General features: G+C 46.4%; 6 protein-coding genes across 7 annotated transcripts in view; 3 read left to right on the top strand and 3 right to left on the bottom strand.

Moving 5' to 3' along the window:
- Positions 1-21,821: 21,821 nt before the first annotated feature.
- Positions 21,822-67,369, top strand: ANKDD1A (ankyrin repeat and death domain containing 1A). Its single transcript, XM_034660825.1, is given in 18 exon segments — positions 21,822-22,131; positions 24,789-24,892; positions 26,940-27,044; positions 29,599-29,697; positions 34,798-34,902; positions 35,622-35,720; positions 39,918-40,001; positions 40,004-40,024; positions 40,417-40,515; positions 42,559-42,657; positions 55,025-55,123; positions 55,568-55,569; positions 56,175-56,271; positions 56,578-56,582; positions 57,310-57,400; positions 59,843-60,047; positions 62,698-62,829; positions 63,737-67,369. Coding segments are annotated over 18 exon segments (1,542 nt in total). The 5' UTR covers positions 21,822-22,097; the 3' UTR covers positions 63,799-67,369.
- On the top strand, positions 48,584-51,126 carry LOC105235417 (perilipin-2-like). The gene has a single exon (XM_034660824.1). It carries the CDS (start codon positions 49,183-49,185, stop codon positions 50,086-50,088), a length of 906 nt encoding a protein of 301 aa, XP_034516715.1. The 5' UTR covers positions 48,584-49,182; the 3' UTR covers positions 50,089-51,126.
- Positions 67,370-68,044: 675 nt separating the features above from the next.
- On the bottom strand, positions 68,045-86,889 carry SPG21 (SPG21 abhydrolase domain containing, maspardin). Of its 2 annotated transcripts, XM_011218468.3 has the most exons (9): positions 86,608-86,888; positions 82,749-82,835; positions 79,936-80,097; positions 76,823-76,903; positions 75,764-75,909; positions 72,836-72,944; positions 71,940-72,047; positions 69,814-69,954; positions 68,045-68,766 (listed from the first exon to the last, which is right to left on the bottom strand). In XM_011218468.3, exons 2-9 carry the CDS (start codon positions 82,809-82,811, stop codon positions 68,650-68,652), a joined length of 927 nt encoding a protein of 308 aa, XP_011216770.1. In that variant the 5' UTR covers positions 82,812-82,835; positions 86,608-86,888; the 3' UTR covers positions 68,045-68,649. The 2 variants fall into 2 exon arrangements, with proteins under 2 accessions (XP_011216770.1, XP_019649694.1); XM_019794135.2 differs by lacking the exon at positions 76,823-76,903 and having other exon boundaries at positions 86,608-86,889.
- A 7,619-nt stretch (positions 86,890-94,508) lies between these two features.
- On the bottom strand, positions 94,509-113,689 carry MTFMT (mitochondrial methionyl-tRNA formyltransferase). The gene is made up of 9 exons (XM_002914247.4): positions 113,420-113,689; positions 110,971-111,180; positions 108,949-109,071; positions 107,608-107,710; positions 106,389-106,464; positions 102,155-102,246; positions 97,290-97,368; positions 96,344-96,426; positions 94,509-94,946 (listed from the first exon to the last, which is right to left on the bottom strand). The coding sequence occupies exons 1-9, from the start codon at positions 113,638-113,640 to the stop codon at positions 94,752-94,754; spliced, it is 1,182 nt and encodes a 393-aa protein (XP_002914293.1). The 5' UTR covers positions 113,641-113,689; the 3' UTR covers positions 94,509-94,751.
- Positions 113,690-125,181: 11,492 nt separating this feature from the next.
- SLC51B (solute carrier family 51 subunit beta) lies at positions 125,182-132,728 on the top strand. The gene is made up of 4 exons (XM_002914248.4): positions 125,182-125,319; positions 129,826-130,037; positions 130,952-131,042; positions 132,434-132,728. Exons 2-4 carry the CDS (start codon positions 129,941-129,943, stop codon positions 132,645-132,647), a joined length of 402 nt encoding a protein of 133 aa, XP_002914294.1. The 5' UTR covers positions 125,182-125,319; positions 129,826-129,940; the 3' UTR covers positions 132,648-132,728.
- Positions 132,729-134,234: 1,506 nt separating this feature from the next.
- The window catches only part of RASL12 (RAS like family 12), a 12,388-nt gene continuing 4,338 nt past the window's right edge, over positions 134,235-142,284 (bottom strand). The window contains exons 3-5 of the mRNA XM_002914249.4: positions 138,230-138,303; positions 137,366-137,556; positions 134,235-134,693 (exon numbers count right to left, since the gene is read on the bottom strand). Of these exons, the coding sequence (XP_002914295.2) occupies positions 134,318-134,693; positions 137,366-137,556; positions 138,230-138,303 (641 nt within the window). The 3' untranslated portion in view covers positions 134,235-134,317. The remainder of the gene's footprint in view (positions 134,694-137,365; positions 137,557-138,229; positions 138,304-142,284) is intronic.

The following is a 142,284-nucleotide window of genomic DNA, read 5'->3' as shown; positions in this document are numbered from 1 at the left end:
TTCCCGTCTCTCTTCCCCTAACTCTGATGACACTTCCGGGGAGACGTGGGGCTTCTATAAAAATGCTCTAATTGATTCTTAACAGGAAGTGTGGGCTTTTTTGCTCTGAACTGACAACCACAGCAGCTATACACATACACACCAACAAGCACATGTGTCCCCACATACACACACTCACACACACACACCCAAATTTGTACACAGCTCTGTGTATACAGACCCACCTGCTTGTACTTGTCAGCATCTAAGCACACAGATGGGGCAACACCTATGCACTTCTCCCTGGGTGCCACTAGATGCCCAATTAGAGGCTCCCACTTTGTCCCCCTCTGACCTGTTTCATGCTTCCATAGCAGAAAGTGGATTTGAAAGTGGGGGAGCTGAGACATAGAGACCAGAGAGGGCTTCCATGGGTAGCAAAGGCCCCCATGCCCCAGACCATCCTGGGCCTGGAGGGGCTGCTCATAATTCACAGGGCAGAATGACGTGGAAACCACTAATTTGTCATGGGGCCCCAAAGAAGCTGAAGAAATGGGGCACTGGAGGGGTGAACTGACTTGCCCACAATGGCCCAGCATGTAAATGGCAAAGCCTAGATTTGAACCTGGGTCTGTCTGACCAGCCCAGGTTCTTGGTCCCACAGGCACAGCTTTCTTCCTTCACATCAAAGTACCTGACCAAGGCAGTAGCAACTTGTGTACCTATAAAATACCACAGAACTTCTCCTCGACACAATAAGGAATAGGTACTAGTACTAGGGGTCAAGGTGGGGTTGAGGGAAGCTTCATGGTTGAATTGGCATTTGAAGCTGCTTTAAGAATGAATGAGATTGGGGCGCCTGGGTGGCACAGCGGTTAAGCGTATGCCTTCGGCTCAGGGCGTGATCCCGGCGTTGTGGGATCGAGCCCCACATCGGGCTCCTCTGCTGGAAGCCTGCTTCTTCCTCTCCCACTCCCCTGCTGTGTTCCCTCTCTTGCTGGCTGTCTCTATCTCTGTCAAATAAATAAATAAAAAATCTTAAAAAAAAAAAAAAAAAAAAAAAAAAAGAATGAATGAGATTTTATTAGAAGAGTTGAGGGGATGGGGAATGGCATTCCCAGCAGAGGGAACAGCACAAGCAAAAAACAGTGCAAGAAAGCGGAATGGGCAGGGCAGGGCACAGTGGGCATTGGAGTAGGGATGACTGAACAGAGAGGTATGGGGCCAGAGCTCTGGGCGGGTCTTGAGGATTGACGTGCATAGTCAGGGGGGGTTAAGAGCCTAGAGTGCCAGGCATGGCATTTGTGGGTGAGGATATCCTGGCAGGTGCTTAAGGAAAGGTGTGACTCCATGAGTCCTGTGTCCCAGAGGCTCACCCTGACTCCAGGATGAAGGATGGTAGTAAGTGGATGCAAGGATACAAAGCTGAGGCAGGGAGACCAAGGAGGAGCTGTTACAGATGTCCAGGCAGAGGTCAAGGGTCTAGAACCAGGCCTAGATCAGTGGGATGGTGAGGAGGGTGGGTGGGAGAAAAGAGACAACCTGAGAACAGATAGGGGCTCTCCAGGGATTCAGGCAGGGATGATTATGCAGCCACAAGTTGGAGGTTTCTGAGACCACCCAGTGCCCACTTCCACCCCAGCCCAGGCCACTGGACTCAGGCTGGAAGGTCTCATAGCAAGGCTCACCCCCACTCCAGACTCCCTGCCATTTCTAGGTTCTACCCACCCCACCCACTTGCTCTGGGGGGAAGCAGCAGGAGTCTCCACCTGCAGGCAGGACAGGATTTTCTCCTCTCTCCACTAGCTCCCATGTTCAATCTCTCCGCACAGCTGGAGGGACAGCACCACCTGCTACCGCTGGGTACAGACACTGGCTCCACCAGCGGTGAATGAGGGACTCTGCCCCCATGAATAGCTGTTGGTGCCCCTGGAAACCGGATGGAGCTCCTGTTGTCCTTAACTGACTGCCATGATGGATCTGTACATTTACTGCCTCAACACAGAGTCTGGAGTGGTTGTGCTAATTGGCCAAGGTTGGTTACATGCCCAGCCTCAAGCTGGATGGGGGGCTGGGAAAGGGAGCATCCGGCATACTTAGTCTCAGTAGCAGGAAGCTGGGCTCTTCCTCACGACTAAAGAATACCCCACACATAGGAAGGGCTTTCAGATGCTGGGTGGCCAACACAAATGACAAATGTCCAATACTCTACCTTATGGGGATGCTAGTGAGAATTAAATTATATATTCCATGTAAAAGGGCTTTGTAAAGCATCTGGTATAAAGAACATGCCCGATAAATGTTAATTCTCATTCCATTAAACTGTAGAGCTCCATGGGAGCAGGAAATAGACTTTTTGCTCCTTGCTGTATCACTAGTGCCCAGGGTGGTGCCTGGCACATAGTACAAGCTTGACAAATGTTTGTTGCGAGAATGTCTTGTTCCTCAAATCTATACTCTGTCCAACCTTTCTCTCCTCCCCTTTCTCTTTTTGCCTTGGTTGTGACCACAGCATTTTCCAAGGAGGAGACATATGCCGGAGCAGAAAGAACACTGTGGGAGGAGTCAGGTGGCCACACCTCAGCTCCACAACCAGCTCACTGCGTGATCTTGGGCAGGTCACCTCCCCTCCCTTGCTCTGGGTTTCTGGAACTGCAAAATGGGTACAATAACCTCTGCTGCTCTGCCCCATACCTCTGATGCAAAGGACAAATGAGAGCATGTGAGAAGCTGATTGCAAAGCAGCAAAAAGCCTTCAGCACCAAAGCGGGGGAGGAAGCAGCTGCTGAAGCCATCCATGAAGTGTTAGGACTCCACCCCAGAGGATCTGTTTTTGAAGAGGGGCTGAGGGGGAATGCACTGGGGAACCGGCCTTCCTCTTCCCTGAGTGGAAAGGCCTGGTGTTCATATAGTATCTGTGAACTGAAGCTATTTTTAGGTAGCACAACTGCGATTATGACAGGGCCTCTTCCTGAAGGGGAAGGGTGGGGACTAGACTTGAGTCATCAGTGGGGTGGTCAGGCTGCACAGGCCGACCTAAGACTATCCATGGAAATCAGACCTATTTGCCTCCCCTCCACCCCATTACTCCTGGCCTCTGCTTCCTCAGATAGTGGCTCCAAAGAGGGAGTGGGGCGTGACACCTGCTCCAGGAAGGGCTAGGTCAACCATTGGGTTTGAAACCTATCAATCATTGTTGGTCTCCAATGAGCGGTGGGCTGGCAGCATCCCTGGACAGGAACCTGAGGACCCATTGAAAAGAGCTGGAATAAATGGATGGAAAGGATGCCTGACCCACCCTTCCTCCTCCCTGCAGGGTTGGCTGGCTGGAATTGAAGGGTCAGCTAGGGTTTACTGGGCATGGACTGCATTCCCACACTATGCTTGGGGGCTTCATGGGTCCCCTTTCATTGAAGTCTCCCAATATCGTCCCTGTTGGGAATAAGTGATTTGCCTCCATTTCATAGGTGAGGGCACTGAGGCTCCATAGGGACGCAACTGACTCAGCCCCACAGAAGTCCCGAAGGAGTCCTGAGCTGACAGAGCCAAGAGGAAGGGTGATTATTTTCTTTACTGGAAGGACAGGGAAAGGCTTCCCAGAGAAGGTGACATTTGAGCTGGCCTGCAAACAATGAGTGGGATTTAGCTCTCTTGTGAGGCACAGAGAGGGGAGAAGGCACACATGTGACATGGAAGGGACAGAGCATGGGCAACGGCTTGGGATGTGACAATGCATGGCTTGTTTGGGGGGTCAGGTAACTCACGGTTGCTGGTGAGCAGCAGGAGTGGTAGGGCAGAGGATGGGGCCTGCAGGCCAGGCTAAGGGGTTTGGGCTTTTTGGGGTTCCTGCAGAGCTGTGCAGCATACAGCCGGAAGTGCGGTCATGCAAAGGGAGGGGTGGGTAGCCCACAGCGGAGGAAGGATAGGGGTGGCCTATCGGGGCCCAAAGGAAACCAGGTAGGTTTCCTGCCCTGGAGCATGAGCTCAGGCAGAGGCCGGGCCTAGTGGTCCTGCTGTCCTCCACAGGCCCAGCCACAGTCAGGGCTCTAGCGCCCGGCTCCTTGAGTCCTGCAGGGCCCTCTTCTCTACACTCTGAGCACCTTCTCTGTGCCAGCGCCGCTACACAATATTCCATTTACTCCTCACAGCCCCTTGCAAGGTAAGTATTATCACCCCCATTTCAATGGGGGAGGAAACTGAGGTTTAGAGAGGTTCAGGGACACAGCCTCTCTGGGTGACTTCATGGGGCTCCGACCATCATTCCACAAAGAATCCTCCAGTGCCCTGCTTGCAGTCAGGGGAACAATTACTTCCTTCCTTCAGGGTAAAGGGGACCCTGAGGCTGAATTCAACTGTAACTTATCTGCTTCCCAGGCACAAACTCAAGATGTTAAATCTGGAGGGTGCCTTAGTGATCATTTTGTCCACTACACATATTACAGATGGGGAAATGGAGGCCTAGAAAGGAAGAGACTTGTTTGGGGTCCCATGAATTGCTCTAGAGGTGATTGGTCCACTTATTTTGAACCAGTCTCTCACTGGAGCTCTAGCCCAGCTGAGAAGTTGAGCAGTGAGGGACAAGTGGGTTAGAGTGCAAGGACTTGAGGGTGGGGGTGGCTTGTGGGATGGGCGATAGCTTGGGGCTTCTGGAGGAATCCGAGTCAAAATGCATTCAGCCCTTTCATCCCACTTGAAGCACTTCAGACAATTCAGGAAAAAAATGCCTCTTCCCAGGACACTTTACTGTAATCTTCCTGAAAAGTGCATTAATTATGTAAACTTTGGTGGCATCATGGTGACTGCGCCCCCTAGAGTTGTACATGCACAGTCTGCACAACAGTGAGCAGCTCTGAAAATAGAGTGAGTTCTCTGGTAATTTTCTTCACTTCTCTATCCCCTCCCCTCTTTTCCTTATCCTTTCTCACAGAGCTGGGGACCAGGGGGCCATTTCTCATCAGGGAGGGAAAGGGAAGGAAGGGCAGAGACAGAGGAGGAGGAGGGAGAGTATGAAGGGCAGCAGAGGGAAAGAGCAGGACTTGTTTCTTGGCTCTCGGAAACTGAAACCAAAAGTCCTGGCAGGAGTTAACATGAAAGGCAGGTCTGCAGCAAAACGCTAAGGTCACAAAGCTGTGCTGAGGGAGCAAAGCCCTCTGGGTAGCAGCCCTGGTCAGAGACACTCTAGCCAAAACCTTGTGTTGCCTATACCAGGCCTCGCCCCTCATTCTGACAAGAAGTATACAAGGCAAGAGTCTGTTTTGTTTTCTCGGAGGACTCACACAGCACCTCCAGACATTACAGTGCCCAGCACTGGGGTTAGAATCATAGCTAGAGCAGGGAGGGGGAACTTACTCAAGCCAGCGAGTCACTTCATGACCTGAGAGTGGGTGACCCTTAGCTTTGGCTGGTGTTAGTGTCTTTGTAACATACACATACCCATGAAGCTGGGGCAGGTGGCAATTGTGTACGTGGCCCTATTTCCCCAAATTAAGCTTAGGACATGTGAAGTAACATGGATTTTTGTGACCTGGTTGTGAGAGGTCATTTTGGTGCCACCATGTTGGAGCCTTTGGGGCGCTTGAGGCTTTATCCAACAATGGGACAGAATGGTTAAAACTTGGACTGTCTTTAAAAATTCAGATTGTGTGGTCACCATTTCTTGTGACCTGTATGATTCAACAAGCCAGCTGTGTCCCTGAAACTCACGTGTTATCCCTCCCTGAAGGTTTCCTGAATCTTCTATGTAGGGAAAGTTGCTGCTCCTGGAGCACTGTGGCTCCCAGCTCCAGCCTGGGCAGCCCCTTGTGAGCTCAGACTGTTTAATTCATCTTTGTATCTCCCCTCCCCTAGGAATTCTCAGAGTATAAGCTCCTGGCTTCTCCATTTGTTTCCTCATGGGCTGACCCCTACCCTGTGCTGGCCTCACAGTGGAAGGGAAGAAGGGGACAAATGCAGGGGTGGGGGGTAGATGGATGGGCCAGGGCACAGGGGAAACGGACTCAACCATTTCCCAGCCTTGTGGCCCTGGACAAGTTCCATTCCTCTCTGAGCCTCAGTTTCTTCATCTGGAGATGGGGATGATTTAAATAGCTGACTTTTACTGAGTAAGTACTGTGGGTCAGGCACCGTGTTAAGCATATTACGTTCAGTGACTTGTTCAGAAAATACTGATGAGGATCTCCAAAGTGGGAGGGATACCAGGAGGTAAGCTGAGGCAATGGAGGTTTGGAGAGTGAGGTGACTGCCCAAGATCAAGTGCAGATGAGTGGGAGAGTGTATACCCCAGAACCCACTCTTGTAACCAGCCGTGTGCGCTAGATGGACCCCAGTGGACTTGGGTGGATAGGCCCGAAGACAGCTCAGCATGGAGCTGGCTCAGGGGAAGTCTATATGGTGGTGCTGTTATCAATGGAGGCCAGGACTGGCTGGTCCAGAAGGCACTCAGCTGGTATCCAGTGGCTGGGGCAGTGAAAGCCTTGCCAAGTGACCCCACAGGATGCTGTGGGAGGAGGCCCTCCAAACCGGAATTCTGAAAGACCATGTCCAGCAGCAGGGGCCAAGGCTGACAAAGTCCCTGAGGAAGGGTTGGGCCACCCATGGGCAGGCTCTTCACTTGAGGCCTCAGATGGCCCCACTGAGGCCTGGAACCTGAGAGGAAGCCAGCTGAGAGAGTGATGGAAGAAGAAGGAGGTCATATTCGGGTCTGGCTGACCCACAGGGCCCAGGCTGAAGAGTGTGGATCTGGGAGTACCCCAGAAAGCAGGTCACTAGCAGGGCAATGGTCAACTCACTGGGGCTGCCTCTTGGGATCTGGCTTTGCCTCTGTTCCCAGTGCCCCAGTAGCAGAATCCACTCCTAACCTCGGACCAAAGAAGAGCAGAGAGATGGTCCCAAGTAGAGGGGGCTGAGACTTGCTTAAGGATCCCTCCTGGAAGGCTGGGAGACCAGTCGGCACACCTGAGAAGAGATGGGTCTGCAGCCCCCCGAGGGATAGCATGTAAAGGCTGGGCTGGATGGATGCAGGGAAGCCACAAGAAACCTAGCAGCCCTGCTAAATCCAACAGGCCAGAAACTTTGAAGCATCCTTGCCTCCTTGTTCTCTCATTCCACATCTAACCCGTTAGCAAATCCCGTGGGCTCATTTCTTCCCCACTGCCTTCTCAGCCACCTGGGATGCCACAATAGCCCCCTCGCTGGCCTTCCTGTTTCCACCTCTGACCCCCCATAGCTGGTTCTCCACACAGCAGCCAAAGCAATAGGGTTAAAGAACAGTGTCTCCTCAGTCGGGGCCTCCAGTGGCCCTGCCTCCCAATACACACCCCTTTGATACCAAATGCTATTCCTCTGCTTCCCCCTGCTCCAGCCACTCTGGCTTCTTGCTTTTCTTCAAAACGTTCAGACATACCAGGGCACCTGGGTGGCCCAGGTGGCTGAGCATCTGACTTTTGATTTTGGCTCAGGTCACAATCTCAGGGTCACGAGGTCAAGGCCCACGTTGGACTCCCTGCTGAGCAGGGAGTCTGTTTGAAGATTCTCCCTCTGCCCTTCCCCCTGCTCATTCTCTCTCTAATAAATAAATAAATCTCAAAAAAAAAAAAAAGTTCAGACGTACCTTCCCCTCTCCAGGCCTTTGTACTGGTAATCCCCTCTGCCCAGAACACTCTTCCTTTAGGTATCTACATGGCAAACCACCTTCCTGCCTTCCAGGCTGCTCAAATGCCACTGTATTTCTCAGTGTTCCAGCAGAATACAGTACTCCAATTAGGATTATTCGAGGACGATTCACAAAGGTGTGAATGGGATGTAAGGACACCCCAAGGAAGAGTGCAATGCCCAGGTGCCGGGGCATGGGGCACCTTTACTACTCCCAGGCTTGAGGGGGAGGGAACAAAGTGGCTGCTGAAAACAGGAAGGAGAGTACTGTGGGAGAGGGCCCCCTGACAGGAGCTGTGACCCTTCAGGAAGGAGCCAGGGGAATGAGCACCTTGTTCTCCTTCCTGGCTTCCCTGCACGGGGTCCCCACTAGTTAGCCAGGCTGGAGGGCAAATGGATGTTCCCCAGAAACACTGACTGCCTTCTCTGCTGCTCCCACCCCCCAGCCTCCAAGTCCTTTTACCTCACCCTCTTGTCTTCTGTGGCACTTATCTCCTGACATCTTACATTTTCACCAGTTATTTCTATTTTATGTCTATCAGCTCCAGAAGGGCAGGAATTTTGGTCTACTGCATCCCAAGGACACAGACTGGCACATAGCAGGCACTCATCACATGATCCCAGAATACATGAGTGCCCACTCAGTCTCCCTGGGTGCTTCTGGGCAAGCCTCTGGGCCCCTGCCTGGGTAGGGAGAGGCTGGATGCTGCTGTCTGCGGCTTCGGGATTGGAGAGAAGTCAGTGGAGCCCAGCAGGGTTGGGAAGGCAAGCCTGAAGGCCTGTGCTCAGAGCCCCCGACCCGTAGCTGTGGTTCCCAGAGCAGATCCCTGCCTCTCCCCAAGGCTATGATGTTGAGACCAACAGGATTGTCCTTGGCAAAGGCCTACTACTTGGTTTCTTGAACAAAGCACTACTCTGTGAAATCTCCCACCTCGTGAATCCACTCTTTGAGGGAACATCTGGCTCCTCTCCTGGGCCTCCAAGGAATGTTTCCTTTAGAGAGGCCTGAACTCAGCCTGCATGGAGGTCCAGAGTTGTAGCTTTAGGTTGTGTTCTAGGCCTCCCTTGGCCAAGCCTTGGGTTCCCAGGGACAGGCCTGTGCAGGGCCTACCTGACCCCAGGGTGGCCCTTGCTGGGCTCTTGGGCTTCCTCCCCCACGGATGCCTGGGGTACTGGGGCCTCCCTGCCACCCCTCAATAAGCCTCAATGTCCTACAGAAGAGAAGACTCAAAACAAGGTGATGACCAGCCCTGCCCTCTAATTATAAAGTTGCACATTTTCTCTAGGGGGTTTATCAACTAAAAGCTATTTCAATCCAAATACTGACAAGATTGGTATTAATGATATTAATCTTACTCTGGAAAAATAAACATTTGAAACTAGCAGGAAAATTCTGAAAAAGGAAGGAAAACACCACACAAAACCCAGAAGTATTAAAGTAAAAGACTGATTATTTGAACATGTAAAATAAATAGATAGATAGATAGATAGATAGATAAATAAATACCCAAATGGAGAAAATGATCAAAAAACAAAGTCAAAAGGCCACACACTGGGAAAACTATTTGTAACAGAATGTCAGACAAAGAGCTAATTTTCTTTATATAGACATTTTGGAAGTCAATATCAAAAAGAGGTAACCAAATGTAAAAATGGGCAATTCACAAGGAAAGAAAAATTCCAGATGAACAATAAATAATGAAAAGATCCTCACCTTCACTCATAATGAAAGAAACATATAACAAAATAACAATGAAATGCTATTTTCAACTGCCAGATGGACACCAATGAAATGTTTTACAACATACAGTGTTGGTGAGGGTGTGGGGAGACAGCCCCAAACACTGTGGGAATGTAAACTGACCAGCATTTTGGAGAACAGTTGGGAAATAGCTACTGTGGTGGAGTTAAGGTGGTCACAAATTCTTCGACACACTTCCCATAGAGGAGGTCTGTGATCCTTTCCTTTGAATTTGGGCTGGTCTTTAAGTTCTCTGGCCAATAAAATCTAGCAAAAGTGATACTGCCTTAGTTCTAAGCATATCCCTTAACTTGCCCAGCAGGCTCAACGTTCTGCCTCTTACCTGAACTGGCAATGACCTGCTGTGAGAAGCCCAAACCATGCGGGGGAGCCTTGGAGGATATGACATCACTTGCAGAGAGAGGTCAAGAAGTGCTGAGGCCTTGTCATGTGAGTGATGAAGCCAGCTTGGCAGAGAAGCAAAGATAAACCATCCAGCTGAGCCCTTCCTGAATTCCTCACCTGCAAAATTGTGAATAAGATAAAATGATGGTTTTAAGCACTGTGTTTGGGGTGGTTTGTCATACAGCAATAGGTATCTAGAACAGCTATCCAAGTTTAAATTTACCTTTGACCCAGCAATTTGACTTCTATGAATCTAACCTACCAAAACGTTTGCACAATGCGCTAAAACACGTGACCAAAGAAGTTCATTGCAGCAATGTTTGTGATGGATAGCACAACGCTGGAGACAATCCATCTGTGTTTGACTTACATGTATTGTAAACTGATCACCAGCCCCTATGGGTGGACTCTTGTTTCCAGTTCTTTTCTACAGTTACAAACAACACTGCAGCAAACGTCCTTGTGCATTTATCTTTGCCCTGGCCCTGCTATTATTTCTGTGGTGTAGATTCTTCAAAATGAGTTGAGGGTGAAGTACATATACACTGAAAAAAATTCTGATCGCTCTGGTTAAATCGTTTCAATATCTGGTCCCATCCCCCATCCCCACTGCAGTTGTTTTCACAACTGTCTCTTTGTACTTATTATTATTTTTTGAGATGAACTTAAGTATCATTTTGCAAAGTATTGTCTGGCCTTGTTTTTGAATTAATACAGCGATGAATCAGCCACCATGTCTGCCTTGAAAAATTCAGTCTGGGGGGCGCCTGGGTGGCACAGCGGTTGAGCGTCTGCCTTCGGCTCAGGGCGTGATCCCGGCATTATGGGATCGAGCCCCACATCAGGCTCTTCCACTATGAGTCTGCTTCTTCCTCTCCCACTCCCCCTGCGTGTGTTCCCTCTCTCACTGGCTGTCTCTATCTCTATCGAATAAATAAATAAAATCTTTAAAAAAAAAAAAAGAAAAAGAAAAATTCAGTCTGGCAGAGATGGGGGGTGCAAAGTGGTACACTGGGGAGAGGGTAGCAGCTGCAAAATAAATAGTCACCCCATCGAGACTATAGGGCTGGCACAGAAGGCTGGACCATAGGCTCTGGGAACCCCCAGAAGAGTAGCACTGAGGTCTGAGACAATCAGGGAGGCCTCCATAGAGGAGGTTTCCTGCCTAGCCTTTGCATTGATTCCAGAGCATTTTCTAGAACGCTGACTCATTGAATGCTCACAGTAGCCCTTAGCATTTGGTGGTATTATTATCTCCACCTTCCAGACGAGGAAACTGAGGCCTGGAGAATGAAAATCTTGCTCAGCTCCAACCTCTGAGCTCTTCACTTCCCTTTTTCTCTCTCTCCGCTGTGCTTCCCCTATCCTCCCCCCAGCCCCAGTCCCTCGCGCAGACCCCACGGGTCTAGGCGGCACCGGACCCGCTCTGCGGCCCAGTCCACANGGCCTTCCTACAGAGGCTGGGACGCAGACCCCACGGGTCTAGGCGGCACCGGACCCGCTCTGCGGCCCAGTCCACACCGCACTGCCTCACCTCCCGGCCCACAACTCGCGGTCACCCCGCCCTCCTCGAGGCAAACCCCTCTGGGAAATGAGGCCTTGAGCAGTTCTTCTGGGTGAAGCACTGGCTCCGTCCTGGCCGCAGTGTTGCAGGCGCACAGTACCCTGATAGGAACCCATCGTCAATGGCCACATTTTCTGTGTGAATAGCGTTACTGTATCTTGGGCGCTCAGGCTGACGAAGGCCTCAGGCTTTCGGGAGGTCCTTAGGGAAGCAGGGAAGTCAGGGGAGTGGGGATTTAACGGGCAGTTCACCCGCCGGTCCTGACATCCCTGCAACTCTAACGCTTTCACGCCGCCTCCCAGGGGCCAAGTCCTTGCCTGGCGGTCAACGACCTGCGCCGCGATTCTGGGGAAAACCTCAGAAAACAGAGCAGCAGGAAGCCGGAGTGGACAACCAGCTCCGGCTCAGCCAACCTCGGGTCGGACTACCGCCGGCAATCCCCGGCAGCTCGCTCCTCACGCTCCTCTCGCTTCCGTCGCGCTTGTGCCCGCGGTGGGGGCGGGCTCCTGTGCGCACACACCTGAGGGAATTACGGTATTTAGCGCTGGCAGCTCGTGGCCGGCTCTGGCTCCCCCGCGTGTCCACCGCAGGAACTGCAGGGGGCCGAACGGAGAAGCTGCGCAGGTGGAGAAGCGGCGAGAGCAGCCCCTGCATCCCTCTCTCTCCTCTGGCTCCTCTGCCCCCAGTACCTGCCTGCGCTGTTTTCTGAGGTTTTCTCCCCAAACGCTTTTCTTCCCTCCGAGCTAGCGCAACCTAGAGTGGGGGTGCCCCAGGGGACGCAGACCGAAGAGGCATATCGGCCTCTCCTGGGGACTGCAGCGCCACGTGGACCACCGAGTTCGCCTTGGGATAGAGGCATGCCACTCTCAACCCTCCAGTTTGCAGGGTGTCCCTGGGCGAGTCATTAACCTCTCTGCACTTCACTTGCCTCCTCTGTAAAGTGGAGCTTAGATTTACTAGTTCTTGCCTCACAGGGTTGTCAAGATGATTCAGCGGGATAGGTAGCTGGTAATAATGACCATCACTCGCTGTGTGCTGGTGACTGCTTTAGGTATTTTGAAATGACACTCTAAAAAAGTATCATCCATAGAGGAAGAAATTGAGATTTAGTGATTTGCCCAGAGTCACACAGCTAGACAGTGGCAGAACTGGGATTAGACTCAGGAAGATGTGAGTACAGAAGTGTTGGGAAGTATGGGTGGGGTCCAAGGTTGTAAGTTTAGGGGGGTGCCCAGAGGCTGAAAAATAAAACAGCCCAGTCTTCTTTTGGGTCGTTAATCAGTCCTTTCTTCCTCTAATGAATTATTCATCCTGTCTTAGTATAATGCTTGCGTGGGTAGGGAACTTAAAGACCATCCAGGCCTACTTCCTTGTGAAGAGATGGGGAGAGACATCTCCAGGGTCACGTGGCTGGGCACTGCAGAACAAGGCTGGGGCTCAGTCCTAGCCCTGTGCTGGGGCTGCTTCCCCCTACCCTTCCCCTCTGGGTAAGCAACACTCAACCCACTTGGTACTAGTACCTCTCCAGGGGCTGCCCACTGGCCACTACTGACCCTGCTTGGTTAGAACCTTCTGCCATTCCCCTCCCATCCCTTCAACAGGCATTCCAGGCCTCTCTCACCTAAAAGGCTGATGCTCTAAGCAGAGAGACTTGTGCAGCCTCTGGCTTCCAAGTGCTGGCACATGACCAGTAAATATTTTGCCATTATGTTTGTGTGTATATGTGTATCTTTTTTCCTTTTGTTAGAATGGGGCTAGCTGGGGCACCTGGGTAGCTCAGTCAGTTAAGCATGTGCCTTGGGTTCAGGTCATGATCTCCAGGGGTCCTGCTGAGCAGGGAGCCCACTTCTCCCTCTTCCTCTGTCCCTCCCCGCTGCTTGTGCTCATGTGCTTTCTCTCTCTCTCTCTCAAATAAATACTTAAAATCTTAAAAAAAAAAAAAAAAAGAATGGGGGGGCACCTGGGTGGTTCAGTGGGTTAAGGGTCTGCCTTCTGCTCAGGTCATGATCCCAGGGTTCTGGGATGGAACTCCACATTGGGTTAGGGCGCCCTCTTCTCCCTCCCCCTCTGCCGTTCCCCTTGCTTGTGCTCTCTCACTCTCACTCTCTCTCAAATAAATAAATAAGTAAAATCTTAAAAGAAAAAAAAAAAAAGAACAGGGATAGCTATGATAGCTACACTTGTGGTAAGCATAGCATAATTTTATAAACTGTCTAAACTTGTCCAATCATGATGTTGTTCATCTGAAACTAATGTAACATTGTGTGTCAGCTATGCTCAACTATACTCGAAAGAAAGAGAAAGAAAGAAGGAAAAAGAAAGAAAGGAAAGAAGAAAGAAAGAAAAGAAAAGAAAAAAAGAAAAGAAAGAGAGAGAAAGGGACTAACATAATATATACTGAGTGATTCCCAGTGTCATCTTTGGGTATTTAAATCATGGGTTTATTTTTCATTGTCTGTATTTTAAATTTTCTTTGGTAATGAACAAATGTTACTTCATGAATAAGACAAGAAATAAAAGTTGTTTTAAAATTCTTTTAAGAAAAAGGCCAACAGGGGCGCCTGGGTGGCTCAGTCAGTTAAGCATCTGCCTTCAGCTCAGGTCATGATCCCAGGGTCCTGGGATCAAGTCCCACATCAGGCTCCCTGCTCAGTGGGGAGTCTGCTTCTCTGTCTTCCTTTGCCTCTGCCTGCTCACCGCCCCCCACCCCCGCTTGTGTACTCTCTCTCCCTTGCTAACTCTCTCTCTCTCAAATAAATAAATAAAATCTTTTAAAAAGGCCAAAAATCATAAAGAAAATGAGCTAGAAATAAGAACAGACTGTTCTCAGGAAAAAAATGAAACCGTTTTTTTAAATATTTTTATTTTTTAAGATTTTATTTATTTATTTGACAGAGATAGAGACAGCCAGCGAGAGAGGGAACACAAGCAGGAGGAGTGGGAGAGGAAGAAGCAGGCTCACAGTGGAGGAGCCTGATGTGGGGCTCGATCCCATAACGCTGGGATCACGCCCTGAGCCGAAGGCAGACGCTTAACCGCTGTGCCACCCAGGCGCCCCGAAAACAGTTTTTAAACATAGACAAGATAAGTTTGCTGGTAATGACGGAAATGCAAATTAAAATTACATGGAGCCCCACAAGTGGGGGGCCTCCCTGTTCAGTGGGGATTCTGTTTCTCCCTCTCCTCTGCCCCCCACCCCACTCATTCTCATGCTCCCTCTCTCTCAAATAAATAAAGAACATTTTTTTAAAAAAAAATTACACTGAGTTACCATTTTTCACCTATCAGATTGGCAAAAATCCAAGTTTTACAGCATGTTCTGTTGGGAAAGCTGTGAGGAAATAGGCACTCTCATACATTGCTGATGGAGAGCAAAATAGTACAGATTCTGTGGAGGGGATTTGGCAATCGCTAGCAAAATCACATGTGCATTTACCCTTTAGCACAGCAACCCCGCTTCTAAGAATAGATCCCATAGATGCACTGGTTAAAAAAAAAAAAAACAAACCACCAAATGATACATGTACAAGGCTAGTCATTGTAACTCTACTGTAATAGCCAAAGATTGAAAATAGGGCACATGTCCATCAGAAGGAACTGGCTGGCTAAGCCACACAATGGAGAACTCTGAGGCCTCAAAGGGAACAAGATCATGACATACTGTTGCAGAGAGATCACCCAGGTGGGTTCTTCTGTGGGTAAAGCAATGTGAATGTCCACAGTAGGCAAATCCGCAAAGAAAGAATGTAGATTAGTGGTTGCTGGGGGCTGTGGTGGTAGCAGAGGTGGGGTAGTGGGAGCTAAAAGGTATGGGGTTTCTTTTTTTGGGTGATGAAAATGTTCTAAAATTTAATGGTGATGATAATACAACTCTGAACCATACTAAAACCCATTGAATTGTACACTTATATGCGTGAATTATATGGTGTCTTATATCTCAGTAAAGCTGTTATCAAAAAAAAGGCAAGGTGAGACAATTGCGTATAATATGCTATTGTAGGAAAGGGAAAATATATACTATGTCATGTTACATATACATATACATGATTGAATTAAACAATATAAGGGCGAGCAACAACAACAGCAAAGGTGATTGTGTCAGGATTCAGTTGGAGAGCAGAATCACTCTCCAGTGACAGGATAGGGGCTTTATTATAGTTTTGCTTTGCACGATTGTGGAAGGAGCTGGTGGAGACAGTGACTGCAAGGGGAATTGGGGGATCAGAGGAGTCACTAGCCAGTCAATCTGAGAAACCAAGTATGTCCAGCTGCCCAAATGGAACCACAGCAGAAACTGCAGGGAGGTCTATGAAGGTGTTTCCTCTACATAGAGGACTCCCCCGGGTTTGCCTCTGCGCATCTGTGGGAGCCTGGGGCTGCTGTTGGTCAGAAGGGTCATCAGATGGGAAGAAAAGCTAGATATGAATGAAGGAGAGCAAGAACCAGCCGGAAGCCGCTGGACTATGACAACTGACCGTGACAACCTTCAGAGACTTGACCTTGAAACTATAAATATTTTACATAATTATTAAACAAAATTAACATTTAACAAAGCAAAAATGAAACAAACCTATGATTTTTTCCCCCCAAACCTATGCATGTTGAGTTGGTGGCATAACCACACAGGGAGGAGCTATTCCAAGTGACTTCAAAACACTGTGATTATATGCCCTTAGTGGGATATAGCCAAATGACAAGAAAAACTTTTTTTTTTTTAAAGTAGGCTTCATGCCTAGCACAGAGCCCAACACTAGGCTTGAACTCAAGACCCTAAGATTAAGACCTGAGGTGGGATCAAAAGTTGGACCTACTGAGCCACCCAGCCCCCCCCCTTTTTATGTAAACTCTTCACTCAACATGGGGCTCAAACTCACAACCCTGAGATCAAAAGTCACACACTGTAGGGGTTGAGCCAGCCAGGTGCCCCAACAAACAAACTTTTAAAAATACTTAGTGTTCAGGAATCATGTTCTTGGTTTTTATGTTGGAATTGTTATTCTGAGACTGTTGTGAGTATATTATGGGTAAAGTGAATGAGGAATTATGTTGGAGTCACTGAGAAGTGGGACTTCCAACATGGGAGAAAGAAAATACAGATATAATTTTGATAATGTTAGGTGAAACCCTGTTGTCTTGAATTTGAGCTTATATTCATTCAGTCATGAGTATGAACTCATAATGCATTTCATCAGGAAACAAACAAATGAAACATTTCCTAGCTCTATCCACTGGAAGGTCCTAGAAATAAGACCAACCCAGGAGCAATGATCATCCCTAGAGCCCAGACTGATCTCTCAATATCTTTCCTGCTAAAATGACCCAAGACTCCCTGGAGAAATGGCTGATTCTAGGTCTGGTACTGGGAATCTGCTGGATCAGCCTGGAGTATCTTGTCACATCCGAAGCAGGGAAGCTGGTAAAGACTACTGTGGTTGAGGCAAAAGGGTTTAAGCTCCAGTTTGGCCAAAGAGGACATAATCCGAGCATCAATAAGGAAAATAACTTCAGTGGATAAAACACACTGAATATGGGCAAATATGAATTTACTCCAAACTAATGCAGGGGAGAGAAGGAAGTTAGCCAGGATTGTTAACAGCTGAACCTGGCTGATAGGTATATGGGGTCCATTATATTATTTGCTCAACATTTATGTGTATTTGAAATTTTCTAAAGAAGTTTTTTTTTACAAAATTCCTATCTCTTAGATAAGGCAAATATGGCAAAATGTTAATATGTGGTATTATTCTTTCAACTTTTCTGTAGGTTTGAAATTTTTCTAAGTAAAACATTAAGAGAAAAAAAAAATCAGCTCTTTGTCCTGATCCTTTTGCCTCAGCGAGAGGCCTCACGGCTCAGACCTTCGGTCCAACACCTTGAAAAATAATACAAGTCTTTATTTTTAAGGTGACAGGGAATTTAGGAAAGTTCAGATTGTTAAAAAAGAGAACCACAGGCCCAAGATGGTGTCACTTATGCTAGGCCAAGTCACCAAACAGGAGCTGAATACCTAACCTAAATGCAGTTTCTACCTCCTCCAGAAACATAGTCTCAGGTAAGTCAGTCAGGGATTTTCTGGTCAGCACCAATGAGGCAATCGGTCACATGGGCCCTCTCCTCGCCTGGAACAATCCTTTCTTTTCTTTCGCTAGTAACTTCCCTGTGCCACCCTCCTTCCTGTAAAACTGACGCACAAGGCACATGACTCCCTTAGTTGACGGAAGCCCTGAACATGTAGATTTGAAGTTCCAAGGGCCCCAAACAACACTTGCAAGGAGTCCAGACACTCTTGGGTTTTACTCCTAGCTCTGACCTTGCTGGGTTTGGGACAGTTCGATTTGGTGGTCTGGGAACAGAACACTTCTCTCAGTCCCAAAGAGCTACTCAGAATGGACCTGGGCGCCCAAGGTCTGAGCTGTGAGGCACCTTGCTGAGGGAAAAGGATCAAGACAAAGAGATGACTTCTCTCTCTCTTTTTAAAATTTTATTTATCTATTAGAGAATGAGAGAGAGAGAGAGATCACGAGCAGTGGGGAAAGGGTAGAGGGAGAAGCAGATTCCCCGTGGAGCAGGGAGCCCGATGCAGGACTTGATCTCAGGATCCTGGGATCATGACCTGAGCTGAAGGCAAACGCTTAACCGAGTCACCCCGCACCCCGATTTTTTTTTCTCTTAATTTTTACTTAGAAAAATTTCAAACCTATAAAGAATAGTACCACATAGTAATATTTTACCACAGTTGCCTTCTCTAAGAGATAGGAATTTTGTAAAAAAAATTACTATAGAAAATTTCAAATATACATAATCGTAGAGCGAATAATATAATATACTAGTCTAGTGTTCCGTTTGAGTAGGAATTGACAGAGCAATGAGCTCTGAATAGGAATGGGTAGGCCCAGTGCTGTTTGTGCGTCCCAGAATTACAGATTGTGACTGTGCTCTGGAAGCAAAGGCTGCTGTGAGAGGGACAGTGAGGGTAGGGATGGCAAAACTAACATTGGGAAATGGACACTTAAGCCAGTCAAAAAATGACAAAGAGTTAATTTTAGAAAAGGAAATGGCAAGTGCAAAGGCCCTGAGGCAGGCCAGGGGAAATTCCATTCTACTCAAAAGAAATTTAGCAAGTTTAATTTTATTATTTTCTCCTCCCCTAGGGAAAGAGGGCTTCAGCTACCTCCTTTTGACTCAACCTGCTCTTGATTGACTGATTTGTTGATTAAGTTCTTCTTATCTCTTAACTCAGCCAAAAGACCTTCGGGCAAAGCATCCTGTGATGGGAACCGAAACTACCACCCCCACATGCAATGAGGACTGCCCTGATGCCTGCAAGCCTCAGTGACTGATCCCAAGACAATGATCGATCTGACCTTTACTGCCCACCTGCACGTACCCACCAAACTTTGCCCCACATTTTACTTACATAAACCTACAAGTATTCTCAGCACTTTGGAGATGGTCTTTGAGATGCTAGTCCGTGGTCTTCTGGGTGTTGGCCTCACTGAAATAAATTCCTTTCTGGTTTCACCACTGCTCATTTCTCTGCCTCTGGATTTTGTCAGCAGCCAGGGGCCTAACCTGGTCTGCGTAGGACCCCTGGAGCCAGGTGCTCTTGAACCCTTGGGCTCCAGCTACATGAAGATTGGGAAAAAAAAAAAAAAGACATTTGAAATGATGTGCATCATTACTAAGCTACAAAATTAATAGGCTAAAATGATATGTAGAGCTCATAAATGAGTATAATTGACATAATTTTTCCACAGTCAAACCAAGTTTCCATCACTTTGGTATTTCCTCACTGTTTCTAGTAGGTGTTGAGGTCAAACATGTCCTTCTGTCATATACACTCATACAGTTCTGGAGCCACCCCACATGCCCTACCCCAAGCCCCAGCGCTGTGCTCCAGCTCTCTCTCCATCCCTGTCAACCGTGATGGTCTCTGACTTACCTCTTCGGTCCCCTGACTCCATAGTCCCTAATGCTAAAGGGATGGAAGCAGGATGTGCGTGTGGAACTGGGTACTGTCTTCTTTGAGAATGACCTGGGGATCATCAGAGTGAGTGACTGAGGGAGTAAGGGGGTGGGGGGGGGTGAGGCTGAGGGCTGGAGAAGCAGGGTGAAAATGAGCTCTGCATACCATCAGGGACAGGAGAAAGGCAGAGCCAGGGTTTGGTTCTCCCAAATATCTCCCTCTAAATATATCCAAAGAGAGAGCAGTGTGAACACCCAAAGCTCTGGGGCCTTGTCCAAAGTTGCCCACTGGACTTTGCATCTTACTCCCTTGTTCATTGAACTATGGCTGTTTTAATAAAAATGCAACTTTTCTGTCCCCTCCCAGTCATCATGTAAAATTGAAGTCCTGACTGTGGTTTCCCATGCCCTTCATTCTCCACTGTGTATCCCAAGATACAAGCATCCAAGTTGAGAGGCAAAAAGCAGCAAGCAGCCACTTCATTCTGCTGAGCCAGGGCAATGGATATCACGGATGGCAGGTGGGCACTTACACCAGCCAACTGCTCCCTGGCATCTCTGCATCCACCCAGGAGGCCAGGGCTTAGAGAGAGACACTGCCTGCTGTCTGTGGCTTTGACTCCATCAGAGTCCCCTCCACCTGCCAGATGCTCATGCTCTGGCTCTTGAATCAGACCATCTGGGTTAGAGCCTTGGCTGCACCACTTACCCGTGTGAGGTCGGGAGAGTTATTTACCCTTTCATGCTTCAGTTCGTCCTCCATAAAATGGTCATGCCCATTTCAGGTAGGGTGGTTTAGGGGGCAAAATGAGATAATCCACACGAGGTGCTTAGCTTGAGGCTCATTAAGTGTTAGCTATTATCATTATGTTATTTTTCAAAGGCCATCCTAAATACTTCCTCCTCCAGGAAGCCTTCTTGAACTACACTAATGACTGAAAAATATTCTTCCTTCTCTGATCCCAGAGAACTAGTAATGGCTCCTTGTCTTGGGGTAGAGATGCCTGGGACTCCACTATCCCTCAATCTAAAGGGGCTGTAAATGCCTTAGAGCCAAAAAGGCAAAGAAGAGAAGACATGGACAGCCCCCAGGGTCTGAAGTGTAACCCATTCTGATATGTTTAATGTGTATCTTTTTGTTTGTGTCTTTGCAATCTCTGTTGTCTTGCGTGCATGCATTTGTTGATATTGTGTTATAAGTATCACTGGCTTGATCTACTTTTTCAGCTCAGCCCTGGGTGTTTGAATCCCTGCTGTTGTGAATACACCTGATTGTAGAGGCAGCTTTTAGGTAACAGGCTTGAGCAATGGAAACTTGAGCAAGGCAAAAGGGCCCACGGTGACCACAAAGCTGAATGCAAACAGGCTCATTAAGTGACCGACCTCCAAACAGCCCCAGCACCAATGAGCTACTTACAATCAGGCACAGTTACCAAAAAAGGGAAAATTCCGTATGTCCCCATACTCCCTGACTCTGCCCTTTAACTGTAGCCCCTTGCCACCACCTTGTGGCAGTCTCCCCTTTGTTGTCCTTGCAGTGAATCCAATAAACTTCTCTCTCTTTTGTTCTGCCTTGCCTGAATTCTTTCAGGGCCTAGCCCTCAGCCCCAGCCCAATCCCCAAGCTGCCTCGTGGTTCCTTGCTTCTCTAGTTACATAGTCCCACATTTTACCCATCCACTCCCCCAATGCAGATACTGAAGTCACCTCCAACTCCCAGCAACCACGAAACAACAGGGCAGCAAGGAACATCCTTTACACGTCCTTTTCTGAGACTGGAAGGGAGAGAGCTGCATTCTAGGTCAAAGTTCGCTGTGTTTAGTTTCCCTCTTTACAACCAGACTGTTTTCCAGAATGGCTGCCCCAAGCTACTCCCACCAGCTGTCCACATGCCTGTGACATCTCCTTCGCCTCCAAGATTTGGCATTATCTAGCTTTCTAATTTTGCCAGTCTAATTGATGTGATATCTCATTGTCATTTTAACTTGTATTTTTCTTTTTTTTTTTTCTTTTTTTTTTTTTTTAAGATTTTTTAATTTATTTATTCGACAGAGATAGAGACAGCCAGCGAGAGAGGGAACACAAGCAGGGGGAGTGGGAGAGGAAGAAGCAGGCTCATAGAGGAAGAGCCTGATGTGGGGCTCGATCCCATAACGCCGGGATCACGCCCTGAGCCGAAGGCAGACGCTTAACCGCTGTGCCACCCAGGCGCCCCTTAACTTGTATTTTTCTGATCATAAATAAATCTGACCATCTCTTCATATGCTTACAGGCTCTCTGGGGTGTCTGTTCCTTAAATGCCTGCCCAAGCCCTTGGAGTCTGACTCCAAGCCCTCAGCGTCTGGGGGCAGCTAAGCAGCCTCCGCAGTCCGGGGGGTGGGGCCCGCAGGAGACCTTACCCGAATGTCCTCGGCCGAGGAGGCTAGGACAGCTCCTGGGGGAGACACGCCCACGGGGACCTGCAGAGCCCGGAGTGGCCCCGACCGGACTCAGGTGTGAAAGGCGCGGAGTCGTGGGCAGGTCGAGGGAGCCCGAGGAGGCACGTGCAGCCTGGTCCGGGATTGGGGGGTGGGGGGGGGGAGGCTGCAGCAGTTGCACCCACATCGTGCTCAAGAGCGCAGGCGGGACCGGGGGGTGCGGAGCAGCGGCTGCGGCGCGCACCCCGGCGCTCCCGGTAGCCCCCGCTCCCGGCCCCGGCTCAGCGCCCCCTCCCCTTGGCTCGCGGAGCTGCGCCCAGGCGGACGCGCGGTGGGCGGCGGGGCAGAAGCGCGCGCCCGGGCTGCGGAGAGGCGGCATGGAGGAGTCCCGGGCCTGGGAGACCGACGGCCGTGAGTCCGCCGCGCCGCGGGGCTTGGCGGCGGGCGCGGGCAGAGACCAGAGAATTCCCGCCGCTGGCGTGGGGGCGATCAAGCCTGCGATTGGCGCTGTCTGCGCGGCGACCTCGGTCGTGGGCTTCTTTGTGGCGTCCAGAGGGACGCGCACCGGGCTGGGGGACATTAAAGCGTCCGGGACTCGCGGCAACACAGGTCCGGGGAACAGGGAGCCGCCGCCGTGGAGACATTAGCCAGATGTTTATGCGAATAAGATGGTTATGGGATCCTGTATTGAGTACTTAATTTGTGTGCCAGGCCAAGCCGAGACAGGAATGTTATTTGATCTTCACAGACGCCCTGCGGGTAGGATCTATAATTTTGCAGAACAGAAAGCTGAGGCCCAGGATGGTTAAATAAGTTACCCAAGGTCACACAGCGTTTAAGTGGTAGAAATGCTGAAGGCCTCCACTCCCCCACAGTGTTGGGTTGGGCGGGGAACGAAGGCTATACCTGACGGGGAAACTGAAACCCAGAGGAGAGGAGCTGTGGTGTGCGGCAGGTGGGATGCGCGCGCGGCGGAGCAGTCCTCACCGAGTGTGCTCAGTGCCAGGGCCTCTAGGCAGGGCAGCAGCACCCGTGTGGGCATCAGCCGGCCTGAGAGGCTTTGGCTGTACCCCCTGGGAGAGGGGAGAGAAGGATTGTGCTAGTCCTCACTGGGATGGGGCAGGGGCGGTGAGGGGCTCCATCAAGGTGCTGTTTCAAAGGATGCAGGGTTCTGCCTGGGTCAGAGGATCACTTGAGCTGGCCCCGAAAGAATGTGCAGCAGTGGAGCACGGACGGGTGTGTGGAGGGAATTCTGGGCCGAGGAGGCAGCATGGGAAGGTCTCCAAGGCCAGGGTGCAGTGTGTATTTGATGTGGCCCGAGAGAGGATGTGTGGCACACAACAGATGTGTGCCAGGGCCTGAATTTGCGGTTACAGCAGTTACCAAATCAGACAAAAGTCTCTGCTGACTTGGGCTTCTAATGGGGGAAGCAGACGATGAACCTAATAAATATGTAAGTATAGCATATGTCCGTAGCGAGGGGTGCTATGGGGAAAAACAATGCAGGGAGGTGGATGGGGGGTGCTTTCCTTGGTTGGGATTTCATGGGCTTAGAGGGCCCCGAGTGAAGGAGCCCCACCTGGAAGGGTACCAGAATTTATTCTCTGAACCTTTGCCTTACAGGAATAATAGTGACGATGATGATGGCACTATTTGCTAGATACCATGCTAGGGGCTTTTCATATCTTATGTCTGATCTTTACTATAACCCTACAGGGCAGCTCATGTTCCCCATTTTGCAGATGAGGGAACTGAGGCACAGGGTAATTAAGTCACGTGGCCCGGAGGCTTGGAAGTAACTCACCAGAGTTGAACCTAGGGCCATGTGATTGCCCTGGGGCAGCAGCTCCAAGGTCCTTAGGTTGTATCTATAAGGCCCTGGAAGGCCCAAGACCCTCTCCCATATCTGGAAAGCAAACGGATGGCAGGCATGTCTGTCACCTGAGCTCATCCTAGCCTTCCCCACCCAAACACTGGGCACCTATCCCTGTTATACAAAGGGGCTGGATCTGGACATTCACATTGGACCAAATACGCAGGATGTGGGTTTGGCAACAATCAGACCACAGATTATCTGCCCTGTAATGACCATGCAAAGGGCCAGCAAATATCTGTGCCTTGAGCTAGTGTGTCCAGACCTTTCTGGGGGAGGGACAGGTATCTATTAGTCTGAGGATTTATGCGTCACTCATGGAAGCAGAGTTTTATGGATCCCTCCCTGGGTCCAGCTTTGGGCCTTCTGTGAGCTGGTCAGGTGTGGACAGGGCCCCCAAGAAGCTTGCGGTCCAGCCAAGGACACCAGACAGCCTCACAAGCCAAGAACAGTCAGGATGATGGCAGCGTGGGGGTCTGGTGAGATGAGCCCTAGAGCATGTCACCAGTACTGGGTTCTCCTGGCTTGGCCACCACCCTCTGAGCTCACCGCTGCCCATGGCAGGCCTCAGAGCTTTCTCTAGTCTGAGATAATGATGCAGTGTTGAGGCACGAGGAGCCCTGAGAGAAGGCAAATCAGGGGGCCTCACAGCTGGGAGGTGACAGCTGGTTAGGATTGGGGATGAAGGGAGAAGAGATGGAGGGACAAGGACAGAGAAGCTAGGTGAACATGCCTCTGGCCTTGCCTGAGCCTGATGAAGTAGTCGGCTCAGTAAATCCTGGCTGCCTTCTTCACTGGACGAAGCCATGGAAAAGGTAGTTAACAGCTCCAATAGGAATGAATTCCATCCCTTCCTCAAGAGCTGCTCTTGGGGTCATGAAAATGATGATGGGGGACCTCTGAGGGCCGTGACGGGCACACACCTGGCTCCCGTGGACGGTCTTGACCATGCTGTCCCATCTTTAGTGTTTTGCTAAGTCCTGGTCGTGTGGACTTGTGGTGAGTTAGTGAAGAAAAGCAGCTTGTCTGGGGAAGTCCCCAACATCCAAAGGGAGAAGAGGCATCCCCACCCCCAGTCGGAGCTGGAAAAGCCCCTGCCTGGGAAGTATTCAGGGCAGGGAGGAGCTGTTCACCTCTCCTCCTCATGCAGTGTGAGGTCCCTTCCCTTCATCCCATTCCGCTTTTCTGCCTATAGTGCTTCCTCTGGAGAGGCAGCTCCATGAGGCTGCCTGATGGAACAACATCGGGAGGATGAAGGAACTGATCGAGAGGAGAGTCAACCTCAGGGCCAGAAACCACGTTAGTAAAGGGGCTTTTCCAAATCGGGAGGCTTGGATAGGGATGGTGCCTGCACGGTGTCACCTCCACACGGGAGGAACAGTTCGTGGACCCCAAGGCAGGAGCATTTGCATGTTAACCTGGGGGAGGCTCAGATTGTCCACATTGTCTCAAGGTCTCTGAGGCCTTGTCCGAGGTCAGGGTTGGGCTTCCCAGCTAGGCTTGGGCAAGAGCTCATCCTCTTAATCCCTGTCACCCATCTGAAAGGCACACCCAAGGAGTCAGGAGGGCAGGGGGTCGAAGGCCAGGAGTCAGAGGCTGACAGATGGACAGAGAGGGGCAGAAGCCTGGAGGGACAAAGACGGAATGGTGCTAAGAAGTCCAGGGGTTCTAGACCATGAGAGTCCAGACCAAAAGAGGCTGAGCATGCATGAGGAAGCAATTTAGTTCCGGTTTCTGGGAGCCCACCGAGTGTGTAAAACTGCTGTGGGCCTAGGCAGGTCCCTGGGGGCTCAAAGACCAGGCAGGGAGGCAGACCTGGTTCATGGACAGGCCTCAGGGCAGGCGGCAGATGGCGTGGCCCATAGCCCTGCTGGAGGAGGAGACAGAGAGAAAAGCCATTCCTTCTGATGGGGGAACACTGGTGATAGGCCTGGGTGCCAAGCAGTGTAGCTTCTCTCTGCCTGGGGGCTTCTGGCTGCCAGGCTTTTCTTAGGGAAATGCCAGCCTGGATGGGAGGTCAGTGGAGGCTGAAAGGGTTGTGTGTAGGATTCCTGACTGTTGCAGAGGCTGCCCTGCCTGGAGTGACATGACAGGTGTGTGACCTGGGTCTTCTGAGCCTGTCTGGGGCTCAGTAATAGTAACAGGAATTCTCAGGTGTATCTGGTGCAGTTTGGTTTTCAAGCACTCTGCCACCTGTTTCCTGGTGGTCCTCACTCACCCCTGGAGAGGTGAAGGAGGCAGGAAGTATCGTTCCTATTTATAGATCAAGATAGGCACAGTGGGGATAGCAAGTCACCTTAGGTCACACAGCATTTTATTCATAACTGGAGACTCCATCTCTACTGGACAAACACTTGCAAGGAAGCATGGTCTTGTAGGATGATAGGATACTAATGCCAGATTCAGTCATTTATTCATTCATTCAGTCAGTCGGTTTCTAAAGGGCTTCCTCTGCACCGGCAGGCACAGTGCTAGGTGCTGGGGACAGAGCAGAGCCCATAGCAGATGTGGTCCCTGCGCCCTTGGAGCTGATAGTCTGGTTGGGGAGAAGACACATTAAGCAGAGTGTCTCACAAACAGTTCATTCCCACTGTGATAAGCTGAGAGTATGTGGCGGTCGGAGGGGGCCCACCCTCCCCGCAGCAGTCAGGGAAGGCTTCTTGAGGAAGTGGCATTTTTGCCAGGCAAAGACAGGCAGGAGGGGACAGTAGGGACAGAAACTCTGAGGAAGAAAGACCACACAGAAAATCAGTGTTTCCTTCTGTTGTCCCCTCATAAGCTAAAAACTACAGTTCGTGGGTCGGAGGAGGCAGGATTCCCCCAGTCCTGCTCAGACGTGCTGAGGCCAAAGACCGTGATGGACTTCCAGGGTGGTCTGACAATGGCGTCGGGATTCGGGCCCCTTCAGCCCATTCTGAAGGAAGGAGGGGACAGAACCCAGGCAGTCAGGGGCCCTCAAGGACTAGGACAGTAATCCCCTGCCAGGTGGCTGTCCAGCAGGAACAAAGACAGGGCGAGGGGGAGTAGTCTGGCATTTCGGAGTCGCGGTGGGCAGGGCCCAGGGTTAGGAGTTTGCTCCAAGAGCAGTGGGGAGCTCTGAAGTTGTAGGTGGGGGACCGAGGGATCTAGTCATGGTGTTTGACTGCGTTCCTTTCAGCTGCTGCCATGTGGAGGGGGAGGTGGGGGCCTGAGTGGGGCTGGGGTCCCGCCTGCTTGTCACCGGAGCCAGCAAAGGCCCTTCTACCCAGCAGACCAGCTGTCCTGCAGCTGGAGAGACAGGGAGGGGGTGAGGGAGGCGGGCCAGGCAGGCAGCTGGTGCCTCGAGCCCTTCTCTCCCTCCCAGCAGGTGGGCAGGGTGGCCCTGCACTGGGCTGCCGGCGCTGGCGCTGGGCACGAGCCTGCTGTGCGGCTGCTCCTGGAGCACAAGGTTGCTGTGGACAATGAGGATGAGGTATGGGACCCCTCATACAGGCGCCTCTGTGCCTGTGTGCATGTCTGTCTGTCTGCCTGTCCCAGTTCTCCCTTGTACAGTCATAAAGGTCTCTCCATTTTCAAGAGTTTTTTAGTCCTCAGAGAGCCTTTTCAGTCTCTCATGATACCATGTGAACAGGGAGAGATATGGGCTATAGAACAGATAAATGGATGGATTGATAAAGGACTTATTAATAAAATCATCAGGAGGTAGGTCTCTCATGATATGCCACGAGGCTCTGCCTTGGCTAAAGCTTTAACCAGAGATTTGAATGAAGACCAACACTCTGGGGCTCCTGGGTGACACAGTAGGTTAAGCAACCAACTCTTGGTTTCTACTCACGTCTGATCTCAGGGTGGTGAGATTGCCCCAAGTCGGGCCCTGTGGCGAGCTGTGCTCAGCACCAAGTCTGCTTAAGCCTCTTTCTCCCTCTGCCCTTTCCATCTGCACGCTTTCTCTCTCAAATAAATAAACAAATCTTAAAAAAAAAAATACTAGCAGCCTTACTTAACCAATTGGCAGGCAACATATTGCTGAGAGAGAGAGAGCACTGGAGAACAACAGGGTCTTCAAAATCATCTCTATAGGTTTGGGGAAAGGACTGGGTCTGACAATGACATTTGACAGGGATACATTTAAGAGTCTAAATTTTAAACAATTTAAGGAGTTGCAAACTTCGCTGCAGAGATATACCTTTCGCGGAATTACTGTCTTTGCCCTGGCTTCTCTCTGCTCCCAGGCCCCAGCATGAGGGGGAGCTTGACTACAAGCTGGGGGTGGGGGTTGGGCAGCAACACCTACTTCCCCACTCTCTCTCCGTCTCTCTGCATTTGCTTAGGCCTCATTTAGAGGTGACTCTGGAAGGAGACTGTCTGGGATCCTCAGCCTGAGTTTCCTGATAAAATACGGGAACCTCCTAAGGGAACCTCATGCAATGGGCCTTTGCCCATTTGCCTTTGCCACAAAGACACCCCCCCCACTGTCGCCACCGTGCTTTATTTCTTCCTTGAGGGAATCAGTGAGAAAAGAAGATATGAGGGAGGATAGTAAGACACAGTGCTTTTATAAATCTTCTGTTTCCTTTGCAAATAGTAATAAATATATTTTGAAAAATAAGAGAGTTGATGGGCAGGCCTACTTTAGTTAACAAGAGAGGGGGATCCTGCTGTTGGGGGGAAGGTCTCGAGGGATATGCCATAGGGCTCTGTGCTGGACAGTTCTTGGAACTAGGACACAGAAATATCCCTGGGGTTCCCACTGGCATGAGGCTCTGGCTCCCATGACTCTCTTCCCCCAGCCCTGAGCCTTCACGTTTTTCACTCCCAGTCTCCTGGGGGCTTCTCCGCACGGTCTCTGCCCTGTGTGTATTCCTTCTCTCCCTCAGCCAGCCCACGGTCATTGACATTCTACCCAGTGCCGGGTCCTATGCAGGACCCCATGGGGGCAGAGGTCAGTGAAGGCTCTCGTGATCTTGGAGCACTTCACAGACGTTGAGGAAGAGCACCCCACAAGCAGGTGCTGGGCCACCGTTAGAAAAGGGCCCAGATGTATTCTCAGTTGCTGCAAAGGGCCGGTGGGGTGGAAGGCGCGGGGACGCAGATCTCGGTGCAGCGGAAGGAGGGACTGTCCGGCAGTGAGCCGTGGTTGTCAGTGCAGCGCATGTTTTGTGAGGGGCGAAGTGTCTGCAGGCGTACGCCATCTGCCTGGAGCCCGTCCTGTAGGAGAGTCAAACAGGTGGTTCCCAGACACCAGTCCAGGGTGAGGTCTTCACCAGCCATAGCAAATCAGAAAATAAGAACAATGTAGTGTGTTTTTCATGAGGCTGTATTTGGAAAGAGCATATTCTGAGAATAGTTTCTCCCCAGTTTTTTGTATTAAAATGGTCCTTCTTTATTAAATGATGGGGAGGATAGATGGTAGCTGTTATTTATTTATTTATTTACCTAGAGACAGCACGAGTGGGGGGGCAGAAGGAGAAGAAGAGAAGCCCAAGCAGGCTCCATGCCCAGCACAGAGCCTGATGTGGGGCCAATCTCAGGGACCCATGAGATCATGACCTGAGCAGAAATCAAGACTTGGACACTCAGCTGGCTGAGTTACCCAGGCGCCCCTATTTTAAAATTTTATTTAGCAAAAACAAAAGTTTACAATGGTGTCTCAGCCTCTATTTTAAAAAAATGCCGTGGAGGGGTGGGCACTTGGGTGGCTCAGTTGGTTAAGTGTCTGCCTTCAGCTTAGGTCATGAACTCAGGGTCCTGGGATCAAGCCCTGTGTCCAGCTCCCTGCTCAGACAGGAGTCTGCTTCCCCTCTCTCTCAAATAAATTAATAAAGTCTTTTTAAAAAATTTAAAAAAATAAAAATTTTTTTAAATGCCATGGTTTTTACATTCCTTACTTAAGCTTGGTGCTCCCTGGCCTGGTGGCACTTCTGATCCGTTATGGGTGTATGATTTTCGGTGCAGACATGGGCCCAGGTGTCACAGCCACACCTGCTCACATTCACCTCACCTCCTCCCCGTGTCCTCTCCCCCAGTTTGGAATGAACACACTTCTCCTGTCTGCCTGGTTCGGCCACTTACGGATTCTCCAGATCCTGGTCAGCTCTGGGGCCAAGATCCACTGTGAGAATAAGGTAAGGTCTCAGCTGGCAGCCCTTTGCTCCCCAAGTCCCTGCCCCCTCTGTTCCCCTGTCCCTGCTGCACTGGTCTGCCCCCACCTCTGCCATGTACCCCCATCTCTGCCCCCTCCTACTTCCCACGTGGCTCTGCCATCCCAGCTTGCCCTGCCTTCTGAGAACCTTCCAGAAGCCCCAGCTGAGCCCAGCCCTGTGAAGTTGGAATGCTTGCTGTTTCCACTGAGGCTGGGAGAAGTGCTGGGGTGCCTCTCCTGTCAGCATTAAAAGCCTCTTTCTTCTAGGACTCCTGACCGTTTATCGCTCTGTCATGTTGGGACAGTGGCTAGCCCTCTGGGCAGCCTCCTTATTCACACGAGAGGCATCAAAGTAACATCCTCAGATGGTGGTTAGAAGATGTAATGAGAGAGAGGCTGGGCCTCCTCCCACCTCCAGCTTGGCCCTGCCTCCCGTGCAGTGCGGTGCAGTGCGGTGCAGTGGGGTGGGGTGGGGTGGGGTGGGGTGGAAGAAGCAAAGTTCTGGTTACCAAACCCTGGGACCCTGGGCAAATTACTCAAGCGTCCTGAGCCTCAGTTGTCACCTTGGAAAATGGGGATGCTAGTACTCGCCTCTGAGCTGAGGGAGCAGCTCAGCGCTGTGTATAAAGCATCTGGCTCCGTGCCTGGCACTTAGGGAGCCCGGCACCCCCTCACAGCTCACTGGGCTGCTCTGTGGTATGAGGGAGGAGGCCCCAGCGAGTCAGAGTGCCAGGGATCTCTGCAATGGTGTCTTACCTTTTCGGAGGTCAGTGGCCCTTATGAAAATGCAAACATTTCTGGACCAGATGCTGTCAGCCAGGGGTTCTCAATCTCTGTCCTTAGAATTCAAGGTGGGGGAATAAAAGGACATTTCTGTTTTCTTTAACTTCTACTTAAAAATTGAGCATATTTTTTTCAAGGATGAAAGAATGCGAGAGTGGAAGTGGCATGGTCTCTTGAGGCCACGGCTGGGAAGTCACATGATACCACTTGTGCCGTATTCTATTGCTTGAAGCCCATTGCCTTGCCAGCCTGGCTTCAGGGGTTGGAGAATGTTCCCCTCCCTAGATGAGGAGAGTAGCACAATCCTGTTGCTTTGGGTGTTTCCAGGGGTGGGAGGAATAGTTGTGGCCATCTTTGCAAGCAGTCCCTCCCACTACCTTTCTATCCCTTGTTCAAGGTCCTCCCTAGAGGTATTCAGCCCACTTGCAGCGGAGCCTTGAGCCTGGCCATGGCTGGGCCTCAGTCCATTTGGCCCTGGAGCTTTCCTTTTCCCTGCTGTTTCCCTGGCTCTACTTAGCCAAGCACTGGTGATATTTAGAGTTTTACTAAACTGTAGGCTGTATGAAAATTTCAGCAATTTTCCCGTTAATATCCTATGAAGTATTTAGTCATCTTGTCTCCTTAGTCTCCTCCAATCTTGTGACAGTTTCTCAGTCTTCCCTTGTTTTTCATGACCTTGACATATTTGAAGAGTTCTGCTCCGGTATTTTGTAGAATGTACTTGAATTTGGGTATGTCTGATGTTTTTTTTCATGATTAAATTGGTGTTATGGATTTGGGAAAGAAAACCAGAGGTTAGGTGCCCTTCCCTGCCTCCTATCAGGGGGCATAGGACACCGTGCAATGACAAAGCAAAAACAATTTAATTAAGTAAGTAAGTAAACTCTGTGCCCAACGTGGGGCTCGAACTCATGGCCCCAAGATCAAGAGTCGCACGTTCTGCCAACTGAGCCAGCCAGGTGCCCCCAAAATGCAAACAGTTTTGTAGTGAGTTTGGTGTCCTTTATTCGAAAGAAAACCTTTCCTGGATTGAGGGACCACAGCCCTTCAAAGCAGTTGAGCACTCTTCCGGAGGGATGTTGGGCAAGAGCGAATTTTGTAGAGTCCCAAGAGCAGCAACACAGAAATGGCATGATTGGCTGCAAGGGGGTTTCCTTGTAAGGCTAGTGGGTCCTGTTTTCTAGGGTAAGAGGGGTTAGTATGGCTGAGTGTGTGCTAGGTTGTCTTTGGTGAATGTTAGGTTTCCTGTACATGCAGGCCGAGGTAGGTTTATTTATATATATGTGTATATATGTGTTTATATATATGTATGTATTTGAGAGAAAGAGAGAACACGAGCAGGGGAGAGGGGCAGAGGGAGAGGGAGAAGCAGACTCCCTGCTGAGCAAGGGGCCGGAAGCAGGATTAGAGCCCAGGACCCTGGGATCATGGCCTGAGCCGAAGGAAGATGCTTAACTGACTAAGTCACCCAGGCGCCCCCGAGTTAGTTTAGATTTGTGACCTGGGCCAGGTCACTGGGGCAGCCTCTATTTTGTAGGTCTGGATATAAGAGTTAACTTCATCAATACCCAATATGGCCTATCACTGGTGATGTCACCTTGATCCAATTCTGACACCAGTTCCAATGTGTGTGTTTTTTCCGTACCACAAGCAGTTAGTTCAATTCTCGATGGACACTGACTGGGTATCCCTCAAATTTAACTCAGTTCCAACACTATCTGCCTGAAGATAGCATCAGATTCCACTGGTTAAGGGCTCACAAGCGCACCCCCATTTCAGAAGCCAACCCCATGTCCAGGCTATTACCTGGGCTGCTGACAGACTGGCTATAAATCAGAGGTTCCCATGACCTCCGCCTTAGGTTTGGTTCATTTGCTAGAGGGGCTCACAGAACTCAGGAAACCAGTTTACTCACTGGATCACAAATTTATTCCAAAGGATATTAAAGGACACAAATCAAAAGCCAGATGAAGAGACACATAAGGTGAGGTCCCAAACAAAGGAACTCCTGTCCTTGTGGAGTGTGGGACCCGGCGCGTGGATGCATTCTTGTTCACCCACCTGCAAGTTCTCCCAACCCTGTTCCTTTGGTATTTTTATGGAGGCTTCATTTCATAGACAGGATAGATTAAATCCTTGGTCATTGGTGATTGACTCAACCTCCAGCCTCTCTCCCCTCCGTGGAGGTCAGGGGGTGGGACTGAAAGTTCTAACCTTCCAATCAAGTTGGTTTCCCAGGCAACCAGCCCCCATCTTCAGGTTACCTTGGGCTTCCCCGTCACCAAATTAACATGACAATAGACACCTTAATCACTCCATACACTTAGAAAATTCCAAGGGTTTTAGGAGCTTTGTGCCGGAAACAGGATGGAGACCAAATACATATTTCTTATTATAAACCATAATTTCACACTTGATTTCTTGTTATAAACCATAATTTCACACTGGATCACATGGTTAAAGTGGTGTTGGCCAGGTTTCTCCACTGGAATGTTAGCATTTTTCCCCTTTCCATACTCTACTGTTAGAAACTCTTTGTGGTTTTAATTTGCATTTCAGTGACTAATGATGTTAGGAATCTTTTTATGTGCTTATTTGCTATCTATATATCTTCTTTGTGTCCAAATGATTTTTTAATTGGGTTGTTTAATATCTCATTGATGAGCTTTTTAAAGTTCCTTATAAATTTTGGAAGCATTTCAAGATAAATTACAGACATCACTATACTTCCCTCTAAATACTTCAGCACAGGGGCGCCTGAGTGGCGCAGTCGTTAAGCGTCTGCCTTCAGCTCAGGGTGTGATCCCAGAGTTCTGGGATAGAGCCCCATGTCGGGCTCTTCTGCTGGGAGCCTGCTTCTTCCTCTCCCACTCCCCCTGCTTGTGTTCCCTCCCTCGCTGGCTGTCTCTCTGTCAAATAGATAAATAAAAATCTTTATAAATAAATACTTCAGCATGCATAACATTAACTAGAATTCAATTTCTTTACCTAAAATGAAATACACAAATCTTAAGTTTATATTCACTGAGATTTGCTCCTGTGAATTTTACTCCTGTGTAATCCGAACCACTGTCAAGATGTACAACATCATTCAATATATTGATTTTTATGACCCATTGGTGGTTGCAATCTATTTGAAAAACAGTGCTCCAAACACCTGAGCTATATTGCAAGGCCTTGGTAGAAGCTCTGGGCTATAAACCTAGGATTTGCAAACGCGCCTCACTTAAATATTGCTTCTGGGGCCAAGAGACCTTCTCCCTGCCTAGGCCTCTTCCCACCCTAGCCACCTCCCCTCTGTTAAAGAACGAAATTCAAGTGAGTAAATTTAAAGATCTAATTGGCTTTATTCAATGATTCATGAATTGGGCGGCATCCCATCTAGCAAACAGAAAGGAGCTCTGGGGAGCTGTACAAAATGAAAGACTTTTATAGGCAAAAGAAAGTGGGGCAAGGAAGTTATTCTAGGAAAGAGTGGATTTTTTAGGAAAGATCACCTTCCTTTGGGGGCCAGTAGGGGGTCTGTTGGGTGGATTCCCTCCCTAGTGTTGACCAGGAAATACCAGCCTGACTGGTGAAGATTACTGCCTGGGAGAGGCTGAAGCTGCAGCTAGGTTAGGTATTAAGTCTCGGTTTGGTGACGTGGGTGGGCCTTAGCACAAGTGACTCCACTGTGGGGTCTATTTTCTCCTTTTTTTACACCTCCTGCAGGCCCCATCAGCTCTGAGCCTTCCTCGGAATGTTAGGAGGTGACCTCCTAGAGAGAGAAATCCTGGGTACTTAGTGTCCTCGTTTCTCGTTTGGGGCTGAATTAAAGCACGCAGGTGTTGTAACCTTGTAATAATGTCGTGTGGGGGGTATTCTGGGGACTGTTAGTGCTATACAACCGCACCTTACATCCCAAGTTATTTTTCAGCGTATAAAAAAACTTCCTCTAGGTGACGCTGTCCAACCCCCTCAGCCACCCACTGAGGCAGTCAGAGGTTATCCTGATTTGACCTAGGAGAAAATGGAGGCTCATGGAGGTACAGATAACTTGGTCAAGACCACACTGCATTGCTGATCGATGCTGGAGCTGGGATTTGAACTCTGGCATCCTGACTCCCACCAGCCCCTGTGAGGCTGAGTGGGCACCTGTAGGTGACCCACGGGTCCATCCCCATTTACATACTGTGTTGTTTCCAAGGGAAAGCTGTGTTCTCGGTTGCAAACACTCATCGTTTGGGAGACAACCAGGGTGTGAGAAGAGCCCCTCTTCGTAGACTGTAGGGACCACTGTGGTCTACCACCTTGTTTCCAGGGTGGCCTGACCTTACTGCACTGTGCAGCCCAAAAAGGTCACGTGCCGATGTCGGCGTTCGTAATGGAGGACCTCGAAGATGTGCCCTTGGACCGTGCTGACAAGGTGAGAATGGCCCTGAGGCTGCTTGTCCTTCCCATTGAGTTTGGGGCTCCTGGGGCCACTCCTCCCCATTCCTTGAGTACATCCTTTGAGGTATGGGTAGTGCAGACTAGACTCCACCTCAGGGAACTGCTGGTCTGGAAGGGAAGTTAGGGCACAAATGAGCGGGACACAGGAGGAAAACGGTCAGTTCCATCAGAGAGGCTCTGATGCAGACTAACTAGATAGGTTAGAGATGGGAGCCACTGCTTTCTGCTTCCCGGAGGAGGTGACATTTAGTGTGTGAACTGGATTTTGTTGGTAAGATTGGAAAGCAGGGAGGTTTTGGAAGTAGAGAGGAAAGCATTGTTAGAGCATTAGAGGTGGAAAAGGGCCCTTTGCATGTGAGTTCAGATGGACTGGAATTCCGAGAGTGAGAGCCAGGGGGTTATTGGGAGCTCCTCATGGAAATCTCCACTGACCACACTCCTCAGAAATCTGTTCTTTACTCAGTAGGCAGCAGGGAGCCACAGAAGGATTTCAGTGGGGGAGGGACCCCACCCAGTGGATCTTGTTGGAAATTTGGGTCTGGGCTTTCCAGGTAAGGTGTGTCGAGCGAGAGGAGGAGAGAGTTGCCGGGGCAGGGGAGGCCCCTGCAAGCCCTGAGAGATTGGCTAGATGGGCAGTGTGGGCATGCCTCCCACAGGGTACAGAAGGGTCACTCTCTTCCCCTCTCCGGTCAGCTGGGAAGGACGGCCTTCCACCGGGCTGCTGAGCACGGGCAGCTGGAAGCTCTGGAACTCCTCGTGGGCTCTGGATGTGACCACAGTGTGAAAGACAAGGTACTGTAACGGGGTCCCAGGGGAGGTCCAAGCTCTGGGCTCCTGACCAGGGTGGGCGCTAGCGGCTGACCTGTGCCCGCTTCTGACTCCAGCATTCTGGAGGGGCGGGCAGCTCAAGGACCAGAGAGGGTCTGATGTTTATCCAGCAGGCATTTTGCGAGCACACGCTATGGGCCCGTCCCGTGCTGTGCGTGAGGAGCCCAAAGATATCCAAGACACAGTTTTTCACTCAAGGAAGCCGGGCTGCCTCCCCAGTAGAAAGCTGTGATCAGATGTGGGGAGCCAGGATGGCAAATCTGTTGGCTGGTGGTGCTGCCTGGTGTGGGTTTGAGCAGGATTGTGATGCCCTTGGGGCTGTCTGTTGTTGGGGGTGAGGGGAAGAGCTAGGGGGGTGGTAGCCGTGCACCTGCTGGTTATTAACTTTCTTCATCATTTAGTCATCTACTATGGTCATGACAAAAATAGGATGAGAGCCCGGAGGAGGGAGCAGTTGGTTCAGGGTGGAGAGCTCCAAGCAGGATTTCACCACCAATCTGAGGAGAGGTGAGGGCTGGGCCTGAGGGGACCACCCTGAAAAGGACTCCTATCACTGTGGATCATTAGGCAAGTATGTTGCAGCAAATTCTAAACAATGCTTCCAATAAAGGGACAAACTCCATTATTAATCTTCTGATTAATGTGCTTGGCCAGGATAGAGGAGTTCTGTTTATAAGCTAGTGACAGGCAAACGCACCACAGGGCCTTAGAACTGGAAGTGTCCCTCATTGAGGACCACTTCAACCTTCTCATTTTGTAGATTATAGGTCCAGAGAGGGGGATGCTTTAGCCAAGGTCACACAGCAAGACAAAGGTTGAACTGGGTTTGGAACCAGCAACCTGATGTCCAGCCCTGGGCTGCTCCCTCTCTTCAAGCTGCCTCCTGGGCACGAAGCCCTTGGGGTTTGCACCGAATCCAGCTGTCCACACTCATCCTTTTGGCCCTGAGGATCAGATCAGGCTGCTTTCCTTCATTCCGGAAACGGGCTGAGCCGGTCATGCTCTGGACTAGGTAGGCTGGAGGACAGCCCCTGCCAGGATGCCTCTACCTGGGAGGTGACAACTGATTGTATTCAGGGTGCCAGGAGGGCAGGAGCACCAAAACTGGAAAACAAGCAAAGCCCAGCTTTGATGAGCTTACCCAGAATCTGCAATCAGAAATTCTAGAAAGAAGCTTTTAAAATTGCACGCACCTGGTGGCTCCATGGGTTAAGCGTCTGCCTTCAGCTCAGTAGTGATCCCATGGTGCGGAGATCTAGCCCTGTCTCAGGCTTCCTGCTCAGCGGGGAGTCGGCTTCACCACCTCCCTCCCCCTCCTGCCTGCTTATGCTCTCGCTTACTCTCTCAAAGGAATAAATAAAAAATCTTTTTTAAAAAATTGGGGCACCTGGGTGGCCCAGTCAGTTAAATGTCTGCTTCGGCTCAGGTCATGATCCCAGAGTCCTGGGATTGAGTCCCATGTCGGGGTCCCTGTTCAGCAGGAAGTCTGCTTCTCCCTCTGCCCTTCACCCTGCTTGTGCTCTCTCTCACTCGCTCGCTCTCTCTCCCCCAAATAAATAAATAAATAAATAAGATCTTAAAAAAAATTGCATGCCCTGTTAAGTTTTGTATTTTCAGGTGAAATGTGTTTTCATTTTGAATTTCATTTGGGCAGGAGGCATAGTTATATGCCTTTCAAGGCTTTGTGCCATTAAAGGTCTGACTCCTGCTAGGACCCCACAGCCTGCTTCTCCCTCTCCCTCTTTCTGCTGCTCCCCATGCTTTTGCACTCTCTCTCTCTCTCTCTCTCTCTCTCTCTGTCTCTCTCTCCTCTCTGTGTCAAATAAATAAAATCTTAAAAAAAAAAAAGAGCAAGATGTGGATATTTATAACCCAGAAGGAAAACAAAACCCTGCCTGTCTCCACAGCCCTGCTACCTGGGGGCGCGTATTGGCCCCGCATGGTTCGCCACTTCCTTTGTATCTCCTTGAACACTGACTTCACACCCTGGCCAAGCCGGCAGGAGCTAGGCAGCTGTGCGCACAAGTCCCGAGACTGGGGAAGAAGCAAACAAAGCTGTTGAGGGGATATTTTGTTGTCATTGAGGGAATTGTTTTCAACTTAACTTTTAATACAACATGGTAACGATCAGAGAGGAAATGTAAATGTCTCACGCACGACCCCACAGGAGATCGCTGTTTCAGATATGTGTGGAGTTGCCGTGAGGGGAGGTATGTCTGTAGCTGCTTTCAATACCACTTTGGCACTGGTGTATGTTCACCCCCTCACTGGGCCCTTAAGAGTTCTGGTCTAACGTGCATGTCTTGATTCCTGGCTCAGGAAGGTGCAGAAACAGGCCAGGGCAGAGGAAAAACCTTGAGCTAGAGCCCCCATGACTGGTGTAGCTAGACCTGTCCCAGAGCCCTGCTGGGCGTGATGAATGGCTGAAGCTGGCTTGTCCCTTCTGATGCCTTTGTGGGTTCCCTCAGGGGCCCTGCTCTGGTTCTCCACGTGTGGTTCTTCCTGCGGGATGTACTTCTCTGGCTGGTCCCTTCCCTCTCTCCTCCTCTTTGCTGGGGCCCCTTCACCATCCACTTGTCCTATGCAGAAAGATTCCCCCCTTTTAAAAAAGATTTATTTATTCTTGGGAGGGCAGAGGGAGAGGGAGAAGCAGACTCCCTGCCGAGCATGGAACATGACATGGGGCTCCATCTCATGACCCTGAGATCTTGACCTGAGCTGAAGTGAAGAGTCAGATGCTTAGGGGAACCTGGGTGGCTCAGCCGTTAAGCGTCTGCCTTTGGCTCAGGTCATGATCCTAGGGTCCTGGGATCCAGCCCCACGTCGGGCTCCCTGCTCGGCGGGAAGCCTGCTTCTCCCTCTCACACTCCCCTTGCTTGTGTTCCCTCTCTCTCTGTCTCTGTCAAATAAATAAATAAAATCTTTAAAAAAAAAAAAAAGAGTCAGATGCTTAACTGACTGAGCCTCCCAGGAGCCCCTGCAGAAAGATAGATCCCTTTAAGGACAACCCCATCAGGCTGCCCTTGCAAGAGCCACTTCTGATACAAAGAACAGTGTGCCCTTTGCCACACCCTGTGGAACCACCTCTCTTGGCTGTGTCATGTCACCTTTAGACTTCTCAGGTGTGAGACAACTACCAGCCCTGCGGCTCCCAAGTTCGAGGAGACACGTGACAGTCTCTCCTTCACAGTACTTACTCATTGAACAAATATTTTATTGAATGTCTGCCTTGTGCCCCAGGCCCTGTTCTAGGCATTTGGGGGAACATTGGAGAACAAAATACAGAAATCCCTGCCCTTGAGGTGTTTATGTTCTAGCAGGAAGAGTCAGACAATAAGCAATAAGCATAGTATACAAGCAAATTATACTGTGTTGGGTTATCAGTGCTATGGGGGAAAAGGGAAAGAAAAGTCCAGCAAGATCAGTGGATCAGGAGAACAGGGGGTGGGAGTTTCATTTTATTCTATTTTATTCTATTCTATTCCTTTTTTTTTAAAGATTTTATTAATTGAGAGAGAGAGAGCATGTGCGTGAGTGAGAGCACAAGCAGGGGGCAGAGGGAGAGGGAGAAGCAGACTCCCCGCTGAGCAGGGGTTGATCCCAGGACCCCGAGATCATGACCTGAGCCAAAGGCAGACGCTTAACCAACTGAGGCACGCAGGCACCCCTGGAGTTGCAGTTTTAGGTAGTGTGGTCACCATGGCCACGCTAGTCAATGAGAAACCACCATCTTGAACTGGCTGCCTGGGCACAACCTGAAGGCTGAGGAGAGTCCTTGGAGCTGTGGCCTTGAGCAGGGGGAGGGGGTGGATCTAGAATGGCTCAAGGCGGGACTGGCTTTAGACGGAGACATGGTAAGTAGGGATATTTTTCCCCCCAAGTGTTGTGTCTGCCTTCAAGTGTAAGGAAAGACCAGGACTTGGCCCTTGTAAGTGCGCCCTGGTTGTAGTTTGGGGCACACTTCTCAGGGGCAGGGAGACCCTGGCCCAGCGTTCGGGGCTGCAGTTTTTCATCTACTCGCTCTGTGACCCTAGATGTGTCACTTCCCCTCTCTGGACCTCAGCTTCCATGTCCGTACAATGAGGGGCGTTTCCAGCAGGTCCCCAGGGCTTTCAAGGGTCTATGATTCTACCGGTCCCTCGGGAGCCCTTCTGCCTGCAGGAGGGGAACACGGCCCTTCACCTGGCTGCCGGCCGGGGCCACCTGGCTGTGCTGCAGCGGCTCGTGGACATCAGGACATCAGGCGGGACCTGGAGGAGCGGAACGTGGTGAGTCACGGCCCAGAGGATGCCAAGATGCGTGATGCTCGCTCGCTCCCTGCTTTCAAGGAACGGACGGCCCGGGGTGCAGCCGGATTTTCCGCTGGTAGAGGCTTTCTGGAGTAAGAAGGAATAGACAGAGAGCAGGGGGTGAGGCAGCTTGGAGGGGGAGAACATGAGCAGGGATGTGGAGGCGGAAGCGAATGTACCACATGCTCGTCAACGTGAGGAAATCGGGTATGGGGCTCCAGGAACCGCAAATAACGACCCGGGTTATTGTCGTCAGCTGCACGGCCGTGGAGAGCGCCTAGAGCTCTGGAGCCCTAGCGCAAGGGGTCCCTCTCAGCTCAGGGCCTGGCCTCAGCCTCCCTGCCATCCTCATACTCTCCCCTGTGTTTCAGGAAGGTCTGACTGCCCTGCACGCGGCGGCTGAAGGCGTCCGCCCCGACTGTGTGCAGCTGCTGCTTGAGGCGGGGAGCTGTGTGAATGCCCTCACCCAGGTAGTCCGCCCTCGCCGGGGACGGATGTCTGCCCTGGCTACTGAACCCTAACCCTAGCCATGGCAACGGTTCAGGGATTCCGGAACGCGTGTGAATAGGGGCCCTGAGGCCGCAGACCCGGGGTCTGGTCTTGCCTTCTCCACTGCTGGGCTCTGTGACCGACGGCGAGTCGCTTAAATTCTCTGAGCCTCATTTCCCAAGTATAAAACGGGGATGCTGTGTGGTCACGTTTTAACATTGCCGTGAGGAGTAAATACCCCTTCCAGTGCCTGGGAGCGACTGGGAACACCTGTCGGTGTCTTCTTATCGCGGGGTACTTGGTAGCTCACGAGTCCCCTTCATAACAATTACTTCGGAAAAATTTCCCCTCTTTTACCGATGAAGAAACGGAAGCATAGAGAGACGCAGTGACTTTCACGGCTCACAAGCTGGCAAAAAGCAAAGCTGAGTCTGAAAAGCCTAATCCCCGGGCTGCAGAGCTCCTGGCCTGGAAGGTTTACCTTGCCTGTGCTGGAGCCTGGGACAGGCCTCCTCTCTCTCACTACTGACTCCTTAGGTCAGCCTTTGGAAATTCTGTGTTCTGGAAAGGGGCGTTGTGGACTTTCCTTAGGTAGGGAGTTGGCGTTTTTTGTTTTGTTTTGCTTTTTACTTTTAGGTCAATGACAAATAATCTTTCTTGGCTGATTGAATGGCTTCAGGGTCTGGAATTCTCTGTTTGTTCCTAATTTCAACAATAAAGCAATAATAATAATAAAATAAAAAGCAAAAATAGTTTAAAAGCCCAGAAATTAAAATAGTATGCTAAAAATATTTAACACAAAAGAAGGCAATCAAGGAGAAACAGAAGAACAAAAAAGACAGGAGACATATAGAAAATAAGTAGCAAAATGGCAAATGTAAATTCAATAACAATGTCAATGTTAAACCCCCTTTCAATGTGAATAATACTTGAGAAGTCACAAAACGCTTCATTTGCAGAACTTCCCTAGCAGGGACACCTTGCTGCCCCAGGGTGCCGGATGACACCGAGGCACACCCAGAGGGTGAAAGCAGCTGCCTCAGGGCCCCCAACTATGTCCTTCCATCTGCCCGGGGTTGCTCTTTGGGCAGCAGCCCTTTCCCTGCGCCAGCACAGAGCTCAGGACTGGGAGAGGGCACAAGAAGTGACATGTCAAGGCCATCTCCCCAGCAGTGACAGCACGGGAGTTTAGGGACGGGGGAGGTCGTGTCCAGCTGGTGGTCCTTGGCAGGGCTGGAGCTGTCCACTGCACTGAGCCTTGTGCTCTCGCCTTGGCTTGAGCTTTCTGGCAGAGGGAACATTCTATCTGGACACCCCCAGCCCTCGCAGGGTCTCTGGACTGGGGGCTAACCCAAAGCGATTACATTTCCCATTGGGAGGCCGACTGGCTCCCACTCACCCTGTGCACGCAGTTCAGACAGGGCTTTGGGAGGGTGACCAGCTCATTCATCCCAGTTTGCCCCATACTGTCCTGGTGTTAAAACTGAAAGTCCTGGGGAGCAGTCTTGGCAGTCTGGGACAGCTGGTCACCTAGAGGGGTCTGCCTGGTAGAGTGGGGCGGTATCTCATGTGAGATTGTTGTTTGGCCAGGGGCGGGCTTGGATGGAAGGCGGGCACTTAGAAGGCCCATCAGGATGCAGCCTTGCCCTGACGCCGCCTGGCTCGTGCCCGGACGTGCTGAGACCAGCTCCGGCAGGGCAGTGTGTGCCAGGTGGGGTTTGCTCTGTGCTGGCAAGTCTTATTTGCTCCCCCCTTTGAAAACCTCAGAGTATACTTTGCGTGTCTTTACTAGCCTAGGAATTGTGCAGGCTTTGATGTATATTCTGGAGTTTGCGACAGGAGGCAAGGAAAAGCCAGGACCACCGTGAGCTCCTTTTACTAGACGCCAGGCCTGAGCAAGGCATTGATTTCTCCAGCCTCAGGGTTCAAGGGGGTAATAGTCCTGGGGGTAATGGAATAATGGATCCCAAAGCCCCACTGTGAGGGGCTTTCAGGACATTGCACTGATGCCCGTTTCCCTCTAGAAAAAACAGAGCTGCCTGCACTACGCAGTCCTCGGTGGTTCTGAGGACGTGGCCCGGGCCCTCATCCAGGCAGGAGGCCATGCCAACGTGGCTGATCATGTAAGTGTGGGGGCCTGGGTTGAAGGGGATCCCCACTGCAGTCTCCACGACCTCGCTGATGAAGCACAGCAGGGAGAGACGGGTGCTTTGGGCCCCTGGGGCTGGGTTGAGGGCCAGGGCTGGGGGACCTGGTAGCTATCGTGAGGGAGGGTCAGATAAGCTTCTAGCTAGAACAGGCTTAGCAAACAAGCTGCATTTCCTCCCAAACGAATTATCTGCTCGTGTTCTCCACTCACTTACCCATTGGGACTTAATGATGGTCTTTTATATTACAGATCTAGCCTCTTGGTTGTTCACTGTTTCTTGTTACACGGTATGGTACATTCACAGGTGACAGTATATCCTTGTGGTTAAGACATGGACTTTGTCGGACAACCTGGCTTTGAGGCCTGGCACTTCTGTTCACAAACTTGAGTGACCTTGGGCAAGTTGCTTTGACCTCCCTGGGCCTTTGTTTCTTTATCTTTAGGTGCTATTATTATTCCCGTTATGTAAATGAGGAACTCTCTATTGTTTAGAATTGAAAGAGATCATTTGTTTAAGAGGTCGGTTCTTAAATAAGCACTATATTTTAAAACTATTGTAAGAACAATAAAGCACAGTTCATCGGCATATAGAGAAAAAAGGCGTCCCTAATCCCAGCACCCTAGTGAAGCAGTGACTTTTCTTCATGCCCTTCCAGTTGTCCTCATATGTGTAGCAGCACCTCCAGCTAGAAAGAATCCAGGCTAAGGCAGCATTCTGGAAAGGGGGATGCTTTTTTGTTTTTAACCATCAAAACATCAGAATTTTTTTGTTGTTGTTTTTGGTTTGTTTGGGTTTTTTTAAGATTTTGTTCATCTGACAGAGAGAGAGCAGAAGCCGGGGAGCAGGAGAGGGAGAAGCAGGCTCCCCACTGAGCAGGGAGCCTGATGTGGGGCTCGATCCTAGGACGCTGGGATCATGACCTGAGCCAAAGGCAGACGCTTAACCGACTGAGCCACCCAGGCGCCCCTAGACATCAGAATTTTGATTTGAGTCCAGTGGAGACTATCCAGCAAAGGGATCAACTGTTGCTAGCTTTTCTAACAACCATTTTTGATGCCAGATGTGGTTCGGTTGACTACATCACACTTAACAGTTCCTCAACTATTAAGTTGTTTCTGACTTTGCCAGGATAAATAATGACTTATGAACATCATTATGGCTTGTAACTTTGTATTTCTTTTGCATTATATATGAATTCTCCAAACAGGATTTCTGGGTCAGGTGGTAAAAACATTTCTGTGGTTCTTCATGTAAGTTGTTAAATCCTTTCCAGAAAGGTCAGATCCCATAGCCCCCAGTAATTTATGAGTGACCTTTCATCAGTATTAGGTATTAACAATTTCTATGACTTTTATAATTAAATGATTCTGTCAGAATAGCTAAAATCAAAACCATAAGAAACAAGTGTTGGTGAGGATGTGGAGAAAAAGGAATCCTTGTGCACTGTTGGTGGGAATGCAAACTGGTGCAGCCACTCTGGGAAACAGTATGGAGGTCCCTCAAAAAATTAAAAATAGAAGTACCCTACGATCTGGTAATTGCACTACTGGGTATTTACCTGAAAAATACAAAAACACTAATTCATGTTTATTGAAGCATTATTTACAATAGCCAAACTATGAAAGCAGCCCAAGTGTCCACTGACAGATAAATGGATAAAGAAGATGTGGTGAATATATTTAATGGAATATCATTCAGCCATATCTTGCCATTTGCAACAACATGAAATGGAGCTTGAATGTATAACGCTAATGACATAAGTCAGAGAAAGACAAATACCATTTGATCTCAGTCATATGTGGAATTTATGAGCCAAAACAAATGAGCAAAGAAAAAAAGAGAGAGAGAGGCAAACCAAGAAACAGACTCTTAGCTCTAGAGAACAGACTGATGGTGACTGGCGGGGAGCTGGGTAGAGGGCTGGGAAAAATAGGTGATGGGGATTAAAGAGTACACTTATCATGATGGAGAAGAAAATAAAATAAAAAAATCAATGTAAGATTTAGATTAATCACTGTAGGACTATAAACTGGTGATATCAAAATGATTTTAATATTTAAGCTTCTGTAGCAACAGTATATATCTCTCTGTATATTCAAATAATAATTTAAACCCACCAACAAAGTTGAACTTAAAACATTTTTAAAGGAATAAAACATAAAAGGAAGTTTGGAAAACAGAATCATCCGTATTTCTACTACCCTGGCACAGTATTCTTTATTTACTCCCTATATTTTTTTTAAAAGACTTTATTTATTTATTTGACAGAGATAGAGACAGCCAGCCAGAGAGGGAACACAAGCAGGGGGAGTGGGAGAGGAAGAAGCAGGGTCCTAGCGGAGGAGCCTGATGTGGGGCTCGATCCCATAACGCCGGGATCACGTCCTGAGCCAAGGGCAGACGCTTAACCGCTGTGCCACCCAGGCGCCCCACTATCAGTATTTTTTTTAAAGTTGCCTACTTCGGTATAGAATATACTAGATATATAATTTTGTGTCCAGATAACAGGAGCATTTCCGTGGTGCTGCACAGCTACTGACGGTGACACGTGGTCTTATAAACAGAGGCGCCGTGACTTACTAACCTCCTCCGCTGTGCTGGACCGTCAGGTTTACTTGCCAATACAGGGAGCACAGCGGTATGCACACGACTGCTTTTCTTTTTTTGGAAAGATTCTCAGAAATAGCGAATTTGAGGTCAAATATCGTGAGCCTCTTTCTAGCTCTTGCTACGTAAGCTGAACCACTTCCTAAAAGTCTCGTGCCCATCTGTAGAACTGCCAGCAGCGTCCAGGCTGCGAGTTGCCTGGTCCTCTCACCCGAAGTGCTTATTAGGTTTTACATTTTCTCCCAATTAATAAAGGCCCCGGGGGCACCTGGCTGGCTCAGTCGGAAGAGCCTGGAACTCCATCTCAGGGTCGTGAGTTTGAGCCCTATGCTGGGTGTAGGGATTATGCAAGAAAATAAACTTTAAAAAATAAATACTCAAATATCCCTCATTGTCTTCATTTACACCCTTTTAATTATTATTGAAAGTGAGCATTTTTCCATTTGTAGTGAATTTTCCCATTTACATATAGGGATCTAATTTGATTTTTAAATTAGTTTGCATGGACTCTATATGTAACATATATCAGCCTTCTGCCTCCAATGTTGACAGCACAGATTTCTTGCTGTAAGCTGTTTTCCATTTCATTTGGGCTAGGTTTGCCCCTATTGATTTATTTATACTATTTTTACTTGTTATATTTACACTTTTTAAATAATGAAAAGGAATCTGCTGGTAGTAACGGTGTCAAAAGACACAGATCTAAAGAGTGAAGACCCTAACAAGTCAAATCTGATGATTTTTTTCCTTTGCTTTTTCTTATATTGCTTCTATGCCTGGAAAATGAATCTCCTTGCTCATAGCTTCAAAATAATTTGTTCTCTTCTAATTTTTTCATTAGCTGATTTTTAAAGATTTATCTTATTTATTTATCTATCATTCATTTCTTTATTTTTAAGTAATCTCTATACCCCATATGGGGCTTGAACTCACAACCCCAAGATCAAGAGTTGCATGCTCTTCTGCCTGAGCCAGACAAGCACCCCTCCATAAATTGATTTTTAAAAGCCAACTTTTAAAAATCAGATTTTAAATATCTGTGGTATCAAATAGGGATCAATGTGTATTTTTCCTTCCAAAATTACTAACTAGTTATCTCAACACCTCTTATTGAATAAGACTCCCTTTTGTGACGTATCTTATTTAAGTGTTTACTTAAATTAAATTTAAAGGACTGTTACAATGAACTGCTTCCTATGGGGGCTTCGTGCTTTTCCTGCCCCAGTTGAGGGCTGATTCAATCAACACAGCCCCCATCCCTCATACCTCTTCATCAGGGGCGTCCTCTGTTCACTCTTCTCAACGAGGAGACACTCCCATCTGTGCCCCCATCTCTGATAACTTCCTACCCCGATGGGATTTGCTTTCTTCTTAGCATGTGGCACAACTGGTAGGTTAACTTGTTTCTTGTGTTTATTGTCAGTTTGCCCCAATAGAATGCAAACTCGTTGCTGATACTGTTGCTGATGATGGAGGCTCTGTCTGTTTTGTCCACTGCTGGATCCTCAGGGCCTAGAACAGTACTTTGCACACAGTGGACACTGAATACGTACTCACGGAGTGAATGAATACCAGCTAAACATTCACCAACTTCAGCTAGCCCTCTCTGCTGGTCCAGGAGGTACCAGTGCCCTGCTGGCTGGGTGTCTTTGGCTGCCTCTGGTATGGATGCCCCCTCCCACTGATGTGAAGCAGTGGAGCCAATACTCTGAGCCAATACCTACAGCGTGGGGCACGTTCCTGTCTCTCTTTTAGGGATGCCCTGCCCTCCTTTGTCCTTTCAGATTGCTGCAAGGTGTGGCTCATACGTGTAATAAAAACAGGTTTTTTATCTATTTATCTTTTTTAAAGTGAGCTCTACACCCAATGTGGGGCTCGAACTCACGACTCCAAGATCAAGATTTGCATGCTCTACCAACTGAGCCAGCCAGGTGTCCCTATTTATCTTTTTTTTCTTCCCCCATAAACAATTGAAGTTCAAAATAGCTAAGAACACTCTGAAAGAGAAAAGTGGGGTGGGGGAATTGTCCTAAATCCACATACCATAAAAGACTGATAAACTTGATTATATAAAAAATAAAAACATTTTGCCTGGCAAAAGAGACTATAAGCCAAGTCAAAAGGTAAATGACAAACTAGATCAAAAGATAAAGGACTGAGTCTTTCTCATATATAAGAGTTTGTGCAAATTATTACAACATAAAAAATAACCCAAGAGAAAAATGGCCAAAGGATACAAACAGACATTTGATAGAAAAGAAATACAAATGATTCTTAAAAGAAATGTGAATTGATCCTACCTGGACATATGATTCTTCACTCATCAGATCTGTACAAATCCCAAAGTTTTGTCAAACGTGTTGGCAAAGCTGTGGGGAAGTAGGCATCATCATATCTTACCAGAGCCAGTATGAATGGTACAATCCATACAACAGAGCAATTTTCACAATATGTATAACAAAGTGCAAATGCGTGGGCCCTCTGACCAAGCAGATCTACTTCTAGGAATCATATGGTATTTGTCTTTCTCTGATGGACTTATTTCACTTAATATTCTCTAGCTCTATCCATGTCATTGCAGAGACAAGATTTCATTCATATATATATATATATATATATAGCAAATCATCACATCTTTATCCATTCATCAATTGATGGACACGGGCTGCTTCCATAGTTCGGCTAGCGTAGATAACGCTGCAATAAACATCAGGGTGCATGTATCCCTTTGAATTAGTATTTTGTATACTTTGGGTAAATACGGAGTAGTGCAACTGCTGGGTTGTAGGGTAGTTCTAGTTTTAACTTTTTTTTTTTTAAAGATTTTATTTATTTATTCGACAGAGATAGAGACAGCCAGGGAGAGAGGGAACACAAGCAGGGGGAGCGGGAGAGGAAGGCAGGCTCATAGTGGAAGAGCCTGATGTGGGGCTCGATCCCACAACGCCAGGATCATGCCCTGAGCCGAAGGCAGACGCTTAACCGCTGTGCCACCCAGGCGCCCCTCTAGTTTTAACTTTTTAAGGAAACTCCATACAGTTTTCCACAGTGGCTGCACCAGTTTGCCTTCCCACCAACAATGCAAGAGAGTTCCAAATTGGGGAAGCTTTTAAACAAATACACTTCTTTTTTTTTTTTTTTTTTTTTTTTTTTTTAANATTTTATTTATTTATTTGACAGAGATAGAGACAGCCAGCGAAGAGAGGGAACACAAGCAGGGGGAGTGGGAGAGGAAGAAGCAGGCTCACAGCAGAGGAGCCTGATGTGGGGCTCGATCCCACAACGCCGGGATCACGCCCTGAGCCGAAGGCAGACGCTTAACCGCTGTGCCACCCAGGCGCCCCTAAACAAATACACTTCTATGAATAGATCTCAATACTGTAGTTATGTGAAAACAATAAGACGCACATTCTCCACCAAAAGGTACCAGGTCTCTTGGGGAAATGACTGCTTCTAGGACTGGGGTGGGAAATATATAGGAGGAATCTGGAGTACCTTGCAGTTGCGGAAAGTAGAGAAGTGCTCCGTAAGAACCCCGTGCTGTACACAAGTACTAGAACGGCCGAAAGCCAAAATGCTGACGGCACCAAATACTGGTGAGGCTGTGCAGTAGGGACTCGCGTTCGTTACGCTGGGAATGTAAAATGGTACAGCTGCTGCGGAAGACAGTTGCACAGTTTCTTACAAACTAAATCTACTTTTGAAGTCTGTGTGCAAGATGGCAGAGAACAGTATGCACGCCATCTCTTCTGTGGCTGTGACCAGTGCTCTGCCCATCATCTAGAAACTAGAGCCACAGATTGCGGTTGCCAATTCCTATGCTTGTAAGGGGCTAGACAGGATTGAGGAGGATTGAGGATTGGGGAGAAACTGCCTGTTCTGAATCAGCTGATGAACCAGCCAACAAACCAGGTTGTTACCAATGGCAGAGGTGATATGACCAGGGCAAAAGATGCTGTGACAACTACTGTGACCGGGGCCAAGGATTCCATGGCCAGCACCGTCACTGGAGTAATGGACAAGACCAAAGGAGCGGTGACTGGCAGTGTGGAGAAGACCAAGGCTATGGTCAATGGCAGCATTAACACAGTCTTGGGAGGTCAGATGATGCAGCTGGTGAGCAGCGGAGTAGAAAATGCGCTCACCAAATCAGAGCTGCTGGTGGATCAGTACCTCCCTCTCACGGAGAAAGAACTAGAAAAAGAAGCAAAAAAAGTAGAAGGGTTTGATACGGTTCAGAAGCCAAGTTATTACATTAGACTGGGATCCCTGTCTACCAAGCTCCGCTCCCATGTCTACCAGCAAGCTCTCAGCGGGGTTAAAGAAGCCAAGCAAAAAAGCCAAGAGACCATTTCTCAGCTCCATTCCACTGTTAATCTGATTGAATTTGCCAGGAAGAATGTGCACAGTGCCAACTGGAAAATTCAAGGTGCTCAGGATAAGTTCTCTCTCTCCCAGGTGGAGTGGAAGAGAAGCATTGGCCATGATGGTACAGAAGAATGCCACTGTGCTGAGCACTTTGAGTCCCGTCCTCTCGCGATTGCCCACAACCTGACCCAGCAGCTCCAGACCACGTGCCACACCCTGCCGTCCAGTATCCCAGGGTTACCACAGAACCTCCAAGATCAGGCCAGTCCCTTGGGTGCCATCGACTCAGGGTTCCGCCATGCTGCCTCCTTCAAGGAAGTGTCTGACGGCCTCCTCACTTCCCGCAAGGGGCAGCTGCAGAAAATGAAGGAGTCTTTAGATGATATGATGGCTTATCTTATTAACTACATGCCTCTCAGAGGCTGGTAGACCCCTTTGACCTGCAGCTGACCGAGTCTCAGAACGCTCAGGACCAAGGTGCACAGGGGGGCACAAGCAGTCAGGAGGCCCAGCAGCCTGAGCGCAGAACAGGTTAAAGTTGTCCTTGTCCCCAGAACGGGGAGCAGCCAGCCAGAGGAGACTTTCTGGGATGTTGAAACTAACCTGCTAGACAGCTCGGAACTGGGGAAGCAGCCAGCTAGAGAAAAGGTCCTCAGTTGTAGTCATTTCTAGCTGGATTAAGAGCTTTGAAATTTTGGCATTAGTAGAAGAGTTCGGTTGTTTACCTGGAGGTAAGAGAACAATGATGGATTGGTCAGAGCCTAGCCGGGAGTCCCAGAAAGTTTCCGTGCGTTTATGGTCTCATCCTGTTATCATTGTTGCTGTTTGTTTGTACTGAATAAAAGCACCGTCATGTGGGCTGTGGTGTGGGCTGGTGTCTGCTCCCATCTGGTCTGGGCAGGCTGCATCTCACTGGTTTGTCTCACAAAGCATGTCTGTACAACTTTTTCTAAAAATTTTTCTGTGAAGAAATGCGCCCTATGAATTCAAAAAAATTCACTGCAAAAAAAAAAAAACACTTCAAAGCTCTACGGTAAAAAAAAAAAATAGAAAATGGACAAAACACCTGAATAGACATTTCACTGAAGAGAATATACAGACGGCAGAGAAGCATGTGAAAAGACGTTCAACATCATGAGCCATTAGGGCAGCACAAGTTAAAACCACAAAGAGATATCACTACACACCTATCAGAATGATTAAAATAAAAAATAGTGACGACACCAAATGTTGGCAAGGATGTGGAGAAACTGGATCACTCTTACGTTGCTGGTGAGAATGTAAAATGGTACAACCGCTCTGGAAAACAGCTTCGGAGTTATTCATAAAACTAAGCATGCAATTACCCTGTGACCTAGCAATTGCACGCTTGGCCTTTCTCCCCAGAGAAGTAAAAACATCCGTTCACACAAAAACCTGTACGTGAATTTTCATAGCACCTTTTTTTTTTTTAAAGATTTTATTTATTTATTTGACAGAGAGAGAGAGAGAGAGAGACAGCCAGTGAGAAAGGGAACACAAGCAGAGGAAGTGGGAGAGGAAGAAGCAGGCTTCCCGCGCAGCATGGAGCCTGATGGAGGGCTCGATCCCAGGGATCTGGGATCACGCCCTGAGCTGAAGGCAGATGCTTAACGACTGAGCCACCCAGGCGCCCCTTCATAGCACCTTTATTCATAACAGGCCAAACTCGGAAACAACCCAGATGTCCTTCGAAACATGAACGGTTAGAGAAACTGTGGTACGTCCAAATCCTACAACTCAGCAATGAGAAGCCGCCCCTGGTGTGTGCAACCACTTGGATGAATCTCAAGGGAATTATGCTGAGTGAGAAAAGCCAGTCTGTAAAGTTACATATTGTATGGTTCTGCTTATATAACATTCTCAAAATGACACAATAGAGACGGAGAACAGATTAGAGTTTGCTGGGGGTTAGGGACGGGGACATGGGGCAGAGGAGGGAGTTACAAAAGAAGAACACAGGGGATCTTCCTGAGGGAACCGTCCTGTATCTTGATACACGAGCACGCACATGTGATAAAATGGCATGGAACTAAATACACACGTGGACAAATGACGACACGTGAAGCTGGGGGGCTCGGAATAAGATCGTGGATGTTATCGGAGTCATTATCCTACTTGGGATATTGTACCAGGGTTTTTTTGGTTTAAAATTTATTTTATTAGAGAGAGAGGGCAAGTGAGCGAGGGAGAGGGACAGAGGGAGAGAGAGAAACAGACTCCACACTGAGCATGGAGCCCGACTTGGGGCTCGATCCCAGGCCCCTGAAATCATGACCTGAACTGAAACCAAGAGCTGGCCTCTTAACCGACTGAGCAACCCAGGAGCCCCTGTACAAGGGTTTTGTAAGTTGTTACCACTGGAGGGAAGTGGGTAAAGGATACACCAGATACACCAGAGCTCTCTGCATTATTTTTTAACTGCATGTGAGTCTATAATTATCTCAAAACAAAACTTTAATTTAAGGTTCTTCTTTAAAAAAAAAATTAAACATCTCTGGAAGGATACACATAATAGCAATGATCAAGATTACCAGTGGGGGGACGCTTCGGTGGCTCCGTCGGTTAAGCGTCTGCCTTTGGCTCAGGTCCTGATCTCAGGGTCCTGGGATCGAGTCCCATATCTGTCCCCCCTGCTTAGCAGGGGGCCTGCTTCTCCCTCTGCCTGTGGCTCCCCCTGCTCATTCTCTCTCTGACAAATAAACAAATAAAATCTTAAGAAAAAAAAAAGATCACCAGTGGGATTTAGAAGTGGGGAGTATGAGCAGATGGGTGATGGGGGTGGAAGAAGGCTTTTCACTAGATACCCTGTGTACTTTTTGGTTCTTTTGGTTTTTATAAATAAAATGTAAAACAACTAAAGCCACACTTGCTCTTTTTCCACTCCCCTTTCTTTTTTTTTTTTTTAAGATTTTATTTATTTATTTGACAGAGAGAGACAGCCAGCGAGAGAGGGAACACAAGCAGGGGGAGTGGGAGAGGAAGAAGCAGGCTCCCAGTGGAGGAGCCTGATGTGGGGCTCAATCCCAGAACGCTAGGATCACGCCCTGAGCGGAAGGCAGACGCTTAACGACTGCGCCACCCAGGCACCCCTCCACTCCCCTTTCTGACCACATTCCCCCAGACATGTTTCCAGGACGACCGAGGCTAGATCCAGTGTATTCGCTTATTTTATCTCCATAGCCTGCTGCTTCCTGGAAAGCCGGTCCTCAGAGCTCTGACAAGTTTCCTGGCTCACCTGAGTCGTGCATTTGAGCCGGTTTCCGTCTCTGCCCATTCACTGGCACAGCACACCTTTCCCTGGCCGGATCCTGACTTCACAGTCGTCCGACAATGATCTGATGACACTGTTGAAATTCTTAGGGTAGTTTTACCTGGGTTTAAAAAAATTTTTTTTTCTAGTTGTGTTTTAGAATCCTTTTTGGCATTTATTGAAGTTTGGGTTTGGGATTACATTAAACTTGTAAATAATATAAGAGAAAATGGTCATCTTTATAATATTGTTTCACTAGGAGCATGAACTCTTGCCATTTCTTTGTCTTCTTTTCCATCCCTCAGTGATGTTATATGGCTTTTAGTTTGCCTTCAATATGTCCATTAACAATTCTACTCTTCATACTTTATATTTTTGGCTGTCATGAAGAGGATATCTTTTTAAAAATATGTCATTTCTTGTAGGCATTCAAAACAGGAATGCTATTGACGTGGGTTTTATCTTCTTTTTTTTTTTTAATGATTTTTTATTATATTATGTTAGTCACCATACAGTACATCCCCGGATTCCGATGTAAAGTTCGATGTTCCATTGGTTGCGTATAACACCCAGTGCACCATGCAATACATGCCCTCCCTACTACCCATCTCCAGTCTATCCCATTCCCCCACCCCCCTCCCCTCCAAAGTCTTCAGTTTGTTTCTCATTGTCCATAGTCTCTCATGTTTCATTCCCCCTTCTGATTACCCCCCTTTCTTTATCCCTTTCTTCCCCTACTGATCATTCTAGTTCTTATGTTCCATAGATGAGAGAAATCATATGATAATTGTCTTTCTCTGCTTGACTTATTTCACTTAGCATTATCTCCTCCAGTGCCGTCCATGTTGCAGCAAATGTTGAGAATTCGTTCTTTCTGATAGCTGAGTAATATTCCATTGTATATATGGACCACAGCTTCTTAATCCAGTCATCTGTTGAAGGGCATCTCGGCTCCTTCCACGATTTAGCTATTTGTGGACAATGCTGCTATGAACATTGGGGTGCATATGGCCCTTCTCTTCACTACATCTGTATCTTTGGGGTAAACGTGGGTTTTATCTTCTATATGACTTTTAATTAATTTTATTAGGGTTTTTTGGGGGGGTACTAATTTTTTTAACCTGTCTTGATATATAATCACATTGTCTACAAATAATCATATAGTTTAAATCTTCTTTTCCAATATCAATAAACATTATTATTTTTTATTTTTAAAATTTTCTGGCCTAAACTACAATATACATTGGTTGTAGACATTTTTGTTGTTGTGGGTGTGTGTTATGTAATCTTTTTATACTCAATATGAGAGTGTTTTTCGATTTTATTGGCTTTGTACTATTCCCTATGTGTGTGTCACTATATCACACACATAGATGATGTGAGAAGTGAGAAGATGATGTGGCATTATCTCCACTTTGTTATGTGGCCAGGAAGGTGGGTGGGGGGACACAGGGGACCATTGGCAAAGGTGTCTTCCAGGCTTGAACGAGGCCTTGGGTATGTGTTGGTCTTGTGACGTCACTGTTCTGGTCCTGGCTGACCCTCAATCATTCTTTTCATGCATGAACAGTAATCGGGCACCTACCTAGGTGTTCGGGGGACAAAGTCCCAATAACACAAGATTCCTATTAGTTCTGGGGCAAGTCACTTAGGTCTTCTGAACCCAGTGTTTCTGTTTGTAAGATGAAAATACTAATAACACCATTCCTATACACGTTTCCTAGGTTCATGTGTGGATTCAATGAGATATTAGAGAATTTTAAAGTGTCACTAGAGGGGACCTTAGGAAACATCGCTTGTTAGATGAAGAGTAGCAGAGAAAGGAAATGACTTGCCCACAGTCACGTAGTGAATTCCTGGGATAGCAAGTTCTCAAACTTGGGTCTTCAGGCGCCCACCCACCTTGAGGATGCAAAAACGCCAGGGTTTCAGCCTTCCTCGAGCCACCATGTCCTCTGGAGCAAGAAGGGCCGAACCTAGAAGCAGTATATCTATATATCCCTCCCTACTTCCATCCCCCAGCACCGCCTACCAACCTGTGCTGGGCAGTCCTGGGAGGGACCCAGTGAATCATCCATATGTGTCCTCCCCCAGCAGGGCGCCTCTCCTCTGCACCTGGCTGTGAAGCACAACTTCCCTTCCTTGGTCCAGCTCCTCATCGACGCTGGCAGTGACCTGGATGCCACCGACAATGTGAGTGGTTGCAGAAACCATCTGGGCCCCAGGGAGCCTTTGGGCACCCTCCCAGGCTGGCAGGGCTTGGCTGCGATCTCCTAGCATGGCTCAGAGTTGAGAAATTACTTTTTTAGCTTGTAAAAAAGTTGTGTGAATGTTTGTTGAAGGTAACGTCATTTTATCCACCATTCCTGTATTTTGAACATCTTGGTGGTTTCCAAGTTGTTGCCATGGTCCGGATAAAATTGCAGGAAACATCTTCCTACGTTCCACCATGTACTTTTGTTGATTTTTTTTTTCCCTTTGGGAAAATTCCCGGGACGGGGTGAGTCGGGCAGTCTTGTGTCACAAGAGGCCCCTGAGACCTGAAGTTGTGCTCAGTCAGGAGTCCTTTTAACGCCCCATCCCCGCAGTCCTCCCCCTGACCAAGTAGTCCTCAGTGCCCGCACCTACAACCACGAGCGGTGGAAAGCAACTTGGCACGATAGGCAACACCTTCAAAATGATCAGTGTCTGGGCTTCAGTGAATTGAGTCTCAAGAAATACGTTAAACGCTCACGCACAAAGACATCTATTGCAGCATTGCTTATCAATCTTCAATTTGAAAATGGCCCAAATATTGAATAATAGAGAAGTGATCGGGTAGGTTATGGGCTAGACGTAGACTACTATGGAGCTGTTAAAAATGGTCCGTCAGAGTTGATAGTATTGGGCGTGTTGGGTAGAAACATGGATGCAAAATATATATATGGGATGATCTCACGTAAAACCAACACACCAAAAGCATTCTAAAGACTAGAAGAAATATGTGGGGATCGTTGCAGAGGTTGACTTCCTGAGCTGGCAAGTGGTATTTTTTCCTTTGTTCTTTCTGCTTTTTTGTTTTTGCGAAGTTTTCTCTGGTATTGGGTTTATGACTAAACCCAGCTTACTCTCTCCCGTAACTTCTTAGAGAAACTTGTTAAGGCCCAGTTAGGAGTGTACCCGCCTTGCACCTGTCCTGGCTTTCAGCCTTGGGCCACTTGTACATGCTTTTCTACTCCCCTGTCCCCTTGGCTTCTTCCCGGAGGCAGCAGACGCCCCAGCACCTTGCCGCTGAGCACGCCAGGCAGGACATAGCGGAGATGCTCCTTGTGGCGGGGGTTAATTTAAGCCTGAGAGACAAGGTACGTGTGCTCCCACTCAGCCTCCTTTCACGCTTTCATGGCTTGCTCTTTGCCAGAGACGCTACTAATGCCTCCTGCTCTCAGACTGCTCGAGGCTTCCCATCCTTTATGTGCTAGCTCACATGCAGCCTCCACCAGGAAGGCTTCCTGCTCCTCCATCGCCTTCCCCTTCCCCTTCCTCCTCTGAGGTCCTTCAGGACTTGGCCTGCCTTCTGCCGGTGTAGAACTGTGAGGGGCTTGTCTTCTGTGTCATGGTGCCTCAGACTTTGAGCTCCTGAGTTGCCAGGTGGGGAGGGGAAGAAGGAGCAGAGGTCTGGCACATCACCAGTCCGCAGCTCCCTACGTGTGGGACAGGGGCGGGGAAGCTTCCTAGCTCTTCGTGCCTCTGGGCTGGCTACTCCCTCAGGTGGAGGGAGGTCCCAGATGAGCCGAGGTCTTGGCATACGGACCAGGAGGTCACAGGCTCCGGAAGGGAAGGGGCTTGCATGGGTGGCCCAGTCCTTGGGAAGGTGTGGGGAAGAGTCGGGGCAGGAATAGGCCCTGAGGCTACACCTGGGAGGGGCTCCCTGCCTTGAGCTGGGCCCCAGGGCAGCCGGCCAGGTGTGAGGAGGAGCTTCCCAGCTCCCTGCTCCTGCCCTGGGCTGGAGGCCCGCCCAGTGCGGGAGGCCTGGAGCAAAGGGCCTGGGTGGGGCGGGCAGACGTGACCTCATGAACCTCGTCCCCTGCCCTGGGATCTGATTTCATCTGAGAAGCGGTCCAGGTGCCCCATATTTCACAGGTGATGTTGAGTATGCAGGCTGAGTTTCATAGGCTCTAAGACTTTCTAAACAACAGGCTGTTGCTGGAATTAGTGCCTCATTCCACCTGTGCCTTCCACGCGTCTCGTCATGCCCAGAAAACCTTTCTGCTCTGCAGTGTAGACTGCTGGAAACCGTTTTCTTGGGGCAGGAACGTTTGCAGCCGATGCTAGAGGCCACCCCACACCCCTCCTGTAGCAGCGCTGGCTTCCCTTCGTCTGACTTCTTCCTTGCGGCAAAGGGGGACTGCCCTGGTGGTGGCCGCTCGCAGCAACCACATCAGCCTGGTGGACATGATCATAAAGGCTGACCGCCTCCGCACGTGGAAGAAGGTACTGACACCCTGCACGAGGTCTGTCCGTGTTGCAGAGGGAGCGGCCTTGGCTCGAGGTGGGGCCAGCTTTGAACCCCAGCCCTGACCAATTCAGCCCCGCCCGCCCCCCAGTTTCCAAAGAGGTTGTCTACCTACCACCAGGGTTGTCTGTGAGCATCTGGAGATGAGTGAGCACCCAAACCACGCTGAAACAAGGCAGACTGGGGTCCACGCCCGTGTGGAGTTAGTGCTGGATGCTGTTAGAGCTCCTGGGTGACAGGTGCATGGGCGCACGCCTGCGTGCATGAATAGAGAGATGGCAACTTGGTTTCAGCTCACTGCCATCTCCAGGTGATTGCAATTGCTGCTTGGGGTGTTGTATTCAGGCAACTTTCTGAGCCCAGAAGGAAAGTGTGCTGGGATTGATTAGAGATGTTTGCTGAGGAATTGCGGAAGAAGAGTAGCAGGTGTAAGGCCATGCTGTTCCAGTCGTCAGCAAATGGGGCTCAGGTGGGGAGTTTTTTTTTTATGTCTTTGTGCTTGTTTTTATACATAGAAAATAATTTTTGCATCTATTTCAGTTTTAAAAATTAAGAATTTATTACAAATTTTTAAACCGAGTCTTCCTTGGAGCGTGTGGGTGGCTCAGTCGGTTCAGTGTCTGCCTTCGGCTTAGCTCATGATCTCAGGGTTCTGGGATCCAGTTGCACATGCACTCCCTGCTCAGCGGGGAGTCTGCTTCTCCCTCTTTCTCTGCCCCTGTTCATGCTCTCTCTCAAATAAAATTTAAAAAAAACCCACCTAGTTTTCTTTAAACTTTTAAATTCATTTTATAAATCTTATTCCACTTATACAACTCCTTTATTTTAGGAATCTTAGGAATTTCCACTTTCAAGGAAGGTTTTTGATTGTTTGGACCCGTGTTTAAACTTAAACTATCTTAAACATTTTAAACTGAATGATTAAATTTAATAGATTTTTTTTAAAGCACTTCAAATGCTTCTCAAATTTTTTAGAGAGGAAGGTGGGGGTAGAGGGAGAAGAAGAGAGAGAATCCCAAGCAGGTCATGAGGCTCAATCCCACAACCCTGAGATCATGACCTGAGCCCAAGTCAAGAGACACTTAACCAACTGAGCCACCCAGGTGCCCCTAAATTCTTAAATTATCCTAGTAAATCCAGTAAATTAAACCTATAAAGTAAATCTCAAATCTTAACCATTCCAATATTGTTTGCAAAATTAGTAAGCTTCTCATGCCACTCAAAAAAATCACTTTTTCAAAATCAATTTAATAACAAATTTCAATAGGAATCATAAGATACTCTCACAGACATGCTGGGTTCTCAGAAACATTACAGCCCCTTTGCATACGACAGATTACTCCTAAATGTACCCCTAAAATAGTAATACCAAGGGTTTGATGAATTGATTCATCTCTGTGCTTAATTCTAACACCTCAGACTTGAAAAGTTCTCAACGCTAAGGCCACGGGGCAGTTAGAATCACAAACCTCCCTCCCACCCCCAGGCCAATTCATTCAGAATCTCTGGTGTGGGGACCAAGCACGGTAGTTTTGTTTTTTAAAGATCGTATTTTTTAAATTAATCGCTACACCCAGCGTGGGGCTCAAACTCACACCCCCAAGGTCAAGAGTCTCGTGCTCTGCCAACTGAGCCAGCCAGGTGCGCCAAGCACTGGGGTTCTTAAAGCTCCCAGGTGATCCCAGTGTACAGATGCAGCTGAGAACACTGCTCTGAGGACCCTCCCCAGGTGGGAGCCGGTCTCCTGATCATCACGTCACAGGTGATTGGCCAGACGCTGTTGACCAGGATGTAAGATTTGTAGCCACAGATGCCAGAACTCACTCGAGCTTTATTAACAACCGGAGCTCACCAGAGCTTTTTTAACAACCAGAACTCTGTACCACATCCTTCAGAGGGGTTTGCTTAGTCTTTTGTGGGTTTAACTTATACTCTCACCTAATTCTTTTGTAACTTCTCATTTTCTCACCTGCTTTACAGAGAAAGAATTCTGTAAGCCCGCCCTTCACTACTTGTTGGGATTCAGCAAATCTAGTTAAGCCAAATCTGTAAGCCAAATCCTTGGCTTGACTGGTGTCAGCTAGAGCGCGGAGCCCTTCCGAGGGCACTCGTGCTGTTAAGAACACAGAGGAAAGAGAGGAATTGGGAAGCCTTCCTGGAAGAAGTGGCATGTGGGTGATCTTTTGACTGTGGCATTGGGGTTGAGGGACAGGCAGGTGAGAGAAGGAATTCTGGATGGAGGAACAGTGTGAGCTGCTGGGGTTCCAGAAGTCAAAGCAAGACACAGAGTGAGAAACCAGAGTGGCAGACACGAAGCCCCAGGCCTGGGACACCTGCCAGAGTCCCGTCAGGGCTCCCAAGAGAGAGCTTGGCAGGGATTTCCCTCAGGCACAGCTGCACTTTTGGAATCTGCTCCACAGGGTCACCTCTTACACAGGGACCCCAGGGATCCTTCTGGGAAGAAGGTGACCTTTAAGCAGGACCGTCGGCAGGAAAGGCAGCAGTTCTACTCTGTGCTGTGGCGACTGGCTTCCAGGGACCTGCGGCCTCACGAGTGGAAGAAGCTCGCATATTGCTGGGATTTCACCGAGGCCCACGTCCACGCCATCGAGCAGCAGTGGACAGGTGCCCCCCTGCCTCTCCCCACACCAGGGCGACCAGTGGGCGGAGCGTTGGGGGCGCTGTGTATTAGGTTTTCTGTGTTTCTTGAGGGAAAGCCTTTGCAACCCACAGCCTGACTACCGTAAGCCACGTGCCATTGCCAACATCCCACGTGCCTCTCCATCCTTCCAGGCCTTTGCTCAGGCCGTGCCCTCTGCCTCTCCCTCCCCATTGACCTGTGAACTTCACATTCTTCGTGAATTAGCCCAAGCTGATACCCATCATTCACACACCAAACTAAAGGCACTCCCTATAAAAAGGAGAGGACCAGCTATTGCCACCATTATTTAATATCTGCTTGAAAATGTTGGCTCGGGTCGCCTGGGTGGCTCATTCGATTAAGCATCTGCCTTCAGCTCAGGTCATAGTCCCAGGGTCCTGGGATCTGGGATCGAGCCCGGAGTTGGCTGCCTGCTCAGCTGGGAATATGCTTTTCCCTCTCCCTCTGCCCCTCCCCCCATGCTCTCTTGCTCTTGCTCTCTTTCCTCTCAAACAAAATTAAAAAAAAAAAAAAATGTTGCCCCTGGTACTAAGGCAGAAAACAGAAATAAGGACTGTAAATATTGGAAGAGAGATTTATTAACTTCAGATACTGTAATCCTATACACAGGAAGTCCAGAAGAATCAACTGAAAAACTCAGAATAAAATAATTCAGTGAAATGGCTAAATATGATAAAATATACAGACACCCTGATATTCCTATGTACCATCAATAAGTGGGGAAAATATATAGAGGTATTTTTGAAAAGCTATTCCTTTTTTTTTTTTTTAAGATTTTCTTTATTTGACAGAGAGAGACAGCCAGCGAGAGAGGGAACACAAGCAGAGGGAGTGGGAGAGGAAGAAGCAGGCTCATAGCGGAGGAGCCTGATGTGGGGCTCGATCCCACAACACCGGGATCACGCCCTGAGCCAAAGGCAGATGCTTAACTGCTGTGCCACCCAGGCACCCCGAAAAGCTATTCCTTTTGCAATAATTTCTTACAAATATGAATGGCATATGAGTAAAACAAAAATTAGTTCACTATAAAAAAAAGACTTGGGTAGGTGGAATGACATTCTGTATTCCTGGTTAGAAGGTCTCAGACATCGATTTTCCCAAACTAGTTTAAAATTTTGATTTTTTTTTTAAAAATTTATTTATTTTAGAGACAGAACTAGTGGCCCCAACATGGGGCTTGATCCCTCAATCCCAAGATCATGGCCCCAAGATCATGACCCTGAGATCACGACCTGAGCCGAAACCAAGAGTTGGATGCTTAACTGGTTGAGCCACCCAGGTGCCCCTGATTCAGTTTTAATCAAATCAAAATAGGTTTTTGAAACTTGACTAAAGGATTCTAGAGTTCACTTGAAAGAATAAAGAGGGAATGTTTATTTAAAGATTTTATTTACTTGAGAAAGAGAGCACGTGTGAGAGAGCATGAGCTGGGGTTGGGGTGCAGAGGGGAAGGGAGAAGCAGACTCCCCGCTGAGGAGGGAGCCTGATGCAGGACTGGATCCCAGGACCCCGACCATAACCTGAGCTGAAGGCAGACGCTTAACCAACTGAGCCACCCAGGAGCCCCAAAGAGGGAATATTTAAATGAATATTCTAGGGGGAAAAGTGAGGAAGATCTAATCCAACCAGACCACCTTTTATATAAGCCCAAATCATTAGCATAGAGAGATAACCGACAGAAAAATATGCACACCAATTAGTGGAATAGAGCAGGGAGTCCAAACGGAAACTCTGTGTCCGATAAGAACTTTCAGAGAGGGAAAAGGAGCACGGGTAAATTATGGGGCTGGGGGCAAGAGCTGTGGATAAATGGGTCTAATGACACCGCTGTGCCAAGGGCAGCACCGTGAGGAAAGGCCTGCTCTGAGCCAGAAAGTCAGAGGACGCAGTACAGGGACTGACCTGGCCCCAGTGTCTGGGAGAGCGGACCTACCTCGTCACCGGCTGTAGTAACACGCTCACCCTCTGCTCCCACTCTGGAATGTGGGCAGTTATTTTCAAACACAGCTGTATGTTGGAATCACCTGGGAACCCTTAACACCGCTCAGTGCCCAGGCTGCGCCCAGACCTGAGTGGGTCGGAATCTCTGGGGAGGGGAATGGGACCCAGGTGTCAGTGTTCTTTTGGAAGGCTTCCCCGGGGTTTCCAGTGAGCACTTACAGCTGAGAACCACTGGCGCAGGGGAAAGAACATGGCCACCCCTCTCTTGCTCGAAGCCGGGATTCTCATCGGTATAACATGACCTCTAGTGGGCAAGGCACAGATTACTGTGAGCAGCCCCAGATGGAGAGAACTGTCCCGTGTGGCATGGGATCACGAGTGCCATGAGCGACACCAGCAGGATGCATGGTGGATGCTCAGGAGAAAGCCTGGGGCTGGGGAAGTTCTAGAGTCCCCAACACAAAACCTGCCCCCAGCCCCTCCCAGCCTGTCCCTTTCCTCCTCTCCCCATCTCTGGGCTGAGCTCCACTGGAGCTTGGGGAAGGGCCCTTGGCGCTCTCCCACCTGGACAGGTGCAGGGGGTGATGCAGGGCAGCACAGACACCTGCTTAGAGCGGCTGTGCCACGGTGGGCTCAGCTGGCTCCTTCTCTTTCTCCCCTCATGGTCCTCAGGCACCAAGAGCTACCAGGAGCACGGCCATCGGATGCTGCTCATTTGGCTGCATGGCGTGGCCACAGCCGGTGAGAACCCCAGCAAAGCACTGTTCGAGGGCCTCGTGGCCATTGACAGGAGGGACCTGGCTGGTAAGTGTCCCCTGCTCAGGGCAGCACTGGGCCCCCCTGGAATGTGACAGAGCCCCCGAAGATCTGCTCAGACCACAGTGCTGTGGTGCCCGCTCTGAACCTTCCAGATTCCTGGTCTGAGCCTTGTGTACTGGAATTCAGGCAGAGCCCTGGGCAAACCAGGCCTCCTGGCCGCTGTTTCCCATCCGTGCCCTGAGAGTGCTGGCTCGGATGACGCTTGCCACCCTCACGGCCGCGAAGCCGCAGACGCTATCGTCTCTTCCTCTCTGGCCCTCTGTACTTTGCTTTTTTTCTTTTTGGAATGAGGCTGGAACAGCCTGCAGACTTCTTTTCCACAAACAATAAGACATATGGGGCAGAACTGGCTTAATAGGAGTTGAACCAGTTCAGTCTGGTCAAATAAATACAATTTCTGAGGCTACCACAACCTTTTGAGTCTATCCATTCCAAAAGCCTGGTCTGAGATTCCGAGCACCCTGTGGAACCATCAGGCAAGTGAGACAAAAGGCTCAGTACTAATCCCTCATTAAAAACAAAACGAGCTCCTGATGAAAGAGCCTTAAATACCATGTCACTGGCGTGGTGCATTATGGGGCAACCTCCGGACGGGGTGTGAGGCGGTCAGCAGTAGTCATGAAGGCCCCAACAGTGAAAACATGGCCCGCATGTCCTCGAGAGGAGAAAGGAGAGCCCCTGTGTGGTGGGGAACTCCCAGCTGCCGCAGGCAAGGTGGGAAAACAGTCATTTCGGGGAGGAGGAATTAGGGACGACTTTTTTCTTTTTCCAAAATGTTCTTAAATATCTATCTCCTTTTAGCACAAACACCGGCAGGCAATTAAAACATAAAACCAGCCCTGTGAGGCAGAGCTTAGGCAAGAGGAAGCAATAGCATTCTTCTCTCTTGCAGAAAGCATCAGGAAGAAAGCAAATGCTGACCCGAGGGCCCCCAGCAGGTGCACGGCCATGTAACCAGAGGGGCCAGACCTCCAAGGGCATGGGGCCTCAGAATGGCAGCCACTGAACAGAAGAGGACCACCACTTAAGGGCTTTTAAAAAAAATCACCATTAACAGACCTCCAGCTGCTTGTACTGAAACTGGCAGCCATGCGGGAGCAGCAGGCACAGCTTGTAATCTCTTTCACGCGGGCTGGTCCAGGGGCCGGTTCGGGTTTCGCAGGTAATGCCTTCCCACAGGTAGGGTCCTTTACAGCTCTCGGAGCGCCACAGCAGTCCCCTGAGATGCAACGGGCATCTTTTCAGAGAAGACACTGAGGCCCAGGATGGATAAAGCAGCTCTGCAGCTGATGAGGTCAGGTGCCAGACCCCGCATTCCTGTCTCTCCAACCGCCACTTACACAACGGACCGCCCTTCACTCGTTCACTGGCTTTTGATGAACGCTGCGCTTATCGCACAGCTCTGTTTTTGTCCCAAGCTTATTTGTACGCTGTGACACAGTTCCAGGAGGTACATGCTCTTTTTTTTCTCTCGTTTTAGGATTTTTTTTTTAATTTTACAATTTTATTTTGAAATCCTTTCCAACTTAACAAAAAAACATTGCAGAACCAGTAAAAGAATTTCTGAATACGCCTGACAATACAGCTTCCCCAAATATGAACATCTTACATAATCACAGCATGATTTTCAAAACCAGGAAGTCAACACTGATACCATACTCTTAACTCCTCTTCAGACCGTATTCGGATTTCATCAGTTGACACTTCCGTGTCTTTTTCTGGACCAGGATCCAGTCCAGGGTCACATCTTATACTTAACTGTTATTCTTAGTTTTACTAGCCCCACACAGAGGGTCACCTCTCCAGAGCATCACTATCTGACCGAACTTTCTGTGGTGATGGGAATGTTCCAGATCTGTGCTATCCAGTATGTTTACCCCTAGCCACGTGTGGCTGCTGGGTACTTGAAGTGTGGCTCGTGGGACTGAGGAACCGAATTTGTAGTTTTTTAATTGTTAGAAATTTAAATAGGCACTGTGGCAAGCGGCAAGCATGTTGGGTGGCTCGGCATGTTGGAGCTTAGCTTTCAGGCGCCAGGCCAGCCCAGGCTCAGCTGCATCGGTGAGAGCGTGGCTCCAGGACGATGCGACTCTGGAAGCCATGGTTTCACAGATGTGGAGAATATCTGCACAGGATAATAGCCTGGAAGTTCTGCCTCCAAGCTCTAATCGGAGTTCTCCTGCACGTGGCACAGCTTGCTGTGGCCAGTTTGCGAGCCCACATCTTAGAAATACTCCCCACGGAGTTACCCGCTGGCCTGTGTCCTGGGAGGGAGACAGACTAAAAACTGTTAGCGCTGAAAGGGGCTTCAGCCACCACACAGGGCCGGTGGGAGCTCACAGTGGTACAGTCCTCTGAAAGGCCGCTGCCGTTCTATCTGCCCAAATTACAAATGCATTTGCCCTCTGACCCAGCAATCCCACCAGGAGGAATTTATCCTGCAGATAAACCTGCAGACAGGATACTAAGACAAGTGCAAATAAATGTAGTGGAAACTGTGCCGTGCAGAGGGGTGCATGGGAACTCTGTGCTATCTGCCCAGGGTTGTTTTGTTTAACTGTTCCTATTAATAATTTTTAGAAACCACCTAGAATTTATGAAAAGAAAGAAAAGGAGGCTTTGAAACCAACCTGTTTTACAGGCAGTAACCTGTAGGCCTGAGGCCTCAGCGTTCACAGCCAGATTCAGACCCCCCAGTGCAGCACGCAGACCTCCATGCCCTGTCTCTGCATATGCTGTGGTTTGGGTTTTTTTTTTTTTGTTTTTTAAGTAGGCTCCAGGCTCACTGTGGGGCTTGAACTCATAACCCTGAGATCAAGACCTGGGCTGAGACCAAGAATCGGATGCTCAACTGACTGAGCCACCCAGGCGCCCCTGCATGTGCTTTGTTGAGGGGAAGAACCTTCTCTTCCATTTATTCCACTTAGGAAATGTATTTTGTACCACATGGGACTTAGACCATTTATTTGGATGAATTCTGCGAAGTGAATTTTGCACTTTTTTTTTGAGACAAAACAAGTTCTTAAATAAAATTGAAACGTTGAAACTCATCTTTCACATTCAGTATTTGTTTCTTTTGTTTAGGAGACGTATGGCAAAATTTCAAGTCAGACAAGCTGTTGTGGATTGGTTCTGTGTAACCACACCACTCAACTCACCACCACCAGTCAATATTTACTGAGTGTCTTCTGTGCCAGGCAGTCTGCTGGGAGCCGGGGTGCAGAGCTGAGTAGCCGCAGTTCCTGCCCTCTGGAAGCTTGTGATGTTGGAGGGCGGAGGAGCTGGGACACCAGTAAGGTACTATCATGTGGTTGGTGCTATGATGGGTGTGTACAGAGAACTACGGGATTTTGTTCTTCCTTGCGGAAGGGAAAGAGGAAGGGGAGGAAGGTCCGAGAAGCTCACAGAGAAGACAGAAGTAGGGAAAGCACATTCCAAGCAAAAAGCACGGTCTGTGCGATGGCACAGTAGTGTGGACATGTATCTATTTGGGGAATGGTGGAACACAGGAAGCATGGAAAGAGGAGGAGAGATGAGCTGGTGGGGCAGGAGGGCCCCATTCCTTCAGCCTCCGATGAGACTATTCCAATGGGCACTCCGAGCTCCAGAGCCCTACACGGTCCACTGGTGCTTGTCAGGCCTGCATCACAGCTCAGCTTCCCCCGTGTCCAATCTGCTTCCTTCCACAACCTCTGTCCCTTGACCCTAAATAACCACCTTGCTCTTGAAGTTTCATCTCGGTATCTGCTTCGGCCTGAGACGTGGGGATGGGGGTGGGGCCCAAGATGGCTGATTTTCTAGCTGGGGAATCTGGAACAGTGATACTGGGGACAGAGATGATGGTTTAGGAGAGAAGGGGGAGGTTTGGGCAGTGGGGACGTGGGTGTGCCCATAGAAGGCTGCCCTGATAGGCCTGTTAGGCATTCAAGGCCAGCTCCAAATCATCTGGGGCTGGAAATGGCAGTCATCAGGGTGGAGAGCCAGGGAGTAGTTAAAGCTATCAGGCAGGAGTGGCTCACACAGGGAGAATTTGAAATGAAAGCGGAGTGCAGTCCCACGGTTCATTGCTGTACCAGATGAGGAAGGGACTGCTGACCCTGTGCAGCCTGGCCCCGTCCACAGGGGCTCCCTATTGGTTGGGAAGTAGGCTCAGATGCAAACAGTTAAAAACATGAAGCTCTACCTTCCTGGCTTACCAGGTGTTTCTATAACCAACTGTTCTCGAGTCACGAGGTAGTCAGAGCAGACGCTGGCCTATGTGGAAGATCACTGCTTTTAGGGATGGTCAGACCCAAGTTGGCATCCCAGCTCTGCCCTTCCCCCCTTGGCTGCTCCCAGTCTCCATGAGCTCACCTGTAAAACCAGCATAATCAGAGTTGTGGTGGGGATGAAATTGGAAATAGTATGGCTAACTCGATGTTCTGAAAACTTAAAGGGAAAGGAGCACTGATGCTGATTTTTTGGTCTAAATTGTACCTCAGAGAAACCAAATAGTTGATGAGGGGAAGAGTCAAAAAAAAAAAAAGACAACTCTAGTTAATAAGTGGAGTGATAAAAATTAGAGTTATCGTCACTGCTCTGCGTCCTCTAACACCACAGTGCATCTGTGCAGCGATCAGCAGTGGCAGCCAAACCATCATGGGATTCCCCAGTGACGGCATGTGGCCAAGCCTGACCCCACCCAGCCATCTTCACCATGACTCAGGGACAGCCAGATGTTCCGTGCCTCCCGAGGTGGCAGTGGGAAGCCCACAGCTCTGCCTATGAAGTGTTCTCGCCCAAAGGACTACATGTGAGCCTGCCGGACCCTCCAGATGTAACTAGCAGTTTATGGGAAATACCAGGGGCATAGAAACTAGTTAAAGGACACCGTGAGGCTGTAATCAGCCAAATCCAGACGGTGGGGAAGTCTACAGAGCAAATGAGCCTATTTCTTCAACAAATTAATGCCAAGAAAAAAATGAGGAATTTACAGTTTAAAAGATTTAAGAGATGTTCCCACTGAGGGGGAGACAAGAAGGTATGAAAAGTTCCTGGCACGTACTAACAGCTCAATAAATAAGGGCTACTGTTACTTTACAAAGAGCAAACTGCACTTTAGTGAGATTAAGTAACTCACCTAATGTCACAGAACTGGCTTCTCACGACGTCCTGTGTCTATGTAGCCCAGCTGGGCAGCTACAGTCATCACCAAAGCCACTCACTGAAATTGAATTTTTATTCCAAATGACTGTAGTGGCTAGCAAGACAACAGATAGAACGGAAAATGATCTGTTTAACCGGAAATCAGAAGTAGTTGATTTTGCAGGAGGGCAAACGGTGGGGTGACAGACAGCCTGGGCACTTGGCAACGGTCATAGCCACGAAAGCATAAAATAACCAGTGTCCTTCTGATACACCATCTGGACGTGCAGCACTTACAGCAATAACATAAAAAGAAAGGAGGAAAGAAAAGGAAAAAAAAAAAACAACCAACACAAAATCCCAAACCTCAGAAATCAACATTCACTTAAGAACACAGTGGTGAGAAGACTTCTGGTAGCAAAATTTTCACAATTCTTAAAATGGGAGTCTTCAAAAGTACTTCCTCAAATTCGAAAGCTAAAAAACAAACCAAAGAGGGAACGGTAACACCGGCTTAGAAGAGCTGCCGCCTGTCACAAAGATGACAATCAGTCCTACTTCCAAACACAGTGATAACCGGTGAACCCGACAACGGAACAGAGAGGCCGGCTGGCGGGCACTCACGCTGCTGATTGTACAAGAGCTCTCTAGATCACTTGTCATCAACAGGCGACGCCACAGCTATTGCTCCTCCTGACTGATGCTGAGGCCGCCCTTCTGCACCTCCAGTTCCTCAGCGCTGACCATCGACGGGTCAATGGCCGCGTATTTGGTTCCGTGGAATTGCAGCAAGTGGATCTGCAGAAACACAGGATGGTTATTTTAAATGCCGTGACAGCATATAAACGTTTTACACTTCTAAAATCACAGAGTAACACATACTAATGAGAGAAAAAATTGGAAAACATAGGAAAGTCAAAGAAGAATTTTGAAAACCACAATTTGGCATCTTTGCTCCCTATGTCCTGTGTGACGGTGTCTCCAAGTTCCTACAAACCCTTCATCAGCACCTTGACTGGTGGCGAGCTGCTCTGTGAGTAGGTGTTTCCCCTCCTGCTTTGCTGCTGCGACGCCGGTCCTTCTCATCCTCTGCTGCTCTAAGACCATGGTGAGCGTCTCCTGGCATCAAGCTTTTATGAATTTAGGGTCCTCTCCTTAGGATCCATTGCCACAAGTGGATGATGGGGCCAAAGGATGTGACTGGCTTCTAAAGTTCTTGATTCTTCTTGCCAAACTGCCAAAGCAATACTTTCTCATTGCTATTTTAATATCCATTTGGGTAGAGGATGAAGTGGCGGTTTTTGTTCGTTTTTATGTGTGTGTGTGTGGTTTTTTGTTTTTTTTAAGTTTCATTTATTTAACTAATCTCTACCCCCCATATGGGGCTCAAACTCACAACGCTGAGATCGGGAGTCGCACGCTCTTCTGACTGAGCCACCCAGGCACCCACCCCAGCGTGTGTTTTTTTAACGCATTAAAAATGGATCAGGAAGTTTCTTCATGAAGGTGTCCTGCTCTGACTGAATTCACTGTCTCCAGGACACAAGGTCACATCATGGGACACGGCTACTTCGTACGTGTGGATGTGGGCCTGCTGTTCTTAGAAGAGATGAGAGGCAGAGAGTCACCCGACTGTCTCTAATATACCCGCGTGAATTCTGCTATAAATTATTAACGTCAACTACCTTTTTCAAGCGAATGCCTCATGCCTACAGAGAACTCTGTAGTTCTCTTATTCCACCATCAAAAAACAACAACAACAACAACAACAACAAAAGCAGCTTTATGTTTCAAAGACCGTACACTTTGGGTTCAAGGTGCTCTGGCTTCCAGGCCGGGACTCACCTGTACATAGAGATTCACCTCTGCGCTCCTGCACAGGTATGGGAAATTGCCTCCCGTTTTAAGGTGAGCCCTCCGGGCATTAGGATACAGTTTGTACATTTCTTCTTTAGCTTCGGTTGAAAGTGCACTCTGGTCAAATACCTTTAAAAAAAAAAAAAACACCACAAAGCTGAAGCCTACCGGTATTTTAATATGTTCTTTGCACATTGTAGAAAGTGCCTCCCAAAGCATTTCTTTCTTGTGAAGAGACACCGCTGAACCCTGGCCAGCCCGGGCCTTCTCCTGCTCATCCCTGGTGACTTGTAACCCCAACATAAGCTACAGATTTTATTGTCAAATGTCTCTTGCATTCACCGGGGGAAAAATTCTATCATGAATTTTTTCTCCTCAAACATAGCTAACGAAATTAATAGTGAATGACAATTAATTTCAAAAAGATCACTGAAACCCCAAAAGAACTTTTAAATATTATTATTACTTAAAAACAGCTACATAAGTAGTATGTGCTCAGTGAACCCCCCCCCCAAATTTTTAAGAGTATAAGAAAAAGTCCGATCCTTTCCTGGGGGAGCCACTGTTAGCAGTTCGAAGTATATGATTTTTAGACATCTTTTAATGCCCACATAAACTTAATGTTCACACACACGCAAACAAGTTTTCAGAAAGTAATTTTTTAAATGAAGCGCACACACACAGAGAAAGCATCTCCAGTGTGCTAAAACTTATACACAAGTTTTCAGTGACCATGTACCCAAGTGATGAGCTCAGCTTTGAAAGATGGCCAAGGAGCGCAAATGCACCGTGAGGACCAAATATTTCACCAAGAGTACTGGAAAGCTCTTGTCATGGTAAATGTCGGAATGCAGAGATTACAGTGGAGAATGAGAACTTATTATTTACATGCTTGTAATGGATAATTTCCTGACAAAAATCAATTCTTAAAAATACGTCGATTTTAGCAATACATCCATTTATGAGGCAAAACAGTTATAAGATTTAAAAAAAATAAGCCCAAACCACAAGGAAATACCACTTTGCATCCATTAGAATGGCCATTATCAAAAAACAGGAAATAACAAGCGTTGGGGAGGGTACGGAACAACTAGAACCCTTGGGAATTGCTGGTGGGAATGGAAAATGACACAGCCACTGTGGAAGATGGTATCACGGTTCCTCAAGAAGTTAAACACAGACTCACCATATGGCTCAGCAATTTCACTTCTAGGTACAGACCCAGAAGAAGTGAAAGTAGGCACTCAGGTATTTGTACACCAATACTCGGAGCAGCGTGATTCGAGAGAGCCAAAAGGTGGCATAACCCAAATGCCCATCAACAGATGACTGGCTACATAAAACGTGGTATATCCTATACCAGAATATGATCCAGCCTCTAATATACACTACAACATGAATAAACCGTGGAGACCTAGCAGTACAAATACCACGTGAGTCCACTTACACGAGGTACACAGAAGAGTCAAATACACAGAGACGGGAAGTACAATGTTGGTTACCAGGGTCTGGGAGGAGGAGGGACTGGCGAGCTAGTGTTTAATGGGTACAGAGTTTCACTTTGGGATGATGGAAAGTTCTGGAAATGGATGGTGGTGACAGTTTCACAACACTGTAAATGTACTTAATGCCACTAGACCGTACACTTAAATATGGTTCAAATGGTAAATTTTGTTATGTATATTTTACCACAACTCAAAAATATAAGCAGCAAGCTTTTGTGCTAATTAGACTTCATGGAATTCTTGATTCTTTGCCCCCGTGAGGCAACTTTTCTTTGCTGCACAGATGCGTAATAGCTAAAGTGCAACATCTGGCGAGGACAATAGCAAAGATACATCAAAATGGGTAAGGACTACCATGTTTGTTTATGTTTATTCTGATTTCAGTGGTGTTATTCCTACCAAGGAAAATATGGGATAAGCAATAAACTGATTGTTTTAGAATTGAAAAAGCTGGTGGGGGGCAGAGGGGTTGTTAAAAAAAAAAAAAAAAAAAAAACCAAGGTAGCATTTGAAGAGGTGCACTGAAAAATTATAAAATAATTATGAGGAAGCTCTTGAAATATACAGTTAAAAAGGTAAAACATCTATTTTACTTAAAAGGAAGCTTACATCCATAATGGTGACAGGGATGTCCCGAATCTTATGAGGTTCCACGTAAGAATTTTGACAATTCAGGGTAAGCCTTGAAGCCAGTTCACTCTGACCCAAGCTTTCCAGCTGCAGGAAGAAACACACGCAAAGTTCTTGATTTAATTTTGTTCCTCACATTTACATTAAATCCACAGATAATATCTGCGCTTATAAAGGCGGTAGTATATGTGATGAGCCAGGTCACTAGTGAGGAAATAGTCTATCCGAGAGACCATGCACTGGGCCTCCCAGCTGGTGGCGTTGTTCTATGCTGGGGCGTTCAGGAGCCTTCCACCTGAACTGCCTCTTCAACCAAGTGCCTGTGGGCAGCAAGCCACTTCCCAAAGCCCCCGAGTGCCAGATAAACACTTTGAAGAGATTTTGGAGCTGGAAGAGACCTCAGGAAAAACCATCTAGCCCCATAGCCCCTAAATGCAAGTCTGCAGACCTGCTACTTCAGACTCTCCTTGGGGAGGAGGAGGAGGGGGAATAGAGTAAAAATACAAATACCCAGGCCCAATGCCCAGGGATTCCAGTTCAATGGGCTGGCGAGGCCTTGGAATCTGTATTTCTTTTTTGTTTTCAACAGGCTCCGTGCCCAACATGGGGCTCAAACTCATGACCCTGAGATTAAGTCGCACGTCATACCAGCTGAACCAGCCAGTGCCCCTGGAATCTCTATTTTTAAAAGCTCCCTGCAAGTGATTGTGATGAATTACTTACCAGCAGTGACATCTATTGGGTGTATTAAAGTAAATATGGAAGACTGCTTAACAAACATCTCTAATACATACTCAAAGAGACATCATCAGGAAGCAAGGAGACATGAAAATTCTTAGTTCAAGGTGTCCCCATTCTAATGCCATGATCCTTACCCTGTCCACCATAAAATCAATAGCATCAGCCATCATAGGGTCCACTGGGCCAGATGAAAAGTTTCCGAGAACGATTTTTTTGAGCATAAATGATGGCATCAGCCAAAAGCTGTAAAACAAAGACCTGATAATTTAAATCTGCAAGATGACGCAAAAATAGAGAATATTCATTAGATACTGAAGCTTTGTATTAGCTAGGTACCTGGATCCAAAGGAAAAAAAGACCTAGTCTCTTCTTTCAAAGAGCTGGTTTTGAAGCATCTTGTTTTTATAAATATTTTCCCAAGCTCCCAAAGAGTTATGGTTTAGTATGATTAAAATTTTGAGGATGTAGAATAATTATAAGCAGTATTTCTTTTTTTTTTTTTTAAGATTTTATTTATTTATTTGACAGAGATAGAGATAGCCAGTGAGAGAGGGAACACAAGCAGGGGGAGTGGGAGAGGAAGAAGCAGGCTCATAGCGGAGGAGCCTGATGTGGGGCTCGATCCCAGAACGCCGGGATCACGCCCTGAGCCGAAGGCAGAGAGACGCTTAACGGCTGAGCCACCCAGGTGCCCCTATAAGCAGTATTTCAAATACCTTTACCAAGGTAGACATTTTGACAATTCTGAGGATTTTTTTTTTTTTAACTAATTGGCCTTCTTTCCAATGGCTAAACTGTTTCCTTTAGAAAACTGAAAACCTGGGGCGTCTGTGTGGCTCAGTCAGTTAAGTGGTTAACTCATGATTTCGGCTCAGGTCACGATCTTAGGGTCGTGGGATCCAGCCCCGCCTTGGGCTCCCTGCTCAGCAGGGAGTCTGCTGGAGATTCTCCCTCCGCCCCTCCTCCATCGTGCTAATATAAATAAATAAATCTTAAAAAAACCCAAAACTGAAAACTTAAGATCTCAGCTTTCAGGTTTATATCACTTTTTTTTTTTTTAAAGATTTTATTTATTTATTTGACAGAGAGACAGCCAGCGAGAGAGGGAACACAAGGAGAGAAAGAAGCAGGCTCCCAGTGGAGCATGGAGCCTGATGCAGGGCTCGATCCCAGGACCCTGGGATCACGCCCTGAGCCGAAGGCAGACGCTTAACGACTTAGCCACCCAGGTGCCCCTATATCACCTTTTGATTGATATTTCAAAAAAGCAAAATGAAAGAGTTATTGTACCTCCCAAAGTTTGCTACTAGTAGATTCAACTGAGCTAATTCAAGGCAATTCAATCTACGAATTTCTATATGTGATTTTTAGTTGGTATTTATTCCATTAATTACAAATGTTGAGAGCCATTATATAGGATAAACACTATTTTCTCTACACCTATGCTGAAAATGACTTATAAAAGGAGCAGACTACCTTCTGATGCACGTTCTCCATGGAACGGCTTGTTGGAGGTTGAGCTTCCCTCACAAGGACAGCTGGCCATCTTTCACAACCTTTCTCCACCCTGCCCCATACAGCTTCCTTACCGTCTCAAGGTGATGCTGCCTAGGTACCCTCTGGGAGGGGCCGACCCTGCTGGCTTTGCTTGCCCCTGTAGCCTCAATGTGTGGCACACAGCAAGCACTAGATACCCGATAAAACATAGCTCACATGCAGGAGCACAAACAAAGTAGGGGCAGTCTTGGCTTCGGACAATTAAAAAACATTAAAATCATCAAAAATAATCAATGAGCTTTAGAGCCTTGTCTGGACATGAACTGTTTGTAGCTAACGTATGTAAGAAACTGTTGCACAAATGCTGAGCAAACTACTGAGATAACATCAGGAAAAGCTTTTAAAAAGAACAGAGAACAATTTTTTTTTTAAGTAAGCTATATACCCAACATGGGGCTCAAACTCATGACCGAGAGATCAAGAGTCACATAGTCTACCAAATGAGCCAGGCAGCTGCCCCTACAATTTTAAAGAGATGTGAAAATCAAGAAACCAATGTTTACCTATAGCATTCTGTGGAAATCAGCCTAATCATACAGATACGTTTACTCATTGGACCCCCCCCTTTTTTTTTAGGGTAGAGCCTCGCCTCGCTAGCAATGAAAGAAACATTAAATCTGCTTTGAGGTACTATCAGATACTGATCAAACTACTTAAAATGGTATCTTCAATGAAAGGATGGTTCAAAGGAAACAAGCACCCCACTGGTTGCCCCACAAAGCGTTCCATTTCCATCTTCTGGAAGCTGACTACTATTAACGTGTCATGATGTGCAAAACGTCTGCTGACAGACTAAATGTTCTAGTCCCTCTATTTTTGGAAACACATCTCAAGGAAATAACCCAGAAAGGGAAGGAAAAAAAGTAATTTGTACAAAGATTTCCAGTAGAACATGATGAAAAACTGGGGGAAGCCAAATGCCTGAAGACACTGTGTCAGTCAGTATACAGCACCGTTTACACGAAACAATACGTGGAACAAGCAGAACTCTGTATTAATTACACAGACACTGAAGAGAAACTCTAAGAGCACACGACTGTACACTTAACAAAGCTAAACTAATTTAGAGTAACAGAAATAGCTGGACTCAGAGTTCATTCCATTCTTTTCTTCTGCAAAGTTGATTGTTTCTAATTTTATTTAAAAAAATTTTTTTAAAGATTTATTTATTTGAGAGAGAGAGAGAGAACGAGTGGGAGGGGCAGAGGGAGGGGGAGAAAGAATCTCAAGCAGACTCCATGCTGAACGCAGAGCCCGGCGCGGGGCTCCATCTCACAACCCTGAGATCATGACCGGAGCCAAGACCAAGAGCTTGAAGCTCAACCGACTGCACCACCCAGGGGCCTCTGATTGTAAGTTCAAAAGCAGGGGTAGTTTCAGTGACAGAACTAGGTATAACCTCTTCCCCCCACTCCGTAGTGCAACAAAAAACCCAAAAGTCAACATTTTAAAAATTCCACTGAACAAAAATCCTAAGAATTTTGGCCAAACGTTTACGTTCTTACCTGTTTGCAGTCCAAGTTTGGTTGAAGATAGAGGTGTCACTGAAGGAATTACACAGGATGAGGGAATGGACTCTGGGAGATTTGTGTGTATATTCAGCAAATTTCTGGGCCAAAAAGCCGCCCAAGGAAGCCCCAAAAAGATGAACCTAATTGCAAACACACACAAGAAGGATACTAAAATAATCAATCCTGAACATAAAGACCAAAAAAACATGTTTTAGTTATCACCAACCACAGACTATAATGCCATCACTAGTCATTAGACGAACTATCTACAGCAGTTCCACGCTTAGGAAATACTGTATGTATATACAATTTATACATCATGTCAGGAAAACAATCTGTGTATACAAATACGAGTTAAAAAACATATCCACAGACTGCACCAGAAAATGAAACCACTTAGTAATTTATGTTTAAGGAAACTATGATTTGGTAATTCTACTCTTAGGTACACACTCAAGAGAACCGAAAACATACGTCCACACACAAACTTGTACACAGATGTTCAGGGCAGTGTTATTTCTAACAGCCAAACAATGGCAACAACCCAAACGTGCATCAACTGACAAATGGATAAATAAAATGTGGTACAGCTATGTGACGGGGTGTTATCTGGCCACAGCGAGGAACGCGAAGTACTGACACAAGCTGCTACTTGGATGACCCATGCAAACGTTATGCTAAGTTAAGTCAGAAAAGACGAATATGGCATGATTCCATTTATATAAACTACCCAGAAGGAGTACATTTACACAGGCAGAAAGTAGATTAAGTTGCCAGGGCCAGTGGGAGGAAGGGTGAGGAGTGACTGCTAATGAATACAGAGTTTCTTTTTGGGGTGAAAAAAAACAATGTCCTAAAATTGACTGTGGACAGGGTTGCACCTGTCTGTGACTATATTAAAAACCACATTCACACACTTTAAAAGGGTACATTGTATGGTGTGTGAATTATATCTCAAAAGAACTATCATTTAAAAAAAAAGAAAGCACCGGTCTTTACAATGTAAATGTTGCATTAAAATCACATTTAAATAATTACTTTTAGGGGACTCACTTTATCCAGTTGTAAATGGTCTAAAAGTTTTCTGAATCCATCACAGAATTCAAGATGGTCCCAATAAACTGGATACTGCAACTGAAATAATAACAATTATTAATGAATAACAATATATGTATGAAAAATTTAGGACTCCCATAATAGCATTTCTTATTTCTCAAGCTCTGCTCCTTATTCAAACTATGTGAAAATAAGCTCTCACCTTCTTCTAAACTTTAAAATTCACATTTTACCTAACAGACGAATTTAAAAAAAGAATAGCACACCAGTGATATTATGTGAACAACAATTTCAATTCACATCTATTTCCAAATAGCTAAGAAACTCTGAGGTTCATGGAGGAATAGGGCAGAATCCTTTCAAGTAAAGAAATACTGTTTGCCCTTAAATCCAACTTAATTCTAAATTACAGCTCAGGAGAACGCAAAAGAAAATTCTGTCTAGGGAGAATTCCCTATCTTTTTGGCAGCATGGCTTGAAGGGAGTATTCAATAAAATTGTTCCTCATTTTTAATTGACTTAGTCATTCTGATTTCTTGTACTTTTATTTGTGACCAAAAAAGCATGGTGCTTGACCCTAAGTAGCCTACGATTGCTGCTGATGAGGAGAAAAAGAAACACAAGTCATGAACTCCTTTTGAGGGGATTCCAGCTTGTCACCTAAGAATTCTCCTCTTTTTAATAAGTAAAAGCTGCCTGACAGGCTAGTTGTTTTAAGCACTTAGATTCACTTTGTCATTAACAACTCACTGGAATAGATACTGCCATGTATATAATAGGATAATTTTAGATTTGATGTAATTATGTTACTTTTAAAAATCTCATTTGTGGATAAGATTCCACTATTCTGACAGGATGGAGAACAGCCTCTCCCTACCAGAAAATTTGAGAATTTCAGTCGGATGACAGAAAAGAAAGAAGATGATATATTTTTTATTTTATTTTTTATTTTTCTTATTTAAAGTTTTAAAAAATTATTTATTTGACAGAGTGCACAAGCAGGGGGAAGCAGCAGGCAGAGGGAGAGGGAGAAGCAGGCTCCCCGCCGAGCAAGGAGCCTGACATGGGGCTTGATCCCAGGACCCTGGAATCCATGACCTGAGCCAAAGGCAGATGCTTAACCAACTGAGCCACCCAGGCGCCCCAAGAGGATATTTTTATGAAGCCTTTAATTTAAAGATATCTATGCCCTAGACAGGTGATAAAGTTGTATACAACTTAACACAGATACATACACATAACACGACTGAGTACAAGAAAAACTGGAAATCTGAATAAGATCAGTGTATTGTATGAATACCCTGGCTATGATATCCTACTACAGTTTTATCGAATGTTACCATTGGGACGAACTGGGCAAAGTATAAAAAGGATATCTCTGTACCGTTTCTGACGACATGTGAATCTACAGTTACCTCAAAAAAAAAACTTAAATGAGCAAACGACCTGTGCCTTTTAACTGTGAGACACTAACAAGTACCTAATTAGTTTTAAAATCTCCTGGGGTTAGGCACATAAGGACAAAGTAACTTTGAAGACACCACTGGCCTTTTCTATTTTATTTTTTTAAATATTTTATTTTTAAGTAATCTCTACACCCAATGTGGGGCTCAACCCACAACCCCAAGATCAAGAGTCACACGCTCCACCAACTGAGCCAGCCAGGCGCGCCTGGCCTTTTCTTTATTCATTGTCTAGCTAATGAAATAAGGAAATCCCACATCAAGAAGCTTGAGGGCAAGAAGAAATATCCATCCAGACAGCAAAGCGATCATGACCTGTCAGTCTAGAGCAATAACCACACAGTCAACTTCAGACAGTGCTCTAAAGTGGGAGAGATGCCCGTGGCCACTCAGTGTCCCCGCCCCCCCGCTGATTAACAGCGGCCACCAGGAAAGGTACTACGGTGTCTCAGGCCGCAGAGGACCGGCTTGCAGCTGCCATCTTGCTCTCCTGAAATGCTGTTCGCCAAGAGGAATTTATGAAAACCCAGAACAAGGGAGGCTTATGTTGCAGAGACTCAAAACACACCATATGAGGAATGATTAAAGAATGCGGAGAATTTTGCCAGAGAAGAAAAGACCTTGGGGGAAGGCAGCAGGAGGTGCTGATAATAACTCGTTTCCTCCAGAAGGGCTGTCCGGAGAAAGAACTGGGATTTGTTTTGTGTGACCCTAGTTGGTGGTAAACCCAAGAGAATTTTCAGTTACCTTCCAAGAGAAGAGATCTGGTCCGAGTTTTCTCTCCTTCAGACAGTAAATAAAATAGTAACAGCAATACTCCCACAGGGAGACCTGTTTAGGTGTTACTATTCCAGCTCCCAGAAACAACTGCCAGCTCAAAGCCCAAGAGTCTCTTCTTCCTGGGAAGCTAGGAGACCAGGCTCCACTGTTAACACAGTCGAGGCATGCCACAAAACTAGTCACAGACAACACTGCCTTCCTCACCTACACTGTTCTCGCAGAGGAGATTCGAGAATGATCAACAGGAAACTAGATTTAGTCCAAACTCGTAATTAAATAACAATTAGAAACAAAAAACTTCTTAACCAAATGCTGAGGGTATGAGCAGTCTAATTAATAAATCTCATCTCAACTGAAGACTTAATTAAGGAAGCGTTCAGTCACCTGAACTTAGCAGACCCCTTGCTGGGTAATAGTGCACGTGCAGCTCCCCCGGACACAGCGGTGTAATGAACTAGGAGGGGAAATGGAGTCAGAAAACTCAGGCCGGTTCTCCGTCCACTGCCTAGTGGCCATGACCTGCCATGATCACCCAAATGGCCTGGACCTCCATTTCCTCACCCATAAACAAGGCCGATGCTTCCTACCGTTCAGACTTTAGAGAATGAACACAAAAGCTGGGCACGAGCTCTCCACAGAGGTCTGTCCCCTATGCTTCTCTGTATGTCCCTGTACTGTACCGCCTTCCTTCAAAAGGTTTCATTTCACATTTAAAAAAGGGAAAACAGTATCTTCCTTCAATTAAAAAAAAAAATAAGCAAAAAAACCCCCCATGCCCATTACTATAATCAGAAACAGAAGCACACACCTATGAAAAACCCCACGATATGTGGACTCGAACTGTAATACTGAGCCAGTAATACTTACAGCTATAACCCGGTAACCCCATCCAGTCAAAGCCAAAATCTGCCGGAAAAATACATCTGCAGTTCCGCTGACAGGGGGAAGAAATATCAGAGGACACCTGATATTTCTGGGGCCTGCATCATACAGCGACCATATTTTACTATCATCATCATCCACGATAATCTGGAGGGAAAGGTGTAAGAAAAAAATGGAAAACCTTATGGATTTGGTTTTATATCGTTACTTTACACTACAATTTCTCTGACAATTTTAATGTCACTGCCTTGGTTCTTACAAGGTACCCTGGGGATCACACCAGACTAGCATTTTAATAAACTGCTTTGGTCTCTTTTTTCCCTCTTCAGTGCTAACATATTACACAGCATGGCTTCAGACTCTTCCAAAGAGCTGTTTTTTTTTTTTAATCAGTTTTTAATTTTTCTTTCCCATCCGTGATTATATGAAGCCTGTTTTGTTTACCATTAAACAGTAAACCCCAGTACATGGCATCTTATTTCTTCCCCAAACTTCTGGCTTTGTGTGTGTAGGAGGCAATCTGCAGAGTCATTCTCCAGCACTGTCCAGAGGGGAGAAAAGACTCCAGGCTCTCAGGACAAACTAGGGAGAGACGGTACCACTCAGGAGATGCTTCTGGAACCTGATCCAGACCACACCTCTGAGGGGGAGACTCTTGCTAGAGAGGACGGACGCTGCAGCTGTAGGTGTCCCTGTCCTGGAAGAATGTTTCAAACCAGTCAGGTGCACGGAGTGGACACAGGAAAAAACGGGCTTTCTTGGGAAAAGGGGGTAGGGAGCAGGAAGGTCCTCAGAAACCTTCTTGAATTAGTGGTTCTTAACCCAACAGGGAAAAAAGACGAGCATTAAATGAGCTGAGACAAGCCAAGCGCTCAGCGCCGAGTTTGGCAGGTATTATATGTTCAGTGAGTGTCAGATATTAGTATTATTCACTGCATGACTGTTTCTGTTTTCTTTGGCTGACTTTTTGGTGGGATTTGGATAAGTACATTAACTGCCTGAACTTTTGCCAATGCAAATCAATATCTATCCTACTTTTACATTAAAAAATTCAAGGCCTCCAGGTTCTATTTTCTGAGAGCTCCTAACTGGCAGCGCTGTGGGCCCACAGTGTCATTCCGGATGGCAACACGCTGACTGGATCACAGGCATCAGTGAGAGCGGACAAACGGGGCAAGGTAAAGTCCAGAGGACCCTAACAATTCCCTTTTGGACTTCCCCAGATCACAGATGATGACAATAATATTTCATATTCGTGTTTTTGCCCTTTGTATTTTGCCACTCACAATTTTGCTTTTCATTGTTTTTTGGGGTTTTGTTTTTTTGTTTCTTTTTGCTATGATTGTGGTAAAAATCTCTTAATGGCCTTTGCTAGTGCACACAATAAATCCCAATCTTGTAGTAATAACATTCACATGAGATAAGATAGTCACATCTCTAAAATTTTCTAGGAAATTATTTCAATCCATTTGGAGTAAGTTTATCACTTCAATGTTCCCAGAGTTTCCTGAGGCAAATTTGTCAGAATTTTATTTGATAATTTTAGAAGACACAGTATCTCTTTGATAATTTAAAATCTAGCACCATGAAATTTCAAGCAAACTTAATCACGACTCGTGGACCAGACTGACCTGACAGCTGGAGAAAATTACATCAATGAAACTACTTGCTATAACTACTTCTAAGTATATTTCGATAAGTTTGGGTTGTTTTGGGTCTGGTGATCAGCTTGCTGAGAAAGTGAGTCCATCCAGAGGAGCTCACATGGGTTACTTGAGGGGATGGGACAAAGTAGAGGAACCCCAGGAGCCAATTATCTTTTAGCGTGGGTAGTGTTTCCCAGGGAACAAGAAGGAAGGGAGGCTCCTTTTCGTAAGCAGTCAAGTACATCTGACTTTGAAGCCAGATTAATTTGATTATAATCCAGACTCTACCAGGCTATGTGACCTTTAACATGTTAACCTCTCTGGACCTCGGTTTTCTCATCTGTGAAATGGGCATCACTACCCACTTTCTTAAACTGTTGGAAGACTTAAATAAGGTATCTGGGAACTTCCTACAACACTGTCAGGTATACAGCAGATATTCTGTTTATACTTGGAGGAGAACTGTATGCCAAATTCTATACGGAGAATAGTTCTGTCATTAATTCAAACCTGCATGGTACTTCTACAGATGTCTACCCTGACAAAATGATTATAACAGAGACATAGAAGATTTTCAGATCATTGTACTCTCATACTTCTGCAAAGGGATCAGCAAAGATTTTGCTCTGTGGCTTAACTAGCCTTTGTCTAGTGTAATCCCCAAACATTTGGGGTTAATTAGGGACTCAGAGTCAGCAGTCAAACTTCAACATAACTGCTTAGGGTTTTTGGACATCCCAGGCAAATAGGTTTCCGGAAGATGACTACGACTGCAAACAGAGGATCTGTGTGACCCAATGTAAATCTTAAATCTGAGGAACAGGAAAAGGCTTTGTAACAGAATCTGACTGTACTTACTATATGGTTGCTGTTACTGCAAGCTTTCCACTACCCAGAGTACACATATTCCTGCTTGCTTAAATACATAAAAGCAATTATAAAATAATGAGTATAGTCATACCCACTTGTACTCTTGAATGAGTCTCACAAGTTGACTGCACTTGACAAACAGGTGGGCTTTGTGCTCTGCAACCCACAGTCATGATACTTGGCAATAGCCTTTAATCTCAAATACTAAGGCACAACATCTCAGTCACAAACAAAAACAATACAAGATTTTGCAAAAAAGAGATGTAGTAAAACCATACATACCTTTTTAAGGGGAACTGTACTTCTAAACCAGTTATAATCAGGAGAGACTTTAATCTCTCCCATGATTAGCTGAAATGGAGGTTTACCCTGAAATAAAAGCATGTGATGTTTCACGTCAAGAATTCATGTTTACATCAGAACTAAATGCAGAGTCTGGTCTAGCTATACCAACAATACGTTAAATGGTAAAACCAAGGAAATGGACTATTTTACCTCTCAGCAGATACTTAAGCCACAGAAAACAATTTGGTGAAATCCTATAGTCATAGAGCAGGAAGGGGCCCTGAGAGATAATGACTCTAACTCCCTTAGTTCTTCCAGATGAAGAATCCGGTCTAGGAAATTTGAATGACTTACCAGAGATCCTATGGCTATTACAGAGCTAGAACCAGAGGCAGGGGAGTCTTTTCTTTTAAAGATTTTTATTTATTTAAAGATTTTTATTTATTTATTTGACAGAGATAGAGACAGCCAGCGAGAGAGGGAACACAAGCAGGGGGAGTGGGAGAGGAAGAAGCAGGCTCCCAGCGGAGGAGCCTGATGTGGGGCTCGATCCCATAATGCTGGGATCACGCCCTGAGCCCAAGGCAGGCGCTTAACCGCTATGCCACCCAGGCGCCCCAGGGGAGTCTTTTCTGACATCAGACTGCCCGTCCTAGTTAAACGATTGCAAACTCTGTCGACAGTATCTTAGGAATACCTATGTGTTGGCAATACCTTAGGAATCCATTTTAACAAACATGTTGAATCATGGGGAACAGTCCACACTAGGGAAAGGGGGGTAACATGAGCGGGTCTCCTGATCACTTCACAAAATGCCCCAAATCTGGCTCTAGTGGAACATAACTTCAGAATTTCACGTGCAGGTCTTAATGCAAAATACAGGAAAATTTGCTGCTCACCTTGGTGTGATTAAAAGTGATGAAACCTCCTCTAAAAGATCTATGATAAAATACCACAGTAGGCTTGAAGGCACTATATCTAGCAACAAAATATGTGCCTTTAGAAAAAATGCGTGGTCTTTTGTTGTGAGATTAGTGATTTCTAGCTTTCATAGCTCTGTGACCTTGGAAAAGTCACTGACCCTCTCTGGGCTTATTTTCTCATCTATGACTGTTTCACCACTGTATCTCCAAAGCCTAGAACAGTGCTTGGCACACAGCAGGTATTATCCAATGACGAAATGGATGACTAAGTCCTAGGAAGACTGGATAAGACAATCGCAGAGTCCCTTCTGACCCAGGCCTCTAAGAGCTTTGGACTGGCTGGGCATCTTCAATTGAAAGGCTGCCCCTCTTTGCTCAGGCATCTGTGTTATGTCGTAATAGGAACCTGAAATTATAGCTCCCTGTTGCAGATTCTCATTGCCAAATGAGGAACTTCCACCCACTGGTTTGGAAGGATTCAAATACTTGCTGTTCATCCTGTCCTCTACCCCCAGGGTAACTCTGGATTTCCTAACAGGGCTAAGATGTGTTCAAGACCATAAGACTTAATGCCTGGGCTGACTCTGAACTGTCATTTTAGGGGGGCAGGGGGCTTCTCTGGACTGGCCAGGAGCTGGGCCTCTAAACCCAATTAAACTCGTCCCTTTTGACCCCCCACATCTGCTGTCTTAGGAGTACATGGAACTCAAGAGTCTTAACAGTTACCTCTAACCTTGCAGGGGTTACTAAACAAAACCTCAAGGAGATGGTAAATGTAGACATCCATTAGTAAACTTGATTTACAACCCTGACATTGTAATAATGGTCTGTTCTCTCAAGGCTAGGATTGTAGGCCAGTAATTTTAGAGAAGTCTGTTAAAATTATAAGTTGCTTTAGCCAATCTTATGCTGAAATCAGTGTGCACAGATGTAGTTATAATTCATACTGGAATAAAGAAAATCATTCTTTGCATATCCATTTTCTCTTAACAAATATTAACATGTTAAAAAAAATCTAAGCCATTTGAATCTACTCGGTAGGTTTATAAAACATCTATGCACCTTAAAGCCAGATAGTTAGCGTCTCAATTTGCCAAACTTGGGATAAATTATTCATTTTGGGAATCGGCTACAATGTACAAACCAAACTATCACACAGATCCCATACAGATCATACCCAGGCACGAACATTCACTGTCCTCCCCCTCTTCCCGCAGCAACAAGTAGAAAGATGTTCCTTACCACAGTCCTTGGTATTATTCACAACCAACTCAGTACTGTAACATATTATAACTGATCTCACTGGATGGAGAGATTCCACCCAACTGTGACTGAATTTTTGTAGGGGCAAGTGATTTTAACACTTGTGCTAGTTTGGCAGCACATGGAAGGTAAGAAAGACACCAAATGTTGCATATGACCAACTGACATCTAAGTTTAAAAAAAAAAAAAAAAAGCTTACTGCTGCAAAGGGAAAGCAGCTGTGAGTTGTATGAAAAGGAAGTTTGTTCTCCTAGCTCTCTTTCATTCACTAAAGGGTATACTTTTCCAAGTCACAAGAGGAACATTCTGTATGTGGCAAAAAAAAAAAAAAAGTTAACTGAGATTGTGACCAAACTGGTCAGTATTAAATAAGAAAAAAATGCGGATCATGAGTTCAACACTGATTTGATCTCTCACAATTCAATTCTTCACAAAAACAAAAGCACCTGTTCTTGCTGGTGGGAAAATGGCTGCAGAGATCAGCCTTAATCTTGCCTAAAGAAACGCCCTCCTCGGGGAGTGCTTTCCACACCCAGTCCTCTCTGGCCCTTGAGGTGCTGGACAATAAAATTGCCAATTGTGAGTGTGCACCAAGAATTACATGCACTTATCCCTCAGGGTTTCGACAGAACCTGACAATCAACAAAATCATCTTTAAAAATGTGTAAGTCACATAACCAGCTTAACTAGTCAGAGGTTTTTGGATCCTTTATCTCAATCTGTATTTGATCCACATACGGAAAATCTGTGATTATTAATACCAGAAATAAGTAAATATTAGAACCTGAGAGTCTCTAGGTGATGCAATTGGTTTTTTAAATGCAAGTCTCCATAACTCACCACACCAGTAGATAGCTATACTTTTTTCAGATCTCTTCAGGGGAAGATTTATCCCTCTTTTCTTCTGGAACTTATTCCATTATTGTCTAAACCTCATAGGAGGAAAAGCTGCCTACTTGACATTTCTTCTGTGACACCTCATCTTGTGCTGTCTTGGGATAAAAGCTCTTGGAAATTTGCACACAGCTATTAAGTTACTCCTTAGTCTCTTGAGTCTTTCTGCTAACAAGAGCTGGAACATTGTACGAGAAGACAAAGCAGCAGCATAAATGCAGAATTTATAACTCCCCAGGAAAACCAGAAGGGGAAAAGCAAAACACTCTAGCCCTGCTACTTTCCTCATCCCTCATCCACAAGGCTCACACCTGGCAATGACAAAGACATTTGTCACTTTCAGGCTGAGGTGCAATTCCAAAATAACTAGCTTCTTTCTGCTGGAGTTCTTAAAAGTTGAAAAAACATATTCCTGGGATGCAGCAGTGTATCCCCAGGGTCGGATTACAGCAGTTCGCTCTGGTCAAGAGCCCCCTCCACCCCCACCCCAGATGATCCAAACACAGACCCCACCCTCTCCCAGTCCCACCGTGAAAGCCTTAAAAGGGCAGGGTCACAAGTACACCGACCATCCCACGAACTCGAACTCAGACACACACACATACACAGAGGGACGTGCGATCACGTGCATAGTCACATGGACCAGCCCACTAGGGGCCACACTAACAAAGTCACAACGACGGAGGCAGCCACGCACACTACATACACACCCACTTGCAAGCCTATACACATCACACACCCACAGCCCGCTTCCCAGGGCCTCGCCCACCCCTCACCTGCCGTGGCCTCCCCCACGTCCCTTTCCCTACTCCCCAAGGCGGCTCTTCAGTCCAGTAGGGACGCGGGCTGTGGAGGCGGCTGGGCCCGGGTCAGCGCCAGCAGCCGTAGCGCTCAGTACCCGCAGGCGCAGCGGACTGTGGGGGCGAGCTGGAGGGCCGGCCTCCGAGGGGCGGGGCGCGCGGCCGGGCGAGCCTGGGCCGCCGCGCTCCCCCTCCCCGAACGGTCCGCGCAGTGGGCGCGAGCCTCTCGCTTCCGGGTTCGGAGGAGGCGGGGCCACGTTATGAGGAAGGGGCGGGGCTGCGTGACTCGGGCGGTCACCATGACGACAGGACGAGATGGAGACGAAGGTGAGAGACTCCCGGCGCTTTAAGTACATCTTGCCCGTTGGGAATCGGCGACAGCCTTGGAGGTGGCGGCGGACGCGGGAAAGAGATCCGAGTTGCCTCTGGGTCAGCTCTAGGTCACCCATTCGATCGGGCACCGAGGGAGAGATTGTGCGAGTGGCAGAAGGGGGCGCCTGAATCCTTGGGACCTGCCTCTGCCTTCCACCTGGAGGAAGCAGATGCGGACCGTTTTCTCTCCACCACGTAAAGCTTTGGGGGACTCCTTTGGGCTAGAGGTTTTGGTGAACAGCAATTTGTATACTGTCTTTGCTTGGCAAGATTTTTTTTTTTCCTCTTGGCATAACCAAAGACGCCCTCCGTAGTCCTCCCCTGTAACATCCCTCACAGCACTTTCCAGACTTGGGCAGACATCCTGAGGGATTTCTGAGAACAGCTCCCACCAGGCCTCCAGCTCCTGCATCACTTTCCCTTAAAGGAATAGAGAATATTAGTTTATTTATAAACATTCTTCAGCAGAATGTGGCAGAGGTTACTCAGGAATTTGCAGTTTGCTGAAAGAATGTATAATACGGTTGGATAACGTGTAAATCTTGTTTGAAGTCTTTCTGTGATCTTGCAACAAGGTCCTGTTGAAAGTGCCTCTCCCTAATCTGTTTTAGGGAATGCTTATACCCTGTTTAAAGCCTTTGGTTTGTGCCCTTACCCCGGCAACTGTTTATGGGATTGAGGTCAGGGGAGAATCTGAGTAAATTGCATCCTTAGTCGTGACCTCTGCCTTGCTGCTCATGAACTTCGTTGGGTCCCAGTCTAGAACTTCGACAAATCTCAGAGGCATTCCCCAAGAGCACAATCACGGCTTAGCCGCCGGCTCCCCACCCCATCACTTCTTTCAGAATTTTCAGTCAGTAATAGGAAGTGGTCTTTTATTATAAGCACCAGGTCCGTGTACAGGGCATGTTTCTACAGAAGACTTTTAACCTGAGGCTTTTTCCTCAAAACTTTGTAATAGTTCAATGAATGGAATAACTGCCAAATCACTGGTTGTATGTGAAGACCATTATGGATACTCATTATGTATGTCTCCCCAGGTGAGCTGTGAGCTTTAATTTAGGGCAAAAGGAAGAGTAATCAACCAGTGTCTTAGCACATGATTTGACTCATAGTAGGTACTAAACGTATATTCGATGAATTAATGAGAGAATAAATAAATCTATCCACACATATACCTAACAGTAGATTCCTTATTTCCCACACCACCAGACCTCGCTTTAGAAACAGCCCTAATGAGATTTAAGCTATGGATATGCCTAAATATATTAGAAGTCCTTATTTTGTTAGTTTGGTAGTAATTTTTAATTTGACTGTTGATTTCATTATGTAGGTATTTTGTTGCATGTGAACTTTTATTATAATGTAAAAGATCAAACCCAAAGGAATGAATGTTTTCTTTCCCTGAGAAAAGGATCCCATGGTCATGTTTGGATCTTCAGTTGTCCTGTAACACATGGCAGGCACATTATCCATTCCCTAATCTGGACAAGGAACATTTAATCTCTGTGAATTCCAGCTGTCCTGTAATTGCACAACTGCAGGGAGCAAGCTTTTGACCCAGGGCAGGCCATGGTGCAGGCAGACCTGGTAGATATGGCTGTGAGGGTTTGCAGCTGTCATGGTTGGGGTCTTCCATATGGTTCCCACAGCACCAATCCCTGTGTGGGAATCTCACTTAAAAACTGGAATGTTCACAAAATACTCTGTGAACACCAGGCAAAGTAAACAGAGGGCCAGCTGGTTCTCAGAATTGCCCAAACCCAAGCTCTGTCCTTCAAATTGTTCTTTCAGTAGGATAATATTTGTTTTAAAACACACGTGCAAAATAACCCTAGATATATCTCTTATGCATGTATGTACATACACCAAATGGAATAGCGGTTACCTCTGAGGAGAAACTGGAAGACGGAAGGGTGGTGAAGACCCTTGGCTTAAGATTTAGTATTTGAATTTATGTAAGAATGTATTCAAATATTATTGTATGATTTAAAAATAATTAAAAGCAATTATATTCATGCTCTAAGCCCTGCTCCTTCTTTCATAGCTCCCTACTGGGGGCACGTGGGTGGTTCAGTCGGTTAAGCATCTACCTTCGGCTCAGGTCATGATACCAGAGTCCTGGGATTGAGCCTCACATCATTGGGCTCTCTGCTCAGCGGGGAGTCTTCTCCTTCTCCCTCTACCTGCTGTTCCCTCTGCTCTGCTTGTGTTCTCTCTCTGTCAAATGGATAGAGCAAATCTTAAAAAAAAAAAGAAAAGGAAGGAAGAAAAAAAGCTCCCTACTGCCTACAAGCTAAAGTCCAGGGTCCACAGGCAAGAGCAGGTCTGGCTCTCTCGAAGGGCACCCAAATACCCTATGAGGTCTCAAACCTCAAGGTGTTTATATATACTCTTCCCTCCACTTAGAATGCCTCTTCCACCTGACCCACTAGAGTGAATTACCTCAATTTTACCCCCAGAAACCATGGCTGTGTGAAAAAGCAAAAGAGAAACGAAACACTTCGTTTTTCACAGTAATACCAGTTCTTAGAATACCATTGTTTAAAGCTGCCCAGGATACATTTGACTACAGCATTGTATAGCAAATTATGCTGAGACCCAAGACTGAAAATGAAGGCTGTTCCCTTACTGCGAGACCCGGTCTGTGTCAGATACCTGCCACACTGGATTACAGGGATCAGACACAGAGTGGGGATTCTGGAACTGCTCAACAAAGATGCTGACATGTGTATTCTGTAGCTTGCTACCTACCGAACAAAGGTCCTATGAAACAAGTTATATGCAGTTATTTATTTTTTTATTTTTTAGAACTTGTTCTGTTTTTTAAGATTTTTATTTATTTGAGAGAGAGAGCTTGAGTAGGAGGAGGGAGGGGCAGGGAGCAAGGGAGAAGCAGAATCCCTGCTGAGCAGGGAGCCAGACATGGGTCTTAATCCCAGGACCCTGGGATCATGACCTGAGCTGAAGGCAGACCCTTAACTAACTGAGCCAACCAAGCCCCCCCCCCCCCGCCAATCAAACTTTTAAAAAGCAGCCTGCACAAAAAAATGCCTATGGAAACAATATTTTACCTTCTTATGTAAGTTAATGTTTATCCATTAACTTTTTAATATAAAAGTTCCTAAGCAAAGGTAACACATCTTTTTTTTATCATCTGACAACTTAGCATCTCATTAATGTTTCTTCTGTAAGTAACAATGTGATAATCTACATTCTGGAATAAAAGTTACAATAAAGGATCCTGGAAAACAAGAACTGTACTATTATACTACAAAATAAAGCAGCTTCTCTCTGTTGGGTTCTAGAAAACTTTATGAATTCTTAGAGCTAATACAGACTGTGATTAAATAGTAACTGAAATGAGAAAATCTTTTTGAAAGAAATCGTGTAGTATAGCGCCTACATATTAATAGGCACTCAATTAGCATGGGCTCCCACTTCTTTGTCTTTGAGCACCAAAGCCTAACACATTAAATTCCCCGATCAAGGATAAAAACATTTGCAAATAGAGGCAGGGTTAGGAGAGTGGCTAGGCCCACAGACTGGTGTCAGACCAGTGGAGTGTGAACTCCATCATATCTACCACTTATTAGCTATTTAATGTTCTGGAAAAATGAGGATGGAGAACAATATCTGCCTCATAAGGTTATTTGTAATGATAAAATGAGATAGTTCAGGTCCAGTCCTTGGAAATCTGGCTAGCACTCAGTAAATGTTAGCTAGTAATAATGCTTTTGAGAACCCACTGTGTTCCAGGCACTGTGCCAGGTGTATTACATATATATATCCCTCATGACATCCCTTGCAAAGTAGGTACAATTTTCATTTCGTAGATAAGGAAATGGATTTAGAGAGGGTGAGTAACCAGCCTAGACCTAGGGTCAGTGGCAGGGCCAGGGCTCATGCCATGTTTGTTGAATCTGTCTGCCTTTCAAAATCTATCTTCACTTTGAAATTGTTTGATGAATATTAAGAAAAGTGAAAAGTTGTACTGTCTTAAATACAAAGTATAAAACAATAAACTTCTTTCAGCAGCCATTCTCAAGAGCTCGATTTTATGCTCAGATAAACTTTTGTACCCAAATCAAACCATGGGTAAAATATTTTTTTTTAACAGAATTTACTGTGGTCTTGAGGTTCTAATAGCATTGTCACTAGCTAGCTTTTGCTAAGTCCCTGTTTCATCATCTCTTAAATGAAATTTTGAGTTACTAAATCATAGAACCTTTCCTACTCTAAAATTCTTTTCTTCCGGTTGGTCTAAAGGCATCTCAGCAAGCTGTTGCTGCCACCCAGAGGAGAGAATACTGTTGCAGGCTCAAGAAGGCATTCTAGCAGTATTAGACTGTGCCGACACTAATATCTAGGACTTGTTGAGTATCTACTATGTGCCAGGCAGTTCCTTGGGCATATTCGATGTGTTTCTTTTCTGCAAGGTAGGTATTACCCATGTTTTAACTTGAGAAATCATTAAAGAATTTAAGTAACTTGACGTAGGTCACCCAGCTTTTAATAAGTACCTGAATTCTGTTTTGAATCTGATTTTTTTCTGCAATGACAGGAACCAAAATAGAAGCATCTTGCATAAGGAGGCAACGTTTTTGCAAATCCATCCTTTCAGCAAGAGCACAGAATATGCTGTGTTCCTGGGAGGACCCTGGACCTAGGGGTCAGCACACAGTTCCATGTGCACCTCTTAAGCTAGTTAAAGCTGTTACTACTCTAGCATAAAACTTATTTGCTGAGTGTGCTAAAATGCAGAGTCCTGTATCAAAAGACTGTGATTCAAGGTCTGGAGCTGGGCTCAGGAATCTATATTTTGGGGTGCCTGGGTGGCTCCGTCAGTTAAGCATCTGACTCCTGATCTCAGCTCATGTCATGATCTCAGGGTCTTGAGTTCAAGCCCCGTGTTGGGCTCCATGCTGGGGTGGAGACTACTTAAAAAGAGGGGAGGGGGAAATCTACACTTTATGTATGTATGTATGTAATCTACATTTTAAACTGGTGGTCCAGGTGACTCTGGCTTAGCTGAGAAACTCTGCTTAGTCATACTGGATTGTGGTTTCTAGAGGGGGCCTGAAACTGTAAATATAGTTTCCTGAGGCCCAGCTGGGATGTATACCATTTACCTTTTCAAAATGAACTGCTAACTGCAGATGGCATTTCTAAACCTAGGGTTTGCCCTCCAGGCCCAGGATGGGCTTGAGGCTCTCTGGATGGGAAACTGCCCTGAGATGGGTCTTGCCCTCTTGCCTCAAGATTTCATAGGTATAAAAGGTATTTCAAAGTATACCAATCGTGCCAATCATGATGTCCAGCTTCCCTTTCCAGCTCACCCAGCCTCATCAACAGCCCCCTACGCAGCATTAGGCAGTATTTTTTGTGCAGGTAAAATCATGGGGACTGGACTGGGTCTTGACTCACAGTCTGGTCAAGTGCTAGAGGAGATCTGGCATCAGAGATTCTGCCCAGCAAGGCCAACAATAATTAGCGAAATAATACAGGCTCTGCCCAGAATGTGGGGGGGGGGCAGACCTGAGACCATTCACCACTAGGCAGTAAGAGAGCAGAAGGGATCAGCAGAAAGCTGTGCCCTCAGGGAGGTTCTCCACTCCCTGTGGCAATGTCCGAGCGGGCAGTTCCTTAGGTCCCCTGCACTTACCGCATCTGCACGCCTGCACGTTCCTAGATGGCACTGATTCGAATTCTCTCTGAATTCCATAACATGACCTTAGCCCCTGAAGGGGGAAGTTAAGTGCTCCATGCATATTAACTGAAAACAACAGCAAAAAAGCACTTTCACACAGTCCCTGATTCTCAAAACTATTTGGGGAGTATTTTTTGTTTTTTGTTTTTAAATCTTCAGCCCCATTTCATGTATGAGGAAACTAAAATTCAGTGAAGTTAAGTGACTTGTTAGAGACCAAAGAGCTAATCAGTGATGGAGTCAAAACTCTCCATCAGAATAGAATACCTGAATGATAACCCACATTCTCACTTCTATAGCAAAAATCTTATAAATTCTTCCCCCCCCACCCCATAACTGTGGCTATAGTTTAGATCTTCACATTTCTAACTTCCCACCAGATCTTCCTGCCACAGCTTTTACCTCCTCTTTACCTTCCACCCCACTACCAAAGTTACCTTTCTGAAAGGCCAATCTGGTCGTCACTTCCCTGTTTATCACATGGAAGACAAAGGTCCAAAGTCTCGTGGTTTTCAAAGTCCTCGGTGAAGTGGCCCTCCTTTCTTGTTCTTCCTGTCTTGTCTCCATCCACTCTATTCCATTCATGTCAGTTCTTCTAGTTGCTTCCAAAACTATGCTCTTTCCCCTGTGTTTAACATGCCATTTGCTGCTCTTCCATGATCCACTGTTAGCTTCTTCCCAGCCAGGTGCCCATCTATCTGTAAGCATGTAACTAACTCATACGTTGAAGAGAATGCATAGCAAATTTGTGGTTTAAAAACGATAATAAAAGGCTATCATGCTCCTACCATCCAGTTAAGAAACACGTTTCCGTAACCCCATGTGAGATAGTGTTTTTTATGCCTCTGTGCCTCTGCATGCACTAGAATGCTTTAGTCCGCGTGGTGAACTCGTCATCATCTGGAACCTCGGATTCAGTGTTACCTCCTCTAGAAAGCTTCCACTGAATCCCGAGGAAGGCTTAATGCTTCCATGATGCCCTCATTATGGCATTCATAACAGGATTGTATTTGCTTACATGTTTGCCTCCCCAGTAGATTGAAGATACCAAACATTATTTAATCTCTGTCTCTCCAGCAAGCAGCATAAAGGCTGGTAACACAGCAAGTGTTCAGTAAATAGGATGGATGTCTATACAACCTGGTTTGCCTGTTGTCCAGGAGTTAATTATTATACGTGCTTCCTTTACTCATGACTATGCTAATTTAGATGACCAATTATATGATCATCCTATCAATAAATGTGGAATGGATGAATTAATGAACGGAAAAAGATTTTTACTGATAGAATCTAGGCAGGAAGAGCTGATATGTAAAGATTTTCAAAAATTCAACACCTGGCCTTTCCTGCCCCAGAAGTGCTTGACTCTCTTGGAGACAGAGATGAGTTTGCACAGACCATATGCTCAATAACCTTTATGGCTCAATTAAGTTGAAAAATGTTAGCATGTTCCTACACTAAGAAAACCTAAATGTAAAATATTATAGTACAGATTCATGTGACAGAGATGATTAAATATTATGTATGTTTACTACTTTATGAGAACTAGATGGTAGATAAATTTAAAGAGCTGACTTTATTGCTTGTTGAAAATCAGAAATGTAGATTAAATACTGCTGAAATGACAGCATCATCAATGGGGACATACGATCTAAACAATTTCATAGATGCACTTTTTTTTAAAGAACCTCTATTCAGTAGGGGTGAGTGTGTGTGTGTGTGTGTGTGTGTGTGTGTGTGTACTAGTTACTAGTTAGCTGCATTTGTTTTTAGGGAGAGATAAAATCTCCTTGAGTTTCACATTATAAATAAAAATTTTATTTAGGGATCTTTTTGTTATTCAAATAGAAAAAGCGGTTTTTAACTACTGTTAAACAAAAAATGGGAAGTGAGGTAATTCATCTTTTTGACAATAATCTTCTTTCCTTTCCCTCCAACAGTGTCATCTTCTTTGATAGTCAAGGTAATTCCTTGTAAATAAAGCTTTTAATAAATTACAAATATGCAGTAGGTTCTTGTCCATCTACTTCCTAACTACTTAATGCACTGTTGCATAGCAACAATTTTTTTTCCCCTGCTTCTTCTTTGTTGGAAGTCTGAGAGTCTGAAATCTGCACTGGCTTGGTTGAGCCTGGGAATCGTTCTGGTACCAGGGGTGCAGATACCCATTGTAGAAATCAGTAGCTGTTAGTGTTTTCTTGAGCATCACTGATCGAACACCAACCCAGCCATCCTAAGGGCAAAAGACAAAGAGTGAACAGGCAATGGTGGCAAAACTGGTGGTCAATTTTAGCTTATACAACTTTTTTTTTTTAAAGATTTTATTTATTTATTTGACAGACAGCCAGCGAGAGAGGGAACACAAGCAGGGGGAGTGGGAGAGGAAGAAGCAGGCTTCCCGCTGAGCAGGAAGCCTGATGCGGAGCTGGATCCCAGAACACTGGGATCATGACCCGAGCCGAAGGCAGACACTTAACGACTGAGCCACCCAGGCGCCCCTAGCTTATATAACTTTTATCATGAAAACAAACCCACAGATCTTTACCAAACACCTAGCTGCAGATACCACTGTACTAAGTAACACATATGATTCTTTGACTCTAAGTTTATTACTGATGATAACAAATGTACAGACCTGTATAAATTAAACCTATTTAAACATAAAGGGGGCAGAATAAAGAAGTGGTGTCCTATTGGCACGGTACTTCACAGTTTTCATGATATGTCCGTGTATCTTATTATGACTGGTCATCAAAAATAGAACCACTCTCAAAGTAGACAGATCCAGTATTATCCCCAGAGAAAACTGATTTTAGAAGAGAAAACTGATGCACAGAGAAGTGAATGATTTGTCGGAGGTGACATAACTGGTGGGACTTAAACTACACGTTCAGACAACCCCAGCTTCTTCTATGAGAGCAAACTGCAGATCTGCAATATAGATCTATAAAGACCCAGACGAGGACAGCAAACATATGCACCCTAGCCTGTTCCAGAACAAGCTGAAGAAAGATGAGGACAGGCCTGATGTGGGAGCTCCGTACCTACACTCTGCGTAGGTCAGCTCACCCTACCACACACTTTAAACACGGCCTCTTGAGCACGAAACATCGCACATAAACACCGTATGAAGGAAAATATCAGGAAATGGAAGAAATGTGAACATTTCTCAGGCCGCTGTCGTAAAATAATAATGGTTCTAAAGTCATTTAAATAGGTTAAGACATCTCCTCTTTAACCACTGTCAAACGGTAAAAGCAAGTAGGACACCTGCACTGTAGCAGTGCAGCCAGATACTCTGCTATGGCGATCTTCTGTGATCACCACGTTAACAAGAGGAGTTGCTAGTTAAACGAGACTTGTTAGTTATTAACAAGAATTTGTTAATTAAATTAGACTACTGAGAATATACAAGTTTCTTTTAAGAAAGCACCAAAGTTACTGAATCTTCTTTCAGTAATAATGCCTTGGTAAAACTTCATCACTTTCAAAAATTAAGAGACTCTACCATTTCTTAAGAAAATTAAACTGTCCATTGGCTCAATCTGATAAGGTTGAGTGAAGTTTAACTAAAAATGATAAACTATAAACTCAGTAAAACGAGTATAATTTAAAACTAAAGGAATGTACCTTGCAACACACCAGCAGTATTTGTGACTGTTTGTGGTATATTACTGATCCTGGAAAAACAGGTTGTCCTCTTAATTTTGGATCTAAAGAATTGGGGGGGAGGGGAGAGAGGGATACGAGAGTTAATAATTATGTAACTTCATGGTGCTTAAAAATCAAAAAACATCCCAGGAGGCAATACTAATACTGGAGGGCATACCTGCTGATGCCCAGACTCTGCTTACGATGGAGCCATGGTGCTCTGTGTGCATCTCAAACCCAAAGGGAAGCTTTCCATACACATAGGAACTTACTAGTCCTTTACCCAAAGTCCTTTACCAACGATCAACCTAAAAATGTCGAATTTAGAACTTTTGACCATTTGGGGGAAATAACTAACTACCAGTGGAGAGGTAAACAAGAAGCTTAGGATCTAAGCTGCCCCTTCCATCCATGACCCAACAAATCCCAATTCTTAGATTCCTGGGGAACTCCGACTCCCTCTGAGCTGACCAACTCCCTCTGTGGCTCCCACTCCTTCAGTCCGCCATATTGGGAGGGCACTGATGGGCCTCAGAATGGACTACGTCATGAGATGCTACACCCTGGCCTAGGATTCTTGCTGAGCTGTGCAGGGATTTTCATCATGATGTTCAGCAGAATGAAACTGACCAAGTCATTCTGCACTCCCTGAAATCCTCAGTGTAGGAAATCACAGAGCTTAAAATGGGATAGTAACACTGCTTTGCCTACTTCCCACATTCTTAGGATGACTGAATGAAAAAATAAATGTGAACGGACACTGCAAAGAATAAGACAATACATGAGTGTAAAATATTATCATTACTGAACTGACACAAACTAAAAGTATCCTTCTTTTTAATAAATGTGACCTACGGTGACACATTTTCAAATAGAGTATACATAGTGAAAACATTTTCCAGATCAGCTACTCAAAAGTTAGTACCAGTGAGGACTGAACTATTAACTTCTACCAAATCCAGAAGTTTAATGGTATTATCCATCCAGAGAGTCTGCAACGGAATCTGCAAAGAAAATTAAAGAACGTATGATAATGGAATACACTCAACCCCCAAACCCTTTTCAACTACTATTTTGCCTTAATTTGGTCTGACTTCTCTCCCAGTCACAGAAGAACTGGGAACTGAGTCTCTAAATCTTACGAAACAGAACACAGATGTGACCCCCTATGTCAGTCTCCAAAATTGATAAGGTCTTAAGCACTATTTTAAAAATCGATGTTCGTATCTTTATTAATATTTCTAATTTAAATTTATGCTCATTATAAAAAATACAAGCACTATGACAATTATGTTAAAAATTTATAAAGTAGGGGTGCCTGGCTGGCTCAGTCAGAGGAGCTTGCGACTCTTGAACTTGGGGTTGGGAGTTTGAGTCCCGTGTTGGGTGTAAAGATACTTTAATAAAACTTTAAAAAAAAGTTTAAAAAAATTTAGAAATTATTCTGTATTCCCATCCCCAGAAGTAACCACTGTTAACAATTTGATGTGTATATCTTTGTATTTTTTTCTGCAAATACTACAAAAATCTAGAACGTACTCTCACAAGGAACATTTTTGCCTAACAATGAAGCACGGACAACTTTCATCAGTGCATGCATATCTGTGGCACAGGACTCCCATTTTGACTATACCGTAATTTATGCAAACAATACCTTTATGATGGATGTTTCAATTATTTTCAATTTCTTGCTACTATTAATAGCAATGTTGCCCAGTGTATAAACTTTTAATCTTGGGTACAGTAATTTTTTTCCTGTGCATAATTTTTTATTTTTATGGAGTAATAATAGCCAGTTTTTCCTCTCATGGATCTAGCAGTTCACGTCAAGCTTAAAAAGGACTATTAAACGTTAAGATTATTTAATGTTATTTTAAGATTATTAAATGTCATAAAATTATTCAACTGTGCTTTTCCCTCAGTTCTTTGTGGTTTCGCTCTTTTACATTTAAATGCTTGATCCATCTAGATTTTATTTTGACTTTCAAAGACAGGATTTGAGGGCCTCTCCCTCTAATGGCTAACCAGTTTGGTTGTCCCAACCCTATTTACTGGGCAATCCATCTGACCCTTCCCCATAATGTGAAATACCACTTTCGTCACATTTTGATTTCAGACTAATTAAAATTAACATGTTACAAGCAAGTAAGTTCTCTCAAATTCCCTGAAGTAAATAAATTCAGACTGTAGCTCAATCCTCTATTTCATAGACAAGGAAAGTGAGGCCCAGAGAAATGCAGCTATTTTCCCAAGTTTAGACACAGGTAGAGCCTAGGACCAGAATCTAGGTTTTCTCATTCTCAGCTCAATGCTCTCTTTATGGCCTCCCCTAAAGAGGACATTTGATTTTCAGAAGAGTTAGGTTGTTTCAAAGATTCGAACATGACATGGAAAAATTAAATAAATTTGAAGAAAAGTTCATAGGTGTTCACGATCTTACATAAGACATGTTTTGGTACAATATCCTCTTCTATAATTTGCTGGCTTATTTTTCTTTCCCCTGCTTCTAGTAAAAGCTATGAAACAATTATTACATGCGTAACTTTATTCTTTCAAAGAACTCAAAATACTTTCGAAACATGCTAACTAGAGAAAGGTTTGCATTTACTGAGAGTTATAAATATGCCCGGCATATAGTTCTTGTTCGGAATATACACTTCCTGTTCTTAAGGCGGGTAAAGCTCATCCTCACCTTATCATCAGCACTGCAGAAAGGAAAGGGATGGTAAGAATATAGTCATTTCACTACCACCATCATTACTGTCAAAATCATAGGTTCGCGTGGATTTAATTCACGAGGTTTATCTACTTTGATCTTGGCAGTTGTGGACATGGTCATTAACCCGGTTTTAGAGGTAAAAAAGCAGAAACCCAGAGAAGATACGGGTTTTGCTCTTGGTTAGTAAACAGCAGCTCTAGGAATCAAATTTCACTTTCTGGCTCCCAAGTCCTCATTCTGTTATAGCACAGGCTTTTTCTCAGTGGAGAAGAAAGGTGAATTGCAGAAGATAAGGATCATTATATGGTAATGTAACTGTGTTTAACTTTTTTAAGATTTTATTTTTAAGTAATCTCTACACCCAACATGGGGCTTGAACTCACAACCCCAAGATCAAGAGTTGCACACTCAACAGACTGAACCAGCCAGGCGCCTGTGTTAAACTTTGAGGAACTGTCCAACTAGTTTTCCATAGCAACGGCACCAGTCTGCATTCCCCCCAACAATGTATGAGGGTTCCAAATTTCTCCGCATCCTTGTCAACACTTGTTATTGTCTGTTTTTTTTAAATTACAGCAATCCTAGTGGGTGTGAAGCAGTATCTCTGTACAGCTTTGATTTGCATTTCCCTAATGACTAATGAAAGTGATCATCTTTTCACGTGTTTAGTGGCCATTTATAGATCTTCTTGGAAGAAATATCTATTTAGATGCTTTGCTGATTTTCTAATCACATTTGTCTTTTGTTGTGGAGTTGTAAGAAATCCTTACATACTCTGGATACCGGACTATTATCAGATATATGATCTACAAATACTTTCTTCCATTCTATTGGCTGTCTCTTCATATTCTTGATAGTGTTCTTTGAAGCCCCAACAGTTTTTAATTTTCGAGTCTAACTTCTGTAGTTTTAGTTTGGTTGCTTAGGCTGTAGGCAACCTATCTGAGAACCACCTAAGAAAGATTCAAGTTCATGAAGATTTTCCCTATGTTTTCTTCCAAGAATCTTATCATTTTAACTCTTAATTTAGGTCTCTGATCGATTTGGAGTTTGTGAGGTAGGAATCCAAATTTATTTCTTCTAATTGCAGATATCCAGTTGTCCAAGCACCATGTGTTAAAAAGACTATTCTTTCCCTATCAAACTATGTTTGCACCCTTATCAAAAATTGATTGAGCATAAACACGAAGGTTTATTTCTGGGCTCTTAATTCTATTCCACTGAGAAATAGGTCTATCCTTATGTCAGTATCCCACTGTCTTCATTACTGTAGCTTTGTAGTAAGTTTTGAAATTAGGAAGGGTGAGTTCTTTAACTTTGTTGTTCTTTTTCAAGATTTTTTGGCTATTCTGGGTCTCTTGCGATTCCGTATGAATTTTAGGATCACCTTGTCAATTTCTGTAAAGACGTCAACTGGGATTTTTGTAGGAATTGGGTTGAATCTGTGGATCAATTTGGGGTTCAGTGTTATCTTAACAATATTAAGTCTTCCACCCCATGAACAATTAGGTCTTCTTTACTGCTTATTGGCTCTAAAAGTTTCTTTTGGATTCTTTATGATTTTCTGTATATAAGATCATGTCATCTGCACGTAGAATTTTACTTATTCCTTTGCAGTCTGATTCTGTATTGTTTCTTTTTTCAGGTGATACCCACATGTGAGGTTGTGACCCTCACTGAAGAACCTGGCAGGCTAGATATTCAAGGGCAGGTCTCCATCTTAATCAATGTTAATAACAGGTGACCCATTAAAAACCCCACGCTTGGTAGGCCCCAAGTTCAAACAATGCAAGAGGCTATCAAAATGAAGGGGGAAAAACCCAATACATTTGTCAAAGAACTAAGAATTTAACTCAGGTTTTTTAATAGGTATTTTTTTAATTTTTAAAAAAGATTTTAAGTAATCTCTACACCCTCAATGTGGGGCTGGAACTTACAACCCTGAGATCAAGAGTCATATGCTCCACTGACTGAGCCAGCCAGGCGCCCCAGATATTTTAATTGGTATTTAATAAATACTGTAAGTATAAATAAAGAACTATTTAATAAATAAGTTACAGTTACAACTCCATTTTGTGTACCACCTGTAGAAATTGAGGATTTAAGAATTCAGTTGTAAAAAATTGGCTATGGGCAGAAAGACATACTGGAAAAAGCACTGGATTAGGTGTCAGGGGATTTAGGTTCACTATTTTGTAATGGGGCACCCTGAAGCTCACTGCTTCACTTTCATTCCTCTCATCTATGAAATGGGTAATAAAACTTGGTTATGGGAAACTGCCATATATATATATATATATATATATATATATATATATATTTATTTATTTATTTAAAAATGCTTGGTGAATTCTAAGGCCCATATAAAAACTTGAAGTTTAAAGAATATTTAAAAAACGAATTTCATATACACAAAAGAACTTTTGAAAGCAAGTACTCAAACATATTTGTACACCAATGTTCACAGCAGCATTATTCACAATAGCCAAAAGGAGGAAACAACCAAACCTCTACTGACTGATGAATGGATACACAAAGTGTGGTATATACACATACAATGGAATATTTTTCTGACTTAAAAAGGAATGACATTCTGATACATGGTACAGCATGGATGAACCTTAAGGACATTATTCTAATGAAGAAATAAGCCAGACACAAAAGGACAAAGATGGTATGATTCCACTTATATCAAGTACCTAGAATAAGCAAATTCTAAGACACAAAAAGTAGGACAGTGGTTACCAGGGACTGTGGGAAGGGGGTTGGGGGATTTACTGTTCGGTGGGTACCGAGTTTCAGTTTGGGATGATGAAAAAGTTCTGGAGATGGATAGTGGCAATGGTTGCACAATGATATGAATGTACTGAATGCTACTGATTTATACACTTAAAAACTGTTAAAATGGCAAATTTATGTGTATTTTATCACATTAAAAGTTTTAAGAATAAAATGAATTTCAGGATTCTTAGGTTTGGTTTGAGATTCATTCCTAAATAAAAATATTTTGAAAATAAATTACACATGCACACAGACAATTAGGTAAAAGTGCAATCTGACTTCCAACTTACTATAGTTCCAATGGCACGATGAAGTCTGATTATTTGCTCTGAAGTTTGTTCCTCCCATTTTATACAGCTGGTACCAGCAGAAATCTTAGGGGCTACAAGATAAAGCCAAGAGCAAGAATAAATATCAGGTTTGACATCCATGAACTGATAACTATTTTTTTTTAAGATTTTATTTATTTATTTGAGAGGGACAGAGTAAGAGAGAGAGAGCACAGGTAGGGGGAGGGGCAGAGAGAGAGGGAAAAGCAGGCTCCTCTCTAAGCAGGGAGCCTGATGTGGGGCTCCACCCCAGGACCTTGGGATCATGACCTGAGCGGAAGGCAGACACTTAACAGACTGAGCCACCCAAGCACCCTTGAACTGGTAACTACTGATGCTGAATGATATAAGAGAACCTGTATTATTTTCTCAACTTTTGTGTATGTTTGAAATTTTCCATAATATAAAGTAAAAATAAATCAATCATACAAATAGTAAAAGAAAAATGGCTGAATTTCTTTATAACCTGGGAGTAGAAAAAGCCCTTCTAACAATGACTCAAAATCCAGAGGCAATTAAAGAAAAGAATGACAAATATGACTACATAAAAATAAGCTTTTAAAAGACAAAAAGAAAGCTCACAAATCAAATCTAAAAACAAATGATGGGGGTGCCTGGCTGGCTCAGTTGGTAGAGCACGTGACTCTCAATCTTGGGTTTGTAAGTTCGAGCCCCACGTTGAGTGTAGAGATTACTTAAAAAACAACAACACAACAACAACAACAAAAACCTGAAAGTATTTGTAATTTTATCACAATACTTTAGATCTTTTTATAACAAATGTAAAATGTGTAATTACATGTTAATCTAAAATATGTATCTATGCAATATTAATATAATAATATTATATCCAAGACTACTTTATATCTATTATGTAGATTTATTTATATCTATCATATAAAGTACTCCTAAAAACTGGGAAGAAAAAGATAAAAAATGTGACAGAAAAATGAGCAAAAGATATAATGTTCCTTCCTGGAAAAAAGAAATATAAGTAGTCTTTAAACATACAAAAAGATCTTCGACCTCACTCACAGGAGTAATGTAAATTAAAACTACTCCAAGATGCAATTTCTTGACTATTTGATTTGGAAGTAACATATGCTTCAAATTATTTATAATGGCATTATTTGAAACAGCAAGTATGGGAACAACCAGAAGGTCCATCAATAGGAGATCTGTTGAATAAATTATGATACATCCCCGCAAGTGAGAACTATACTGCCATAAAAAGGAACAAGGAAAATCTCTTATTGATAGGAAAGGATTTCCAGGGTACACTGTTAAGTAAAAACAAAAACAAAAAACCAACCAAACAAACAAAAAAACCTGAAGACCAAAGGTACAAAATAGTATATAGTTTATGCCACCTTTTGTGGAAGAATAAAGGAAAAATCAATTAAAAAATATGTGGTATTTGCTTATTTTGATAAAAGGAAACAACTGGAAAGTTAAATCAGAAAGTCATAAAAATTACTCATACACAGAGGGAGGGAAATAGGGAGGAGCAGCTAGGGATGGAAGTGAGACTCTCTGAGTATACTTTCTCAGCTTAAATTTTTTAATCATTTACAGATGTTTTATAGGATTCAAAAAATAAGATTTAATCATAAAGAGAAAAGCAACTCTGAAAATTGAATACAAACTGAAACAAATAAACCTATCTATACATCAAACGAGGTAACAAAACCACATGGAAAAAATAATCATCTCCAGTAAGTTTTGGACACAGTACTCTGATTGCACATTCTTAGGATATATTCTATGGACAAAAAAAAAAAATCTGCAGAGAAATATGAAATATTACTCAAAAATTTTACTGTTCATAGTAACACTGGTGTTGTAATTTTGAAATTATTTAATGCCTAGCAATTAAATAAATAGGTCAGTATGAACTTTTGAAAAGATATTCAGTTTAAAAGAAAATATAAGAAAAACCCTGAAATTCAAAATTCCAATCAGGGGGCATCTGGGTGGCTCAGTCGGTTGAGCGTCTGACCCTTGATTTCAGCTCAGGTCATGATCTCAGAGTTGTGGGGTTGAGCCCCTGCATCGGGCTCCATGCTCAGCATGGAGTCTGCTTGTCCCTCTCCCTCTGCTCCTCCCCCTGCTCTCTCAAATAAATAAAAATAATAAATAAATAAATAAATAAATAAATAAATAAATAAATAAATAAAATTTGAATCAGTAACGGTATGAATTCAAATATTATTTTAAAAATATAATGCCTCACCTTGTCCACTGACACACTGCTGTACCAGATGGCTTCTAAATACCACCCTCCCACACACTAAAACAAACAAGGGAGAGATGGCCGATTCCAACAGGGGACAGAGAATTCATAAGGTGAATCTGGGACATCTTATAAAAGAAAGCAAGGAAGCATTCAAAAACTAGTTGACGTCGGGGCGCCTGGGTGGCTCAGTCAGTTAAGTGTCTGCCTTTGGCTCAGGTCATGATCTCAGGGTCCTGGAATCAAACCCCACATCAGTCTCCTTGCTCAGCTGGGAGCCTGCTTCTCCCTCTCCCTCTGCCTGATGCTCCCTCTGCTTGTGCTCTGTCAAGTAAGTAAATAAAATAAAATTAAAAAAGGATATACTCAGAGAAGCGTCACCTCTCTCTCATCCAAAGCTCTAGTCTTTGGATGTCACATCAGTGAGCCATGAAACCAGGCTGCGTCAAGGCTGGTGAAGTTCAGTTTGATCACTTGGTTGAGTCCAGTGTAAAGATTTGTTTTTCTCTTTGCAGTTGGCTGTGGGGCAATGCTTTGGCACCATGCAAACATCCTGTTTTCTAACAACCTTTCACATAATGATTTCGGCATGCGTTGGTATTTCTTCCCTGAATGAATTATTTCATTAGGGATTGCAAAATGGTGATTTTCCAATTCCTTTTACCTTTAATATTTGGCATTATTCTGTAAAGAAGAGCTTTTCCTCATTAATTGAAGATGAATCTTTGTTCATCCTAAAATGGCAGGACCGATGCTTAATTCTTTCTCTACCAATTTTTAGAGTAAGAAGCTGGTGCCATAATCACCTCCAATTATGGTGGCAAATGAGTTTTTTAAATTATAATTTGACTCATGGATTTTCACTTACTGTGTTTTACAGTTAATTACATTTATAATTCTTTGTGCTGCTCAAGTCATCCCAAATTTGGCCAGTGGGAGCCCCCTAAAGTTGGGTCCTGCATCCTTTTGACAACCTCAACAAACTGAAACAAATACCATTGGGATACAGCCTCATCTATGAAATACTCTTTCCAAAAACTTCAAGCCTAAGTCTAATCAAGCCTTTAGAATTTCCAATTCACAAGAAATACAAAGGCTAGAAAAACAAGTTACACAACACTGGAATGACACAGATAACTAACCTATTGTCTTCAAAAAGTCAATGACATGGAGGGGGAAAAATGGAGGAATTACTCTAGATTAAAGAGACATACCAACTAATTATAATTAGATACTAGTTTGAAAAACTATACAGCTAAAAAATAAGTTTTTGGACAATTAGGAATATTTACATACTGAGCATTAGATGCTATTAGGCAACTATTCATTTCACTTAAGAGATGCCTGCTGAAGTATTTAGGAATGAAAAATTATGATGCACACTTTCAAAGGATTAAGCAGAAATTTAAAAATATATACTAAATAAACACATATACAGAGAAAGAAAATATGGCCAAATATTACTAATTGCGGAGTCTGGGTTAAATAGGTATTCACCTTTTTTTTTTTTTCTTAAAGATTTATTTATCTTAGAGAGATCGCGGGAGGGACAAAGGGAGAGGAAGAGAGAGTCTAAAGCAGACTCCCCACTGAGCGCAGAGCCTGATGTGGGGTTCAATCGCACGACCCTGAGATCACAACCTGAGCCCAAACCAAGAGTCAGATACTTAATCGACTGGGCCACCCAGGTGCCCTCGTATTCATCATCTTTTAACTTACCTCTGTGTTTGGTACTTTTCAATATAAAGAATAGGGAAAAAATTCCCAATCCTTCAAGGGACTGCATGTTAAGAGGGAAGGGTAGACCATACCAGCCATTCTTTGGAAAGGAACATACAAGTGGGCACTCGTTCTTTAGCCAGAATCAAGGGCAATGTGCCAGGAAAGTCGGAGCGTTCAGGTGCTATCCTGACAGACAAAAACCTCGTGAAGGAGGTAAGGGTCTCTGCAGCCTTCACTCACCATGTGTCACTCCCTCAGCTGGCTGCTGCCTTCCATTGCTCAAACTCTCAGGCAAATTTTTCAAAACCGAAATAAGCTTAAAAAAAAGGGAGAGCAACATATTCAAGATGAAAAGAACAAAAGCAGAAATACATTATCATTCAGTACCATGCCATTATCGAATGCTTTGAAGGAGCTGTGTGGCAGGGTAGGGCGGTAAACTGCCTTAAGCTGTGACCACACAGGTCCCCTCAATGGAATCTCAGAGGAGATGCTGCTCTCTGCAGAGGACAGAGCAATGATGTGCTTCCAGAAGCTGAGCTTGGCTGGCTTTGCAACCCTTTCTTGTCAGGACAGGGTGGGCTCAGGAACCCACACTCTAACTCCTAGGAGGGAAGGCAACAGAGCCTCAAAGAAGGAGAATGTACTCTGGAGTCACACAGTTCTGGGTTCAAATCCCAATTCTACCACCTACTCGTGTGTCATTGTGGAAAAGTTATTAGACTTGTGTGGCCTTCAGTGTCATCATCCTTAAAAACTGGCGACAGTAACGGCTACCTCAAAATTTGTTTTTTGGGAAGGTTAAAAAAAAAAAAAGTCTACAGAGGATCCAGAATAGCCCTGGCCCATGAGCCAGTGCTTGAAAACTGACAGCCACTATTACAATACGGTTTCTGAGGTGAGTGCCTAGATTAGGAAGCACCATCTAGAGAGTTGGGGAAAAATTATCCTCTACAGAAAATTAACTAGTTCATAATATCACTGACTTGATCAGTAAGCATTCACTCAGCCCGACAGTATGCAGATTCAAGCTACACAAAGTCAGCAGTCATTAGAACTCCAGCGTGAGCGGAGGCAACGACCGCAGCGCAGGCACAGAAGCGAGAGGCAGGCAGGGTCACCGAGGGAATGGCTGTTGGTCAGTCCGACAGGGGCGCCGGGTGAGTCTAGGAACTGGAGGGTGAAACTGGGAAGGAGTGTCTCAAGCCCTTACTGGAATGTGGGGGGGGGGCACAGAAGCTCCCGTGTTTCCGGAGAGCGTTTATTAAGTACCCTTTCTGTACATTTCCCAAAGATTTACATGAGAAATGCCAACCTCGATTTTAGGAAGCAGGGATAGAAATCACTTAAAAGAAACAAAAAGCTGAAAATGACACATCACAGAAGTGTTATTTGCACCACCGACAGCTCAGAGACCTAGTAAATGAGGACAGAGCAGTGGGACGTTAGAGAACTGTACCATGTTGGCCCCCAGTCTTGACAGCACTGCCTCCAGCTCCTTGGCGGTGCTCTTAGGCGGCACAGGAATCGTTTCCTGTTTGAGGATTGGGCCAACATCGAACCTACCAAAAATCAAAAGCAAATAACATTTCTTCAGATCAATAGGTGGACATGAGTGTTTACATACCACAAGGATAGTTTAACCCTGGCTGTGGATTTGACTGGGAGCCATTAGCAAAAGAGAAATGTCAGTTTGAAAGAAGGGAAAGCAAAATCTGGCCTGTACACAGATTTTAAATCAATTTTTTCCTAAAGGTGAAAAGTATGAAGTTGCATATCATTTAATTGCCATTGCAAATAATTTCACCTTTAGTAATAAATAGTATTTAAAAAGTTTCTATTTATACAATGAAGACATGGAGCAAAAAATTTATTTTCCAAGGAAGTACCATTAAGAAATTCGTAATGATTTCTTTCTATATTTCCTTTCTCAAAGGACTAGAGTTTTGCCTGGATTATAATCACTGGTGATTGTAAGTACAAGTGTATTTGCATTCCCACAGTCTTATATTTTACATCAAGCTCCACAAATACTGGCTATCGGTTTTCATTAGAAATATGCTTTATTTTAAAAACTGTGTAGTTGTTAATTCTATTTTTAACCTATGAGCTTTAATAAAATGCTTACTATGGAACACCCACAAAACATCCACAAACATCCACAAAAAACAGACTGCAGTCTCCTGAATCCCCAAATAACATCACCCAGAGTTTAGAATTGTCAACGTTTTGCAACTCATTTCATCTGCCCCTCTCATTTTCTGAAGTAAATTAAAGCAAATCCCAGGTATGCAGTTGTTCTTGTGAAATTGTGAATTGTTTTCTACAGGGACATTAGGTGATGACAGATAGAGGCTTAATATAATCCTGCTTTAGACTACAGTAGGATAAAAAAAATTAAATGTTTAAGACGATTATATTACACATTGGCATACAATGTGGTCTTAATCAGGGTCCCCAAATTTTTTGACCACGGAAACCAAGGCCAGCAGAGGCAAGATTCATTACAACTCACATCCAAAAATCCATCTTTCATTTACACATGGTTTTTTATAGAAATCCAGCTGTTAATAACATAATTTCAATTAACAAGTTAAACATTTCACAAGGACTTAGAGAGACACTACATAACCACAAACTGCATATATTTTATATCAGAAACCAGGAAAAGACAGAAAGGGAAGGCACTCCGGGGTTCGAGGAATTAGTGAGCACCATCCATTCATCCACTTCCATGTCCCCTCCAAACAGACATCAACATTCAAACCACAAAGTCTCGAGAAAAGAAAATATCGTCTACCTGTTAGGTCTAATTTGCATAATCGTCACTCCAGTAACTGTGTCTCCGTGAAGCACGGTATGGATTATAGGGGCTGGACCACGCCACCTCGGGAGGCAACTGGGATGGACATTCAAGATGCCACTGAGGCAGAAAAGGCAGAGATGAGTGTGCAAGTGGACTTTACCATTTAGTTCCTGCTACCTAAACAAATACGCGACTTTTCAGCGTTATGCTTCCCCAGAAAGTCTGAAAAACAAGAGTTGAATGTAGTCTTATACCACCTGTAAAGGGAGCCAGAGGTTAAGTTTACTCTCTTACCATAAGAGACCAATGAAACTCAATTAAAAACAGAAAAAGGACAACTATTCACTGTCCCAAAGACGTCCCACAACCATCTGTGATGTCTGGGAGTTTTTAAAGATTTTACTTTTAAAGTAATCTCAACACCCAACATGGGGCTCAAACCCACAACCCTGAGATCAAGAGTCACACGCTCCACTGACTGAGCCAGCCAGGCAATCCCTGGGAGTTTTTAAATAAAAGCAAAAAATACCTTTTATGCTGTAGGAGAAGAAACACTCAAACCCTCCTGTGTGTCTCATGGACAATGTGAATATTTTAGTTTAGTCCAACTACCCTATTTAGTTTGCACACAGAATGCCTAAAACAAGTTTCTTGAATCCCCATCCAATGATCCATTCACCTTCCCTGTTCATCCCAACACACCTACTGCCCAGAGATGAGCGATTTAAATCACTTACTAAGTAAGGTGATTAGTTTGATGATGTATCCACTGCAGGAATATGCACTTGGGAGTGCGTGTATACGAGTCTTATATTCAAAATTCCACTGTTCAGACCCGTCTCATTTACCCAACAAATATTTACTGAGCACACCCCATATTCTAAGTGCTGGGGATACAAGCAACACTGAACCAAAGGAGGAAAAATTCTGCCCTCAGGGAGCTCACATGCTAAAAGCGGGAGATAAGCAATATAAAAATGTGTAAAAAGTTTGCCAGATGGTTCTCAGGGCTGTGGAGGAAAATAAAGCAGAGAAGGTGTAGGGGTGCTGGGTGGGAGATGACAGTTTTCACAGGGGTCACAGAAAGTTTTACCAATAGGGAGACACTTGAACAAAGCCGTAAGAAGGTAAGGGAATACGCCATATTGCAGACATTCCAGGCAGAGGGAACAGTAAGTATGCTGAAGAAGGTAAATGTTCAGCAAGTTCAAGGAACAGCAGAGAGGCTAGTGTGGTTAGAGTGGAGTGAACCTGAGGAGTAACATGAGGAGATGAGGCCAGAGAGCCAAACCCGGTAGGCAGATCCTTATAGGCCCTATAAGGACTTTGACGACTTCTGAATGAGATGGAAAAACAGAGAATTTTGAGCAGTGACATGAGCCAACCTCTGCTTTAAAAGGATCATTTTGGCTGCCGGGTTGGTAAGACTGAGAAGGCCAAGGACAGCAGACACGGGGGGGTGGGGGGGTGGCGGATTGCAGAACGATAGGTAAATTCTATCTAGAATTCAAAGGCAGAGCCAATAGGATTTCCTGATGGACTGGATGTGTGGTGTGAGAGAAGGAATCGCGAGCCACTGAAAGGTTTTGAGTCTGAACAACCAGAAAGGTGGTGTTGCCATTTACGGAGATGAAGATTTGGGGAGGAGCAGGTTTTGGGCAAAAGTTCAGGAATGTAATTTAGGACATCTTTAATGTAAGGCGCCTATCAGACACCCAAGCCAAAGTGTGGAGGAGGCGGTGGGTGTCAGGGGCCTGGAGCTCGGGGAGAGATCTGAACTGGAGGGACCCATCAGGGAACGGTCAGCATCTATATGTAATTTAAAGGAGGGGGGTGAGAGCCCACAGACCAAGAGCAACACCCATTTCAACAATTCATGGCACTAACACATTTTTTTCTCTTAAGAGGAAATAGTAAAGAAAGCAGAATTAGAATTCAAATCACTGCATTTTAACAACAGGCCCATATATAAAGACCAAGGGCTCTATACTGTATTCCCTTAAAAAAAAAACTTACTAGGGAAATTTAAGAATAAGAGCCTCACTCAAAAGTCGGCCAAATGAAGCTAGCACTCCAACGTCGTACTCTCCGGATCCCACATCTGGCCACTCATACACTGGAAGCTGAGACTGGACAGCGTACTGCTTCACCGGTAGTCCTTTTGGGGATGGGGAGGGCACTGTGACCACCTCCAACTTTTCGATTAACTCTTCCTCTTTGTTTTCCCTAAGTTGGAAAGATTGAAAGAAAATGTGAGTGTTAGGGCAATGACTCAAAGCTAAACTGCTTCACGTACTTCCACAGGACTCTAAGGGTTAAATTCATGAAACATTTGCGGATAATTGAGTAAAACTAATAAAACTGAGAGACTGAGTTTTTGTTTTTATTTAATTTTAATTATTTCTAATTTAAAGAGTCACATGTGGCTAACGGCTACTGTTTGGATAGCATGGTTCTAGAAACTTCCTGTGCATACAGAAACATATATGGTACAGAGGTTTTACACAAGTAGGATATTGTATATACTGCTCTGCGTTTTGTTTTTTCCCTCTTAACAATACTATATTACTATTATGTGAGTCTTTTTAAAAAGTGGGTTAAATATACATTTGCTTGTCTATCCAGCAAACATTTCTAGAATAAGAAACTGAAAACAGTGGCTGTCTCTGAAGAGAGGAACGGAAAATGGGAGACAGAGGTGGAAGGAACTGATTTTTCACTGTATATCCTTTGAACCTTTTGAATTTTTACCACAACCATGTGTTAGTCAAACAATAAATACTTTTATTTATTTATTTTTAAAGATTTTATTTATTAGAGAGAGAGAAAGAGCAAATACGTGGGGCAAGCAAGGAGGAAGGGCAGAGGGAGAGGGAGCAGCACACTCCCTGCTGAGTAGAGAGGCTTCAGGGCTCAATCCCAGCACCCTGAGATCAGGACCTGAGCCCAAGGCAGAGGCTTAGCCAGCTGAGCCACCCAGGTGCCCCTTGATCCAATAAATACATTTTAAAAAAAGCCCAGGGGCGCCTGGGTGGCACAGCGGTTAAGCGTCTGCCTTCTGCTCAGGGCGTGATCCCGGCGTTATGGGATCGAGCCCCACATCAGGCTCCTCTGCTGTGAGCCTGCTTCTTCCTCTCCCACTCCCCCTGCTTGTGTGTCCCTCTCTCACTGGTTGTCTCTATCTCTGTCAAATAAATAAATAATCTTTTAAATAAATAAATAAATAAAGCCCAAAATATATCCCGTGGGCATCATTCCATAGCAGTACACTTAGTACTACCTCTTCCTTTTTACCTGTTGCATCGTTGTCCAGTGCCCAGGGGGTGTTAGTTTATTTACCCGGTATTGCATCATGTGTTGAGGAGTTAGGAGAAAAGGAGTGTATAGGAGGGCCCTAAAGACAAAGCACAGGAGTAATGGGGCTGCTAAGCAAATCATCAGCAGAAACACACGCCATGAGATTCTAGAGACAATCTAGGGAAAGCAGCGTATGGACAGTACATCATGGAAGGTGTGCAAAAGGAACGTGTGTGAAGAGAACATTTCAAGGTGTGTGCGCACAGCAGAATGGTGGAGGGAGAAATATGATTTGAGGGGATTGATGGGGATGTCAATAGGAGAGGCTGCTGTGAAGAATCTGTAGGGAGGACTTGATGGGGATGACAAATGAACGTTGAGGGTGCATCAGGAGAAAACGCTGTGGGAAAATAACAAATGGAGGATGGGGGAAGGCAGGCAGAGCGGTGTAGTTGGGTCGAGCCACGATATAGCACGGACTTTCAGAACAGACTGGGCCTCAATTTTCCTCCCCCAGTAAATGGCATTTGTTAAATCGTAGAAATACTAAATATATACCTAAGAGTTCTGATTTATAAATTTATTCAGTTAAGAATAGTTCGTTTTCGGACTGTGTCCTCATTTCAGCCCCAGAAAGCTGGATCCCGTTGTATACAGGAAGGAGATGGGGAGCGGAAAAGTGAGACATGGGCGTGCACTGTGCCTGGTAAGAAGCCCAAAGGACTGGAAGGTACAAATGAATGAACAGTAGGTAGAAGGAGGTAGTGGAAAGGGGAGGACTTCGAAGTCAGACTCTGTTTCAAGGCCCGACCTGCTCAGCTGATGACCTTGCTCAATCGCTTAACCTCTCGGAGCTCCAGTTTCCCTACACACAAATGGGGCAAGAAGGTGGTGGCAGAGGACACAGGTGATGTATGCAAAGCGATTAACTAGTGCCGGCTTCGCACTGCGGGGCGCCCGGTAGCGTTTGGAGAACAGAGACAGAGCCCGGAGCGGGAGCGTAGACCAGAGGAACCCGACGGGCGCCCGGAGACGCCGAACACTGGGCCCAGACCCTTCCGGCCCTGCTGCTTTCCCTGACGAGGAGTGCAAACCCTTGAGGCCGGCCGCAGAGGCTCGGCATCCGCACCTTCGGCAGCCGGGCCCCCCCAAGTCCCGGCCCCGGTACCTGGCAGCGTGTAGCGCCCGCAGCGTCTCGCGGGCGAAATGGTCGGTGCCGAAGAAGAGCACCCGCCAGGGCGGCTTCTCGCGGACTCGGACGGCCCGGCCATCCTCCCCGCCAGGGAACCCGCCGAGCCCGGCCAGCGCTCGCCACTGGGGGATCGGCCTACCGCTCGGACCGCCACCCACGGGCCTAGGCCCCCAGCAGCGCTGAACCAGCACCCTCATCGCCTCCGGGGGCGGCCTATCCTGCGCAGGCGCGTCAGAGTAGAAGGGGGTGAGCGTGCTCGGCCGGAGGGGCGGGGCCGGGGAAGGAGCTGGTGGGCGGGGTCTGCTAGGGACTGGAGGCGTGGCCTGTGTGGTTGGAGGCGTGACTCGCCTGTGTTGGAGCTCCTGTAGGCATTTGCCGACTCAAGCGTGATTTTTATTGCATTTGTTTGCACGATTCAGCCAGTCTCCCCAAAAGAATTCTTTTGGGAGCAAATCATGTGTTTTCAGACAATGAAATATCATTTATTACATAATTATGAATTAATATTTACTGAGTATTTACTGTATCCCATGCTTTGGCTAAGCATTTTATATCCATTATTTCAGTTAATCCTCGTATCAAGCATACAAGGTAGATATTATCACAACCATTTTACTGAAGAGAATCCGAGGCTCAGTGAAGTGAAGGTAATTACCTACCTAAGGTCCTGACAGCTAGTTCATGTTGCTCCAAAGCCTGTGATACTTACCATTTGGTCTTCATGGCAATCCTTATGTACTAGGCAGATCGAAGTCCCCATTTTGCACCCGAGGAAACTGAGGTTCAGTTACTTGCTCACAGTCATTCTGATGACTCTAAGGCCCCACTCTTGCACCTATCCTGTGGGTTCCCTCCCACACAGAGAATACCATAGGAGAGATTTTCAGGGAAAAACAGCAGGGAAAGCTGTTCCCGGAAGAACTGTAAGGAACTTTAGTGCTTAGATTCTGTATTCCGGAGGCCTACACAGTGGTCTTCTCATGTGTGGTCACAGTATGGCTATCAAGTGGAGACTGGCTTTCCCTTCTAGTCTTACTCTTACCATATTTCCCCATCACAGTCTTAGACCCAGTGACCCTGGATCAATCCTTCTTCCCAAATTATGAGCTCTGCGCATCCCTGCTTCTGTGCCTTGCTTGCTGTTCTTTCTTTCTTTTTTTTTTTTAAAGATGTATTTATTTTTGTTTTAGAGAGAGAGCAGGGGGAGGGGCAGAAGGAGAGAATCTCAAGCAGACTCTGAGCCCATCACGGAACCTGACAGAGGCGCAGCTCTATCCCACCTCCTGGAGATCATGACCTGAGCCAAAACCAGAGTCAGACACTTAACTGACTGAGCCTCCCAGGCTCCCCTGCTTGCAGTTCCTTCTAGACTTCCCTCCTCATATCACTTCTCTAAATGATAATCCATTCTTCAATGCCAAGTTCAGATATCTTCCCAGAAGCCTTGAGCCCTTGCCTGAATGGGTTTAATGTGTTTTTCCATGTGGAAACCGCTGCTTCTCACACAATTTGGAATTATTGAAGGAAGTTGTCTCATTATTCATCAACATTGGCAAATTCACCTGTGTGTTGGATAGAAAAGAGAGAGGCTAAGAGGAAGTGGGAGACTGTATTTTCAGTGATTCTGCTCATCTGATCATATATGAAGAGGGAGAGATGAGACCCCAAACCTTCCATGCCTTCAATCAAGTTTTGTTCCAGTATCCTCTGTAAGTAAGTGGAATAGGATTCTAATAATATCTATTTATTTATTTATTTTAAAGATTTTATTTATTTATTTGAGAGAGATAGCACACATGGAGGGAGAGGGAGAGAGAGAAGCAGACTCCCTACTGAGTAGGGAGCCCGACAGGGGGCTCGATCCCAGGACCCTGGGACCATGACCTGAGCCGAAGGCAGACGCTTAACCTGCTGAATCACCCAGGCATCCCTGATTCTAATATATTTAAAAATGGATATTTTCCATACAACCCGACCTATAAATGCAACCCAAATAGTCATTTGCATTTCCATCCTGGAATCTGGCCACTGTCTAAAGTGTGACTCTCTATGTTTGTGTTTATGTCATTTCTCTCCTTGAGTTAGCCTGTGTTATCCTACATTTGATTTATTTGCAGCAGTGTGAGATCTCCACAGCTAGCCCAGCTCCCCAGAGCTGCTGGAGCTGCTCACGGCGCCCTCGACCAACCGCACAGCGACTGCTTCATCTGAGGAGCCAAAGCCGATCTGTTTTCTTCCCTCCACAGGGCTGTCTCCTGCCATTGACATCTTATTTTCTAGTGGATGGTCTCTTGATTTGCAGCACACTTCTTTTTAAAAACCTGAACATAATATTATTATAACGGCTGAAGTTTTCCCAGGATGCTAAAATGGAAATATTTCTGAAACTCATGGTAGTAAGTGAGGAATGTATGGGGAAGTCCACTTCCAAGTGCAGGAGAAGCCATTGCTGGAGCTACTATAAGACGTACAGAGAAGATGAGGATGCCAGCACCTCATGGCAAGGAGTTTGGGGTCATAAATTAAGAATGTCCAGAAAGCACATCCAAGAGGACTGGGCTATAATATTACTCTGGTGCTCCAGTTTCCAGAAATTTCTCTCTCCTGATGAATGGAGTATGTATGTATGCTGAATCTATGAAATTGCTCCAGGTTCTGAGTCTGGGTGACAAGACAAGAGCAGGGTCACCGACAGAGAGCAAGCCTGCTTGGTGGTAACTATGAGGATGTTTCAGCTTCAAATGTTTGGAAACTGAAGTGATGAGAATCCAGTGGAGATGTTTGGTGGAAATCTAGAATGTGGGATTGACCATAATGTCTGGAGGGTGAGAGAGCTGATCCGGGATGAGAGGAAGCAGGAAGCATCTCCTCTCCCTGATCCCCATCCTCCCACCCTCACCCTGAATATGTGTGTATGATTTCTGAGGAGTGCCGAGACCTGCCAGAGAGTCCGTTTCTGTGTGTGTGTGTGTGTGACAGAGAGAGTGTGTGTGTGAGAGAGTGCGTGTGTGAGAGAGAGAGTGTGAGAGAGAGAGTGTGAGAGAGAGAGTGTGTGTGTGTGTGTGTGAGCAGTCTTTTGGCGCTGAGAGTCAAAAAGGAGGAACAGCAAGAGCCCTGGAAAAGAGGGAGCAGGGGCACAGGGAGGAAAATGGTCAGAGGTCTGATCGGTAAAATGGCCAATGCCTGAATCCACAAGAATTCCGGAATGTGATCTGAGAGACAATGCCATGTGTGACAGGAGAAGGTCTACCATACGCGGCTATCGGGCCATTGCCAGGGTCAAGAACCGAGCCACAGGGCACAGCACAGTGAAACGTCTTTGGGGATGCAGCGCCCGAGTGAGAAGTTCCATGTGTTACCGTCTCCTGCCTGTAGTTGCATCAGAAGTCCGCCAGGGGTGCTGCTCACCATCTTGTCTCGTCTGTGAGCGTGATGGACGATTCACCAGCTCCAGCGCCTTTCGCTCGGATTCGGCGGTCAGTGTTGTTACTGCCCCGTGTGGTCTCAGTAGATGTCCCTCCTTAAGCTGGCCAGCTGCTCTCTAAGCAGGACTGAGGCTGCGAGGCCACGCGCTGGGGACAGATCGGCACAGGCTCTCTCCCCCCAGCCCATCCCCCTCCTACAGGTGATGACACAAATAGTTAAGGAGGCTGTTCTATGCAGCCGACTGTCCCTCACTAGGAGCCCAGGCGTCTTCCAGTCCTAGCGGAGAGCTTAAGAGGCAGCTAGGGCCCCCAGGACTGGGTGTCCTTGGGGAGAGAGACTGGAAAGGTCAAATGTCATCTGATGGATGTCGGAGTCCCAGGAAGGAAGGCAGGTGTGGTACTACAGAAATGAGAAGCAGGAAGTTTTCCTTTGCTGCTAATAGTTAACCCCAGTAAACTAAGTGAAATATCAAAATAGATGTAAAGAGAGCAAATCTTAAAATCTTTGGTTCCCCCCCAGGCAAAAGAACTGTACAATATTAACAAAGGGAAGGAAATATTTCTTTTTATAGAGTACATTTTCATAGCTCTGCAAGGAAGTTGATAAGATAGTAATACAAACAAATAAAAAAATAAATAAATACAAATAACAAAGTCTTTTTAAGAAAGCTGGGAAAATAAGAGGAAAAAAGAAACAAGTGTTCGAAGGAGAACAATGGAGTTTTAGTTAATAGAACGTGTCTGCTTACTTAGACAATATAGGGAATGAAAGATATCCAAATAGATATTAGGCCAGGCTGAAGAAATCTTTCTGTATATGACTTTTATTTTACTTTTTAAAAGATTTATTTATTTATTTGAGAGAGAGAGAGAGAGAAAGCAAGCACAGTGGGGAGGGGCAGAGGGAGAGGAGAAAAAGTCTCAAGCAGACTCCGCACTGGCCGCCAAGCCCATGGGCAGGGTTCAACTTCATGACCCAGAGATCACGACCCCAGCTGAAACCAAGAGTGGGGCGCTCAACTGACTGAGCCACCTAGGTGCCCACGTATACTCCAATTTTTAAAGACTCTGATTTTATCACAATGTGAATAAAATGCCAACATAACATGTTAGCTCATGTAAGGCTTGGATCTATATTCTGATAAGCCTAATTAACTGTAATTTCCAAAGTCCTTATACTTGTCTTACAGGCCATTGAAATCATTACCTACACAAAAAATATAAGACTATGTAGATATAACCATGGGGTCTCAACCAAATTTAATTATAATAACTAGTGTAAACTTTACAAAATGTTGTAAACCATATGGAACCACAGAATTACGTTGCTTGCATTACCTGAGTAAAATTTAGCCTGTGTATTTAATACCAACAGTGATTAATTTAATACTGAGTGTCAATTTAAGTCATAATTCCAAGGTAACCAATTAACTTTAAGAATTTAGACATTATATTAATTTGAAGAAATTAATAAATGACTTTCGGTTATCTGAAAAAATTTAAGAAATTAAAAGGAGTAGCATGAAATAGCACAAGTACTTGGAGATTGCATGATACTTTTTACACCTAGTCACAAAAGACCACAAAAGACCAAATAAATGTAGGATTCCATCTATGTGAAATATCCAGAATAGGCCAGTCTATAGAGACAGAAAATAGGGCAGGGGTGGGTATTGGTAGAAATGAGGGGTGCCTGGAGTGCCTAGGTGGCTCAGTCAGTTAAGCAACCAAGGACTTTGGCTCAGGTCATGATCTCAGGGTCATGGAATTGAGCCCCACATGGGGGGGGGGTCCACACTCAGTGGGGAGTCTGCTTGAGATTCTCTCTCTCCCTCTCTGTCTCTGCCCCTCCCCTCCGCACTTGCGCTCTCTCTCTCTCAAATAAATAAATAAACCTTAAAAAAAAGAGAGAGAGAGAGAAAGAAAAAGAAATGAAAGGTGCCTGCCAATTGGCACAAAGTTCCTTTTGAGGCTGATGAAAATGCTCTGACATTGATTGTGGTGATGGTTGTGTGACTCTATGAACGTATTAAAACCATCGAAGTATACTTTAAATGATTGAATTGTATGCTATGTAAATTATATCTCAATAAACCTGTTTAAAAGTTACATTTTTAGGTACTCTTATGCATACAAAATGTACTTCTTTCCTCATATTCAAGTTACAAGAATAAAATTAATGCAGTAGAAAGGGTCTTAAGATACACTTCTCAAGTCGAATTTTATTTTTTAAACCAAGATTCAAAGCTTTAAATCATGTTGTACCTATCATTATTTAGTACACTTATTTAAAATATACATGTAATGAGGTATATTTAAGTTAGTTAAGTAACTGGGAAGCATATGTATAATAGAGGATTAATAACCCCAGTGAATACACTGATCACATGCCCGATTGTGTGTGTACAGTCTATGAGTCAATCCGAGGTAGTGAAATACATTTTTATTTTTCTTTTGCATGGAGGACGGAAGTTTTTTGCTGTAACTTCCAAAATGTAGACTATTAAAAGAATCCATGGACTTCCAGGAAACTTTTGGAAATACATCATCTGCAAACAACTATAAGCAAAAAACCAAAATGATAAGAGATTCCTCATTTCGTATATGCAAAATACTACAGAGCCCTCCAAGGACATGGCTTATGGAATCATAACCCTAGAAAAGGCTGCTGCTTCCAGGCAGGCCAGAAACACGGACAAACTTGAGGGAGCTGGAAATTGGTGACCACACCTGGTGAGGTGAATTAGATGGTGCTGGGTTTCTGGCCAGAAAGCAAACACACTGATAAGGTCAGTAGAAAGCATTTCTGGCACCATGGAAAGAATGGAAACTTCTCCCCAGGGCTTTATACAATTTACAGGGAAAAGTTAACTTTCTGCTTCTAATCTTATGGCTCTGATTTTGCTTACTGTTCAGCCAGGTCTTTGTGCAATTATAGATGCCTCTTGTTGGACCTCTGAACTAAAACATGACACATAGAATAACACTTACATGATTCAGGCTCATAAACCGAATGAAACTGTTACCACCAGGTTGAATCACCATACAATATTCTTTTGGAAATCCTTCCCAAATTTAGGAAGCTGATCAAAGGAATGATATTAATGCGGGTGTGAATATTTCTGGTAACGATGATTGTATATGTTTTGTATGTCTACTTGCCTCCATTTAAAAAATGTAAATGTAAAAAAATGTAAAAAAAAAAAAAGGAAAAAATGATCAACTAGACAAGAAATTTAATCAACATAAAGAGGCAGCCCCCCCCTTTTTTTTTGACCAAGACAGATCTTTGAAAAATAATCTGAGCCAAAAGGAGAGGCTTCAAAAGAAAACTTGTCCCCCACCTGATCAAGGACAGAACTTTTTCCCTTTTTAATGATTTAATTCACAATTTCCTTCTGGAAAGAAATTATGATTCCTGGTCAAAATGCTTAGAAAATATTCTGCTAAATTTAAGACAATTAAGACTTGTTCTAGAAAATTAGTCACCCACCCGCCCAATTGACACCGGTCAAGAGTCTTAGTGACATTTTAATCAAACATTCTTCTTCTTTTTTTAATTATTTTTTTTTACATTCTTCTTTTAAAAATCTAGTCTAACAATGATTATCTAACCATTCACCAAAGATCCATCTCTGAACTAGGACTGCCTGAGGCATTTTCCCTTGTAGCAAGATTGTAACTTTAAATGATTCTAACTAAATGGTCTGAAGTGTTTTCTTTAATGCTGGGGTCAGCTCTATGCTACAGGGCTCCCCTCAAAGAATGCTTACTTCCTTGTGAAAGGTGATAACATAATGCAGACAGATTCATAGGCAATGCTTCCTTGCCAAGTGGTTAGGCACTCCTCCCATTATTTAGCAATTCATCTTCAAAGGAAGCTACTCAGAGTGCCGTGTATGGGCACGATCAAACTTGACGTGTCTCCTACGATTAAAATGAAAGGCTGAGAGACTCTGATTTGATTCTACTCTTGGACTTTGATTTAGTCAGGAACTGAAGAAGATAATTGGTTATACTGTAACCAGGAGCAAAGGGTCAAAGACATTGAAGTGAGGATTATAAAGAAGGGTCAATGACATAGAAAGTCTCAAATGCTGCAGCTAAGAGGAAAGTGGTGGAGAGGCGGAATGTCCTTTCTTGGAGAAAGTACGTACTTCGTTCCATTGCTACACCAGTCTCTGCCCAAACTTCTAGTACTGTGCAAAGTTCCTAAAATGCTTCCAGCAACATATGGGTCTGTTGAAAAAGGATTTGCTCCCTGAGATCATTTGATTTCAGCCTAAAGATGGTTTCCCTTTGGATACCCATCTCTCCTTTCAACCACCGTCTTGCAGATGGAAGCATCAAGTCAGTGCTTAGGCACCAAGAATTTTGGACTTAATTGCCCTATCTTTTCCAAAAATGCCCCCACTGTTTCTACTCGTTTCCTTCCTCTGGGCTTACTATAAAAATTGGCCCCTGGAAGAAATACGTGGTTCCATTGGTACCATAATTTTTTTTTTTTTTTTTTTTTTTTTTTTTTTTTTTTTTTTTTTTTTTAANCCAGCGAGAGAGGGAACAGAAGCAGGGGGAGTGGGAGAGGAAGAAAGCAGGCTCATAGCGGAAGAGCCTGATGTGGGGCTCGATCCCGTAACGCCGGGATCACGCCCTGAGCCGAAGGCAAACGCCCAACCGGTGCGCCACCCAGGCGCCCCCCATTGGTACCATAATTTAATCCCTCCCCAGTTCTTGGACTTTTAGATTTTTTTTTTATCATCTTAAACAACGTTGCAGTAAACACCCTCATCCATCTGTCTCTACTCCCCTGTGTTGTCATTTCCTTACATCGCCACCTGTAGATTTCCTTTTGCTTTTTATGATTTTTTCTCTACTGAGAAGAGAATGGGCTGCTATTGGGAATTTCGCAGAATTACTGTTCACACTGAATTATTGAATTGGCTTCTGAGTGTAAGCGATGTTTGTGAAAATGAAGGTAAGAACAGACAGCTGGCCAAGGTCTTGTCTGCCCCTCCTGGCATCGGCTGACGATGAAAGGCCCACCCCAAGGAGCAGAAGAGCCTGAGTGGAAGTCCGGAGCCATCTCCAGCACCTTGAAGCCTTTGCTGGCTGTCAGCCCAGCAGGCTTTGCGTCTGTGTGGCAGGCAGGAGGCTGAGAAGTAGGAAGATGCTTATCCTTACACCCTGGAGCTCAGGGCCAGACCCTACCTGGCACCTTAACCCTGGGCTGAGATTAAAGTGCCCTGAGCTGGGAGTCAAGACGCTGGGCAGCCCAGTGTGTATTTCCCTACCTTCATCACCCATTGTTCTTAGGAAAAGAGATCTCCTCCATGTCAGGGTTTTTAACCTTTTTTTTTTTTTTAAACAGAAAAACTAACTGGTTGAACCAAAGGGAAAATCTCTTGAGCTTAAAGGGCTTGAGTTTTGTCAACACGTAATTGGCCTCTCCTGATGATAATTTCTAAAATACCTTTCCTTGGGGCACCTGGGTGGCTCAGTCGGTTAAGCATCTACCTTCACCTCCAGTCATGATCCCACGGTCCTGGGATTGAGCCCGGTGACGGGGTCCCTGCTCCGTGGGAAATCTGTGTCTCCCTCTCCCTCTGCCCCTCCCCCCTGCTCATGCTCTTGCTCTCTCTCTCAAATTAATAAATTTTTAAAAATTGTTAATATAAATAAAATATCTTTCCTTTTTACTTCTCTTTGAAGCTTGTATATAGTTAGAAAAAGAGGTCCAAGTGACTAGCTCAAGGGCACGTGGCTGGTTGGAGAAAGAATGAACAGCACTAGAACTTCGTTCTTCTGATGCTATGGTAGTCCCTTATTCAGCAGTTACTGGACACAAATCATGTATGTATCAGTTACAGTACTGGCTAAGTTTTTGTTAACAAAGAGATCCCAAACACAGTGCCTCGGATCATGTCAGAGTTTACTTCTCTCACAAATAACGCTCCAGGGGTAGACAGCTGGTCCAGAGCAGGTAGGCTGCTCCGCTCTGTGAGGTCATTCGGGGACCCAGATTCCTTTATCTTGTTGTCCGGGTCACAGACTTTCTCGGTAAGGGCCAAATAGTAAAAGTTTAGGCTTTGCAGGCTATTTGTATAAAGTATAAAAATAAGCCAAACTAACCTATGGTATTAAAAGTCAGGCTAGTGGTTGCCTTTGGGGGCTTAGTGCCCAGAAGTGGACACAGAAGTCTTTGGAATTCTGACGGTGTTCTACTTCTTGATCTGGATGGTGTGGGTTTCACACATGGGTGTGTTCATGTGAAAATTCTCTAAGCCATAGCATAATATTCAAATACTTTTCTGTATGTATGTTATACTTCAGTAAAAACATTTACATAAATTGGGAAAAAAAGTGATTCAAAAGTATCACAGTATTTCTTCTCTCATTACCTGGGCTGGGCAGGCTCTTGTTAAACGGCACACAGTGCCCTTTAAAGTCCCCATGACAGTCCTCAAAGGCAGACGGGGAGGGTCAGGGAGGATTGGGGTCAAGGAGTCACTTTAGGGACCCACATTGGAGTGGCTGTCCTGCCCATAGCCATGGTTATCCCATGGCATGAGATTTGAGCCATCCATGGTACCTCACCTTCTGGCCATAATAACCGATCCAAAACATGGGAACGTGATCCAGGCCAGCACAAATAGAGTCCTTTCCCAGGAACTGCCAAACTGGATCTGAGGAAAGGGACTCTTTTCCTTCCAACTACAGAGATGTGAGCCTGGATTTCCTGCAGCCTGGTCCAGGTTCCTGGAGATGGCGAGCCCGTGGGAATGAGCCTGATATCCAGCGAGAAGCAGGGAAGAGCAGGAGAGAGAAAGAGCTAAGGCTCTTCAGGCTGTTGGTTCCAGCTATCCCAAAGGTCAGCTCCACCCTGCCATTCCCAGTTATAGGACCCAATAAATTCCTTTAGAATTCCTTTTGTGTTTAAGAGAATCAGTGTTGAGTTCCTCTCTCATGAAAACTACCAGCCGCCTTTCTCCCCCAAATGCACCCTGGATCAGACCACTTCTGATCATCACCACGGTCACAATCCTGACCCAAACTGCCATTGTCTCTTGCCTGGATGAATGCCAAGTCTCCCAGCTCCTCTCTTGCTCTTTTACAATGCATTCTCCATGCCAGTGAGCCAAGTGATCTTAGATAAACGTCAGTCAGACCACGTCACTTCCCGCCTGGCGATTTCTCGTTACATCCAAAATCATCCTGTTTTACAAGGCCCTGCATGATCTGCTTCTGTTCATCCTCCAACTTTATCTTCTGTCACTTCCCCTTATCACCACCTTTTTTTTTTTAAGGTTTTGTTTATTTATTTGTCAGAGAGAACTAACACAAGCAGGGGGAGCGGGAGAGGGAGAAGCAGGCTCCCCACTGAGCAGGAGCCCGATGCAGAACTCAGTCCCAGGACCATGGGATCATGACCTGAGCCGAAGGCGGATGCTAACTGAGCCACGTGGACACCCCTCAATATTTATTGAGTGAATGACTGAGTTACAAAATGATGAGGGACTGGAGTTCTATGCAGGCCCTACGTTCCCTGTGGGGTCTCCTTTCCTCTGCACCACGCTGTCATCCACACCGTTAGTTAGCATTAACTCATAGAGGAACTTGGACCTCTCCCTTGATCTCACTCAACCTGTTTGCTCATTTGTGAAATGGGAACTCCTTGCTGACCCACTCCAAAGGTTGCTGGAGATGCAAGGAGCCAGTAGGTGGAAAAGCCCAGAGCTCAGCAACAGTCAGAATTGAATGAGTCTGGCCTTGCTCTGCTTTCCCACCAAGTCCTTCCCAGCACATGATCCTGTTCAATCTAGCCTAGCAATTGGAAGGTCTTATTTTGTAGCTCCGTGCAGAAAATTTACACAAGGCCATGACCTTCGCTGTGAGAAAGCCCAAGCTATAAAAGGCCAGACTTGGCTCCCTGCTCTGTGGTTAAATATTGATAACAGCAGGAAATAGAGGCCTAGGGTGGGCAAACTACATACCCCCCCTGGAACAACGGAACTACCAGACCGAGGGTCCTCCCCAGCCCATTCCCTGGACTGGCAAGAGAGTCTAGATATGTTTTCTTTACTCAAGGCCGACATATAAGAAGGAAAGCTTGGAGCTCCTGGTTCTTTTGGATCAGGAAAAAAGGAAAGCTTGGAGCTCCTGGTTCTTTCAGATCCTGAAAGTCAGGTGGAACCAGTTTACCATCCGGGGCCACTCATTCAAGAGGTCATTCACCCTGCAGTGACGGAGGAGGTTCCAGGTGTGGGCGTGTGCTAAGGGCAGAGCTCCCAGATGGGCCCCGCTGTCACAGGCTCTGTAGCACTGCCCCGCAGGGGACAGCTGTGTGGGGTGCTCAAGTGCAGAGACCACCTGGTGCTCCTGTGAGAGAAGGACCTAGAAACTAGTGCTGCTCCCAACAGCAGATCAAGGTGGGACCCAGAAGCGGGATCCAGGGTGAGTGTCTTCCACCTCCCATGGGGGACGGGTGGCTCAGGGTCTTTGGCAGGAATGACAGTCCAGTGGCAGATGGTTAAGCCCCGCTGTAAAATGCAGGAATCTCCCAGAGGGGCCTAAGGAGACATGACAACTAAATGCAATGTGATATCCTGGATGGGACCCTGGAATAGGAAAAGGACATGAATAGAAAAACGAAAGCCAAATAAATCATGAAGTTTGGTTAATAATTTTTTTAAAGCAGGTATATTAATACGATGGTCACTCTAGAAGGAACCTGGATAAGTGCTCTGAAGGAAATGTGTCCTCTGTTCCTGTGGCATCTAACACAACCAGGGGGGCTGACTCTCAGTTCGAGACTTGGATTTGCGTTGTCAATTTGATTTTTTGTTTTTTGGTATATATTTATTATAACAACATTATACAATTTAAAACAATTAAACAATTTTTTTTTACCACCAATAAACAAGGATTTATTTGGAAATTTCCAAAACTACCAGAAGTGGCACTTGCCAAAATCCCTGGGGTCCACCCTCCTACCAAGCTCCAAAGGGCAACGATGGTCTTCCCCACCTCCCCCCTCATGTCCCCCTGCTCTCCACCAAGCATGCACACCCATACCTCAGGCCATGCCAGAGAACTGGAGTCCCCTCCCAGCAGGCTCCAGCACCCCGGGCTCAAGAGCTGGGGAGGCAGCCCTCTGGCATCCAAGGAGATGATGGCAGCCAGAGCCACTCTGCATAGATTGAGGAAGGAAATGTGGAAGGAGGCACCAAACAAGGCTCCCTGAAAACCCCAACTTACCCCTGTACCAGAGAAGTGGCTCCCACATAGAAAAACCTCCTTCCCACATGGTGCAAATCCCCAGAGGAAAGGAAAAACCAGTAGCAAGGCTGGGCTGGTAGGCATGGCAAAGAAGTTCGGTTGAAAAAGGCTAAGAAGAGCGTGAGCTGTGCTCCTCTTTCTCACCCAGCGCCCCAGAGCCAGCTCTGACACTGGCCCTAAGGGGTTCTATAAACAGGCGAAGCCAGAGGGCCTGGGTCTGAAATGTCTCCGTGACAATGTCACAGACAATGTCAGCCTCCGGGGGACCTACTTGGGCCTGCCTGCCTACAGGGAGTAGGGGAGGCATCTCTCGTGAGCCCATTTAAAGCCAAAGTAGAAAGTAAGTATAAAGCTTTGGGGACCAAACAGCAAGGAATCCTATCACTGCATTTATGAAACTATAGCTGGGGAGCAGAGAGTGACCGGAGACACCCCGCACCCCACTCTTAGCCTATGTGTCTGTGGCCCCGCATTCCACTGCGGACATCAGCCCACGCATATTTGTACACTTCTCTGATTAGTGCCAAGTCCACTCTGTCCTGTTGACTGTAGCTTTACAGGAAGTTTGAAGTTGGGTAACATCTGTCCTAAGACTCTGATCTTCTCCTTCAATATTCTGTTGGCTATTCTAGGTCCTTTGCCCCTCCATATAAACTTTAGACTCAGTTTGTCCATATTCATAGCATGACTTGGTGCAATTTTTGGTTGGTCTTGCATTGGATCTATGGATCAAGCTGGGAAGGATCGACATCTTATCAGTTCCATTAATTAAATGTCCAACATTGGAACTGTTATCTCAAAAGGTAAATACAGTATATACAGCCATCAAAAAAATACATGCAAATGCATCAAATATATATTTAAAATATACCTACATTAAAATGTAATTACATGTATGGTTTCCAAGAAGGTAGTGTATACTCATAACAAATGTGTACAACACAGAAATGTTCCAAGCAAATGCCCCACGTGTCTAGGCTCCATCCTACTTCCCCAGAGGGAGTCAGTGTTGAGTACCTTGACCTTCACACTCTTCTCTCTGTGGATCTGGGGGGTCTGCATATGTGACAGGAGCCTACGGCCAATGTTACTAATTAATCCAGACACTCCTGCATCTGAGGCTGGACAGAAAAATCACAACCCTTCGTAGCAAGTGCTCTGGACAGACCGTTGGAGCAGGAATAGCAAATCACAGAGAACATCAGCCATTCCCGTAACTTTGTCCTTCCGTCATTCGACGTGTTCAGTAAGTCGTGAGTAGGTGCTATGCATCCAAGTCCCAGAAGATCTAAAAAAGATCCTCCTTTCTCCCCGACCTTCCATCTGTATCTTGACACACAAATGATCACCCACATACAAAAACTTAGCTCCGTGTTATATTTGTGTCAAAATATTTTCCCTCAAAGTCTAAAGGTGCTTCTTCAGTTTTCTGAGAGCATTGAGATTTGGACAAACCTCTGCTGTCAATCCTTCTATCCGTACTTTGCTTTTCTGTTTGGCTGTTTGCCGTCCAGCTGTTTGGGGATGTTCCTGGCTGAGCACCCAGGGGCTATGGCAGAAGGCCGTGTCAGAGTGGGGCACTTGAGGTGGTCCCGGGGACCCTCCTGTTCTCTCTTTGCATTTGTCCTTGTTATCAGTGCCATGACGTTTTCATGATTGGGTTCAAAACCCTTCTCCGGTTTTGTTTCTTTAATTACTCTTACTTCCATTCCTGCTCCTTTTTTCCTCTTCCCCCAGAGATAACTATCCCACATGTGTGTAATGCGTATCTTTTTTTCTAATGTTTTTGTAAAATACGTATTATTTTGTGTGCATATTTTGAATTTTCCTAAATGGCATGGCATGCGCCTTTATGATCTTTGGGGATAATTTCTTTGGGATATTTATGTGTGTGTATACACACACACACACACACACACTCAGGAGCTGAACTGCGGTGTTGTGGAGTGCGTATACTTACTTTGGCTGATTTGCTCTCGAGACGGCTGCCTGTCTACACCCCTCTGTTAGTGCCTGAGCCCCAGAGCCCCACCAACAGGCAGCATAATTTACCTTCCAAACCAAGTCCATCTAATAGATTTTATTTTTCTTTTAATTTTCATTCTTCTGATTAGCCAAGAGGTTAATCATTTCTTCATATGCTTACTAGGCTTTTGGGTTTCCTATTTTGTAAATTGCCTGTTTACATCCTTTACCTTTTATTAGGATTCCTGTCTTTTTCTTGTTAATTTGCAAGAATTCTTTGTATACTCTAGATATCAGTCTTTTCTTGATTTTGAGCATTATAAGTATCTTTTTTTTTTAAAGATTTTATTTATTTGACAGAGAGAGAGACAGATGCGAGAGAGGGAACACAAGCAGGGGGAGTGGGAGAGGAAGAAGCAGGCTCACAGCGGAGGAGCCTGATGTGGGGCTCGATCCCACAACGCCAGGATCATGCCCTGAGCCGAAGGCAGACGCCCAACCGCTGTGCCACCCAGGCGCCCCGAGCATTATAAGTATCTTATCCCAACTGGACATGTGCTTGTTACTTTATTGATAGTATTCTTCGTTGAGCAGATAATCTTATTTTCCCTATTATTTCCTTTTTTGTTCTTCAGAGGACCCAGTGATTTGCCGAGACAAATTAACCACAGGCAGAGCCAGATGAGGGGCCAGCTCCTTGACTCTTAGCCCAAGGTGCCCTCCCCATGGCCTGCTGTCCTCAAGCCCTCAAGCCAGGAGCCCAGAGCAGCTGGGAGAATCCGCTGCCGCGGCCTGGCCCTGCCCGGGCACAGACCTGCACTGTGTCTTACAGTAGCCTCGTGAGCCTACTGAGCCCTTGAAATGTGGCTAGTCAGAACTGAGATATGCAATATGTGTAAAACTTGCACCCAGTTTCAGAAACTAGGTACGAAAAAGGGAAAATACCTCAACCATTTTTATACTGACTACATTGAAATGAGAATATTTGGGGTATGTTGGATTAGAGGAACTATGTGGCCAAAGTGAATTGTACCTCTTTCTTTTCATTTGAATGTGGATAGTGGAAATTTCTAGGTTAAGTAGTAATACGACAGGCAGTACAAGAACAGGTCAAGCTTCGTGGCTGTTTGGGGACTGACTGAGGTTTGGTCAACAGCGCTACACCTGTTTGCTTTGTGGGAATGGGAACAGGCTCAAATTAAGGGCTTTACCCAGCGAGCATGAGTTCAGGCTCTTGCGTGGCGCACAGCTCTCTGCATCTTCCCTAGTCTCAGCTCTGGGTCACAGGTATGCCTGCGTCCGGGAGAGAGACTGATGGGCCCCGTCCCGGTGGGGACACAGGGGCCCATGACTGACTACAATATGAAAATCAATGGCGAGAGGTGGGATAATTCGCTAAGGAACCTGGGTGACAGAGTGCGTCAGGCTGCAGAAGCTGGATGGGGATGCTGGGCAAGCAAAAAAACAGAAAATGTCCCCTGCAAGGGTCCCCGAGCCCATCAGTGACTCAATCCTCACTCCCAGGTCAACACCCTTCTCCACACGTAATGAGTCCTACTGAAGACGTGAGTGACTTACTTCTACGATATCTCTCCAGACTCCACCAGCCCCGAGTTCCAGCCGTCTTGGTCCAGTAACTGTGCCACAGGAGCACTGGGGCAGTAAGGGAGGTCAAACTGGGATGGGATATCCAGTCGCACTCTGTTTTCTTTCCAGGGGTCTTCAGGTCTTTGCTCAAGGCTGGAACCTACGAGACCAGGAGGGCAGCTGGGGAGCCAAGAGATCTAAGGATTTCATTGTCAGAAACGGATCCCACCCAGGAGCAGGGGGCATGGACCACAGTGAGGGGGTCATCCCAGCCCCAGCCGGTACCACGGCGCCTCAGGAACTGCTGGAAGAAGTGCTTTGGTTTTTTCGGGTAGAAGATGGTAAGGGGTGGAGAATTGGGGGTGGGTGGGGGGGGGGAATCTGGCTGAAACCCCCTGACACAGTTGCCTCGGCCAGTGCAGGCTGCACCTTTCCCCCCCAAGGTGGGGACTGAGACTGAGGGGTCTTAATTCCCAGGGGAGTCTGGCTTAACCGCACCCTCCTCTTCTTGGGGTGTGGTCATTCATTTTCTCATTTATCAGCTCATTCACAAATATTTCTGAAGTCCCTCCCGTGCACCAGGCACTGTCCTCGGCACTGGGGTTACAGTAGTGAAGGCAGCACAGAAGTCTGCCCTCCATGGAGCACACATTCTGATGAGAGAGAAAATAAACAAGACACACGGCTAAAATGCATGGCATGTGAGTGATGAGCAAGGCAGAGAAAAATCAAGCCCAGAAAGGGAGCAGAAGAGTAGGTACCATGGTTGAGGAAGGCCTTATCGCGAAGAAGCTGACTTTTGAATAAGGGCTTGCAGGAGACAAGAGGACGAGCCCCACAGGTTACGTGGGGGAAGAGCTTTCCTGGTGGGGGGACAGCAAATGCAGTGGCCCTGGAGCTGGATCCTGCCTCATTTTGGTTTGGTGTGGACACATCTCACTATCCAAATTCAGATTAGCCACTTTACATATCCTCTGGGCAGTTTTTTGAACACAGTTTCGCGGCCACCCCTTCCTTCTCCCCCGTCATTAGCTTAGGGCTTCTGCAGGGCAGAAATTGTCCCTCCCTCTCCCGCTCCCCCACACTGGAGGCCCCGCAGGGCAGGGCTCATCTTCATTAGTCTCCACAACACCTGGCCCACAGCAGGGGATGACTGATGCCATGAGCTGAGTCTGAGCCCAAGCCCCAGCTGTCGGTGGGCCTGAGGGGCACCCAGCCTCTCCCTCAAGGCTCTGTTCCATGTGTCCTTCCCCAGCATCTCCTTGGAATTATTCCATCTTTGCCCTGGTGGGCGTGGTGGGTGTGATAAGCTTCGTCCTTCTGGGAAGGAGCATCCAGGCAAACAGGTGAGGAGCTGGTCTGGGGGTGGTCTCTGCGAGGTGGGGGGACCTGCCCTCCCAAGGGAAATCCAGGGAGCCGTCATCTAGGGGTCTTGGCTAGCCACCCTTTGGGACAGCAAAATGCAGCCTTATAGAATTTACAGTCTGGTGGGGAGATAAGTGTAGTTCAGAGTGACAGATGCTCAGTGGGGGACATACAGAGCGTGTGGGAACACAGTGGTGGGATCTGGGGACTTCAAGGCAAAAAGAGAGAGGGAGAGTGGACCGGGGAAGCCTTCAGACTGAGGGATAGCAGGCACCAAGCTGGAGGAGGGGCGGCCCATATGGCTGTGGGGTGGGGGTGGAGAGAGGACAAGAGGAGGGAAGGACCCAGAATGTATGGGTCCTAGGTGGCATCCCAAGGAATTCAGGTTCTAGACCATGGGCATTGGGGAGCCAGAGAATGGCTTTGCACAGGGACATGAAACGTCTGTTTTAGCAAGGTTAGTCTGGATGTAGGATATAAAAGGAACCAAAGGAGTGTAGCTTTTAAAAAGGTGACCTTGCCTTTCTTACCCTGTCAGGAAGCATCGCCCTCAGCAAGGTCAACTCAGGGACAAAGTGGCTGTCCATGGGAGCAGCAGACACTGAGCTGCTCCCCCTCTGGCCCGAGCAGATTCTCTGGGCATTCAGCCGTTACCACAGCTGGGTCCCTCCACTATGGCCAGGACGCCTAGGGGTATCTTGAGTACCATCACCTTTGGAGGGAGGACACTTGGGGGAGTTACTGAAAGAAAGGCTGGGTCTTGAACACCAGGTTAAGGACATGGGCAGTGGGGAGCCACTAAAGGTGCTTGAGCTGAGAAGTGATGTGTGCACCGGGGCTTTTAGAAACATGACTGGTGTGTGCGCGCTGGCTTGGAAAAGCAAGCACCTAGAAGCAGGAAGATGAGTTAGGAACTTCCTGAAGTAGTTTGTCTAGGGATGAGGCGGATGAGGGTGGGGATGGGGTAACACGGAACTACACTAAGTAGGTTGACAGCCCTGGGATAGAGGAAATGTGGGTTGGTGAAAAGAACGTGGAACCCAGAGTCAGGAGACTTAAATGCATGTCCAAGGTATGTGTACCTTTGACCTTTTTGAACCCCATTCCACCTGTAAGGGGAGCAGGGGGCGATAATAGTTGAGCTCATGGTGGCAAAGAGGATTTGGTGAGATGATGCACGGGCGAGAATAAGCCATTTCTCTGCCAAAAGAACACCAAACTATGTTGGCTTTCTCCCCTAACAGTTCCCAGAACTAGCTACTGGATTTCCCCCTCCAACCTGCTAATCCACTTGGGAGGCCCAGTCTTGCTCCCAGCCACTCAGTACCCCAGCTCAGGGAACCCAGATTCAAGTGTTTTTCTCTCCTCCCAGAAATCAAAAGCTCCTGGGGAAAAACCAACCAGAAAAGCAAACTCCAGAAGTCCAAGACGAGGCTGAGGCTGAAACCAGAGATGACAATAACCTGAACATCCTAAGAGAGACTTTGCTCTCAGAAAAGCACAATTTAGCCCAGGTGGAAATGGAGTTAAAAGAGGGAGACGTGTCACTGGTTCTCCTTCCAGACCCACAGGAATCGGAGACCTAGCAAGAGTTCAGAGCCCTGCCCCATGTTGCCAGCAGATAAGATGAATGAACTGCAATCAAACTAATATTCTGTTATGGGGGGGAAAAACACCACTTTTTATTAAAATGCTTCTGGAAGTGGGCATTTGGAATTGCATAGTTTGTTCAAACAGCGGTGTTCCAACACAAGCAGCTTGCAGCAGGAGCCCGAAATCCATAGCCGGCCTGTGGGTCAGGAAGCCCGGCTAGGACTCCCCCTGTGGTCTTGAGGAGTTCATAGCCTCCCTCTGGCCTCAACTTCTCCATCCACAGAATGGGGTCGAAGGCCAGGTGAGAGCTGTTGCTCTTAATCCAAGGTCCTGGAATTGCCAAGAGCAGGATTCTGGGCTCAGAATCCTCTTTGCATCCCTTCCTCCTAGCACAGCCCTCTCCTTTACCTGCTTATCTGCTGAGGGTCCATGAGAGATTTGCTTTGGGCCAGGGCCCCGAGGTAAACAGAGTTAGAAAACTATGGACTCCTCGTGCTAACAGTGGGATCCCGAGACAGTGTCCTGATCCTGTGTCTGAGCCACAGTGTTGTTGTATCAGCTGTGGTGATGACCTCAAATAACTTCTGCAAAAAAAATTGCTTTATGAACTCCAAATGCCTTAGCTTCTATCTTTCAAAAGTGGGCTTTGAACACTCAGACCCACTGTCGAAGGTACTGGGTCCTGCTAGACCAGACTACAGATGGTCTACTGTGTTTCTACCTATGAGCCTGGGGCAGGCTAACAGCACCCACTGGATGTCTGATACCCCCAGTTATAGGCTCCTGGGAGTCCTGGGTGCTGGTCACTAGAGAGAATGACTTTGTTCTACAGCTCTGATCATTAAACTTCAGGAGGCGGTCCTGAGGGTCTGTGGAGAGAGTCCTGAATTTAAGATGGGAAAATAAGGGGGCCCTGTCTCCTGGGGGGACAAACACTGGAGGCTCGCTACCCTGGCCGACCCAGAGTCCCCAGTCCTCACTGAAAGGCAAAGTACTGGAAATAGCCCTTCCTGGAAATTTTGGTTCTCACAGCCTGTCCCATAGGATTATTTAAACTAGATTTTACTTGGATAAACTGTGGGGTTTGTTGCCTGGGGCTTCTGTGAAGTCAAAGGACAACCGGAGGGCCAGGCAAGCCCCGCCCTCCACCAAACCTGTAGTCGCTCTGCCCTTCCTGTCCACCAGGTGGTGCTAGGACCTCAGGGCTGCTCCTCCTGTAGCCTGTTCTCAGGCCTACACCTACCGGGCAGGGCTTCCTGGAGCTGGACCATCCAGAGCTGTCCACTAGGGGCCACAGCCAGACCGGCTGTAGCTGCAGTTGGAAGGGGTGATGGCACCACGATGGACACTGCAATTTCCTTCCACTTCAGGCTGACCCCAGGTCTCTGGGTTGTCTCAGTGGCTACTACCCTTCAGGGTCAGGAAATGCAGTGGTTACCAGAGAAACCAAGGCCGGGAGTGAGGAAGAGCAGCATTCCTGCCTGTCCCTCCCGCTCACACCGTGAACTGGATGTCAGGGACATTACTTGGTGCTGGAAGAGGGGTCAGCTGTCTGCCAGAGCGCAAGGGCTATTGTTTTGTCAGAGGGAAAGGCGGTGGTGAGAAGCCAGCCCCTGTCCTGCAGCCCCGGGCAGCTGCTGAGTCTGGGATCCTTAGGGGGCCCTCAGAAGATCTTGAAGCCCTTCAACAGGGTCAGGGTGGGTGCCTTGCGCTTGCTCTGGGCCCGGGATGACTTCACAGTGACCAGCTTGGCCTGGGCCACGGCAGGCATCTCCTTCAGACTGACGGTGGGAAGTGTGTTGAAGGTACAGCTGGCCAGCCCATGCCGGGCGGTGAGCGGAGCCTGGTGAGGCAGGGCCCTCTCCTCGGAGATGAAGAGGGGCCGGGGCAGGGAAGTCTTCTCCAGCTCCCGCCGGGCCTCCCGCACCGCCTCGTGGAAGACATGCTGCACGTGCTCAAAGTCCAGGCAGGCCGAGACCTCGAAAAACAGGCACCCGAACTTCCCCGCCAAGGCTGCGCCCTCTGCCTTGGTGACCTGCCTGGTGGGGAAGCAGGGCGAGGCAGGGTCAGGAGTGCGCGTCCAAGTCAGGCAGGCCTGCGTCTACACTCGTCTCCCCACTCACGGGCTTGGTGACCTGCAGTCATCTCATGAGTACAATGGGATAATGACATCTGCCTCTCAGGGTTGTTAAAGGATTCAGAAAGGCCATTTGTATCGTGTGTCTAGTTTAGTACCTGGCACAGAGTCAGTGCTCTACAAATGGTGGCTGATGTCACCAAAGCCAGAATTCAGGAACAAAGAGTGGGCACGGGAGAAGCTCACTGGCTAGACCCTGCTTGTGGCCGGAAGATGGTCGTTCCCAGCCCTGCCTCCCTTTAGGCCAGCATGGGTCCTTGGTCAGGAAATGGGCCACCCTCAGCCCCGGCCTGTGGGATCAGCTCCAGAGAAAGGCAGTGGTCTGGACGGAAGGGTGTGAGACCACAGAGAAGGGGAGGGCGAGGTGCCTCAAGATGTCTGTGGCTGGCAGAGTTCTCAGGGCTCATGCGGAGTGTTGCCTGCTCTTCTAGGGGAGGGGCAGGGAGAGCAAGGGGGACATTTCAAGGGAAGGAGGGAGAGAAGGGGAGAGGGAACAACACCTATTGTCAGCTTCATCCTATACCCTCTATCCTGACAGGATGGAATATTTAACTGGGGAGGTCCTAGAAGCTTCTGGCCTGAAAGCCATGGGAATCAAGGTGAGAGGAAAAAGACTGGCTCTTGGGTCGGTCAGACGTCCAGAAGGAAGGGGTGGGAGTACCTGAGGTCTTGAGGCCAAGGTTCCATGGGCTGAATCTTTGTGACCACCCTGCACTGCTGATTGCCCCACCCGCCATTCCTGCGCCATTCCTGCAGACAGCGGCATAGCCCGTGAGACCAGTGGGTATTGGTGGGAAGAGATTTCTGAGCCAAGGTTAATTTGGCAAGAGCAGGGGGGCTGAGAGTGGGCTAGCTTCCCTGTGAGGAGTATCAGGCAGAGAGTGACCAGGACAAAAAGGGCCAGGGGCAGAGCATCTGGACTCCCTACCCAGGGCTGGTGTCCTGTCTGTAAGCTCACTGCTTCCTGACTAACCCCTTTTGAAGGAATACTGGATATTATTTACCTTTACGACGAGCTTGAGTCTAAACAGTTCTCATTGTGGGAGCCTGAATCATGAATTTGCAGAAACTAGCACCCCATGCATGCATACATGTGTGTGAATGGGAGACACGGGCACGTCACATGATCCTCTCTTGTTCTGTCGCAGCCTGGTGACAATTTTATCAGTGGTTTGGTAACCACTGCTCTAACCCATGATTTACCATGTAGCTGCAAGTCAATCATGAGACACACCAACGCTCAGCTAGGAGACCGACTGCGCATCAAATCCTAACCCATCACCAGACTGGATCAAAGAGGGAAATGGGGGCAGACTGTCACGACTTTCCTTAGGGAACGAAGTTGCTCCGCTGAGCCCCATAATCTTTGTTTTTGCTCCCCACCCATTTTTAGACAATCCCTTTGGCAAAGACTGGGATCAAAACAGTGGTCCAGCTTTTCCCCTCATACTGAAGATAGATTTAGCACAATCCCATTCGTCTTCGGACCCCTCTTTCACGCATCGTGGGCTCTATGATTCCTCAAAAACCACCTTTCAGTTTTAAGATGACACGACTTCCTTCATTCCCTGAGATGGAATTTGTCTTGGTCTGAGGGCTCGATGGCCTCTGAAGGCTCCTACAGTGGCCCCTCTTCATGAGACTGCACGTTCCTTTCCCACTGCCCATCTGAGTTCTACACCGAAGGTCCTCTCCTGGATTATCCCAGTCAATGGGCCTCGGGTGTCTGGGGGAGCAGGAGTGACTGGACATGAACAGGGAGGGGCATATGGAAAATGGGTAGAAGGCGCCAGACTTCGAAGGTGGACAGGCTACACAGGACAAATGTCAGTGTTGGAGAAGGGCAGTGGGATTACCCATCAAGAGGAAGCGTCATGCTTTCAGGGGCCACGCAAGCAACTCAAATGTACAGAGAGACTGGAGGAAAGCCATGGGGAGTGGTAAGGCCTGTGGTCAGCTGGAGAGGGCATGCCCCTCCTCAAAGCATTCCAATTCCCAGTCTCTTAAAACACGGTGCTCGCCAAGCAAAATGCTGCCGTGTTTGCTGGTAATCTGCCCTCTGGCCCAGCCTGTGACCTCTGATTCAAGTCCAGCCCATTCTAAGAGAAGCTGCCTTCAGCACAGCCATGGTGGGAATGAGCATGGGGCTGCTTGGGTGAGGCGAGAGCTGGCTGGACCAGAGCAGACGCCTGACTCAAGGAGCCTATTAATCACAGCCTTTCTTCTCAGAACTAGAATTGGGCACAGAATAATAACCAGCCAGCTATGGGGAGTGAGGCTGGAAGGTCACATATATAGACAGGCAAGAGAGGGTGAGGCCGAGAGAGACCCAAAGCCCCATGAGGACGGAAGGAGTGGCTTTTCTTCTGACTTTGAGGGTCCAATCCCTGTGTGGGCCAGAAGCTCTTCCCTTGCTGCCCTGGCCTGTCTGCAAGGCCATGCACACTGTACCCTTTAACCTAAATTTGCAGGGATTACTCTCCTTAGCAGCCCAATCATCCCTGATAGTAACACGCAGACTTTCCAAATGGGGACAGTGAGCTCCGGAGCGGAGGACACACCGTCCGTGCTCACCTGTACTGGGCCATGTCCAGCTTGTTGCCCAGCAGCAGGGCAGGGGAGCTGCGCTGTGTCTCCTTGGCGTGCAAAGCCAGCAGCTCCAGGTAGCTGCTGCTGTCCTCGAAACTCTGGCGGCTATCCATGCTGTACACCACCAGGAAGGCATGGGCCCAGTTCAGGTAGCGCTCACAGTTCCTGGGGGTGTCCTGGGGCGAAGGAGGGAAGCCTCGCTGGGTTTGGTAAAGGCCTTCACCCGAACCGCTCCATCCCACCTCCCCACTCCCTGGGTCTTTGTATATTGTTCATCAGCACAGCCTTTTGCAAAGGGGCGCCTGAGTGTGGATTTGGCTTGGTGTGAAAGGAGGCATTGTCTCAGGAGCCTGACTCCCACCACCCAGCCAGAGGCCTGGAGACCTTGGCCTCTGGGGCACAGCGCCAAGACTCTGGCATGGCTGCTACAGAGACCTGGCTGTCCCTGGGCACTGCGGGTTTGGGGTCAGGTTGATGGTGCCCCTGGGCTTCTGAGAATAACTGACATCCCATCCTGGCAGGGGGTGATGAGAACATAGGGGGGATGTGCGTACTGAGGGGACCCGGGCCAAGGGGGGCCTCTGCATAAACGTGTGTGCGTGAGCATTGAGTCCCAGAGCACAGGATCTCAGAGCTGACGCCAGCAACCATCACGTCTCCCCAGGCTCTGTCCCGTCCCTTCTCACTTGGCAAATGAAAAGATTCAGGAGAGGTGTCTCATTCAGGGTCACATAGCAAACTAGGGCTTAAAAAGTTTACAAATTCCCATCTGTCTCCATTCTGGGAGCACAACTTCTCAGGAGTCTGCACTGACCCTCAGCTCTCCATGGGTAATGGGGAAAATGTTACCGGGTCTGCAGTATCCATGACCCTCAGGTGGACAGGCTGGTGGTCCACTGTCTCCTCGGAGCTGTAGGTGTCCTCTGCAACAGACGGTCAGCCAGGTCAGAGGCAGGCCAGGCCACTCAGTGGCAGACTGGGTCTGAGTCCCAGCCTCCCTGTGCTAGACCCTGGGGATCTATTCTGGGCTGGCTGAGTTGGGACAAGCTGGAAAGGCCTTGACTCTCACCCAAATGAGGGACGCAGACAGAACTCCCACCCAGGAGATGCTGCTCTGTCAGGGCTCAGAGCAGAAGAGGTCAGTCATAGAACACGCCACGGGGGATGGGACTGTGTTCTGGGTCCGCCCACCACGCCTACAGGATGGAGAGTGTGGCCCACAGGCTTGGTTAGCAGCAGAGGCCTCTGGAGTTGCACTGCCAGCCCATCCTTCCCAAACCCCAAGCTTCCCCGCCTCTGCCCTCTGACCATAGTACCCAGCCCGCAGGAAGCCCCCAGTGGGAGAAGGGACGGGGAAAGAAAAGTGCACAATACATGGTGGGGTGTGTGTGTGTGTGTCCCCATTCAGAAGTCCCTAAGAAGGTTTACAAATGATCCTTATTAAAATAATAGCAGAGGGGGGCGCCTGGGTGGCACAGCGGTTAAGCGTCTGCCTTCGGCTCAGGGCGTGATCCCGGCGTTATGGGATCGAGCCTCACATCAGGCTCCTCCACTATGAGCCTGCTTCTTCCTCTCCCACTCCCCCTGCTTGTGTTCCCTCTCTCTCTGGCCATCTCTATCTCTGTCAAATAAATAAATAAAATCTTTAAAAAAAAATAATAGCAGAGGACTCCAGCGTAGTTGAATATTTTAGGTTGGACATGTGGAATCACACCCAACTTCAGCTACCTTTTAGCTATGTGTCTTGGCCAAGTCATTGTAGTTCTTTGAGGATCTGTTTCCCCATTTTACAAAGAGGGTAACGTGGGGCCCCTGGATGGCTCAGTCAGTTGAGCATCTGACTCTTGATTTCGGCTCAGGTCTTGGGGTCCTGGGATCGAGCCCCACTTCAGGCTCCATGCTCAGCATGGAGTCTGCTTGTCCCTCTCCCTCTGCTCCTTCCTCCTGCTCTCTCTCTTTCAATTAAATAAAATCTTTTTTAAAAAAGCAAAATGGGGATAACATGATAACACTGGCTAAAAGTTTTCCAGATTTTACTCTGTGCCAGGCGCTGTGCTAAATGCTTGTCTCCACACCCTCACCGGGCTGTGTGAGGACTGGATGGGTCCCTAGGCACGGGGCCCGGCCCACCATAAATGCCTGGTAAAGGACAGTGGGGATTGTGGTGCTCTGAAGTCACAGGGCAGGTTCACATTCCTAGGTGATTTTTTTTTTTCTTTTGAAATAATTTTAGACTCGTGTGGAAATTGCAAAATAGTACAGAGAGTTCCTGTGTGCCTTTCCCTCTGCTCCCCACAAAGTTAACATCTTACATAACCATTATACAGTGATCAAAAGCAAGAAATTGACATTGGTACCATACTATAAACTAAACTACTGACCTTATTTGGATTTCATGAGTTTTTACTTTTTTGTTGTTGTTGTTCTCATGACCTCAAACCTGAGAAAACGCGAGTTGGCCAGGCATGCAAAGAGGACCTCATCATTCTCCCTAACTCCAACCTCCCCCTATGCCACTGGCCCATGTGTGTGAGTGCAGTTGGCCGTCACCTTTCCCTGGGTGCCCCCGTGCCCCAAGTGACCCCAAAGAAGACCTCTCTGGGCAGAACTGGGGCCCTCTCTGCCTTCTTCCACCCCCCACCCCAACCCTGGCTGAGTTCACAACCACTTGTCTCTGAGAGCCCCTGGCAGTCAAGCCAGGCCTGGACACACGCCAGGTCCACTAGCAGCCAGCAAGAATCACAGACAGCTCCCATCCCCAGCCTGTTTGGGGACTTGGATAAATAGCTGCTCTTATTCAAAGACCAAAAAAAAAAAAAAAAAAAAACACTAATGGAAAATATGCCCTAAACGTTTAACTATATTTGGTGTAAGAAGAGCTGCCCCTGGATGCCTACATCTTGTTCAGATTTTTCTTTATTTTCCTGCCAAAGTTGTCTGATGCACCCCCTTTAGTTGCTCCACCCCCCACCCCCAAACAGGCACTATGTCTTTCCCAGTCCAAGGAAAAATATTAGCCCAACGTTGGTCTCCTGGGGTTCCTCACAGCAAACAGACTTTCAAGGTTACTGTTAGCTCCACTGTAGAGACATGAAGCCTAGAGGAGGAGGGAACTTGCCTGCTGCCACACAGCACCCCATCAGTGGAAGGAATTTGAACGTGGGTCTTCTAGGCTGGACTGCCTCCCCATGGGGACCCCCTCACCGTCTGCTCAGGGGACCAGCTGATCCTGGAGCTCTATCTGGACAGAGCACAGGAGAAGAGCAGAAGCTCTGGTCCAGATGTGGCACATGCGCTGGGGAAGCCTCGGAGAGCATCTTATCCTGCTTCTTCCTCCTTGGCAAGCAAGGCGACCAGAGGTGGGGGGTCCTTTCCCAAGTTACAGTAACGTCCTGTCTTCTCATCACCAAGTCCTGCTCTCCAGGGCATTCTGGGGTCCTTAACCACATGGGTTTCAAAACTGCTACTTCTTTTTTTTTTTTTTTTAATTTTATTTTATTATATTGTGTTAATCACCATACAGTACATCCCCAGATTCCGATGTAAAGTTTGATGCTTCATTAGTTGCGTATTCAAAACTGCTACTTCTAAATAATATTGAGGACTTCCATGCCGAGACAAGATACTTTTCCCAAACTATTTTCCCCTGATTTATGCAATAATAAGCTTTTTAAAGGTACTAAAGGCACTCTGGTCAGTGTGTGTGTAGGATGGTGCCTCAGAAATGGCGCCCATATCCTTGCTGGAGCAGGATGAGGGCAAGAGAGGTGAGAAGCTGGGCAAGCCAGGCAAGGTGCCCCCAGCTCCTCTGTGACAAGATGCATTCCTGGGGACCCCTGCCCCTTCCTGGAGTGCTCAGCGCAGGCATAGCCTTTCCATAGGCACTGATTTTCTCAGCTCCTACCAGCTCTCCCAGCCACAGCCCTTACTGAGACAGGGAAATGGAGGCTCAGAGAGCCCAGTGCCACACAGACCTCTAATTCCAGGCCCTCTAGGGCATAAGGCTGCCCTTATGGGAAAGCACTGGAGTGGTACCCATCTTCCTTTGTACCTGAGGTTCTCCAAAGGCAAATCACTGAGCCCTCTCTGCCTCAATTTCTTTACCCATAAAATGGGGATAATAGTTGAAACTCTTCTTTAAAGGCTAATCCTAAAACTAAAATTCAACCTCATTTTTAAGAGCATCTATGTTGTGCCTAGTACCGCACTCCATCCTGGAAATGGGAATGAATAACACAGGTCTCCATGCTCAAGCAACTCATTCTGGGTTCAAAGAAGACCTTTGAGAAGGAGCTGTTTTACATGTCCTGGTGGCTAACTCTCCCCTTGGATGCTCAGAACTTTCTCCACAGAAAGAAAGGCTCTGGTCCAGAGTCCCCACTGTTGCTGTGGCCAGCCATGGGATGGAATATTCAAACGGTGGGGCAGAACTCCCAAGGAGTGGCACTGGCCTCCCAGAACGCTGAAGGAGAGCATCTGGTTATCTCTCCAGCTGACGGGCTCTCAGGCCAGGGTGACTGACCTTTGTGGAGCTGCTGCCTACCCCCCACCCCCTGGACAGTGTGACCACGAATTCCACTAACAGGTCAGAACTCCAAGATTACTCAATCAGGAAGCCCAAACCACCACTGTACTAGGCTCTTCTGGTGGGACCCTGCAAGAAGGGTAGGGATTGTGGGTAGGGAGGAAGACACTTGCAGGCAGGCTGCCAGAGAAAATATAGGATGACCAATTAAATCTGAATTTCAGAGAAACAGCTAGCATTTTTTAGTATAAGTATTCCCTACCTGAGCTAGGCAGAATCTGTCTTTTGAGGAGCCATCCTTGGAAATCTCCATTTTCCCCTTCCCAGACACCGCTGCTTATGCCTTTCCTTCCCACCTGCTCCCTGTCTTCAATTCCCC

Source organism: Ailuropoda melanoleuca, chromosome 5, assembly GCF_002007445.2.
Source record: "Ailuropoda melanoleuca isolate Jingjing chromosome 5, ASM200744v2, whole genome shotgun sequence".
Lineage (NCBI taxonomy): Eukaryota > Metazoa > Chordata > Mammalia > Carnivora > Ursidae > Ailuropoda > Ailuropoda melanoleuca.
Note: the sequence above shows the minus strand (reverse complement) of the source record. Positions and strands in the feature narration are given on the sequence as shown.

Bases quoted from the DNA above. Each gene is read 5' to 3' on its own strand.
- LOC105235417 (XM_034660824.1), top strand. From the start codon at position 49,183: ATGAACCAGCCAACAAACCAGGTTGTTACCAATGGCAGAGGTGATATG.
- SPG21 (XM_011218468.3), bottom strand. From the start codon at position 82,811: ATGGGAGAGATTAAAGTCTCTCCTGATTATAACTGGTTTAGAAGTACA. The intron at 69,955-71,939 runs GTAAGCTTCCTT...TTTTTTTTAAAG, and splicing joins TCCCTGTCACCATTATGGAT to GTATTTGACCAGAGTGCACT. The intron at 68,767-69,813 runs GTGAGTCCCGGC...GTGTTTCTGCAG, and splicing joins AGGTGAATCTCTATGTACAG to ATCCACTTGCTGCAATTCCA.
- MTFMT (XM_002914247.4), bottom strand. From the start codon at position 113,640: ATGAGGGTGCTGGTTCAGCGCTGCTGGGGGCCTAGGCCCGTGGGTGGC. The intron at 102,247-106,388 runs GTGAGTGAAGGC...TTTATCTTGTAG, and splicing joins AGCTGAGGGAGTGACACATG to CCCCTAAGATTTCTGCTGGT. The intron at 97,369-102,154 runs GTAAGTTGGAAG...TTTTCTTTGCAG, and splicing joins ATCGTGCCATTGGAACTATA to ATTCCGTTGCAGACTCTCTG.
- SLC51B (XM_002914248.4), top strand. From the start codon at position 129,941: ATGGACCACAGTGAGGGGGTCATCCCAGCCCCAGCCGGTACCACGGCG. The intron at 130,038-130,951 runs GTAAGGGGTGGA...GTCCTTCCCCAG, and splicing joins GTTTTTTCGGGTAGAAGATG to CATCTCCTTGGAATTATTCC. The intron at 131,043-132,433 runs GTGAGGAGCTGG...CTCTCCTCCCAG, and splicing joins AGGAGCATCCAGGCAAACAG to AAATCAAAAGCTCCTGGGGA.